This window comes from Prionailurus viverrinus, chromosome C2 (genome assembly GCF_022837055.1).
Source record: "Prionailurus viverrinus isolate Anna chromosome C2, UM_Priviv_1.0, whole genome shotgun sequence".
NCBI classification, from domain to species: Eukaryota; Metazoa; Chordata; class Mammalia; order Carnivora; family Felidae; genus Prionailurus; species Prionailurus viverrinus.
The window spans coordinates 92,310,273-92,433,397 of NC_062569.1; the positions used below are offsets into that span (position 1 = coordinate 92,310,273).

At 36.4% G+C, this 123,125-nt stretch overlaps 1 protein-coding gene and 1 pseudogene across 7 annotated transcripts; both read left to right on the plus strand.

Annotated features, from left to right (window-relative positions):
- Positions 1-2,970: 2,970 nt before the first annotated feature.
- POLQ (DNA polymerase theta) lies at positions 2,971-121,573 on the plus strand. 7 transcript variants are annotated; one of them, XM_047876046.1, is made up of 30 exons: positions 2,971-3,262; positions 3,733-3,912; positions 6,267-6,397; positions 8,045-8,201; positions 9,846-9,954; positions 13,879-14,098; positions 16,911-17,058; positions 20,281-20,427; positions 28,402-28,614; positions 32,502-32,644; positions 34,296-34,500; positions 34,825-34,967; positions 49,437-49,630; positions 50,775-50,899; positions 52,451-52,694; positions 66,014-69,123; positions 71,842-71,985; positions 73,049-73,245; positions 80,779-81,019; positions 82,225-82,418; positions 85,769-85,906; positions 87,353-87,527; positions 89,939-90,065; positions 90,964-91,085; positions 96,793-96,977; positions 100,742-100,853; positions 107,586-107,710; positions 116,810-116,963; positions 119,734-119,849; positions 120,567-121,573. In XM_047876046.1, exons 1-30 carry the CDS (start codon positions 3,082-3,084, stop codon positions 120,678-120,680), a joined length of 7,794 nt encoding a protein of 2,597 aa, XP_047732002.1. In that variant the 5' UTR covers positions 2,971-3,081; the 3' UTR covers positions 120,681-121,573. The 7 variants fall into 7 exon arrangements, 6 of the variants coding, with proteins under 6 accessions (XP_047732002.1, XP_047732003.1, XP_047732004.1 ...); XM_047876047.1 differs by having other exon boundaries at positions 50,787-50,899; XM_047876049.1 differs by lacking the exons at positions 2,971-3,262; positions 3,733-3,912; positions 6,267-6,397 and adding an exon at positions 7,424-7,517.
- Positions 69,157-69,961, plus strand: LOC125175461 (ATP synthase F(0) complex subunit C1, mitochondrial-like; annotated as a pseudogene).
- Positions 121,574-123,125: the final 1,552 nt, after the last annotated feature.

Genomic DNA, 123,125 nt, shown 5'->3' on the forward strand with positions numbered 1-123,125 from the left:
TGGATTATACCAGGGGTTCTCAATTCCAGCAACATTTTAAGAACACCTGGGGAGCTTTTAAGGTTCTATCCCAGACCAATTACATCAGTCTTTAGGCATAGGATAATAGTTCTAAAGCTCCCCAGGGGATACTAATGTGCAGCCACTGCCCTTGTCCAGTTGAGAACCACTGCACTTCAAATAGAAAATCCTCTTAATTAGCATCTCCTTTATTCTGAGCACATTAGCTCCAATTAGCACCACTTGCATCCCATTTCTGATCTTGGATATTTTCTGGTTTCTCCTTTTTTTTGCAAATCACTTCCATCCACGTGAGAAGCACAGAATTTATTCAGTTTGGGTAGATTACTTTGTTTTAATTAATTCACAAATGTAGTTTGCATTTTATTTTTCTATATAACCTCTGCAATTTCAATGGAAAAATCACTTTATTATTTGTACAGACTAAAATAATCAGATGACATATTTGAATGTATATTGTTATTTGAGTTTCCTTTGCTTTTGTTTTCAGAAATATTAGGCTGAACAAGAAACCACTTCTAGTGTAGCACACTTCTTAAAATTCTGGATGTTATATAAGAAATATATTTAATAAAGTTCCTGAGTAAAATTGTAAAAATCAGAGAATTCCTTGTAGGACATAAATGTCAATCAAATACTCAAACATTCTAAAAGAGCAAATGAAACACTAGAACCAAAGTTTTCCATAGTGGTGTCTGCTGATCCATGGTGATCTAGGGTGTGGATTTTAATGGATTATGTATTCTGGGATAGGAGTCTGGGGCTCCTAACAGGTGAGAGATAAGATCTAAGAAAATAAAGTCAAAACCCAAGAAGCAGCACCCTTAGTAAGTAAAGGAGAGAAATGTCTGATCTGCAGATTGATACGGTGAGGATGGAAGTCTGTCCAAATCTGGCTCTGAGTGTCTAACATCATTCTCCTACTTCCATATATTAAAAAAAAAAAAAAAAAATCAACCCAGAGATTAAGTTTCAAGTGGTCCAGAATTGGATGTCTCCCAGAAACTGCCAGAAATATGTGCAGATGTTTTTTTTTTTTTTTCTGGGAGATTTTATTTATTTTTTATTTGTTGTAAATAAAATCTATACCACATGTGGGGCTTGAATTTATGACTCTGAGATCAAGAGTCCCATGTTCTACCGACTGAGACAGCCAGGCATTCCCTGTGGAAGATTTTAACTCAGACCTGGAAGAATTACCACAAATAAAAATCCTAAGGAACACAAGCTCAGATGCAATTAAAAGACAGATGGGAAACACTTCTGGTGTATTAACATTATTACTATACCTGTTAGCACAAAAATTTTTTTTTAAATATTTAAAAAAATAGTTTTGAGAAGTAGCTTTCTTTTTTAAGAATTTTTAAAAAATTAGAAACAGTTGTTGAATGTTTGAAAATTTGAAAATATTCTCCAGGCTTTTTAGTGGGATGACATTAACTATTTCTTGCATTTCCTTCCTAATTATTTTCCTCATTTGATCATAGTTCATATAATAAAAATAATGTGAGATTTGTGAGAATTTTTTTTTTGTGGTTTATTACTTTCCTTAAAATGCTGGGTTTATATTGGGAGAAATATTAGAACGTTTATTATGTGGGAGGCACTGTTCTAAGCACTCTACCCATATTGACTTATTTAATGTTCATAAAAACCAAACAGTTGACTATTATTATCACTGTCATATACATGAAATAATGGATGCACAAAGAGATTAAGCAAGTTGCCCCAAATCAGTTACAAAGTCTTCATACTTAGACTGATTGGCTCCAGAATCGCACTCTTGACCTCTATGCTATAGGACATTTCATAAAGTTCTTCCATGACTACAATGTAAATTAGGATTCTTTCTACTTCTTTGATAGCACTGTTCATTTCTGCCTGAACATTAGTACAACTTAAAATTATTAATTTGTTTAATGTCTGTCTCTTTCTCTAGGCTCTTTCTCTTCGAGAGCAGGAACCATTTCCTGCCATTTCCCTGCCACATACACAGAAGGTACTCAATAAATGGTTGAGAGAATGAATGCAGGGAACTTGCATAAAAGAGAACGAGGAAAAATGTTTCCTTCGTGGAGTAATGTCTCCATCTTGTGGAACTTTAGAATATCGTCATTAAAAAACATTTTTTAATAAGGTAGGTTTTCATAGAATTCTAAAGTGCCTATTTCCCAGGCGTGTAACCAATCTTTTCTACTGGACCAGCCCTTTTGAGATCGTTAGTGCTATAGAATAGCGCACCTCTTAAGGACAGGCCTTTCTCCTACTAGATTTGCTCGGTGAAACTAATTATGCAACTAGGTAATTAACTCGCCACAGTTTACGTCCAGAATGCGTTTGCTTCTACCTTGCCAAAAGGTAGAGCACAGGTCCATCAACAAGCTCTTGGCTTAGAATGATCACCCAGGCACATTCAGAGCCCATTCTTTGCAGCGTTAATACAGACTTCGAAGGGGTCTATCTGCCAGCAGTCCCTGACTCGCCGTCACGTATTCGTCAGAGTGTGATGGCCACAGCAGGAACTGCAGAAATAGCCTCTGTCACACCATCATACACTACGAGAGCGGCTGATTATGCTCCACTAGAAACCCGAGGTTTCACTTGTATAATATTTTGCACACATAATCTGTTATAATTTTTTAATACAACACTTTAAGAAGAGTTATTTCCCTGATCTACCAAATCTTGCTATTCAAATCAGAAATGGACCAAAAAAGTGCTTAGGCTAACCCGATTATAAGTGCAGGTTATATATACCGAGTCTCCCCCCTCCCCACTCCCCAACCAGGCCCAGTTTAGCTTCTCTGACCCTAACCTACAAAGAAGGTTAGAGACTGGAGGTCTAGGACACCACTGAGAGACGCTCCTTCCCCACGATTCTATGGTTTTTCAGGATACTCTCACCACTGAGAACTCTATGGTTCCGGCGCGGGTTGGGAGGTCTGAGTTTGAAAACCGTGGCGGGAAGATGGTGGCTACACCTGTCATCAGGCCCTGTTTCTACCGTGTGGGAAGACGCTGGGACTGTGGCTTTCCCTGAATGGCCAAGAAGAGTTCGCGATGAATCTTCCGCGCTGGAGTGGGAAACGGCGACGTTCAGCATCAGGCTCGGACTCCTTCTCGGGAAGCTGCTGTGACAGTAATGACAGCCCCCTGCTCCCCTCAGGGCCGGTGCTGAGTCCTCCCCCAGGCCTGGGGCGCTGCTTGAAGGACCTCGGTCGCCCGCCAGCAGCAGCTGCAGGTACTCTCGGGCCCTCTGGGGGCGGCGGGTGAGGTGGGCAGCTCTGCCCAGCCACGTGTCGGGAGGTGTACGTAATTACAGCACAGAGCTTGCTTGTTTGCACAGCCTGCTAGGCTTCTACTCCCTTTCTCAGTTTGTGACTCCTGACTGGTGTGGAAGGTCACTTTCTGTTAGGACATGGACGTGCATATTGGGCAACAACCTCGTGATAATATTCAAGTGGTTTGTGGGTCATTCGACCTTTACAGAAACAACTTCCTAGTGGCCAGTCTAATCATCTGTGGGAGGCTCAACGCCCAATAGTGCCCAGGACTCCTTACAGATCCTTATATGGGAAAATGCTTTATGTCAGGATATGCTCTATATAGCCTCACTCCAACACACAGGGATTCCAAAACACGGTGGAGGACTACTGAAGTCATATATTAGAATTAGATTCAACTCTTAATTACTTTTTTCTTTCCTGAAAGGGGAATGCAAGCAGACAGTTTCTGACAATCAAATGGACAAGTTGCTGTTGGCAAACTGGGGACTTCCTGCAGCGGTTCTGGAGAAATATCACAGTTTTGGTGTAAAAAAGATGTTTGAATGGCAGGCAGAGTGCCTTTTGCTTGGACAAGTCCTGGAAGGAAAGAATTTAGTCTATTCAGGTATTAAAATTTGTGCAAATTAATTTCTTTATTACTTTAAAACATGAATGTAAAGGATACTCTATTGAGGTAGTTATGAAGTAGTTAAAAGGTAGTAGTTATGAGGTAGTTTTAAAAAGTGAGTGAGACAGTGATTTATAACTAGAGAAAGTCTTAAGTCTTAAAATATGAAAAGTGGAGTCTCATATACATACTTAAATTATGCAAATTCCATTATATTGGTGGTTGGTAGAGAGCAAAAAAGCAGACAATTAAAAATTTTTTTTACATTACTTTTGGAGAGACAGAGAGAGACAAAGAACAAGTGGGGGAGGGGCTTGAGAGAGAATAAGACACAGAATCCAAAGCAGGCTCCAGGCTCTGAACTGTCAGCGCAGATCCTGATGTGGGGCTGAACTCAGAAGCTGAGAGATCATGACCTGAGCCATAGTTGGACGCTCAACAGACTGAGCCACGCAGGTGCCCCCAAAAGCAGACAATTTGAGGAGAGCTGTTCTGCTTGCCATTCCTCTCAACAAACATGTCCCAGGGTGAGTGTGCAAGGGAAATGTAAATCTGTTGTCCCTGCCACCCCCCCCCCCCATTGATCTCAGTTGCCTTACGGTGTATGAACATTATACATTATTTATTTATAAATTGACTCGCTTTACAGGGTTGCATACACAAAACCGCATGTAATTTGTTTTATAGAAGATTTATATAGGCTTTCAAGAGCAACTCTGACATTCATACTACTTAATTTTTTTACTGTGCTGACTTTAGAACTTACTTGGTAAGATGCACTTTCTTTGTATCAGTTTTCTCTGAAGTTGTGAGCGATCCAGGTTTTTCCTTATGGCTGCAGCAAATAGTTATCATTAGAAATAAGTTCAGACTGTGGAATCAGATTGGTTGGGTTTGAAAACTAACACTTGTCGCCTGTGGCAATTAATAGCATATTAATAGAAAGCATGAGGGAATGCTTAGAAGAGTTCTTGGCACGTAGAAGGTACACAATAAATGCTAACTGGTGACAGTGGTAGAATGGCCTGACCATTTCCGCTGCTTAAACCAAAACTTGAGTGTCATTCATATCTCTGGTCACCAACTTATATCAATTAATTACCAAGTCCAGTGTGTATTATCCCAAATAGCTTGATTCTGACTACTCTCTGTTTTTAGGTACATAACCTAGCTTATTATCCTCTCTCTTGTAGATTATGCTATCATCTTCTAGATTATGGAGCAGCCTTATAACTAGTTTATCTTTTCTCTCTGGTTTTGTTCTGCCCCTGCACCCAAAGTGGTCTTTATAAAGTACATGATCTTGCCACTCCTTTTTATGAAACTCATCATTCTGTGTTGCTTTCAGGATAAATTCTAAAGTCCTTATGTGGTGGGATTATAAAATTCTTTTTCATGTGGCACATTCATTTATCTTCTCTTACTCCTACTGATTTTATTTCAGGCTTACTAAATTACTGTCATCTGAATTTACCAGGTTTTCCTCCAGGCCTTTGCACATGCTGTTTCTTTTGCTTGACATTCCTTTCCTCTTCCATTGTCTTCTCATAACTTCTATTTCCTTTCCATAAACTTTGTTACAGCTCTTCTCTCTCAGCTTCTATCATAGTTCCTATTACAATATATTAAAGTTGTTTATCTCCTTCCTCAAAGCAGGGCTTTTAACCATTCAGTACTTAAAGGAAAGCATCTTTAGATACAAACTAGGGACTCAATATTCATCATTTATTGTTCCAAAAAGGATTTGTTTAACAATTCTCTTCTGTGTGAGGCTATCTAGAACCCTGGTTTGAAGTCAGTGGGGTTTAAGCATATAAAGTTTTCAGGCCTTTTGTAGCAATGTGGATGGAACTGGAGAGTGTGATGCTAAGTGAAATAAGCCATGCAGAGAAAGACAGATACCATATGGTTTCACTCTTATGTGGATCCTGAGAAACTTAACAGGAACCCATGGGGGAGGGGGAGGAAAAAAGAAAAAAAACAAAAAAAAAGAGGTTAGAGTGGGAGAGAGCCAAAGCATAAGAGACTGTTAAAAACTGAGAACAAACTGAGGGTTGATGGGGGGTGGGAGGGAGGAGAGGGTGGGTGATGGGTATTGAGGAGGGCACCTTTTGGGATGAGCACTGGGTGTTGTATGGAAACCAATTTGACAATAAATTTCATATATTAAAAAAATAATAATAAAATAAATAAATAAATAAATAAATAAAGTTTTCAAATGCTAGTAGGGGCCTTAAAGATAGGTTAGTCTTAGACCCTGTAGTTACTGGATGTGGTTTAAAACATTTATTTGTGCAGTATGTCAAATATTACTTCTCTTTATGATAACCTTATGGAATAATATGTTTTAGCTCCGACAAGTGCTGGAAAGACTCTTGTTGCTGAACTACTTATGTTGAAGAGGGTTTTGGAAATGCGGAAGAAAGCTTTGTTTATTTTGCCCTTTGTCTCTGTGGCTAAAGAGAAGAAATACTATCTCCAGGTAATGTTCTTGTACTAAGAACATTATTGTGATAAGATCTGTTATTGGGGCTGTGTTAATAATAAGTTTCTTTTATTGCATCCCAGTGTTGCTTTGAAAGTTGACCATTTATGAAGAGAAACCTTTTTTTTTATTAAAAAAAAATTTTTTTTAACATTTATTTATTATTGAGAGACAGAGAGACACTGAGCATGAGCAGGGAAGAGGCAGAGAGACGGGGAGACACAGAATGCAAAGCAGGCTTCAGGCTCTGAGCTATCAGCACAGAGCCCGATGCGGGGCTTGAATTCACAAACTGTGAGATTATGACCTGAGCTGAAGTCAGACGCTCAACCGACCAAGCCACCCAGGTGCCCCAAAGAGAAACTTTAAAAATATTGCATAAAAGAGAAAGGGTCATCAAATCAAAAGAATGATTGGAAATTGTGTTAAAATTTATAAACTTTCCCTTAGGAAGTAAACATAATACTCATGCTGATTGAGTCATAAATTAAAAATCAGCATTTTAGCTGAATAGTAGGATTAGAGAGAAACGTGGAAAGGAAAGTGTATTTACAGAAACATATCCTATCCTGAGAGTTGTTCGGGAATATTTAAGGGAAGAAGAACAAAATCGATTGGTGCTTAGGTAGAATCATATACCACTTCAAGCCTGTGGTCTGTTCTATTCTGCAAAAGTGAGTAATGTTTTTTATTTGTATGATACTCACTGGTTTTTAAGCCATTTTTACAAATACAGTGTTTCATTAAGTAGAATAAAGTTACTATTGTGATTTCTGCAGTGAAAAAAATGCCTTGTTGGAATGGCAAGACTATTGTACTGGTGATCCAGAAAATCTGGATTCTAGTCCCAGTTTTGCCATTAACTATGTTTTCAGACCAGGCACATAATCTCCTGGGCATCAGTATTTTCATTCTTAAAACGAGGATGTTAACCTCATGGGTTAACTCAATAAACACTCAGAAACATTTTATTGAATGAACAGCTCTCAAGTTCAATGGTTCTATAAATCTTTTTAACAGTTATTTCAGAGGCCAAATAGCCAACAAAGCTGGTCCCACATCCTCTCAACTTAGACCAAAGTAACAAAATGATGAAAGGATCCTTTTTATTAAGAAGGTATGTTAGTTACAATTTAAACTAAAAGAAAATTAACATCAAAGTCCCACTGCATTTGACTTTTGAAAACTTCCATTGTATAAAAAATTAGTGGGAGAGTAAGAATATTTTTTTCATGAAGTATAAATTTGTTTCTTAAAGTGTTACATTAGTGTTTAAAAAAAGACCTAGTTTCTTGCATGTTTTTAGAATAAAAATTTAGTGCTTAAGGTAGTTTTTTTCCCCCAATTTTAATTTCTATAAATAGCTCTAGGAAATGCTGCCTTAATGGTATCATTAAAATGGCATACTTAATTTTATTTGGCTTTGTCTTAACAGAAAATCTCTGTTCTGAGTTTTGTCAGTTCTAAACTTCATATGTTTAGTATATGATTCTAAAAAGAACCAGTGTATCCTGGCTAGGAACAACCAACAGTAATCTAATAAATATCTTTTGATACTTATGTCTGTGTCATGGAATAGAACCAATCTACAATTCATGAATTTCAAATATTTTTACCTGTATTGTTCCTTTTTACTCAATTCAGAGTCTGTTTCAGGAAGTAGGAATAAATGTGGACGGTTATATGGGCAGCGCCTCCCCCACAAGGCATTTCTCTTCCTTGGATATTGCTGTCTGCACCATTGAGAGAGCCAATGGTCTAATCAATCGCCTTATAGAGGAAAATAAGATGGACCTATTAGGTAAGAAAAGTAGGAAATAAGCAAATACTTTCTGTTGCTATTTTTTGTTGGAATGGAGTGGAGCTTTTGTGATTTCTACATGTCCCATGTTTTTTCTTACTGTCTATCATCTATTTCTGAAGTTGAGAATTGGCATCTGTAATGTTAGGAACTCTGTGTAAAAAAAAAAAAAATTGTGTCCTGCTGCTGTTAATTGACTATTTCCTTGTATATACTTTACAAAACATAGAGGATATCCTTGAGCCCTCAAGTCATTTCTCATTATTTCTCTTCTGTCTAAACTTTACCAAGAATAGAAGGAAGCATGCTGGGGCTGGTTCTGTCATATCCACAGTTACTGTGTATGTATATTCATTATCATGTTCTAATGCCAAGATATCTAGATTTGGCCTCTTCTCAGAGGCTACCATTTAGCAGGGAAATGGTAGGGAGCTATAGAAGCTGACACTGTATTTGAACTTAGGACTCTAGGAAGATTTTCTACCTTAATACTTTTTTTTTCTTTAATAACCTCTTAGGAAAGTCTATGTAGAGATAGCAACAGGAAGAGAATGGTTGTAACAGCAACAGAAGCAGCAGGAGTATCAGTTAGCTATTCATTGAGATCCTGGTGAACTTAAATGGTAAAGTAGGAGTAGGGTAGGAGTGAGGAGTGAAATCAAAGATTAATAAGACATGGCTCTGCTCTATAAAGCTTAGAGAAATCACATTCACCAATTTGTATCAGAATTGTCTTATTACTTGTGATCCAATTAGATTATAAATATGTTGAGGATTGCAATAGAATCTTATTAAGTCTTATATCTAATATATTGAGCACAGTGCCTGGCACACTAGGGAGAATAAATATTTTTTGAGTGAGTGAGTGAATAAAATGTTGAAATAACTTATCATGCCATATGATTTTGAGATAGCTTACCAATGAGGAAAAGGAACATCATGCCATTAGGAAATAGACCTGAAAGATCTTGATTTTGGTGGGCAAGATTTGTAGGGAGGATACCATCGCCTGTGAAAACCATGACATGATGACCTTTAAAGGAGGTGTTGGTTGATACTAAATTTTCAATAATTCTTGAGCACTATTCCAAGTGCACAGACTGGTTTAATTCACTAAGTAGTGGAGAAGGGAATTAACGGTCATATTTATGTTTTGTAGTAGGGTGATTCACTAGCCTATCACTTCCAACAAAAACATTTCTTAAAATCACTTCTTTCTTCTTGATCTGATCTTGTTTTTCTAAGCAACTTCCTAACATCAGTATGGTTGCCCTGGCTGTTTTCCCCCATAGAAAAGTCAATACACTGAATAACTGTCATAAATGTATTTGATGTCTCATTGTACATACATTTCTACAAGGTTGCCAATAAAGAAGTGTCTGAGTAATAAGAGGCAGTTTTCTCTGAGTTAGCCCTGATTTAGCTAATCATTGATTTTTAGATCCAGAATACTTATAGTAGGACCACTTATGATACCTGAAATGTCTTGAAAAAGGATCATCTACTATGTGAAATCTAATTTTTGTGTTAGGGTTAGAAATTTGTATCACCTGCAATATATTATAGTAATGACAGCTACTTACTGTATAAGATATTGGGTCTTTTAAAAATTTTCTTGAAATTGTGAAATTTTGTAAAATCTAGGAATGGTGGTTGTGGATGAATTGCATATGCTGGGAGACTCTCACCGAGGGTATCTGCTGGAACTTTTGCTGACTAAGATTTGCTATATTACTCATAAGTCAGCATCTTGGTAAGTACCTGAAATAACTGAGTTCCTGAGATTCTAGCAATGTTGAGAAAGGGTCTGCAAAATAGGTATGAATTAAATAAATTAAAGAAGTAGAATAGTACCTATTTAGAACAAACTCATGTATAGCAGTTAGTTTTTATTCCAAAAGAAGTGCATAAGACTGAGAGTGATTTTATTTTGTAAACATTTAAAAATTTCTGACTACTCACCATTTTTATGATAAAATTTTAAAAATCCAGTTTTTGTATTTGTCAGTTATACATTCATTGTATTTAAGTAGTCAAAGCTAATTTTGAAAAATAGCATTTCTTCATCCTCCACTTATCAGAGGTAACTACTTTCAACTCTCATAGCTTTAAAAACAATTATTTACAGTGTTATCTCTAAATGTAACCACTTGAGTTTTTAGTTTTACAGTTTATATTGATTACTTACTGTGGAAGATGAAGATCTAGCTCTTTTTCTCTCATTTCAGTATGTATGTATGTATTTATTTTTTACTTTTCTTTAAATCCAAGTTAGTTAACATATAGTATAAGAATGGTTTCAGGAATAGAATTTAGTGATTCATCACTTATATGTAACCCCCAGTGCTCATTCCAACAAGTGCCCTCCTTAATGCCCATTACCCATTTAGCCCGTCCCCCCACCTACCTCCCCTCCAGCAACCTTCAGTTTGTTTTCTGTATTTAAGAGTCTCTTATGGTTTGCCTCCCCCTATTTTTATCTTATTTTTCCTTCCTTCCCCTATGTTCATCTGTTTTGTTTCTTAAATCCTACATATGAGTGAAATCATATGATAGTTTTTTTTCTGCCTGATTTATTTCATTTAGCATACTGTTGTAAATGGCAAGATTTCATTCTTTTTGATCACCAAGTAATATTCCATTGTATGTATATGTGTATATATACATATATATATGTATATAACATATATATATATACGTATATATATATGTATATAACACATCTTTTTTATTCATTTGTCGGTCGATGGACATTTGGGCTCTTTCCATAATTTGGCTATTGTTGATAGTGCTGTTATAAACATTGGGGTACATGTGCCCCTTCAAATCCTAGCTCTTTTTTATGTTCTTTACTTACCCAACCGAGTCTCACATCACCTCCCCTCCACCCCACAGTCTCTGTCTTCTCATCACCTTCCCATTCTCCAAATACTGTTATGTCATAATTTTGCTCAGATCAATATTTAGTGTTATGCTGTTAGGACTATACATGCCATTGCCAACTGAGCCATGTAGTATATATTGTGACTACTTTTACTTTCTAAATAATGTTTTATTTTCTCTGAAATTAATAAATGTTTTTTTTTTGTTTATTTGTTTGATGGCCTGTGTTTTGTTGTTGTTGTTTTTCTTTTATTTTGTATTTATTATGTGAGTGTGTGAACTGGAGAGAAGAGGAGAGGGAGGGAGAGAGGGAATCTTAAGCAGACTCCATGCTCAGCATGGAATCTGATGCAGGACTCCATCCCACAATCCTGGGATTATGACCTGAACTGAAATCAAGAGTGGGACGCTCAACCGACTGAGCCACCCGGGCACCCTAATGGTTTGGTTTTCTATGTCCTTATCACTGACTGACCTCCAGCCTATTTCCCACTTATGTAAATTTTCATCCAATATGTTTTAACACATTTGCTATTATACCAAATTCATCTTCTTGAAGTTTCTCCAAAAGCCTTCTGAACTGTTCCAATCTGGATAGGTGGGTAAACTATATATGTATTGCTGCACAGCACTCATTTTAGGATCTTTCTTTATCATTATCATTCATTCCTATTACTTTTTGCTTGAATCAGAGCACCCCTTTTTTGGATAATTTATGTTTTCCTCATTTTGGTGAGGACATCTTTCAGGAAAATCCACTTTATTTTAGTGTACAGGCTATTACGCATGTGATTTTTTTGAAAATTTTCATGTCTGAAATGTTTTATAGCTATTTCATAGATTGTCCAGGTATAAAAGTCAAGATTTCCTTTAGAGTTTTTAAGACATTACTTCATTTTCTTGTTAGTGTTGAGAAATCCCATGCCATGCTTATCCTTTGTCCTTTGTATAAAATGTTTTAATTTTCTCTGGGAGTTTTTAGGACTCCTTTTATTCCTCAGTGTTGTGAAATTTCATGCTGATGTGTCTTCGTGTTCCATTTTTCTTCATTGTACTTAGTACTCAACAGATTCTTTCAATCTGGGAGCTCTTATGTTTCAGTCTAGGGAGATTTTAACACCTTTTGCAGTATATGAGAAAACATGGAGATAATCATCTATATCTTAAAGCAGTAGGGATATAGAAGATGTGACTAATACAATTACCAAATTTGACCTAATGGATGTATGTAGAAGAATTACCAAATACAAGCAGAATGTTCCTTTCAATGAACATAGTAAATTTGTACTAATGCTGAGCCATAAAGCAATATATTTTAAAGGGTTTAAGTCACTTAAAATCTATTCTCTGACAAATGGGATTCAACTAGAAATAAATATAGGAGAGGCATGACTAGAAAATTCACACTGGAAATTGGGAAAAACATTTTGACCCATTTATGGGTCAAAAAAGTAATCACAGTAGAAATTGGAAGATAGTTTGAAGGCATGTCTCCTAACAAAACTTTTGAAATGTAGCTAAAGTTTAAAGGGAACTTGATAGTATAAAGTGCATATATTATTAAAGAAGAGAGACTGAAAAATTAATGCATTATTCATCTCAAGAACTTAGAAAAAGAATAGTAAAATAATGCCACAGAAAGTAGAAGGAAAGAAATAAAGCCAAGAGCAAAACTTATTGAAAGAGGAAAGTTATTATCTAGAACATTCACACACTTCTATGATCAAGAAGAAAAAACCCAATACGTCAATGGGCAAGCACCTTCAACAGGCATTTATAAGATGGTATCCAAATGGTCCATAAACATGAAATGGTCTTAATATCATTACTAATCAAGGAAATGTAAACTACTTCTTCAAGGGGGTATTACCACACACTTTCCAAAATGGCTAACATTAAAAAGATTGGCATTTGCAGCAACGTGGATGGAACTGGAGGGTATTATGCTAAGTGAAATAAGTCAGAGAAAGATATATGGTTCCACTCATATGTGGAATTTGAGAAACACAACAGATGAATATAGGGGAAGGGAGGGAAAAATAAGTTACAAACAGGGAGGAAAACCATAAGAGACTCTTTTTTTAAAAAAAAAATTTTTTTTTTCAACGTTTATTTATTTTTGGGACAGAGAGAGACAGAGCATGAACGGGGGAGGGGCAGAGAGAGAGGGAGACACAGAATTGGAAACAGGCTCCAGGCTCTGAGTCATCAGCCCAGAGCCTGACGCGGGGCTCGAACTCACGGACCGCGAGATCGTGACCTGGCTGACGTCGGACGCTTAACCGACTGCGCCACCCAGGCACCCCATAAGAGACTCTTAAATACAGAGAACAAACTAAGGGTTGATGGGATGGGGGCTTGGGGGTTGGAAAATACGGGTGATGGGCATTAAGGGGGGTATATGTTGGGATGAGCACTGGGTGTTATATGTAAGTGATGAATCATGGAATCCACTCCTGAAGCCAAGACTACACTGTATGTTAGCTAACTCGACAATAAATTAAAAAAGAAAAAAAAGATTGGCATCTTTTTTTTTTTTTTTACTAAGTGGTGACAAGATGTGAACAATAAAACACACATGGATTATGGAGATACTTTGGTACCGTCTCTGGAAACCAGTTTGACATTAATAAAATTGAAGATAAGCTATAACCCAATAATTTTATTTGTAGGTGTGTACCTTAAAAATGACTTGGTGTATGTCCTGAAGGACATGTACAAAAATATTGTTAGCAACACTATTTGTAATTAACACTATGTGTCTTTTAACATCATTTTCGTTTATTTTTTACAGCCAGACAGATTTAGCCAGTCCTCTGTCTAATGCCGTGCAGATTGTTGGCATGAGTGCTACTCTTCCTAATTTGGAGCTTGTGGCTTCCTGGTTAAATGCTGAACTCTACCACACCAACTTTCGTCCTGTACCACTGTTGGAGTCAGTAAAAATTGGAAATTCTATATATGATTCTTCAATGAAGCTTGTGAGGGAATTTCAGCCCAGTCTACAAGTAAAAGTAAGTCAGTATTCTTCGATCAGTATTCCCAGTGTTTGATTGCATTTTCTAGCAAGTCGTTAACATTTTTTGAGTTATATAAGTTAGTGGTTGCAAAGTAGTTGAATATGCTTTACATCACCATCAGAAGGATTATTAATATTTTTTTTATTAAAAAAATTTTTTGTTTATTTATTTTTGAGAGAGAGAGAGAGTCAGAGTGTGAGCAGGGGAGGGGCAGAGAGAGAGGGAGACACAGAATCCAAAGCAGGCTCTAAGCTGTCAGCACAGAGCCCAAAGCTCGAACCTGTGAACCACAAGATCATGACCTGAGCAGAAGTCGATTGCTCAATCGACTGAACCACCCAGGTGCCCCAGAAGGATTACTTAATATTAAGCTAATTGGTTTCATCTTAAATAACTGGTGGTGATGGTGAGAGAGGAAATGTAGTTGTGCCTTGAATTTAAATGATTATCGTTTTGTGGGGCACCTGCGTGGCTCAGGTGGTTAAGCGTCCGACTCTTAGTTTCAGTTCAGGTCATGATCTCACAGTTGCTGGGTTTGAGCCCTGCATCAGGCTCTGTTCACGGTGCAGGGCCTGCTTGAGATTCTCTCTGCCCCTCCCCCTCCCCCACTCATACTCTGTCTGTCAAACTTAAAAAAAAAATTATCATTTCCAGTAAGTATAAGTAATAGAAAATAATATAAATAATAAGCAATAACTAATTTTGTAGATTGTTCTTTTTAACTGGGAAAAGATTTTCTTATGGTTTAGTTTACTTACTAAATACTAATGTGGAAAATGAAACTTTTGTTAAGTAGTAATTATAATATATAGTAAAGGGGAAAAACATTTTTGGAGTCAGACCTATTTCTGGTATTCCATAGAGATTCTTGATATGGCTGATATTAGTTGAATCACAAAACCTCTCTGAACATACTGTCTTCCTCTATAAAATGAGATGTAACACTTATTGTAAGAATGAAGTATGGTTTTAAAAAACTGGCATCTAGGAAGTGTTTGATGAATGATAAATTTCCTCACACACCGATAAATACAGTTAAAAAATTTTAGTTCACAGTATTTTTTTAGGTCTGATTTTTCAATCCTGACATTAAAAAACTGATTCATCATCTGTGGAGTGGGCCATCTTCACATTTTATAAAGAGCTGTGCCTCAGAGTACTGAAACAGCTGGAGTTGGTAATAGGAGTAAATTCACGTTTCAGTACTCTCATAGGTATGCATTTGTAGCCTCTGTATGCCTGGCATGGAATCTTATTCAGTTGTTTTGCTCAGTACCCCAAACTGCAGCAGACTGTGCCTTGGTTACCTCAATGAAATATATATGTAAACACATTTATTTACTGTCCTATTAATCTCTTTCTTTTTTTTTTTTTTTTTTAATTTTTTTTCAACGTTTATTTATTTTTGGGACAGAGAGAGACAGAGCATGAACGGGGGAGGGGCAGAGAGAGAGGGAGACACAGAATCAGAAACAGGCTCCAGGCTGAGCCATCAGCCCAGAGCCTGACGTGGGCTGGAACTCCCGGACCGCGAGATCGTGACCTGGCTGAAGTCGGACGCTTAACCGACTGCGCCACCCAGGCGCCCCAATCTCTTTCTATTATTATGTCTATGCCTCCACCCTATTTGAATCACTTGACCCTTATTCGGATTATTGAAATAGTCTCCTAATTGATCTTTCTATTTCCCACCTTCTCCCTTTCAGTCTATGCTTAAATCAGGAGCTAGTGATCTATTTAAAATGAGCATCCAAGGGGTGCCTGGGTGGCTCAGTCGGTTGAGCGTCTGACTTCAGCTCAGGTCATGATCTCACAGTCTCTGAGTTCGAGCCCCGCATCGGGCTCTGTGCTGACAGCTCAGAGCCTGGAGTCTGCTTCAGATTCTGTGTCTCCCTCTCTCTCTGCCCCTCCCCTGCTCATACTCTCTCTCTGTCTCCAAAATAAATAAAAACATTAAAAAATTTTTCTTTTTAAATGAGCATCCGATCACATAACCATTATGTTCCCAAACTTGGAATGCTTCCTTGTTTCATTTTGAATGAAGGCCAGCCTCTTTTTGGTAGCCTATAATGTCCTATGTGATCTGTCCCCAGCCCCTTAGTGCTCTGACCTCACCTACTACATTCCTTCTCACTCCCACCACAGCCACATTGCTGTTCTATGATACACCAAGAATCTTCTACCTCAGGTTCTCTCTGTCTGGAATGCTTTCCCCCCACTCGTCAGCATGGTTTACTCTTTCACCTTTGGACCTTTACTCAAATGCCACTTTCTGAGACCTTCCCTGGCTAACTCATCTAAATTATAATGTCCTCCCTTTCCTGGTCCCTATTTTCCATTTTATTTTTAGCACTCTTCAAAATTCTGTGTGTTTTACTTAGCTTGTTTTTGTTATTATCAATCCCTTCTTACTGGAGTAGTAAAATTCTGAGGGCAGAGCTTTTTTTCTTCTTTGTTCTTTATCTCCAGTACCTAGAACAGTATCTGGTATGTAGTAAATGTTTGTTCATCAAGTGAATGAATGAATGAATTAATCCAATTAAACACACTGACCTTCCAGTTTTGAGAACTCACTGGGCTACTAGACATTTACATATACTTTGTTCTACCTGAAATTACCTTGCATCATAAGGAAGCTTATTTCTTTTTTTTTTTTCTCTTTTTCTTTGTTACTGACTTTGTAACTGGTTTTTATTATACCTTTCAGTAGAAAAAAACCTTCCCCAATAAGCAAAATGAGTGACTTGAAACTGATGTGAAATGTTTTGAAAGACCACTAAAATGACTATTTCTCTTTCTTTTTTAGGGAGATGAGGACCATGTTGTTAGTTTATGTTATGAGACCATTTGTGATAACCATTCAGTATTACTTTTCTGTCCATCAAAGAAATGGTGTGAGAAGTTGGCAGATATCATTGCCCGTGAGTTTTATAACCTACACCATCAAGCTGAGGGTAAGTTACTGATGGAAATGAAAGCCTCTATTTTCAGTATATTTGCTTAAAAGTAATGTTAATGATTATATAATAAAGTATAGTTCTCTTTGATCATTGCCTCCACCTGCCCACTGGACACTCCTTTACAAAACTATGCTCCTCTCCTTGTCCTCATTATAGACAATGTATACATAAACTCAGGCTAACCTTCAGATTTTTGTAATACTGGATTTATACAGGTGCATACTACTAAACATACAAGATTCTTCATCTGGGGTCCATGGGCTTTGAGAGATATCTTTGAAGCCCCTAAATTATATATAAAATTTCATATACACATTTTTCTGGAGAAATCAGACATCTCTCTCTTTATATTTCCAAACTCTAAGAAAGAATCACACACATATACATATGTATGTATATAAACACATATGTATTTTAAAATCAGCTTTATTGAGGCTTAATTTATACACAATAAAATGTACCCATTTGAATTATATAATTAATGAATTTTAACAATTGTATACATTTGTTTAATCCCTACTCTAATGAACATATAGAACATTTTTTCCTAAAATGTAATCTTTGCTCTTTAGCTATCAATCTCCTCTCTATTCTTAGCCCCAGGCAACCTCTGATCTGCTTTCTGTTTCTCTAGATTAGTTGTGACTTTTCTAATAATTTCATATAAATGAAATTACATAGTATGTATGTGTGTTTTATGTTTGGCTTCTTTCAGCATGGTATTTTTAAGATTCATCCAGGTTGTTAAATCTATCAAACTGATTCTTTTTTATTGCTGAGTAATAATTTAGTGTATAGCTATGACTATTAGTATATATTTTACTGATTCTAGGATGAGCCCTGTTCCCTCACCACTTTTGCTAACCTGTGGTCCCTTGGGGTCCAAGATAGGTATAGAGAAGACAGAGACCAACCAGTTCTGGTCACAGAATATTAGGATATTTTATGAATTCATTATGCTACTGCAGTCATGAGGATAGGTGATAGATACCTCAAGCTTAGATCTAATAAGTAAACTTTGCTTGAAGTTTATTTTGGGAAGACTCCAGCCCAACATTATAATACTGCTTTTATTTCCCTCCTAATTGATGTTTCCTATACTATGCCATTTATATTCTTTATGTTGTACCATAATAACTTAAATTCCTTTGATAGACAGAAATATTATTATTACCTTCTTTGCTTGAGATTCTGTCATTTTGATTTATCACAAGGGTTCCCAAATCCTGGTGCTTAAATTGGAGCCTGGGTTATGATGAACTTTTCACTAGAAAAGTAAAGACAAGGCAGCACATTTTTTGTAAAGCTGAAGTTTAAATTCTGAAATTATCCCTACTAATTTCTTTTATGTTAAGATGACTTTTCTTAGGAAATAAAGGTATCAATCAATGGTAGTTTTAAAAAAATGTTTAATTGTACTTAGCATAATAAAACATTGACAAGCCTCTCTGAGTCTTTAAAAATTTTTTTTAATAAAAAAAAAAACGTTTTTTTAAAATGTTTATTTATTTTTGAGAGAGACAGAAACAGAATGTGAGTGGATTAGGGGCAGAGAGAGAGGGAGACACAGAATCCAAAGCAGGTTCCAGGCTCTGAGCTGTCAGCACAGAACCCAACGTGGGGCTTGAACTCACAAGCTGTGAGATCATGACTGGAGCCAAAGTCGGACGCTCCACCGACTGAGCCACCCAGTGCCCCCCAATTTTTTTTTTAATGTTTATTTATTTTTGAGAGAGAGAGTGAGACAGAGTGTGAGCGGGGGGGGGGGGGGGGGGGCAGAGAAAGGGAGACACAGAATCCAAAGCAGGCTCCACGCTCTGAGCTGTCAGCACAGAGCCCAATGTGGGGCTCGACCTCATGGACCACGAGATCATGTCCTGAGCTAAAGTTGGACGCCCAGCCAACTGAGCTACCCAGGCGCCCCTCTGAGTCTTTAAAATTTTAAGAAAAGTTTACCTAAAATATTTTTTTAATTAGGAAATAGAAGCTATATTAAAAATATATCTTATGAGAAATTTGCTAGTTCAGAAATCCAAAAGTTTGGGAGATTCTTTAAAGAAAACATAGTTCCTACACCTAAAAAAGTTGAGGTCTTACTTAATAAGGGAGCAGGTTACACAGAGAGACAAAAACAGAAGGTAATGTGTGATTAATTACCACATTAGTGGCAAATAGGCTAGAAAAATTGTCACACAGAAATAGGTTCCTAGGTGGTTCTGACACTGCTGGTTGGTGGGACACACTTTGAGCAAGGATTTTTTTTTTTTTTTTTTGCACACATTTTAATCATTTTTATTGAGCATTGGCACTTCCATTTTTCTGAACCTTTAGGGGGACATTCTATATTTGCTTTTTATTCATCCTTCCTTTCAGTCTTTTTATTCAAACAAGACATTTAGTCTGATATCAAGTAATGCTGGTTTCAAAGGCTTAGCGCCTTCTCACAAAGAAAATGACATTTCCGAGTATTCTCTACCATATACAAACACTTACAGTTATTTAAAACTAGATTTTATATACCTATACCTATACCAAATGGTCCGCTGAATTTTCTGTTTGACCATTTAATATATCTGACTTTTGCATGGAGGCAATTATGCACAAGGTGATCCACATCCTTGCAAAAACTGGTATATAAAATGATTTTCAGAGAATTTAAAGGCTGTCATTACTAGAATTATAAGTGGAGAATCTAGAATTATTATTGGTCAGTATTAAGTCTATTGGCGTTCTGTTAAGTTTGTTTTCTCTCTCTCCCATCATCTCCTCTATGACCATTTCCTATTTGGAATGCCATTTCTTGGGCTCCTACTTGAGACTCAAGGATGCCTATTGTGTGAGAGTATACTGATGAGTAAGGATTTTGATTTTTAGGCTCTGAGTGGTAGTATCTGTAATCCTCTCCTTCCCTAGCTGGGTCCTTTGTCCCCTCTTGTGAGCTTGGTCTCACTCTACTACAGTGCTTTCTAAACTTTGGTGCACATTAGAATCATCTGGGAGATTTAAAAATTCCTTATGTCCAGGTTGCATCCTATTACATCTCAATGGCCAGGAATGAGAGCCAGCCATCAGTATTTTTAAAAGATGTTCAGCTATTATTATATATGGTAATTTTAGAACCATTGCCCTGATATTTAGCTCTGTCCTGACTTAGGCAGATAGCACTTAAGGAGGTCTATCCAGAGGTGAACAGTGTTGATAATTTTTCTGTGACAGGATTGGTAAGATCATCTGAACTTCCACCGGTGGTACTGGAACAAAAGAGTCTCCTAGAAGTGATGGATCAGTTAAAACGTTCACCTTCAGGACTGGACTCTGTATTACAAAAAACTATACCTTGGGGAGTAGCATTTCATCATGCAGGTATCCATATTTGTAATCAGTTATTAAGAAGCCCCCTCCAGATATCCTCATAATTCCTTCACATTTATATTTGTGTGCATTTGATTTATTGTCAGTCTAATACTCTTAGATTTCATTTTAAGAAATTGTGTGATGGGGCGCCTGGGTGGCGCAGTCGGTTGAGCGTCCGACTTCAGCCAGGTCACGATCTCGCGGTCCGTGAGTTCGAGCCCCGCGTCGGGCTCTGGGCTGATGGCTCGGAGCCTGGAGCCTGTTTCCGATTCTGTGTCTCCCTCTCTCTCTCTCTGCCCCTCCCCCGTTCATGCTTTGTCTCTCTCTGTCCCAAAAATAAATAAAAAACGTTGAAAAAAAAAATTTTTGAAAAAAAAAAGAAATTGTGTGATTAAGATTAAACAAGAATAAAACATGTTTAGTTTACTTATCTGTATAGTATATAAAACTACATAAAGGCTTTTTTGTTCCCTTGGAGAAGTGAATTCTATAATTGTTACCTTTCTACATTTTGTTTTCTTAAAATTTAGGTTAGACAGGTATTTGCTACCCTAATTTTATGCTACTCTGAGTGTTTCCTTTTATCTTAAGGGGTATTGAAATATACTTACAAATATATCAAAATCAAATTAATTTTAGAAATTGTCATAATGTATTTTGAGAGCACTAGAAGTGTTTAAAAATAAAACAGGTCAAAATTGCAAGGATTATACAGTCACTGAACTAAAAACTTCTTTCAGAGAGTGGTTTGTCCATGATTATATGTACTAAGAATATGATTAAGAATATATAGTTCCTAAAATTAGGAATTTAACCTTTTCAATTTATTTAAAATTTTCATTACATGTACATAAATAAATTTTAAAATATATGTGTATATATAAGCATACAGGATATTTTTTTTTTAATTTTTTTTTCAACGTTTATTTATTTTTGGGACAGAGAGAGACAGAGCATGAATGGGGGAGGGGCAGAGAGAGAGGGAGACACAGAATCAGAAACAGGCTCCAGGCTCTGAGCCATCAGCCCAGAGCCTGACGTGGGGCTCGAACTCACGGACCGCGAGATCGTGACCTGGCTGAAGTCGGATGCTTAACCGACTGTGCCACCCAGGTGCCCCATCATACAGGATATTTTTATTATATATAACTTATGCATATTAATAAAATGAATACCTGTGGACTCACTACTTAATTTATAAACTAGAACCTCAATCTTTTTGATATTTTTTAAATTATTATTTATTTATTTTTTTTTTTTGAGAGAGGGGGACAGAGTGTGAGCAAGGGAGGGGTAGAGAGAGAGGGAGACATAGAATTGGAAGTAGGCTCCAGGCTCTGAACTATAGCACAGAGCCCAACACGGGGCTTGAACTCATGAACAGTGAACTCTTGACCTGAGCCGAAGTCTGATGCTCAACTGACTGAGCCACCCAAGCACCCAATCCTTTTGATTTTTTAAATAAAATTAAAAATAATCTAGATAAGTATATATCGTATATACTTTTTTCATTTACTTGTATATATATTCTTTAGCATTTATTTATGTCAAAACTGTGCCTGACCACACTGTGTTGGATAGACCCTGAAGATAGTGTGATGCATAAGCAATGTCTCTATGCTCAGTGAGTTCATTTTCTAGAACAGAGGTCAACAAACTACAGTCTGCTGGTTAAATCCAGCACACCATTTATTTTCATAAAGTTGTATTGGAACACAGTCATGCTCATTTGTTCTATGGCTGCTTTCATTTGATGGTGGTAGGGTTGGCACAGACCATTTGTCTTGCAAAGCCAAAAATATGTACAGAAGAAGTTTGCCCACCCTGGTCTAGAAGATGAGATAGAAGTATACTAGAGGGGCATGCAGGAGAAGATGGCAGCGTAGGAGGATGCTGGGCTCACTGCGTCCTGCTGATCACTTAGATTCCACCCACATCTGCCTAAATAACCCAGAAAACTGCCAGACGTCTAGCAGAATGGATTCTCCAGAGCCAAGTAGACAAGAGGCCCACGGAAGAGGGTAGGAAGGGTGGAGGGGCGGTGCGCACTACATGGAGTGGCGGGAGGGAGCTGGTGGGGTGGAGGGGCAGCCCACCTGGCAAGGCAGAGCCCCGAGTCTGGCTTTTAAAAGTGGAGGGGCCAGACTGCGTGAGTTCTGACAGCCAGCGGGACTTAATATTTGGAATGTTGTAAGTCAACAGCTCTGCTCAGAGAGCGGGAGGGCGAGAGGACAACAGGAGGGAGAGGTGTTGAGCCGCAGAAGACAGACCTCAGCTTGGCGGGGAACAAAGGCACTGGCCAGCATCATCTCCCTCTCCCATCCCCCAGCCAAAATCCCAAAGGGAACCAGTTTCTGTCACTGAACTTGCTTGCACCGCACAAACACCCAACGCTGTGCTTCTGTGGATCCATCCCTCCGACAGGTCTGCCTGCCTCCCTCCCAGTGCTGCGGGGCCCCTTCCGCAGGGGACCACCCATGGCAAAGCGACCTAAGCCTGCCCCTCCTGCCCCTGTGCACCTTGCGGATCCACCTCGGCTAATACTCCAGATCCCATAGAAGCAGCACCACAAGCCTGGCAGTGTGCAAGTAGCCCCCAGAGGGGCCACACCACTCCACAGTGAGTCCTGCCCCTGGGAGAGGGGAAGATAAGGTACACACCAGTCTGACTGTGGCCCAAGCTGTGGGCTGGGGACAGACATCAGGTCTGACTGCGGCCCCGCCCACCAACACAAGTTATTCTAGACAGCACAAGGGAAGTGCCCTGCAGTTCCTCGCCACTCCAGGGACTATCCAAAATGATGAAATGGAAGAATTCTCCTCAAAAGAAACTCCAGGAAGTAGCAACAGCTAACGAATTGATCAAAAATGATTTAAGCAATATAACGGAACATGAATTTAAAATAAGAGTCATAAAATTAATCGCTGGGCTTGAAAAAAGTATACAGGACGGCAGAGAATCTATTGCTACAGAGATCAAGGGACTAAGAAACAGTCAGGAGGAGCTAAAAAATGCTATAAATGAAGTGTAAAATAAAATGGAGGTGACCATAGCTCAGATTGAAGAGGCAGAGGAGAGAATAGGTGAATTAGAAGTTAAAATTATGGAAAAAGAGGAAGCTGAGAAAAAGAGAGATAAAAAATATCCAGGAGTATGAGGGGAGAATTAGAGAACTGAATGATGCAATGAAACACAACAATAGCTGTATAATAGGAATTCCAGAGGAGGAAGAGAAAAAGAAAGGGGCTGAAGGTGTACTTGAACAAATCATAGCTGAGAACTTCCCTGATCTGGGGAAGGAAAAAGGCATTGAAATCCAAGAGGCACAGAGAACTCCCTTCAGACGTAACTTGAATCAATCTTCTGCAGGACATAGCATAGTGAAACTGGCAAAATACAAGGATAAAGAGAAAATTTTGAAAGCAGCTAGAGATAAACACACTCTAACATATAAAGGGAGACCGATAAGATTAGTGACAGATCTATCTACTGAAACTTGGCAAGCCAGAAAGGAATGGCAGGAAATCTTCAATGTGATGAACAGAAAAAAATATGCAGCCAAGAATCCTTTATCCAGCAAGTCTGTCGTTCAAAATAGAAGGAGAGATAAAGGTCTTCCCAAACAAACAAAAACTGAAGGAATTCATCACCACTAAACCAGCCCTACAAAGAGATCCTAAGGGGGATTCTGTGAGTGAAATGTTGCAAGGACCACAAAGTACCAGAGACATCACTACAAGCATGAAACCTACAGACATCACAATGACTCTAAACCCGTATCTTTCTATAATAACACTGAGTGTAAATGGACTAAATATTCCAATCAAAAGACATAGGGTAATGGAATGGATAAAAAAACAAGACCCTTCTATTTGCTGTTTACAAGAGACTCGTTTTAGACCTGAGGACACCTTCGGATTGAAAGTGAGGGGATAGAGAACTATCTATCATGCTACTGGAAGTCAGAAGAAAGCTGGAGTAGCCATACTTATATCAGACAAACTAGACTTTAAATTAAAGGCAATAACAAGAGATGAAGAAGAGCATTATATAATAATCACAGGGTCTATCCATCAGGAAGAGCTAACAATTATAAATGTCTATGCGCCCAATACGGGAGCCCCCAAATATATAAAACAATTACTCACAAACATAAGCAACTTTATTGATAAGAATGTGGTAATTACAGGGGACTTTAATACTTCACTTACAACAATGGATAGATCATCTAGACACAGGATCAATAAAGAAACAAGGGTCCTGAATGATACATTGGATCAGATGGACTTGACAGATATATTTAGAACTCTGTATCCCAAAGCAACAGAATATACTTTCTTCTCGAGTGCACATGGAACATTCTCCAAGATAGATCACATATTGGGTCACAAACAGCCCTTCTTAAGTATAAAAGAATTGAGATCATACCATGCATATTTTCAGATCACAATGCTATGAAGCTTGAAATCAACCACAGGAAAAAGTCTGGAAAACCTCCAAAAGCATGGAGGTTAAAGAACATCCTACTAAAGAATGAATGAGTCAACCAGGCAATTAGAGAAAAAATTAAAAAATATATGGAAACAAATGAAAATGAAAATACAACAATCCAAACGCTTTGGGATGTAGCAAAAGCAGTCCTGAGAGGAAAATACATTGCAATCCAGGCCTATCTCAAGAAACAAAAAAAACCCAATTACAAAATCTAACAGCACACCTAAAGGAAATAGAAGCAGAACAGCAAAGACACCCCAAACCCAGCAGAAGAAGAGAAATAATAAAGATCAGAGCCGAAATAAACAATATAGAATCTAAAAGAACTGTAGAGCAGATCAATGAAACCAAGAGTTGGTTTTTTGAAAAAATAAACAAAATTGATAAACCTCTATCCAGGCTTCTCAAAAAGAAAAGGGAGATTACCCAAATAAAATCATGAATGAAAATGGAATTATTACAACCAGTCCCTCAGAAATACAAGCAATTATCAGGGAATACTATAAAAAATTATATGCCAACAAACTGGACAACCTGGATGAAATGGACAAATTCCTAAACACCCACACACTTCCAAAACTCAATCAGGAAGAAATAGAAAACTTGAACAGACCCATAACCAGCAAAGAAATTGAATCAGTTATCAAAAATCTCCCAACAAGTAAGAGTCCAGGACCAGATGGCTTCCCAGGGGAATTCTACCAGACATTTAGAGCAGAGATAATACCTATCCTCAAGCTATTCCAAAAACTAGAAAGGGAAGGACAACTTCCAGACTCATTCTATGAGGCCAGCAATACTTTGATTCCTAAACCAGACAGAGACCCAGCAAAAAAAGAGAACTACAGGCCAATATCCCTGATGATGATGATGATGGATGGATGCAAAAATTCTCAATAAGATACTAGCAAATCGAATTCAACAGCATATAAAAAGAATTATACACCATGATCAAGTGGGATTCATTCCTGGGCTGTAGGGCTGGTTAAACATTCGCAAGTCAATCAATGTGATACATCACATTAATGAAAGAAAAGAACCATATGATCCTGTCAATCGATGCAGAAAAAGCATTTGACAAAATTAAGCATCCTTTCTTAATAAAAACCCTCGAGAAAGTCGGGATAGAAGGAACATACTTAAACATCAAAAAAAGCCATTTATGTAAAGCCCACAGCTAATATCATTCTCTGTGGGGAAAAACTGACAGCTTTCTCCCTGAGATCAGGAACATGACAGAGATGTCCACTCTCACTGCTGTTGTTTAACATAGTGTTGGAAGTGATAGCATCAGCAATTAGACAACAAAAGGAATTCAAAGGCATCAAAATTGGCAATGAAGAAGTCAAGCTTTCACTTTTTGCAGATGACATGATATTATACATGGAAAACCTGATAGACTTCACCAAAAGTCTGTTAGAACTGATACATGAATTCAGCAAAGTTGCAGGATACAAAATCAATGTACAGAAATCAGTTGCATTCTTATACACTAATAATGAAACAACAGAAAGACAAATAAACTGATCCCATTCACACTTGCACCAACCCTAGGAATAAACCTAACCAAAGATGTAAAGGATCTGTATGCTGAAAACTATAGAAAGCTTATGAAGGAAATTGAAGAAGATATAAAGAAATGGAAAAACTTTCCATGCTCATGGATTGGAAGAACAAATATTGTCAAAATGTCAATTCTACCCAAAGCTTTCTACACATTCAATGCAATCCCAATCAAAATTGCACCAGCATTCTTCTTGAAGCTAGAACAAGCAATCCTAAAATTTGTATGGAACCACAAAGGCCCCAAATAGCCAAAGTAATATTGAAGAAGAAGACCAAAGCAGGAGGCATCACAATCACAGACTGTAGCCTCTACTACAAAGCTGTAATCATCAAGACAGCATGGTATTGGCACCAAAACAGACACATGGACCAATGGAATAGAATAGAAACCCCAGAACTGGACCCACAAAAGTATGGCCAACTAATCTTTGACAAAGCAGGAAAGAACATCCAATGGATAAAAGACAGTCTCTTTAACAAATGGTGCTGGGAGAACTGGACAGCAACATGCAGAAGATTGAAACTAGACCACTTTCTCACACCATTCACAAAAATAAACTCAAAATGGATAAAGAACCTGAATTTGGGACAGGAAACCATCAAAACCCTAGAGGAGAAAGCAGGAAAAAACCTCTCTGACCTCAGCCGCAGCAATTTCTTACTTGACACATCCCCAAAGGCAAGGGAATTAAAAGCAAAAATGAACGATTGGGACCTCATGAAGATAACTTCTGCACAGCCAAGGAAACAACCAACAAAACTAAAAGGCAACCAACGGAATGGGAAAAGATATTTGTAAATGACATATCAGACAAAGGGCTAGTATCCAAAATCTATAAAGAACTCACCAACCTCCACACCAGAAAAACAAATAATCTGGTGAAGAAATGGGCAGAAAACATGAACTGACACTTCTCTAAAGAAGACATCCAGATGGCCAACAGGCACATGAAAAGATGCTCAACGTCGCTCCTCATCAGGGAGATACAAATCAAAACCACATTCAGATACCACCTCACGCCAGTCAGAGTGGCTAAAATGAACAAATCAGGAGACTATAGATGCTGGCAAGGATGTGGAGAAACGGGAACCCTCTTGTACTGTTGGTGGGAATGCAAACTGGTGCAGCCACGCTGGAAAACAGTGTGGAGGTTCCTCAGAAAATTAAAAATAGACCTACCCTATGACCCAGCAATAGCACTGCTAGCAATTTACCCAAGGGATACAGGAGTGCTGATGCATCAGGGCACTTGTACCCCAATGTTTATAGCAGCACTTTCAATAGCCAAATTATTGAAAGAGCCTAAATGTCCATCAACTGATGAATGAATAAAGAAATTGTGGTTTATATACACAATGGAATACTATGTGGCAATGAGAAAGAATGAAATATGGCCTTTTGTAGCAACGTGGATGGAACTGGAGAGTGTTATGCTAAGGGAAATAAGCCATACAGAGAAAGACAGATACCATATGTTTTCACTTTTATGTGGATCCTGAGAAACTTAACAGAAGACCATGGAGGAGGGGAAGGAAAAAAAAAAAGAGGTTAGAGAAGGAGAGAGCCAAAGCATAAGAGACTCTTAAAAACTGAGGACAAACTGAGGGTTATGAGGGGTGGGAGATGTGTATTGAGGAGGGCACCTGTTGGGATGAGCACTGGGCGTTGTATGGAAACCAATTTAACAATAAATTTCATATTTAAAAAAAATATACTAGGGGAGGCAGATTATACTCTTAAAGATAGACCGTGGTGACATAAAGATGTTGTTTATGGTCGTAACAATAGCTTGTAAAAATCTTTAGAAGTTTCTAGTAGATTCCCAGATCCATTTGTAAGTAATCAAGTACAGTATTTTCATTATATTCATTATTTCATATATTCATTAATAAATATATGTTATTGTAACTTCCTTTTGTTAGGTCTTACTTTTGAGGAGAGGGATATCATTGAAGGAGCCTTCCGTCAAGGTCAGATTCGGGTTTTGGCAGCAACTTCTACTCTTTCATCTGGGGTGAATTTACCAGCACGTCGTGTAATTATTCGGACTCCGATTTTCAGTGGTCGACCTCTAGATATTCTTACTTATAAGCAGATGGTTGGTCGTGCTGGCAGGAAAGGGGTAGACACAGTAGGTAAGTGAGTTTGATTTTAATTGTAATAGCATTGGTGAAGGACAGTGTCAGTCTACTTGAAATCTGACTGATGCCTGCCAATTGATTTCTCATCATGCTGTATTTCTTTGTTATCCAAAGCACTAATGTCATGTTTTTGATTTACTTAATATTTATAATGAATGTAAATTATAATTTTCATATATCATTAGCCCTTGATTTTCTCTTAATGTAAAATTAACATTTTCTTTTATTTATTATTTTTTTTTTATTTTATTTTTTATTTTATTTTTTTAAAAAAAAATTTTTTTTTTCAACGTTTATTTATTTTTGGGACAGAGAGAGACAGAGCATGAACGGGGGAGGGGCAGAGAGAGAGGGAGACACAGAATCGGAAACAGGCTCCAGGCTCTGAGCCATCAGCCCAGAGCCCGACGCGGGGCTCGAACTCACGGACAGTGAGATCGTGACCTGGCTGAAGTCGGACTCTTAACCGACTGCGCCACCCAGGCGCCCCAACATTTTCTTTTATATACGGTGAAATGATTCAGTATTATTCTAATCAAAATGATTTATCATATTAGCTAGAAGATGATTTTTAATTTCCAGTATAATCTATTTAGTGCTAATGAAGGGAGTAATTTTCATGGGGTTTTAGTTCTGCTTAGGTGACTGACCTAAGACTTCAAAGGAGGGGTACTGAGAGCTGGAAAGTACTCTTACATTTAGGAATAGGAATTTCACATACCATTATTTTCTCTCTAAAATGGTGCTGGTTCTGAAAACACCTTTTTAGTTTCTTCTGTCAGCAAGTAATGGTAACATTAACAGAAACCAAGCAGAAGTTTTGTCTTAAGCAATGAGGAAGAGTCTTGTTTGAATTAAATATTGAGGTAGCAGCAAATGTTATTACTAACCTGGTAGATAATTATGGGTGTGACAAAATTGTTATAAGTCTTACAACATTAAAGAGCTTTGGGAGGAAGTTCTCTGTCATCTCATCTTTCTTCTCTAGGATGTATTCTATTGACTAATATTATACTGTATGTAAAAAAATAGTTCTATGGTTGCTGAAGAACATTAGGATATCCAGGAGAAAAGGGAAAGTCTTAATGGGAAAATAAGTGGGATAGTGTGGGTGCAAAAAACTGGGTAGTATACCAAGGAAGTGACTATTAGAATAACTTGATTTGTCTGTCATCACATCTGCATTTCAACCATCAGGAAGGGGCGATGAGGAAATAAAGGACACAACTTGTCCCTTAAGGGCACTTCTCAGAAGTTGCACTAAGTATTTCTCCTCACATCCAGTCGGCCAGAACTTAGTCACATGGTTACATTTCCCAACTGCAAGGGAGGCTGGGAAATATAACCTTTAGCTGTGTGGCCATGTGCCCATCCAACATGCAGGAGTTTTATTAAAAGAAAAATGGCTATGTGTCTCAGCCCCAGTAACAAATGACTTCTCTGTCTGTAATCCCTGAAGGGCCATTGGCCTGCCTCTCTTTTAAGCCCTAAAAATTCTAATGATTAAAAAAAACGTCCAACTCCTTGGATTTCCCCTATTATAGGCATGAAAGAAGTTTATCCTGCTCTGTCTCTTACTTTACCTATAAAATGTGCAGATTACACGTGTTTAGAAAAGGTTGGGGGAAGAGACAAAAACACTCCCTTCCTATTCCTATTTGCTCTTCCCTCTGCCCTTCCTTCCAACTCTAATTTCTTAGTAGGCTCAAACTCTGGAGGGTGGAGTCTAAGTTCATTTTACACAGCTACTCTTCTTTTAGGGTCAGAGGGTCTTTAAGGTGATATAGAAGATGAGGAGATTTTATTTGCCTTGCTATATTCTTAGCTTATACTTCTCTTTCTTATAGGGAAGAATAATTGGAAAGTTGGTACCCTGGCCAAATTATCAAGCCTTAAACCAGATTAACATTTAAACAAAACTAAAATATACCATAGTAACTTTGTTTTTGAGGTCTTGGAAACTTCTGAAGTTTTGACTTTGCATAATGCTCCATTTCAGGATGACATATGCTTGCTCAGAACTTCCAGCAAGTGGAGAATGTGTGAATATAGTGTTTCATATCAATTATGAAGATATGCATACTTGGTCATGCTTTTTAGATTATGTAGCATCTTTGTAACTTCTTTACATTTTATAAATTATGTTAATGTTCCTAGACAGTTAATGGTGTTTTATTTAGATAACATTTTAATCTTTCTGTGGATTTCTTGGAACCTTCCAGTATAATAAGAGGTTGGTACTTTGTGCAAAAATAGTGATTTACAAGTCAAATAGTAATAATTGATTTGATTCTAATTGACTTGTCTATTGTAGTATGGATACAACCTCCTCAGACAGATGGGAGCAGGGACCTGGACTGTATATATTGGCATTAATTTTCATAAATCTTGCTCACTTTGAAAAAGGGTTTTCCATCTTGCTGAAGGATTAAAAGCTGAAAGTAGTTTGAATAGCCCAAAGTGGCTTTTTGTATTTGCCACTAATGCTAGTTGATCCATTTTGTAGATAATTTTTTATCTTAAGTTGGGCTATTTTGTAGTGTTTATAAGAGCCAGGTGATGCATTTTATCCAGCTGTTTTTGTTGCTGCTATTGTTTTGTTTGATGACATCTATCTTTTTGTAATTATATCTAGGATAAACAACAACAGTCATCAAGTTTATAGTCCTTTATCTTTATCTTATCTTGTTTCTCAGTTTAGCAATCAGCTTTAGTAAAGTCTTCTGTCTCCCTAGAATGATTAATATACTCCACCACAATGCCATTTTTAGTTTTCTCTAATGCAAGTTGCCTTCATTTGCCCCCTTACACATCTACTTGCTTCCTTTCCCCTACTATTGGATTCATTTTTGAAAAAAAAAATTATCTTTTTTTCTAGTCTTAATTACCGTAATAATAGTTTATGTTTGTATAAATTGTACCTTTATATATGTTTATAATGTATAAGTGCTATCACATTTTTATTCATTTGATTGTCACAGTAACCTAAAGCTTTTGATTAGTGAGTTATAATGTCATTTCTAGGTTTCTGTAAATATTTTTGAATTTGTGTTTTCATATGTAACCAGTAATAATTTGCATTTGCATTTTCCTTTATGATTTTCAAAATACCTCTATTATTATTATTATATACTTAATTATTCAGTAAAAACAGTTGCTCCTATGTGGAAGGAAAGAAACTTTTCCTGTGCCTGCTTAGCTTCTATGGCTAGTGCCTGCAAATTAGACTGACAGATGGCAGATTAACAGGAGAAAAGGCATACATATTTTATTTGATATTAATATTTTAATTTTTTGCATACACAGAGGACTTCATAGAGAACCAGTAAAGACCCAAAGAAGCAGTTAGATGTTAGGGGCTTTATACCCTTTTAACAAAAGGTAATAGAATTGTGAAGTGACAAGACCAAGGAAAAGGGGTTTGAGTTTCTAGAAGTGGTAAATTGTGGGAAAGTAAATATATACTGGAAACTAACAGAAGTTAAGGATTATTTAGTAAGGTTTATGCAGACCCATCTGGTGCTGCCTTTCTGCATCCAGTGATAAGTGATAAGTGGAACACCTTCACAAAGAGAAATTTATGTCTTACATCTAGGCAAACAGGATGAGGGCCAGGAGCTCTTACTGTGTTTGCTACTTCCTAAGTGCCTTCAGGTCAAAATAATCCTTATGCCAAAGTGGCATGTTTTGGTATGGCATATTCTGATCCCCTTCAATCCAAAATTCAGAAAATGAAAGCATCAGCAATAATTTTATGATCATAATAACCGCTATCATCTATTACCTTCTTTTTAAATAAGTAAGACAGCTTAAATTCTCTTTGGCAAGTATCTTATGGAAATATGTTGGGGTTTTGCAAATGTGCATTTTTTTGGTTATAGGTGAGAGTATCTTAGTTTGTAAGAACTCTGAGAAATCAAAAGGCATAGCTCTACTTCAGGGATCTCTAAAACCTGTTCGTAGCTGTTTGCAAAGACAAGAAGGAGAAGAAGTAACTGCAAGCATGATAAGAGCTATTCTGGAGGTAAGGAAGAGTTCACTAAATTATTTGCTCTTTGAAGCCTATAATATGATGATAGAATTTAATGATGTGAAGAAAAATCTTAGCTTTGTGTTTCATTGTGAGATTGTTTGTAGTGTTCCCAAGTCTGAATGTCTTCTATTTTATATAGTTATTTCCTGGAGTTTAATACAGCTAGTGCTATGTCAGCGTATTTCAGAACAGTGGATTAAAACCCAAATGCCAGATGATTCTTTTTCTTTTTTAGGTATACTTTATTATTTTTTGAATTTTTAAAAAAGGTGACAAAATGGACCATAGTTCTTACATACAGATAATACCTATTGACATTAAAATAAAATCAAATTACAAATAGACATGATTAGAAGTTTCAAACAACATGGAAAGATCTAAAGTGAAAAATAAAACTTTCTATTCTGGGTCCTCAAAGGTAACGAATCTCCTTTTAAGTGTTTTGCGTATTCATCCAGAAATTTTTCTGTTCATATACCAGCATGCCTTGCTCTTGGCTTCAGTACTGGTGCTAGGGGTTCTGGTACCTGTGCTCATACTTTTTTCTCCCCTTTCGCTCTCCATTTGAAAACAAACGAAAACACACAAAAAAAGGAAAGGAACTGATAACATAGGGTTGGTAAGGATATAGAAAGTAGGCATTCTTGGGGCGCCTGGGTGGCGCAGTCGGTTAAAGCGCCCGACTTCAGCCAGGTCACGATCTCGCGGTCCGTGAGTTCGAGCCCCGCGTCGGGCTCTGGGCTGATGGCTCAGAGCCTGGAGCCTGTTTCCGATTCTGTGTCTCCCTCTCTCTCTGCCCCTCCCCCGTTCATGCTCTGTCTCTCTCTGTCCCAAAAAAAAAAAAAAAAAAAAAAAAAAGAAAGTAGGCATTCTTATATACTGCTGAAACTCTTTTGGGAGGGCAACTTGGACATATCCACTAAGATAAAAACAACAACAATGCCAAAACAGAACACATAGCCATTTACCAGTAGATTCACAACTAAGAGTTTTACTTAGGGATGTATTTGTGAAATTGCATAAAATTAAATGTACAAGAATGGTTATTATGGCACTATTGGCAATAAGAAAAAACTGGAAACAACCAAAATACCACAAATACTAAATAAATCTTGGTAAAACTATGCATTGGGGTCATTAAAAGGAGTAAGCTCTGTTTAGGTTGATTTAGTATGTTTTCAATCTGTATTAAATGGAAGAAGTCAAAGGGAAAATTAGTACACTTAATTAGTATATTTAATATAGTTGTAGGAAGATGATATCCACAAAACACAACTCACTTCACTTTTTCTACACCCATTCCCAACCCCCTTCTGGGTGGGGAATATTCAATACTAGCATTCCTATATGCCCACATGTTTCAGAAGGAAGGCTATGTTGTTAGTTCCTACATTTCAGATAGATAGTGATTCATTTATTTTCATTTATGAGAAAATGTATCTACTTTTAAGGAAACTTTTGATGTTGTCATTAGGTGTTATCTACATGTATAACGAGTGATAATGGAAGAATTAATAAAAAGTGTCTACGTTAAGATGCTGAGAATATTTTAAGAGAACAAAATCACTTCATTTCTTTTATATCATAAGGGCCTGCATGTCTTATTAAAAAGTTACAGAAAATTTCAAACCTCTTATATCAGATAATAGTTGGTGGAATAGCAAGTACATCACAAGATATGCAGACTTATGCTTCTTGCACATTTTTGGCTGCGAGTATGAGAGAAGGGAAGCTGGGAATTCAGAAGAATCAAGATTCTGTTCAACTTGGAGCAATTGAAGCCTGTGTAATGTGGCTGCTAGAAAACGAATTCATCCAGATTACTGAAGCTAGTGATGGAACAGAAGGTAAGTGTGACTTAATTACAGTATACACTTTTTCATCTTTGCTGACTTTATACTGCTTAGTAAAAGGAAATTGACTTTTCAAACACTATAAAAGGAAACCGGTTTTTCGAGTGCTATATAAACTCATTTTTAGTACTTAGTGTTGGATTTAGCAACATCAGGCATTTAGCATAGAATCTGCTCATAAATATGCATACATGGGGCAAAATTCTGTTTGTAAAATTTATCAGAGGCTAAAACGTAAATTATAGAGTACAGAAAGACAGTGTTTTATTTAATCTCTAACATTTGATACTTTATTTCCCTTCTCCTGCCCCCAACCAGGAAAAGTGTATCATCCAACACATCTTGGTTCAGCAACTCTGTCTTCTTCACTTTCTCCAACTGATACTTTAGATATTTTTGCTGACCTCCAAAGAGCAATGAAGGGCTTTGTTTTAGAGAATGATTTGCATATTGTTTATCTGGTAAGTTCTATTAAGTTTGTGAAAATGGGGAGAAAATACTTATATAGAATCCTGAACATCTTGGGAACATCTTGTTTGTCTTCTTTAGGGTAGCAGTGGTGGAAATAGAGTACAGGTAAGAAGAGAGTTGTTTTAAAGTAATAAGCTAAATGTTATAGTGACATTTTAATTTATTTGTCTACTTTTTTCTCTAACCTTTCAAAAAAGCATTTGAGGTGTTTTATAAAAAACATATTTTACAATATATAAAAGAATAGTAAAGTATAATGAAATATCAGGAAATTGAAAATAAGATGATCATATAAAATTCAAAGGTTTGTACATAAACATGCATGCCTTTAAGTCATGTACAGTTCTTGTAGCCAACTTTGGTTCTGAGTTTTCTAGCAACTACAGCAAACAGGAAAGCTTGATTAGTCTCAATATTGATAAGATAAACAAAACCAAAAAAATGAGGAAAAGGGGTACCTGGCTGTCTCAGTCAGTAAAGCATGTGACTTTTGATCTCTGGGTTGTAAGTTTGAGACCCATGTTGGGTGTAAAGATTACTTAAAAAAGTAAAATCTTTAAAAAAATAATTAGGAAAAATGTTGCATTTTATTGCATAAGAGAAATTTAGTCCTAAAAAGACACTCAGGGTCTTATATTCTTGAGAAAATCTCTATAATAAATGCAATAAGGAATTTTAAAGTCTTGTAAATATTAGATAGTCTTTTATAACTATTTCTTATAACAAAGATTTTGATAAAAATTGAATAAAATAGGGTTTGAGATTGTATTCTCTGGAAAGAACCTGGCTAAAAATATTTTGTCAATTAAGAGCAGTCATAGGAACTGACATAAGCAAGATGGCAGAATAAGAGGCCCCTGGTTCTAGTCTCCATAACAGAAATATGAATTAGTAACTATTTACAGACGAAAAGACCTTTTTAAAAATCCCAGAACCTGGCAGTTAGGCTGAAACACATTCATGGAGCACAAAAACTGAGAAAAGCTACATTAGAAGGCTAAGAGCAGTGGTTTCACTTTGACAGTGTTGCCCCTCCCTAATCCAGCACTGTACCACACTGGGAGGAATTCTCTGGGCCTACAGTTTCTCCAGTGAGAAAAAGAGAGCTTGGGGTTGACATCCAGCTTCCTCAGCATTCTGGAGTGTTGCCTGGGAAGTCCACTTCTGTCTTACCTTATGGGGAACACTAGGGAAATAGGCAAGGCTAGATTACCTGAGGAACAATATGGGAGGTAGGGCTCACAGGGTTTTGTGTGTGGATTAGTGATGGCACTGCATCCCTCCTGGCCACCTTGCCCAATCAGAGAGCCCAGCAAATGGCTCCACCCACTTGTGCCAGATTGCTGCCTGTTTGACCAGAAAGCAGGGTGAACAGTTAAGCCCAGCTAGGATTCCCAGGCAATGGCCTGACTGCAGAGCCCAGCCTGTACCTCTGCCCTTGCAGGTAACCAGTCCGACACCCCTACCCAACTGCAGAGCTCATCTTGTGGCCCTGCTGGAGCAGGGACTCTGAACTGTAGAACACAGCCAGAAGTCCTGCATTGATCACAGGGTCCATCCTGCAGCCCCATCCAACTATGGAGCACAACCTCTGGCCACACCTGAACACAAAGTTCAGTTAATGGCACCACCTATCCAAGGAGTCTAGTCTCTGGGCCTGTCTGGCCAGAGAGCCCAGCCAGTGGCCATGCCTGTCTGCAGAGCCCAGCTAACAATCCCACCTGATCAGGCAGCCTAGGGAGTGGTCTTGCCTGAGTGCAGGGCTGAGCCAGTGGCCCCACCCAACCAGAAACTCTGGCATCAAACCTTGCCCACCCTCCTGTGGGCTCTACCAGCTGGCCTTTGAGAACCTAGTTTGGGCTGACTAGTGAAAATCTTTCCCTATTGAAGCAAACCTGTAAAGACTAGAAGAAGTGACTGCTTCCTCAAATGCACACATACCAACACAAGGATACAAGAATAATGAAGAATCAAGGAAATATGGCACCGCCAAAGAAACTAGTAAAGCTCCAATAACCCAACCTAAACAAATGGAGATCTGTGAACTGACTGACCAAGAATTCAGAATAATCCTCTTAATGAATTTCAGTGAACTACAATAAAACACAGATAGTCAACCAAACAAAATTAGGAAACAGTACATGAGCAGAATGAGAAATTCAACAAAGAAATAGAAACCATCAAAAAGTAAAACCAAGCATGAATCCTAGAGCTGAAGAATACAGTGGGTGATGTGAAAAATTTAGTAGCTTCAAAAGTGGACTCAGTCAAGGAAAAGAAAAAATCTGTGAACTCAAAGATATTATGCTAAGTGATATAAGTCAGAATGAGAAAGACAAGTATCATATGATGCCACTCATAAATGGAATAAAAAAAGAATAAGCAAACAAAAAGCAGAAATAGATCCTAATTAAAGAAAGCAAACTGAGGGGGTAGGGTAGGGAGATGAGCAAATTGGGAGAAGAGGAGAAGAAGACACAGGCCTCCAGTTGTGGAATGATTAAGTCACAGGAATAAAATGTAGAACATAAGGAATACAGTCAATGATATTGTAATAGTGATATAATAAGACATGTTAACTATACTTGTGGACATAGCATAATGTATAAACTTGTTAAATCACTAAGTTGTATACCTGAAACTAATGTAACGTGTCTACTATATTAAAAAAAAAAAAACATAAAATAATGAGTTAATGGATACACAAAATAAAAGATGTAAATAGTAACATCAATGACCTAAAACATAAGGGGATAGAGAAGTAAAATTTTGGAGTTTGTGTATGTAATCAAAGTTAAGTTGTTATCAGCTTAGAATAGGATGTTATAACTATATACAATGGAACATCATTCAGCTATCAAAAAGAAGGAAATCTTGCCATTTGTGACAACATGGATTATCCTGGGAGGGTATCATGTTCAGTGCAGTAAGCCAGAGAGAGGAAGGCACATATAATATGATATCACTCACATGTGGAATTTGAAAAAGTTGAACTCAGAAATATTGTTAAATGGCAGTTGCCTGGTGCCAGGGCATGGGGAACATAGGTAGATGTTGGTCAAAGAGTACGAACTTTCACTTATAATATGGATAAGTTGTAGGAATCTAATGTAAAAAATGGTAATTATAACTAATAACACTGTATTGTATACTTGGAATTTGTTTAGAGAGTAAATCTGTTCTTACCACAAACACACACAAAGTGGTAACTGTGTCAGGTGATGGATGTGTTAATTAACTTGATTGTCGTATTCATTACACAGGAACACATGTATCAAATCATCATATTATACATCTTCAATATATCCAATTTCATTTGTCAATTATACTTTGATAAAGCTTGGGGGAAAGGGGCAGATACATATATTTTGATAAGCAAGTGAGTGGTGGGAGCATAAAACTGAAATTCTCAGAGAATTAGGAAGGTTGGGGTGCCTAGCCAGCTCATTTGATAGAGCATGCAACTCTTGATCTTGGGGTTGTGAGTTCAAGCCCTACGTTGGGCCTAGAGAATACTTTAAAAAAATAAAATAAATCGTAAAAACAAAGTTAAATAGAATTAGGAAGGCTTATCAGGAAATGCGTTTAAATAAAAAACAGTGTTGAGGTGAACAGGGGAAATGCCAGAACAAGGCCATTTTCTCTTCTTTTAGTGAACAATTGTAATACATGGGTGATAATATGCTCAAAGTTCTGTGCCTGAGAATGTGGCTAGGAAGAATCTCAAAGCCAGTGTTATAAGTTACCTGCCACGGCCTTAAAACTGTCTCATTTATCATACAGTGGATAAGATTATCAGTTCTAGGGTCAGACTGCCAGTTTACTTCCATGAAAATCAGATTGAATAGAAGTCATTAAAATAATTGCTAATGAAATATGTGAGACAACTGTAAAAACTGTAAAAAAGTTATAAAAGTCAATATGGGAAAGAACTAGAAGGATACTGCTCACAGATTATTTTGCATTTCTCTTTAATATCTAACTACACTTGGCCAAAACAGAAATTGAATTTCAGTGTATTGTGGATGTGGTCTACATAAGAAAGCAGTGATAAATTCTAATCAGTAGACTTAGACTCAAAACAAAAGGCCTTGACCTTAGCTCAAAATGTGGCAAGTTAATATACATTTATGTTTTAAGTTAAATAAAACCTGTAGTTTTCATATACTATTTTATTTTTTGAATATTTAAAACATTTATGTGATTCAAAAGTCAGAAGTACATCAAAAGGATGTACCTCTACTGACCTTCATAGATAACTATTTTCATTAGTTTTTACTACACAGACACACCTTGACAATATTGCAGGTTTGGTTCCAGACCACTGTAACAAAGCAAATCAATGCAGTAAGTGAGCCAAATGACTTTTTTGGTTTCCCAGTATATATAAGTTTATACTATACTATAGTCACTATAGTCTATTAAGTGTGCAATAGCATTGTCTAAAAAATGTACATACCTTAATTTAAAAATACTTTATTGCTAAAAAATGTTAAGCATCATCTAAGCTTTCAGCAAGTCATAATCATTTTGCTGGTGGAAGTTCTTGCCTGGATGTTGATGTCTGCTAATTGATCCAGGTGATGATTGCTAAAGTTGGAGGTGGCTGTGGCAATTTCTTAAGAATAAGACAACAATGGGGGCGCCTGGGTGGCGCAGTCGGTTAGGCGTCCGACTTCAGCCAGGTCACGATCTCGCGGTCTGTGAGTTCGAGCCCCGCGTCAGGCTCTGGGCTGATGGCTCAGAGCCTGGAGCCTGTTTCCGATTCTGTGTCTCCCTCTCTCTCTGCCCCTCCCCCGTTCATGCTCTGTCTCTCTCTGTCCCAAAAATAAATAAACGTTGAAAAAAAAAAAAAATTTAAAAAAATAAAAAAAAAAAAAAAAAAAAAAAGAATAAGACAACAATGAAATTTGCCAATGAAATTTGACTCTTTCACAAGCAATTTCTCTGTAGCATGCGATGCTGTTTGATAGCATTTTACCGACAGTAGAGCTTCTTTCAAAATTGGAGTCAATCCTCTCAAACTCCGCTGCTGCTTTCTTTATCAACTAAGTTTATGTCACATTCTAAATCCATTGTTGTCATTTTGATGGTTCTCACAGCATCTGCACCAGGAGTAGATTACATCTCAAGAAACCACTTTCTTTGCTCATCTGTAAGAGGCAACTGCTTATATATTCAAGTTTTATCATGAGATTGCAGCAGTTCAGTCACATCTTCAGGCTCCACTTCTGATTCAGGTTCTCTTGCTGTTTCCACCACAACTGCAGTTACTTCCTCCATGGGAATCTTGGACCCATACATTCATCCATGAGGGTTGGAAGTCACTTCTCTTAAACTCCCATTGATTTTAAAGTTTTGACCTCTTCCCATGAATCATAAATGTTCTTATGGCATCTAGAATGGTGGAATCCTTTCCAGAAAGTTTTCAATGTACTTTGCCTGGACCCATCAGAGGAATTACTGTCTTTAACAGCTATAGCCTTATGAAATACAGTTCTTCAATAATAAGACTTGAAAGTCAAAATTACAGTTGGCTCTTGAACAAAATGGGTTTGAACTTTGCAGGTCCACTTATACATGGATTTTCAAAAAATAAATATAGCACAGTACTGTGTATTTTCCTTATGATTTTCTTAACATTTTCATTTTTATAGCTATATCATAAGAATACAGTATATAATATAGCATAAAATATGTGTTAATTGACTGTTTCTGTTATTGGTAAAGCTTTCCGTCAACAGTAGACTATGAGCAGTTAAGATTTGGGGAGAGTCAAAAGTTATACACAGATTTTTCCACTGCATTGGGGTTGGTGCCCCAACCCCCACATTGTTCAAGTATTATCTATACTTCAAGATCCATGGACTGTAGAACGGATATTCCATTAGGAGATAGGAAAACAACATTTGTCTTGTACATCTCCATCAGAGCTCATGAGTGACTACATTGTCTGCAGTAATTGGAAAGGAATCTTTTTTTTTCTGAGTAGGTCTCAATAGTAGGTTTAAAATACTCAGTAAACCATGTTGTAAACAGATGTGCTGTTATCCAGGCTTTGCTATTCCATTTACAGAGCACAGGGAGAGTAGATTTAGCACAATTACTAAGGACCTTAGGATTTTGGAATGGTAAATGAGCACTGGCTTCAACTTCAAGTCACCAGCTGCATAAGTACCTAACAAGAATCATCGTGTCCTTTGAAACTTTGAAGCCAGGCATTGACTTGTCTTTAGCTATGAAAAATCCTAGATGGCATCGTCTTCTAATAGTAGACTATTTTGTCTCCATTGAAAATTTTTTGTTTAATGTAGCTATGTTTATTAATGATTTTAGCTAGATCTTCTGGATAACTTGCTGCAGCTTCTATATCAGCACCTGCTGCTTAACCTTGCACTTTTACATTATGGGGACGGCTTCTTTCCTTAAACCTCACAAACCAGCCTCTGCCAGTTTCCAGTTTTTCTTGTACAGCTTCCTCTCCTCTCTCAGCCTCTCAGAATTGAAGAGTTAGAGTCTTGCTCTGGTTTAGGCTTTGGCTTAAGGGAGTGTTGTGGCTATTTTGATCTTCTATTCAGGTCACTCACTCTTTCTACATATCAGCAATAAGAATGTTTCACCTTCTTATCATTTGTGTGTTTACTGGAGTAGAACTTTTAATTTAAAAGTTCAAGAACTTTTCCTTTGCTTTCACAACAGAGCTGCTTGGTGGAAAAGGCCTAGCTTTCAGCTTGTTTCAGCTTTCTATATGCTTTCCTCACTAAGCTTAATCATTTCTAGCTTTTGATTTGAGAGATTTGGGACTCTTCCTTTTCATTTCAACATGTGGAGGCCATTGTAGGGTTACTAATTGGCCTAATTTCAATATCGTTATATCTCAGGGAGTAGGAAAGCCCTAGGAGAGGGATCCTAGGGTAATGGCTGGTCAGTGGAGCAGTCAGAAGACACAATATTTATCAAGTTCACTTTATTTATCAAGTTTATTTATCAAGTTTTATATGGGTGTGGTTAATGAGACCTTAAAACAATTACAATAGTAACATCAAAGATAATTGATCATCGATTATCATAGCACATAAAATAATGAAAAAATTTGAAATAAACTGTGAGAATTACAAAATATGACCCAGAGACACAAAGTGAGCAAATGCTGTTGGAAAAATGGTGCCAGTAGACTTGCTCAAAGCAGGACCGTCACAAACCTTTAATTTGTATTTAAAAAAAAAAAAAAAAAGACAATATCTGTGAAATGTAATAAAGTATATAAAATAAGAAAGTACTATATCTCTTTTGTTTTATAAATACTAGCAAGCACATATATGTATTCTTACTTTACCTTACTGTAAGTGCACTGTATACATTTTTTTTTGCACCATCTTTTTTCCTTAACAATATATCTTGGAAATCACTCTGTCAGTTTATGGAGATTTTCATTTCTTTTTTAAAATATCTGTATAACTCCATTGTGTGTGTATACCATTATTTATTCAGTTCTCTGTTGATGGACAGTTGGGTTGTTTCCAATATTTTGTTACGGCAAATGATGCTACAGTGAATAACTTTGGTGCATATATTATTTAGTTTTGAGGGAGGTATATCTTTAGGAAAGACTCCCTAAAGAACAATTGTTTGATAAAGTATAAAGGCACATGTGATTTTGGTTTTGTAAGATTGCCCTCCATAAGATTTGTATCACTTTTCAATTTTACCAGTGCTATATTAGGGTAGTTATTTTTCCACAACCTGATGAATAGAGTATATATATTGATAAGCTTTTATACTTTTTAGTGTATTTTTAATTTATATTTTTAAGTTATGAATACATTTGAACATTTTTTCCATTTGTTTAAGGACAGTATGCTTTTTTCCCTCCATGAATTGTCGATGTCTTTTATTTTTCTATTGTGTTTTGTTCTTTTTCTTAAGTTTTTAAGGTTGTTTTATATATTAGGGAGAATAGTGCTTTGTAGTATAAGTTGAAAGTATTTTTATCCTAGTTTTTTAGTTGGCTTTGGCTGTGTTTATTGTGTGTTTTACCTCACATTTTTAAAAAATGTCGTTGAATTTATGAACTTCCGTATCAGCAAGAAATGCTTTTCTTGATCTAAGATTATAAAGGAATTCTCTAACATTGTTCTTCATGTAATTGTCTGATTATGATTCCCTTCTTTTGAGCTGTGTTCCATTAGAAGTTTATTCTAGTACAGTAGTCACCCCTTATCCATGGGGGATACATTCTATGTGCCATGGGGCACTACTCTTCCTAATATATAAAACAACCTTAAAAACTTAAGAAAAAGAACAAAACACAATAGAAAAATAAAACACATGACAATTCATGGAGGGAAAAAATGGGGGATGCATTCCAATACCATCAGTGGATGCCTGAAACCCAGATAGTACCGAACCCTATGTATATTATGTTTTTCCCATACCTACATACCTTTGATAAATTTTAATTTATAAATTAGGCACAGTAAGAGATTAATAACAACAACATAAAAAAATAGAACAATTATGTAATGTTATAAATTTTTGTGAATGTGATCTTTCAAATTATTTACTGTATGTACCCTTCTTGTGATGATGTGAGATGATAAATTGCCTATGTAATGAGATGAAGTGAGGTGAATACTATAGACATTATGATGTAGTGTGAAGCCACTATTGACCTTCTGATGATATATCATCTGTTATGGACCATGGTTAACTGTGGGTAACTAAAACCATGGGAAGTGAAACCAACAGATAAGCAGCAGGGGAGACCTACTGTATATGGCTTTTCAATTTTACCTTTCTTTCATGGTGACATTCTGCAGTCACAATTTCATTTATTAAAAGGTTTATTTACACACAACGAATGAAAAAATTTCTTTAGCTTTTATCTTTACTTTTCCCCCCATGTTTTATGTACTAATTTGCATTTTTTATCTGGATATTTTAAACTTACATTTGGTTTTGGATGTATATCTGCCTCATTTGTCAGTCTGACAACAGACCAATTTTACCAATTTGTACACGAGTTACCCTGTTTTAATTAAAAGCTTTTCTTGTATGTTTTATCTAATGGGGCTAGTTTCCTTCATTGCTCTCCTTTTTCAGTGTTCATACGCATTCTTGCTTGCTTGCTTTTTAATGTAATGCTTAGAATTAACTTGGTATTTTCATTGGTATTGTTAAATTTACACATTGTCATGTAGGAGAATTGACATCCTTCTTTTTTAGACTGATTGGTCTTATTCATGAAGAGACATGTTTCTCTATTTCTTTAAGTCTATTTTTGGGCTTCCAAGAATGTTCTGAAAATTTTCTCATGTAGAAGTTGAATATATATTTTTAAAATAGCTTTGTGTAATATGGTTTATACAGCATACCATTTAAAGTATGTTAGTGGGTTTTAGTATATTCACAGAGTTGTGCAATTATCACCAATATCTAATTTCAGAACATTTTCATCACCCTAGAAAAACCCTGGTTGCATTAGCAGTTACTCTCAAATTTCCTCTAGTCTCCTCATTCTCCCTTAGTCCTAAGCAACCACTAATGCAATAGTGTGCCTTCTGTTTTATAAACTTTCGTATTCTGGAAATTTCATATAAATGGGATCATATAATATGTGGTCTTTTATGACTGGTTTCTTTCACTTAGCATAATATTTTCAAGTTTCATCCATGGTATAACTTATATTCCTATTTTTTCTATTTTTTAAAAAAAATTGAGTATAGTTGACACATGATGTTACATTAGTTTTAGGTATAGAACATAGTGATTCAATAGCTCTGTATGTTTTGCTATGATCACCACAAATGTAGCTACCATCTGTCACCATACAATGCTATTACAGTACCATCGATTACATTCCTTATGCTGTACCTTTTATTCCTGTGACTTATTTAATAACTGGAAGCTTGTATCTTGTCCAGGAATTTGTTCATTTTATATAGCTTCTCTAATTTGTTGGTATTCATTTCACATTATTTTCTTATAACCCCCCCTCCTTTTTTCTCTGTACATTCAGTAATGTTATCCCTTCTTTCATTCCTGACTTTAGTAATTTAAGTCCTCTCTCTTCATTTCTGAATCAGCCTAGGTAAAGTTTTTCAATTTCATTCATCTTTTCAAAGCACTGTTAAAAGTATTTAAACAAGGAAGCCATTAGATTGAGGTGGCTGTAATGCCTTGGTAGCTTACATAAGCAAGACAAAACATAAGCCAGAAGCAGTGCACTCAAATCCAAGAAATTGAAACTTGAGAACAACCAATCACAAACAGCCATTGAGGCTTTCCCAAGTAAGGCAAGTGCTTAAGCTATAACCAGTCAAATAATTGCTTTGCTTTGCTTCAGCATCTTCTCTATAAAAACTTTGCTCCTCCCCGTTAGTGGAGGGCTTCTAACCACCTTTGGTTTGGCACTGCCCAATTGAAATCAATTTATGCTCAAATAAAATCTTGAAAAATTTTATGTATCTCAAGTTTGCCTTTTACCAGAACCAATTTTTGTTTAGTTGATTTTTCTTTTATTATTTTTGGCTATTTCATTAATTTCTGCTCTTTATTATTCCTTCTTATTTTGGCTTTACGTTGTTCTTCAATTTGCAATTGTCTAAAGTTGAAGATTAGGGTATTAGTTTCAAACCTTTATTTTTTTAATAGAAGCATTTATAGCTATACATTTCTCTCAAAATACTACTTTCACTGCATCTTCTAAGTTCAGTACGTTATGTTTTCATTTTTTATATTCATTAATTTTAAGGTACTTTGTAATTTCTATTGTGATTTTTTTGCCTAACCCATTGTCATTTAGTAGTTTCTTGTTTAATTCCCACATTATGAATCTCAAACATTATTTGTTATACATTTTGAATTTTATTCCATTCTTAGGAAACATACTTTGTGTAATTTAGTGTGTGTATGTATATATATGGATGTGTGTGTGTGTATATATATATTTATATATTTTATAAATACATATTTATATATATTTATATATATTATATATATGTGTGTATGTATATATATGGATGTGTGTATGTATATATATATATTTTTTAAGATTTTAAGATTTTATATATATATGTTAAATATAATATTTAACATATATATATATATTTTAAGACTTTATTTTTAAGCAATTTCTACACACAACATGGGACTCAAACCCACAACCTTGAGATCATGAGTTGCATGTTCCACTGACTGAGGCAGCTAGGCACTACTTTTATACATTGAGGCTTGTTTTATTGCCTGCATATGGTCTATCCTGGAGAATGTTCTATGTGAATTCAAGAACAATGTGCACTCTTCTCTTGTTGGATGGAGTTCTACAGATGTCTGTTAGGTCTAGTTGATTTAGAATATTGTCTTAGAAGACTAAGTTGATCTTCTGCTTAGTTCTATCCAGTTGAAAGTTAGGGTATTTAAGTCTTAAGCTATTATTTTTTAATTTCTCTTTTCATTTATGACAAGTTTTGTTCCTGTATTTCAGCACCCTGTATATATTTATAGTTGTTTATATATACTTGATGGGTTGATCCTTTTATCATTATAGAATGATCCTTTTGTTTTTATTAATGTTTTTGAACAGTCTGTTTTATCTGATATTAGTATGGCCACTCTGGTTTATTATGGTTGTGGCTGGAATTATATTTTCTCTGCCTTTTACTTTTGACCTTTTTGTATTTTTGTATCTATGTCTTCTACAGACAACATATAGTTGGATTCTGGCTTCTTATCCAGTCTGTTAATTTTTATTATTTAACCCATTCACATTTAATGTTATTATTGATATAGTTGGGGTAACATCTATGTTTTGTCTCTTTATTTTCTATATATCTTATGTCTTTTTATGTCCTCTGTACTTCTTTTACTGATTTCTTTTAATTGAATATTTCCTAGTATAACATTTTAATTTCTTTAATTAATTTTTCTCTATTTTTTTTTTTTTTAGTTATTCCCAGTGGTTACTCAAGGAGTTATAATATAGCTTAAAATTTATACTAACTTAGTTCCAGTGAGATATAGAAACATTATTCTGGTATAGTGTTATTTTGATGTGCTATTACTGTTATATGTGTATATCTATATGTGTTACAAACCCAGTAATACATTGTTATAGTTATAATTTATGTAATATTATGTCTTTTTAAATGTTTATTTACTTATTTTGAGAGAGAAAGTGAGCGAACAGGGGAGGGGCAGAGAAAGAGGGAGGGGGAGAGAGAGAGAGGGAGAGAGAGAGAGAGAGAAAGAAAGAAAGAAAGAAAGAAAGAAAGAAAGAAAGAAAGAATCCTAAGCAGGCTCCACACTATCAGTGCAGAACCCCATGCAGGCTTGAACCTGTGAACCATGAGATCATGACCTGAGCCAAAATAAGAGTTGGATGCTTAACCAACAGGGCCACCTAGGCACCCCAATTTTATGTCTTGAAAGAAGGTAAGATGAGAGAAAAATGTATATTTATTGTTACATTAAAATTCGTATTTAATATTTGTGTTTTTCTTTATTCCTATTGTTTTTAGTTACTATCTTTTGTCATTTCCTTACTCCAATACAGTTTTGCTCTGTTAACTCTATACAGAGCAAAGAGAAATTTTATTTAAGTAAAAAATGAATTTTATTCAGGAATAGCAGAGGAATTGCAATTTGGGACAAGCAAGCTATGGTGAACCATAAGCAAGTCTGAAAAGACAAAGGAGGGTCAGCCGCTATTATGTTTTAGGAGGAAATTAGGGAGTGTTTTGTTTAGAACAAAAGTGTACTGGAGAAGAACAAGAGTTTGAGTTTGTGGTGGTTTCTGATTGGTTGTAAATGGTAGTTAGTATGTTGTCACTAGAGCAGAGAGGGATCTTCCTTCCTATTTTTAAAGACAGGAGATACAATTCCTATTTGAAAAGTGCTCTCCCTTGTTGAAATAATTCTTCCTTCTTCCTGCTGGTTATGTAGGCTACAATGAGTGGTATGGGCTTAACAGCTCCCCTTTCAGGGCTTCCCTGATCCATGGTAAGGGAGGTTTTCTTTATTTAGTTTCACAACTCCCACATGTCAACCTTTGGGCTGTTATTGCCAAATGTAATGCATTTTTATATGTTACATACATGTCATTTTACACAGTTGCTTTTTAAATCAGGAGAGGGAAGGAGAGGAAATATGCAATAATACTGTCTTTATAAGTATCTACATAACTACTTCTATTGGTACTTTTTGTTTTTTTGTGTGTGGAATTAAAATACTGTTTTGGGTCACTTTTTTTCCAACCTGAAGAATTTTCTCTAGTATTTCTTATAAGGAAAATCTGCTAGAAAAGAATGTGTTTAGTTTTTGTTTCAGTGAAAATGCCTTTATGATGCCTTTACTTTAGAAAGATAGTTTCCTTCATGTAATATTCTGGGTTGATGGTTGTTTTTTTTTTTTTCTTTCAGCTGTTAGAACATATCATTTCATTGCATTCTAGCTTTCATTGTTTTGTTAAGAAGTCAGCTCTTAATCTTATTGGTTTCTCTTGTATATGATGCATTGTTTTTCTACTGCTGCTTTCAAGATTTTCTCTTGTTTTTTTACATTTTTACTATGATGCATCTGGGTATGGATAGTTTTATGTTTATCCTACTTGGAGTTCACTTAGTCTCTTGTTGCACATAATAGTTCCCACATTTCTCTGAGGCTCTGTTAATTTTTCCTTCCCTTTTTTCTGTCCTCTCAGACTGCATAGTCTCTATTGGTATATCTTCATGTTTGCTGATTCTTCTGATAGCTTGCATGTAGTATTTAGCTCTGTAGTAAATTATTTATTTCAGTTATTGTACTCTTTACTTTCAGAATTTCCATTTAGCTCTTTTTTTTTAATCATTTCTTTCTCTTTACTCTTATTCTCTTCTTGCTGAGACATTGTCATCATACCTTCCTTTACTTCATTTAGCATAGTTTTCTTTTGTTCTTTGACTGTATTTGTATACCTCGAAGTCTGGCATTCCCAAATCTGGAACCTCTCAAAGTTCTTTTGCATGTTTTTCCCTTGTGTTTGGGACACACTTTCCTGTTTCTTTGCATGTCTCATAGTTTTTATTGTTGTTGAACCCTGGATATTTTAGATAATATATTGTAACATTTGTGAATATTGATTCCTTCTTTCCTTCCCCCCTCTTTCTATTCTCCTGATTCTTTCTTGGAAACCATAGAAAATACTTAGGATTGTACTTAATGTAAGGACATTGAAATTAAAAGTGTCTATGATTAAAGTTCTTGGATTTGGTAAAATCCAGTTTGTATGCTCAGTGGTCTCTTTTCTTTTGGTTGTGACTCGTTTGTAAATAAATGAAGTTTCCATATAAGTGAGGTATTACCACATTTATAAATTTTTCCAAATGCTGAGTCCTTTATTTTTAATACAAAGTTTACATTTATAGTTTTGTTCCTTTTGTAATACATTTGTTTAGCTAATGAATGATATTTCTTTCTTTTAGGTTACACCTATGTTCGAGGATTGGACCACTATTGACTGGTATCGATTTTTCTGTTTATGGGAGAAGCTGCCAATTTCTATGAAACGGGTGGCAGAGCTAGTGGGAGTCGAAGAAGCGTTCTTGGCTCGCTGTGTGAAAGGAAAAGTAGTAGCCAGAACTGAGAGACAGCATCGCCAGATGGCCATCCATAAAAGGTAAATATCAAGGAGTCTACACTATCCAGTATTTAACACAGTTTTTGGATATATAGTAGATGTTCAGTTTATTGTAGTCACTTTCATTATCATTAAAATCAAATTTTTGGCTGAGTATGGTAAAAATTTTCACTTTCCTGTATTTACTGAATTGATTGATATTTCTCTCTTGCTATCTATAGTTTAGAAGTCATTGTAGATGAAGACCTTTTAAAGTAGAACATTTAGGGGCTCCTGGGTGGCGCAGTTGGTTAAGCGTCCGACTTCAGCCAGGTCACGATCTCGCGGTCCGTGAGTTCGAGCCCCGCGTCAGGCTCTGGGCTGATGGCTCAGAGCCTGGAGCCTGTTTCCGATTCTGTGTCTCCCTCTCTCTCTGCCCCTCCCCTGTTCATGCTCTGTCTCTCTCTGTCCCAAAAATAAATAAACGTTGAAAAAAAAATTAAAAAAAAATAATAAAGTACATTTAATTACTTCCTTTACTTAAAGATGTGAATTAGAATTGCCAACTTAGTGTAGCTTCATGTGAGGTTGTGCTTTGTATCATTATTATAATACAATATTATAATGGCTCTGGGGAAGAGCCATTAAAAAATTCAGATGGGGAAATTGAATCATTTAGCTTCTTTAAAATCTAATAAAATTATTTTTCTTAGTGCTAGTATCTAGTATATTATTTACAACATAATCAAGTGTGAATTTTGTAAGGATTTATATACTTGGATTATTTGTGGCACTAGGACCTTTCAGGTCAAAACTGGTTTTATTATCAAATTATGTCATTTTTTGGAAATATGAATAGATGATCATGTAACTGTATCAGATGTTCTTTTAAATTATTGTGCCATTATATTTCTTGAACCAAGTCTTATTTCTTGAAATTAGTTAGCAGTATTGAAATATGGAGGAGCTCTTTTTGTTATATAGGTATTAGGTTCCTTGTTATGCTATAGTACTAATGTATGTCAGGATTTATTTGACCAACATTGAGCTCAGTCTTTGTCCACTAATCCTATATCCTATTAGGAATCTTCTCACAGTGTATAAATCTTCACTTGCCTTTTTGATTCTTTCTTGTTTCCCAGCATATATCTTCATTGTAGGCATAAGTAATCTCTTACCACACTTTTGGTGATTTACTTTCCAGGTTTTTTACCAGTCTTGTGCTATTAGACTTAATCAGTGAAGTTCCCTTAAAGGAAATAAATCAGAAATATGGATGCAGTCGTGGACAGATTCAATCCTTACAACAGTCAGCAGCTGTTTATGCAGGTCAGTTAAACAAGGGTTTCCACATTTATTTGAGACTCTGTAGTTTGAGATCAAGTTAAAATTACTTTTTTTCATATTCCATTTATTTTAGGCTTCTCTACAAATGAGGGGATCATGTAAAGTCATAATTGTGTGTGTTTGTCCTCATAAGAACCCCTAAAACTATGGCTTCTCACCCTGCTCCAGAGGATTGGCAGCTGGCAGCTAGCTGAGTGTCTGGATCTTAGTCTCCCTCCATTGCTTAGCCACCTGCTAAGCATCCTCCTTTTTATTTTTTTTTTAGTTTTTATGTTTTCACTGTTGCAGGAAGTAGACCCAGAGTTCTCAATGGCCTCCCCTTTCTCATCAAGTTGCTGATTAATATTTGTTATTGAGTAGGAGGATGGCAACTACAGAGGGATTTCTGTATATCTGGTAGACTGTTCTAAATATCTCTCCTCTAAGGAAACACTGGTCTGCCCTTAATAAAATTAAACCCCTATCTGTAAGCTAGGCAAACAGGGAAGTTCTGGGTCTGATTTTACCAAGAAATCCTTACAAACTCTTAGGAAGGAAACCCTGGGCTGCTGGAGAGAGTGTGGATTTGTATGTGTAGGAGGTTTCATTGTGAAGGTGTGTGCATATATGAGAGTACTGAGGGAAAGATTGTAGGAGGGGCTGGAGACTTCAACTCACTGGCATGAAGGATCTCAAATTGCCTGTAGGATTAATGTTCTCATAGGGAAGTGATTATATTAATGCCTTGACATTGGCTCTTCTGGCCTCTTTATCTCATGAGGGAATAGCTATTAAGTTGGGCAACCTTTCCTTGAAGAAAATACCAATAGGAGCTTCACTTTTTGTACTCCTCTCAGCACTTGAATATTTAAATCATCTCTCTTATTTTCTTATTTTGCTCTAGATGAAAGAGTCCCTCACCTGTTTTAAAGAGTTCTCTCTTCCTTAAAGAAAGAAAGGAAGGAAGAGAGAATGAGACGAATGAACTAGAGTGAGGGCTTTTTGTGTATTTTGTGTTAACATGCTCTGCCTCAGTTTTTTCAAATATCAAGTTCATGATTAAGAATAAATGAGATGACAATGTGTTTACCCCTTTTATTGACCAATTAGCTAGGCCCTGAACATGTGTCTACTCGCCTGTTAACGTACACTTTGTGCCTTTGTGCCTCTTAAAGTTTACGATTCTGCTGGTAAAACAAAACAAAACAAAACAAAACAAAACAAAACAAAACAAAACAAAAGATACAGCAAGACAAAAGTATCTAAAGAAATAGAGAATTATTTATAAAGAATTTTTAAAAGAATTTTTGAACTTTTTTTAATGTTTATTTTTGAGAGAGAGAGAGACAGTGTGAATGGGGGAGGGGCAAAGAGAGAAGGAGACAGAATCCGAAGCAGAATCCAGGCTCCAGGCTGTCAGCACAGAGCCCCATGTGGGGCTAGAACCCACAAACTGAGAGATTGTGACCGGAGTGAAGTCAGGCGCTCAACCAACTGAGCCATCCAGGAAGCCCAAGAATTTTTAATTTCATAAATATTCTATGATTATTGTAGGGATGATTACAGTATTTTCCAACCGCCTCGGCTGGCACAACATGGAACTACTACTTTCCCAATTTCAGAAGCGTCTTACATTTGGCATCCAGAGGGAGCTGTGTGACCTGGTCCGGGTGTCCTTACTTAATGCACAGCGAGCCAGGTTCTTCTATGCTTCTGGCTATCTTACTGTGGCAGATCTTGCCAGAGCAAATATTGTGGAAGTGGAGACTGTTCTGAAAAATGCTGTGCCCTTTAAAAGGTAAGAGAGTCCTCCTGACCAGTAGTTATTAAATGAAAAATTATGTCTATTTGTAAATAATAGAAAATGTACTAAAATATTTTTTCTTTGATAGTATCATGACATACATGGGGTCACTGGAAGAAAATGAGACTGCTTTTTTCCCCCTTTAGAATTACTATCGTGTGTGTGTGTGTGTGTGTGTGTGTGTGTGTGTGTGCCTGTGTGTATGTATATATTTTTAAATTGAAGTATAGGTGACACACAGTAGTACATTAGTTTCAGGTGTACACATAGTGATTTGAAAGGTCCATATGTTATGCCCTGCTCACCACAAGTGTAACTACTATCTTTTGCCATAAAATGCTATTAAATACCATTGATTATATTCCCCATGCTGTACATTTTATGCCTGTGACTTAATCATTCCATAATTGAAAGCCTTTATCTCTCACTCCCCTTCAACCATTTTGCCTATCCCCCTACCTCTCCCCTCCAGCAACAATCAGTTTGTTCTTTGTATTTATGGGTCTATTTTTTCTTTTTTGTTTTTTTCAGAGTCCACATCTAAGTGAAATCATATGATATTTGTCTTTCTTAGTCTGACTGATTTCATTTGGCATAATATCCTCTGGGTCTATCCATGTTGTCAAAAATAGCAAGATCTCAATCATTTTTACGGACGAGTAATATTCTATCACATATTTATGATACATGATATGTGAGATATACATATATATATATATGACATCTATATTCCTTCATCTATCCATGGACACTTGGGTTGTTCCTATACCCTGACTACTGTAAATAATGCCACAATGAACATAGAGGTGCATATATCTTTTCCAATTAGTGTTTTCATTTTCTTTGGGTCAATATTCAGTAATAGAGTTACTGAATCGTATGGTATTTTCATTTTAATTTTTTGAAAAACCTCCATGCTGTTTTCCACAGTGTTTGCACCCACTGTGCACAAGTGTTCCTGCTTCTCCACATCCTCACCAACACTTGTTATTTCTTGTCTTTGATTCCAGGTGACCTGACAGGTGTAACTGATATCTCATGGTTTTGATTTGATTTCCCTGATGATTGGTGATGTTGAATAACTTCGTGTGTCGGTTTGCCATCTATATATTTTCTTTGGAAATGTGTCTATTCAGGTCCTCTGCCCATTTTTAATTGGACTTAATGCCCATTTAATTATTTGTTTGTTTGTTTTTGGTGTTGAGTCATATAAGTTCTTTACATATTTTTGCTATTAATCTGTTATTGGATATATCATTGCAAATATCTTCCCCCATTCAATAGGTTACCTTTTCATTTTGTTGATTGTTTCATTCACTGTGCAAAAGCTTTTTATTTTGGTGAAATCCCAATAGTTTATTTTGCTTTTGTTCCTATTCCAAGAGGAGACATATCCAGAAAAATGTTGCTAAAGCTTATGTCAAAGAAATTACTGCCTGCATTTTCTTCTAGGAGTTTTATGGTTTCAGGTCTCACATTTAGGTCTTTAATCCATTTTGAATTTATTTTTGTATGGTATAAGAAGTGATACCCTTTCATTCTTTTGCACATAGATGTTCAGTTTACCCAGGGTCATTTACTGAAGAGACTTTCCCATTGCATATTCTTGCCTCCTTGTCATAGATTAATTGTCCATTAAGCATGGGTTTATTTCTGGACTCTGTATTCTGTTTCACTGATCTACTACATGTTTTTGTGCCAGTACCATACTATTTTGATTATTACAGCTTTGTAGTTTATCTTGAAATCTAGGATTGTGATACCTCCAGCTTTGTTCTTTCTCAAGATTGCTTCGGCTTTTAGGTCTTTTGTGGTTCCATACAAATTGTAGTATTATTTATTCTAGTTTTGAGAAAAATGCTGTTGGTATTTTGATAGGGATTGCATTGAATCTGTAGATAGCTTGGGTAGTATGGACATTTTCAACAATGTTAATTCTTCTAGTCTATGAGCATGGTAATATCATTCCATTTCTTTTTTCTATCTTCAGTTTCTTTCACTAATGTTTTATAGTTTTCAGAGTACAAGATTTTTGGTGTAACTGTAAATGGTTTTGTTTTCTTAATTTCTATTTTTACTACTTTGCTATTAGTGTATAAAAATGCAACAGATTTCTGTGTATTAACTTTTTATGCTACAACTTTACTGAATTTATTTATGCTAATAGAATTTTGATGGATCTTTAGGGTTTTCTATGTATAGTATCATATCATCTACAAATAGTGATGGTTTTACTTCTTCCTAAACAGTTTAGATGTCTTGTATTTCTTTTTTGGTCTGATTGCTCTGGCTATGCTTTCCAGTACTATGCTGAATAAACGTGGGGAAGGTGGATGTTCTTGTCTTGTTCTTGATCTTAGGGGAAAAGCTCTCAATTTTTCACCATTGAGTATAATGTTAACGGTGGGTTTTTCACGTATGGCCTTTATTATACTGAGGTATGTTCCCTCTAAACCCACTTTGTTGAGAGTTTTAATTATGAACTCAAGTTGAATTTTGTCAAATGCTTCTTCTGCATCTATTGAGATGATCATATGATATTTAACCTTTGTTTTGATTTATGAACGTTGAATTATCCTTGCATCCCCAGAGTAAATCCCATTTAGTCGTGGTGGATAATCTGTTTAATATACGGTTGAATGTGATTTGTTAGTATTTTGTTGAGGATTTTTGCATCTATGTTTATCAGGGGCATTGGCCTGTAATTTTCTTTTTTTTATAGTGTTTTTGGTTTTGGTATCAGGGTAATACTGGCTTTGTAGAATACATTTATAATGTTTTTGGAAGTTTTCCTTTCTCTTCTATTTTTTGGAATAGTTTGAGGAGAATAGATATTAACTTGTCTTTAAAAGTTTGGTAGAGGGGCGCCTGGGTGGCGCAGTCGGTTAAGCGTCCGACTTCAGCCAGGTCACGATCTCACGGTCTGTGAGTTCGAGCCCCGCGTCAGGCTCTGGGCTGATGGCTCAGAGCCTGGAGCCTGTTTCTGATTCTGTGTCTCCCTCTCTCTCTGCCCCACCCCCGTTCATGCTCTGTCTCTCTCTGTCCCAAAAATAAATAAATGTTGAAAAAAAAATTTTTTTTAAATAAAAGTTTGGTAGAATTTACCTGTGAAGCCATTTGGTCAGGGACTTTTGTTTTTTGAGAGTTTTTTGGTTACTCATTCAGTTTCATTACTAGTGTCTTGTCTGTTCAGCTGCTGTTTCTTCCTGATTCAGTTTTGGAAGATTATATGTTTCTAGGAATTTATCCATTTATTCTAATTTATTGACATAATTTTTTGTAATGTTCTCGTATAAGTCTTTGTATTTCTGTGGTGTTGGCTATTAATTTTCCTCTTTCATTTCTGATTTTATTGATTTGTGTCCTCTTCTTTTTTTCTTGATGAGTCTAGCTAAAGGTTTATTAATTTTATCTTTTCAAAGAACAAGCTCTTGGTTTCCTTGATCTTTTCTATTTTTTTAAATCTCTATTTCATTTATTTCCACTGTGATCTTAATTTCCTTCCTTTTATGGACCTTGGCTTCATTCTCTTTTTCAATTTCCTTTACATATAAGGTTAGATTGTTTATTTGAGAATTTTCTTGTTTCTTGAGGTAGGCCTGTATCTGTATGAATTTCTCTCAGAATTGTTTTCACTGAATCCCAAAGATTTTGGACTGTTGTCTTTTCATTTTCATTTGTCTTCCTGTATCTTTTGATTTTCTCTTTGATCTCTTCATTGACCCATTGGGTGTTTAGTAGCATGGTATTTAGTAGCATGCTGTTTAGCCTACATGTGTTTTTCTTTTTACCAGTTTTTTTCTTGTGATTGATAGTTCTATACTATTGTGGTTAGAAAAGATACTTGATATGATTTCAATTTTCTTAAATTTCCTGGGACTTGTTTTATGGTCTAATGTGTGATCTGTTCTGGAGGATGTCTTATGTACACTTGAATTGAAGGTATATTCCGTTGTTTTTGGATGGAATGTTGTGCATGGATATTTTAAGTACATCTGGTCTAATGTGTCATTCAAAGCCACTGTTTCCTTTGTTTTCTGTCTGGATGATCTATCCATTGATGTAAATGGGATGTTATAGACCTCTACTATTACTGTATTACTGTCAATTTCTCCGTTTAGGTCTGTTAATATTTCCTTTATGTATTTAGGTGCTCTAATGTTGGGTGCATAGAGATTTACAAATGTTATATCTTCTTGTTGGATTAACCCCATTATCATTATATAATGCCCTTTGTCTCTTATTACAAGCTTTGTTTAAAGTCTGTTTTGTCTGATATAAGTATTGCTACCTTGGCTTTTTTTAATTTTGCTTTTATTTGTGTGGAATATCTTTTCCTATTCTTTCATTCTTAATTTCTGTGTGTCTTTAGGTCTGACATAAGTCTTTTGTAGGCAGCATACAAATGGGTCTTGTTTTTTAATTTGTTCCACCACGCTATGTCTTGATGGGAGCATTAGACCTACTTTTACATTTAAAGTAATTATTGATAGGTATGTACTTATTGCCCTTTTATTAATTGTTTTCTGGTTGTTTTGTAGTTCTCAGTTTTTTTCTTCTTTTGCTCTCTTTCCTTTGATGACTTTCTGTTGTATTAGTTGATTGTCTTTATTTTTTGTATACCCATTATAAATTTTGGTTTTGTCTTTACCATGAGGTTTATATATAACATGTTAATTATATAGCAGTCTATATTAAGTCAGTTACTTAAATTTGAACACATTATAAAAATTTTTTCACCTCCGTTTTAGGTATGTATTCTCATATTTTACATCTTTGTATTCATAATTTTCTTAGTTCTGATTATGGCCTTTTCTTTTTAACATAAAGAAGTCCCTTTAACATTTTTTTTAACAGTAGCCTAGTGATGATGAACTTTAACTTTTTTAAATTTCTCCTTCGATTGTGAGTGATAACATGGCCATGGAGCGTATTCTTGGTTGTAGGTTTTCTTCCTTTCAGCTCTTTGAATATATCATGCCACTCTCTTTTGGCTCACAACATTTCTGCTGAAAAATCTGCCGATAGCCATAAGTGGTTTCCCTTCTATGTAACTTTTTGTTTCTCTCTTGCTCCTTTTGAAATTTTCTCTTTATCTTTAACCTTTGACATTTTAATTATGTACCATGGTGTGGAACTCCTTGAGTTCATCTTGTTTGGAACTCTCTGTCCTTCCTGAACCTAGATGTTTGTTTTCTTCCCCCAGGTTAAGGAAATTTTCAGCTGTTATTTCTTCAAATGAATTTTCTGCCTCCTACTTTCTCTATTCTCTTCTGAGACCCCTATAATGTGAATATTTGTTCTCTTGATGTCATCCCAGAGATTGCTTAACCTATCCTTAACCTATTCTCATTAAAAAATTTATTCTATTTGCTGTTCAGCTTGAGTGCTTTTTATTACCTTGTCTTCTAGATTGCTAATCATCTCTTCTCATCCCCTATTGTTGATTCCTTCTCGTGTATTTTTCATATCAGTTATTGTATTCTTCAGCTTTGATTCTTTCTTATATTTTCTAACTCTTTGTTGAAGTTTTCACTGAGTTCTTCCACCCTTGTCTCCAGTCCAGTGAAGATCTTTAAGATCATTATTTCAAACTGCTTATCAAGCATATTGTTTCTCTAGGTTTCATTTGGTCCTTTTCCTAAGGTTTTGTCTTGTTCTTATGTTTGGAGCATATTCCTCTGTCTTCCCATCTTGCTTGACTTTCTGTGTTTGTTCCTTTGAATTGAGTAGAATAGCTACTTCTAAACTTAAAAGAAAGGTATTATGTATGTCATTTCCTGTGTATTCTGTGTATACTGGATAACTTTGGCTGGCTGGAACTGTGGCTGGCATGGGCACGGAGTCCCAGGTACTCCATGTTTGGGCTGCCCTGGTAGGATGGCTTGAGCTAAAGTGGGCTTGGGCCAGGTGGTCCCAGAGCTCTCCATAGAGAGGGTGCTCTGGCAGGAGAGCTATGGCTGAAGTTGGCGCAGGTTGGAGCATTCCCTGGGCTCTCCATGAGAGGATCCCTGGCAGGATAGCTGAAGCTGAAGTGAGCATGGGCCAGGGCTGTCTAGGGACTCCCCACCCACAGGGTGCCCTGGGAGGACAGCTAAAGCTACAAGTTGGGGTGTTCTGGGGACACTTAACACAAGGGATGCACTGTCGGGGTGGCTGGAACTAAGGTGGATGTGGGCCAGGGAGTCCTGGAGTGTGTTAGTAAATTGTGTGGAGCCAAAGTAGTGTGGGCCTGGGTCTGGGGTGCTTTACGCCTGTTCCACCTTGCTGTAATGGCTGGAGTTACAGTGAGTACTGCTCAGGGGTGTTCTGGTGGGCACCACACTGGTGCTACTTTGGTGGGATGGCTGGGGCTGGTGTGGGCTAGGGGTCTGGAACTTACTGAAGTGTAGGCCAGCTAGGGAACCTGAACCCTGCTTCTCTCTGGGCTATCAAGGTGGAGAGGGGGCATAAACTGTGGCACTTGCAGCCCCTCCTGACATGGAAAGGGTTCCAGCAGCTCCCCCACCATTTGGCAAAGTTCTAGGTCTAGTTTCTCTTTACATTCTAGTTGCTATTTGTACTTATGTATTATGCTAAGGCTACTATTTCTGTGATTATACCTTTTCTGAATGCCTAGAACTTTATTGATCAATATTACTAACATCAGTATTAGGACAGATCTACGTCACATACCTCCTCATGTGACACAGTGAGAAAGACACAGCATTACTCCTGGAGTATTCTTATCAAAAATGTCTAACATAAATTTAATTGTAAGGAAACATCAGACAAACCTAAATTGGGAGGCATTATACAAAATAATTGTCTAATACTCTTCAAAAATATCAAGGTCATGAAAAACAATAACTGAGGAACTCTTTCTAATTAAAGGAAATAAAGAGACATGACAACTAGATGTACCACCTTATTCTAGATTAGATTAGAACAAGGATGTAAGTGGAACAATTGATTAAATTTGAATAAGGTGTATAGATAAGAGATAGCATTGTATTAATGTTAATTTTCTGAATGGAAACTGGTATATCTGACACCTGGCCACCCTTTCCTTTTAGTACTTGGTACATGAGAGCCAGAAAACCCATTTTGATTGTCTCAGTTTGCCATTAACAAAAATTCACAATAAATTACCTATGCATATGTATTTTCCATTGTTGGTAATGTTTCTTCAGAGTAAATTCTTGGATGTGGGATTTCAAAAGGTAAGTGCTTATGTAGGTTTATTAGTTCCAGATTACCCTGCAGAAGGGTTGTACCAGGTTACATTCTCACTGGCCTATTACGCCACAGCCTTGCAAACAGAATCCATTGTTAGAGTTTTCATTTCACCAGTCTGATAGATAGGAAATAGTATCTCAGTATGGTTTTAATGTGTATTTCTCCAATTGTGAATGATGGTGGATATCTTTTCATATGTTTCAGGATCATATTTTTGTATCCTTGTGAATTATCTGGTTATGTCTTTTCTTGTTTCTACTGAGTTTGGTCTTTTCCCTCTCCTTTTTATTTTATTTTATTTTATTTTTTTTTAAATGTTTATATACTTTAATAGAGAGAGAAAGAACAAGGGAGTGGCAGAGAGAGAATCCCAAGCAGACTGCATGCTGTCAGTGCAGAGGGCTCTATCACAGGGACCCTGAGATCATGACCTGAGCCTAAACCAAGAGTCAGATGCTTAATCTACTGGGCCACCCAGGTGCCCTTCTTTCTCCTTTTAAAAGAATCTTTTCTTCTTAAATTGATCAGAGTTCTTAGCTGTTTATTTTATATGTATATTGCAAATATTTTCTCAAAATTTATAAATTGTCTTTTGACTTTTACTACATTGTTTTTGCCATGCAGAATTTTAACTTTTCTATTGATTTCTTTGTCAATTTTTTTTTTTTTTTTTTTGCTTTGGAATTGTCATAGTTAGAAAACTTTTGTCTACTGAAATTAAAAAGGAATTCATTCATGTCTTCTCCTAGTATTTGTAGATTTGCATCTAGATTCCTGATGTATTTAGAATTTAATTTTGTGTATAGTATAAAGTCTGGATCAAATTTTGTCCTTTATCCAATGGCTCCCATTTATAAAAATGTTTATTTTTGACTTAGTGATTTGAGATGCCATCTTTGTCATATACCAAATATCCATAAATAATTAGGTCTATTTCTGTAGTTTCTATTTTATATACTATTCTTTTTGTCAATTCATGAGCCAGTAAATACTTTTAATTATAAATTATAAATTATTAATCTCTGGAAGGACACTTCCTCTCATAGTTTTCCAATATTTTTTTTTTTGGCTTTTCTTGCATATTTGCCCATATGAAAGTTAAAGTGCTTGTTGATATTTTATAGGAATTGTATTGAAATTTAACTTAGAATTGATATCTTTATATTTTGTGTCAACCTATCCAAGGATAGGTAACATCTTTGAATTTGATCTAGTCTTTGTGATTTTTAAGAGTTTTCAAAAGATTTCCTCATATAGGTTTTCAAAAGTTTTAAGTTTTGCTCACACAGGTTTTATACATTTCTTGTTAAAGTTATTCCTACTTAATATTTATTGTTATTTTAATTGGTTGCTCTCTTTTAGTATGTCTTCTACATAGTTATTATTAGAGTATATGAAGGCTGTTTTGTATAATTTTTTATCCTATTTTCTAAATTCTTTTAGTGTTTGAATTACTTTTATCATTGATTCTCTAGAATTTTCCAGGTATGTTGGCACATCATCTACAAATAGTTATTTTACTTCTGTAAGAATTTGTATGCTTTTAATTGATTTCTCTTATCTAATTGTATTAGCTGATATCTCTAATATGTAGTAGTAGTAGTAGTAAGGATAGTAGTAATAGATATTGGGAATTTTTGCTTTGTTTGTGATCTTAGGGGAAATGCCTCTGGTGTTGCTTCAATAGGATACTGGTTTCAGAACTATGGTGTGTGTGTATGTGTGGGTGTGTGTGTGTGTGTGTGTGTGTGTGTGTGTGTGTGTGTGTATTTATGTAAGAAATACATAATTCTTGAATATTTTTGTCATGATTGGGTATTGAATTTTGTCAAAGCATTTTCCAGTATTCCTGAAGATTATCATAGTTTTTTTTTCTCCTCCTTCATCTATTAGCATGGTACATTATATTAATAGGTTTCCTAATATTGAATCAATCTTATGGAATAAATTTAATTTGGTCATCTTATTTTATTATATGATGTTGAATTCTATTTGCTAATATTTGATATAGTATACTTTTGCATTGTTATTTACAAATAATATTGACCTATTGTTTTCTTGCATTGTGTGGGTTTTTGCACTATTTTTATTCAAGTTTTGCTATCAGTTTTGGTATCAGACTTGCCTCATGAAAAAGAATTATGAAGCATTTTTTGTTTTCAGTGCTTTGCAATAATTTAGGGAGGCTTGGGACTGCTAGAAGTTTTTATATGATTATTGTATGAAACCATGTTGAATGGTGCCTTTCAATGGGTTAGTTTCCCGATCACTTTGTCTACTGTATTTTTTCAGAAATTAGTCTCTCTAAGCTTTCTATCTTGAATGGGGTCAATTTTGGTAATCTGTATTTCCTTAGAAAATTATTTGTTGGGGCGCCTGGGTGGCGCAGTCGGTTAAGCGTCCGACTTCAGCCAGGTCACGATCTCGCGGTCCGGGAGTTCGAGCCCCGCGTCGGGCTCTGGGCTGATGGCTCAGAGCCTGGAGCCTGTTTCTGATTCTGTGTCTCCCTCTCTCTCTGCCCCTCCCCCGTTCATGCTCTGTCTCTCTCTGTCCCAAAAATAAATAAAAACGTTGAAAAAAAAATTTTTAAAAGAAAATTATTTGTTGCATCTGGATTTTCAAATACATTTTTATAGAGATTTGTGAATTAGTTTCTTAGGAATTTTAAGTATTCCTTCTATTTCAGTGGATATTCCTTCCTTGTCATTTGCTATTTTATAAATTTTACTTTATCTCTATTTTTTCTTGATTAGCTAGTGGTTTATCTATTTTTTAAATTGGTTAAAAATCAGTTAGATCTAGACCTAGGTCTACGTCTATGGCTTTTTTTTTTTAAAGTAATGTACCTTATTAATCTCTTCTTTTAATTTTACATTTCCTTCTTCCTGCTTTCTTTTGTTTTCTTTTGTACGTTTTCTGATTTTGTTGTTGAACTAGGAATTTGTTGAATTTTATATTTTTATTGATAAATAAAATACTGTATTCTTAGTGTAGAACTATGAACTTAGTACTGTGAGTTTTCCTGTGGTTTTTATTTTAAATATAACCCATAGATTATGATATGTAGAGATTTTGTTTTTATTTGTTAGAAATGTAATTTGCATGGTTTCCTTCTTTTGCCCAGGTGGAAGTGCTTTTTGTTTTTTTTATTTTTTAAAATAATTTCTAGTCTTATTGCACATCAATCTAACGTGTTATTTATAACACATATACTTCATGGAACTCACTGATGTTTTCTTGGTGTGCTAATATATGATCAATACAAACTAGATGTGTTCTGTATTACAAAGGTAAAGTGTTTGAAATATATTCATAAAAAGTCGCCCTCATTGCTTATGTTCATTAGGTCTTCTTTATTCTTATTTATTACCCTTCTCAACATTTGATCTGTGTTTTAATGAGAATGGTTTATTAAAGTCTACTAATTATTAGTACACTTCTTTCTGTGTCTCCTTGTATCTCTTATATTTGCTTCATAAAAATGATTGCTTATTATTTGGTGTGTAAATACTCATAGTAAATATGACTGATAATGTTATATTTACTATCATTGTTGTTTTTAGCATTAAATTTTACTCTTTTTGTTATATTTAATGCAAAATAGCCCTCACTGCTTTCTTCTTGCTCCATTTTTCTAGGATATTTTTTGTCCATCCCTTTAGTTTTAGTCTTTTAGAATCACTTGGTTTTAGGTATGATTTTTATGTACCACACTGAGTTGTAATTGTGTTTTACTTTCTGAACCAAATTGAAGTCTTTCTTTTAATAGATGATTTAATCCCATCACATCTATTGATATAACTAAAATGTTCCATTTCAATTCTTAAATTATTTTATAATTATGTGTATTGTGTATTTACTATGTTTCTTTGTCTACCTTTAAGAGTACTCTTTGGAGTTTTACTTTTAAATTTAGACAGGTGTGTATTTTGTTCTAGTGCATACCTGTGTACTTTTTATTATCTGGCTTGTAAACATTTTTTTTAAGATTTTATTTTTCAGTAGTCTCTACACCCAACATGGGGCTCAAACTCACAATTCCGAGATCAAGAGTCATATGCTCTTCCAACTGAGCCAGCCAGGCACCCCTGGTTTGTCAAGATTTTAATGGTATCCTGTAGCACCTACCTATTGCCTGAACAACAGTCATTGACATCGAGCTTACTTTAGTTTTCTTTTTCCCTCTCCTTTTCCCTCCATTTAAAAAGTGCATTAGTTCTCTTTGTCTCAATGTATAACATTTATACATTAATTTTCCACCCCTGTCCCTACCCTTGTAGGATGTAGAGATGAAAACTAATATAATCTACATTTTTATTTATTCATATTCTTACCATCAGTCTTAGTGCTGAAGTACTCTTAGTCCTCTCTTGGTTGGATTACACTTACCTGCTAATAGATTTCTTGAGGGCTAATATCGTATAGAATTCCCTAAGTTCTTGTATGTGTAAAACTGCTTTTCTATAACCTTAATAGTTAAAGCACATCTTGACTAGATATAGACTTTTGGTCCACCTTTTCTTTTATTAAGTTTTAGGAAAATGATTTCTTTGCTGTGCATGCTGTTTTTGAGAATTCTGATGGTAATATAATTCTTTTTTTTCCTTCTAAATATGTAGACCTTGAGATTTTTATATCTTTGAAGTTGGATAGTTTTAATAGGCTAATTAATTAACTATTGCTGTGAAACAAATTACTTTAAGAGCTTAGTGACTTAGGGGCACCTAGCTGGCTTAGGAGATCATGTCACTCTTGATCTTGGGGTTATGAGTTCAAGCCCCACATTGGGTGTAGAGAGTCCTTAAATAAAGACACTTGAAAAATATGTTTTAAAAGAAGAACTCTGTGGCTTAAAAGCAACAGAAATAATTATTAACTCAAAGTTTCTATGAGTCATAAACTTGGGAACATCTTTGTTGGTGATCTGGTTTGAGGTTGTAGTAAAGCTGTTGGCTGGGACTATAATTATCTGAAGGGTTGAGTTGCATCTGCTTTTAAGATGACACACACATACTGCCAAGCTGGTGCTCAATTCTCCATGTGACCTTCTCCATAGAGCTGTTGTTGTCCTTATGCCATGATGGTTGGCTTTCTCTAGACTAAGTGACATAAGAGAGCAAAATGGAAGCTGCAACATCTTTTAGGAGCTAGCCTTGGTATTTTAGTTGTTTTGGGTGAGTGGCTAACTTGGTCCCTCTTACACCAGTCTTGTTGGAAACAGAAGTCTCTTGACCATTATTTCTTTCATAGTTTTTATGCTTCATGCTGTATTTTTTCTTTTCATGGTACTTCAATTATGTATATGTTTGGCATTTTAGGGTGTAGAATCTATTATTTTATGCTGAAGAACATTGATATTTTATCAGTTAGTTAGCTTGGCTGAACTCAAACTCTAAACTTTGTCTTCCTATAGTGGACAGTAACTCAAATCTCTGTTCAGTTTAGACTTTTAACTGGCTGCTTAGAGTCATCCCATACTTGCATAGATTAGAGGTCAGCTAGATATTTGAACAGATTTATATGGAGAATTTTGGGTTTTCCTTCTCTGGATCTCATTTCTGGACTTTCTCCATTCATTTTATACCTCCTGTAATTATTCTGAGCTCTTTTTCAAATTCTGTCAATTAATAAACTCCAGGCTTTTATCCAAGTTTTTAGTTACCTTCTTTCAGTTTCTCCTTTCTTTTGGTCACTCTCCATTTCCTTCAACTATTTTGTCTAGAGTTAATATTACATAGGAGGATTTGTTTCAATGAAAGTTTTATGACACTATTTTAAAAAAGTTTCTGCTTCATCTGTTTTAGTGAGGCCTTCCCTAATTTTGCTATCTGAAAATTGCAGAACCAGCCATCCCCTCCTGGTGCTTCATTTTTGTTCACAACTCTTATCATCAGTTGATATGGAATGCATTCTAACATTTGTTTTCTGTTTTCTCCAACTAAAATGTAAGCTCTTAGAAAGCAGATGTATTTCTCTCTTGTTCAGTGCTATTTCTTCACTTCCTAGGACAGATCAGTTTAGTGGTTAATAAATATTTCTGTATGCATGAATGAATCAATGCATTAATTTATTTCTTTTTCTATATCCTTGTTTAGTGCCCGAAAGGCCGTGGATGAGGAAGAGGAAGCAGTTGAAGAACGTCGGAATATGCGAAATATTTGGGTGACTGGCAGAAAAGGTTTAACTGAAAGGGAAGCAGCAGCCCTTATAGTAGAAGAAGCCAAAAGGATTCTGCAGCAGGATTTAGCTGAAATGGGAGTGCAATGGAATCCATATTCCCTTTTAAATTCTAATACACACTCATTGACCAGCAGTGAGCCAGAAGTAAAGGAACAGAAACTTACACCCCAAACTAAGAGATCTTGTAAAAGATTAATATCAAAGAAAAAAAGTAACTCAGTGTTTAATGATTCTTTTGCTAAGCATTCACCAACTACAGTGCAAGATTTAGTTAAATGTGGAGAGAATAGAAATTCCTTTTATTACAAGTTACAGAATGGGAATCAAGAATCCCAAGTACATTCCATTTCCAGAGCAAGAAAACGGGCTTCTTTGAACAGAAGTAAAGAAAAGCTAGTAACCTCTCTGAATGAGGGGAAAAAAAGCACTAAGAATGTTGCTCAAACTCTCTTATTTGAGAAAACAAAAAAAGAATCTTTGAGTTTCAGTTCAGAAAAGATGAGTACTGCCTCTCGATCTTGGAAACGTGATAAGCATCTAACACAATCCAGAGATAGTAGCCCTGTGAAAGACACTGGGATGTATAGAATTGATTTACAGGAACAAACTATGTCTAATCCTGTTTATTGTGAAGACTCAATTACCTTAGATAAGAAGAATATGGAATTTAGAACTCCAGAACCGTTTCCTAAAAATGTATCTTACTGTGCTGAGGGAAAATATAGCAAAGCATCATTCTCATCACAAACAGAACAAAGTTCAAAGAACAAAACAAAAACTAACAATATTCTTGTGGAACATTTTATCACAGAATCCCAGAGTAAAAAAGTGACTTGTCATCCCACTAGTACAGTTAGTGAAAACGGAAGAGCACTAGCTTTTGTTGAGTCAGAAAAAATAAACAAAGTACTGATGATACAAAGTGATTCAAAAACCCAGAATGTTTATGTAAAACACCATGACACCCATTCAATTAACCAGTGTGCAGAAAAACAGTCTGATAAACAAACAAACACTTATACCAAACAGAAAAAAATATTAGAGAGACAAATGCCCTGTGAGACAGGCAGTAGTTATATGAATAAAGACTCAAATGGTATTATCAAGTGTGGAATTATGAAGTTTAATGGTGAGGAAAATAAATCAAATAATTTTCAGGTATCAGGAGATAATATAAACAGCACTGAGATACTCAGTAGAATACATCCCCCAACTGGAGCATTTGGTAAATCAGGAGGCCAGCATGAGGATTTTCTAAATCCCTCTAAAATACAAGAAAAAACAGAAGCTTATGCAGCAAACAAAACTAAAAATAATTGTGTTTCTGACTTAGGTTTAGTTCTTTGTGAATTTGAAGATAGTTTGTACCTGGACACTCAGTCAGAAAAAATTATACAACAGATGGCAACTGAAAATGCCAAACAAGAAGGAGCAAAGGATGCCAACCTGGCAACAGAGACAATGCTGAAGAGTTTAGACAAACAGAGCTTGGTGATCTCTTTTCAGAATGAGATTCATATTACTTTTCCTGGTGAACGACATTCTCCAGGAATGACAAATATAGATCATTTGGAGGATAAGACTGTAGATACTGTGAAACAAAGCACCAATTCACATGGAGTTGATGTCCTGACTCCAGAAAGCTCAATTTTTCATTCTCCAATACTCTTGAGGGAAAATGGCCCTTGTTTTAAAAGGAATGAACTTTCTGTCACTGACTCTCAATTAAATAGTTTTCTTCAAGGTTATCAAACACAAGAAGCTTTGAAACCAGTTATACTACCGCCTCCCACTGGTGTAGAAGTAGAATGTCTACCAGCTCCTGAAACAAGTTTGAATTTGAGTGATAGCTTACTATTTGACAGTTTCAGTGAAGATTACCTAGTGAAAGAACAACCTCCTGATACACAAGCAAAAGAACCCCTTTCTTCTGAACTAATGTCAAACTGTTCCAGTCATTCTCTGTGTCTACAACCAGAGGGCCAACTTAGAAAATCAAATATGAATGAGAATCAAGATAATCAGCAACAGTTGACTTGTTTCAGTGAGGAGTCTCTTATATTTTCAGAGTTGGATTCTGCTCAGATGGTTGAAGCTTTGGACAATGTAGATATATTTCCTGTCCAAGAGAAACATAATACCGCAGTGTCTCTTACAGCATTAGAACTAAGTGATCCAGGGACTGTCAATAATGATTATTCACAAAGAGAAATAATTGGAAGAGATAAAGATGAAAAGTCTAAAAAATCCAAATTAACTGAGATAGGGCAAAATAAATCGCTCATATGGTCAGGGGCATCGTTTGATTTAAGTCCAGGACTGCAAAGAATTTTAGATGAAGTGTCCAGTCCTCTAGAAAATGAAAAGCAAAAATTAGCCACTACAAACTTGTCTAGTTTAAAAGGGGAAAATATGGAGTTAAATGGCAAACAAGTAATTTCAAATTTGGAGCCAAATCAAGTTCCGGGAATTTCATTTTTCCCTAATGTTGAAATAAAGAGCAAGATTGGAGCACTGGAGAACGGTGCCCTTCATGGTGAAACCTCATCCCTCTTGCCTTGGAAAGAGAGCTGTATAGTTGATGATAACGGACTCATTCCTCCTACACCCATCCCAGCATCTGCTTCTAAGCTAGTGGTTCCAAGTATTCTTGGAACATCTTCTGTAAAACTCCAGAAAATGCATAGTGTTTTACAGCTTGGTAAAAGTTACTCATTTGGCTCATCTTCAGATATTAAAAACCAAGATTTAAGTTCAGAGAGTAGAGATGGTTTAAAAAAGGATAGACCTATTAGAGACACAAGTTTTTCACTGCAGTTGTCACAGGATGGATCGCAGTTAACTGCAGCCTCATGCAGCCCAGAAAGCTTGGCCATAATTGATGTAGCAAGTGACCAAATTCTCTTTCAAACATTCATTAAGGAGTGGCAGTGCAAAAAGAGATTTTCCATCTCACTGGCTTGTGAAAAGATCAGTAATTTGAGGTCTTCTAAAAATGCTGCTATTGGTGGTAGGTTTAAGCAAGGTAAGAATTTTTTCTTTAATTTTTCATATTTTCATGTTTATATGTAAAATAGTGAATTGGGATGAATGTACTAAATTTATTCCAATTTAATTAAAATTTCTTCTATATGGGTTTACCTGTAGAACAGCTTATTGTTCAGTGCAACTAGATTAATAATAGTTGCCATCTGGTATAAGTGATGGGCGACTCCAGGGTGTGAGAACTGAGCACTGAGAAAAAAGGTCAAGCTGGGATACTGAAATAATGCAGACCTCTAAGGCACTACTTATTACTGTGGCCCTGATCCGCTGTTATAGCTCTGGTCTAATCAGGCCTGTGTCTGCCTCTTTTCTTCAAAAGCCAGAAATCCCTAAACAGCCTTGCCACAGGAGCTCCCCACACTAGGTGGTCCAAAGGGAGTTCTATAGCAGTCTTGTCTCTCAGGACATGGACATAGTACCCAAGCTTATTGCTGCTGCAGCCATCCCAGTTGTTGTGGCTGGTACATGGGCCAGCACTGGGATAGTTTTTGGCAGCTTGATCATTGGGTATATCAGGAACCTGGCTCTCAAACAGCAGCATTTCTTCAGTTCTATTCTGGTTTTTGCCATGTGTCAGGCCATGGTGCTAATTGTTGCCTTTCTTATTCTTTTCACTTTACGAGGCTTTATGGAGGTCATCTACCTGTCTCTGCTGCTTCAACTCCAGCCCATATCTGGTGCTGGAGTGTGCTAAGCTTTACCATTAAACGCAATGTTTCTTTTAAAAAATCATATAAATTTGTATATTTAACACATAATATAATATTTTATATAATATATAAATGTTAGAATATAAGTTTGTAAAAACGAATATATTTTGAATATGGATCACCATTTTTGGTATCTCATTTTTTATTAATCATCAGTGCTTATGAATTATTTTCTATTTAATTAATTAAAATAATTAATTTGTATTATATAATCTACTTAGATAATCACAAAAGTACATAGAAAATTGGCACTATATTTTTAACAATGTATGTTAACTATATTTTTCAATACTTACCTCAAGTAGACTTATAACCTTTACTGATATTCATGAGTTCTATACCAAAATGTTGATCCCAAATCCTCACAGAGCCCTTCCACATTTTAAGAGAATTGAACCAAATAATGCCATGCATGTATATTCCTGTCTTACTTCATGACAGTAAGGATTCTGTATCTTGGGGAATAGCTGTAGTCAGCTTGACGACCTGCTGTAGAAACCAAAGATTTGATCAGATTTCTTAAATCTCTGTATTTATGAATGAATTTGTTCATAAAAGTTTGAGTATTTGTCTGATCTTCAATTCATGGAACACATGTTTTTCTTTTTAATTTTTTTTATTTGAGTATAATTGACAATCAATGTTATATTAGTTTTAGGTGTACAACATAATGATATGAGAAGTTTATACATTATACTATGTTCACCATGAGTATAGCTACCATCTGTCCCCATACATTGCTATTACAATATCATTGACTATATATATTCTTTATGCTGTGCTTTTTAGTCCCATGACTTATTCATTACATAACTAGAAGCCTGTATCTCCCATTCTCTTTAGCCATTTTGCCCAACCCCCCCACCTCCCCTTCCTTCTAGTAACCATCAGTTTGTTCTCTGTATTTATAGGTCTGATTCTGCTTGTTTGTTTATTCATTTATGTGTTTTTGTTTTAGATTCTATTTATGAAATAATATGGTATTTGCCTTTCTCAGTCTGACTTATTTCACTTAGTGTAATACCCTGTAGGTCCATCCATGTTTCAAATGGCAAGTTCTCATCCCTTTTTATGGCACCATAATATTTCATTGTATATGTATACCACATCTTCCTATTCATTTGTCTGTAGATGAACACTTAGGTCATGGAGCAAATGTGTTAATGACAAGTTTTATATATGTTTTGTGTTGACTAGTACTTTCCATTTTTCATTCAACAAATATAAAATTGAGCACATTCTTTGAGCGGTTAGAGGGGTAAAATTGTTCACTTAAATTTAACAACTGTGTGCCAGTTATTAGACTGGTTCTTGACCTGTATTTGTAAAGTTGGAGATCCATTATTTCAGAAAAAATGTTGACTCTGGATACAAAATTATACCTGATTCTTCACCAAGAAGTAAGATACTTGATTTTTTTGAAGTTTCTTAGTGTTAAGAATTTCTGAGTTCAGGAGTGCCTATGTTGGCTCAGTCAGTTGAGTGTCTGACTTCGGCTCAGGTCATGATCTCACACCTCATGGGTTTGAGCCCTGTGTTGGGCTCTGTGCTGACGTCTCAGAGCCTGGAGCCCACTGCAGATTCTGTGTCTCTGTCTCTCTCTCTCAAGAATAAACATTTAAAAAGAAAAAAAGAATTGCTGAGTTCACTACAAAATTTTTATAGTATACCAGTGGTCTTTATTTGTTTCAGTTATAGCAATTCAAAATGTAGCTTTAAAAAATTTAGTTAATACCCACTTTAGTTATTATTATAGATATATTTTAAGATATCTTTGATAAATTTTTCAAAGTGACAGTTATCTTAATTGATGGGAAGCCTAGAAATATCTTACATATACCTTAAAAAGACCATCCAAATAATGCATATTATGGGGATCTGGAAATGTTGCCAATCAAATAGTTTTTTTTATCATTATCATTGTTTTAACATTCAGTTTAATGGCTTTATTTTGAGATTTTTAACTATTTCACTTTTGATTTATTTAGTTAGCCTACCTCAGGAAACCCCTATTAGAGATGATGGAGTTCCTGTTAAAGGTTGTGATGACATCTTGGTGGTTGGTCTGGCAGTGTGCTGGGGTGGAAGAGATGCCTATTATTTTTCACTGCAGAAGGAACAAAAGCATCCTGGTAAGTAATCACTATTTGATTAAGTCACCATATAATTTTTAAGATAATCTCTATTAGGATAGTGCCTTTTTTGTTGAGAATAATTTCCTGATATTTACCTAGAATTTATTTTTAGGATTAAAAAAATGGGGGGGGGGAGTGGCACATGTGTACATTATTTCATATATTCATTAGAATGAATGTCTTAAGTACTATTCTTACTCCCCTCTACCTATCACATAGGCTACTAATACTATCTTTTCTTCTTGGAGGTAGTGGAGTGGAGCCTTAGGGACTCCCTGGATATCTTAGGGGATTGCTCTGAAGATTGGATCACACCAGTTTCTTTTCAGACTTTTTTCCTGTCATTGACTGTGTCTGGAACTTATCTAGTGACACTGATAAGCTGAACATATACAATAGTTGAATCATACAGCCTTTGTAGAAGTCTTTGGAATAGAGAGGATATGATCTAGAAATACCTTGTGATCTGATTACAGTTGCTGCATTACGTACCTGACATAATTGGTTTTAGACAGGAGCAAAATTAATAAGTAAACATTTTAAAGAATGCCATACAATGTATGTGTTCCTGAGTAAGCATGAAATTTTTTTCAGTTGTGTTGAGGGAAAATGTGTTATGTTGAGTACTTTTTTTTTTTAAGATGTAACACTATACGTTCATACTAAACCTTTTTAAGGAGTTCATTTAAAATTCATTTCAAAACACCCTTTTCTGTCTTTAACTCCTTATTCTGGGAAATGTAAATTTATTTTTAGAAATCTTCATATTTAGAATTGTCTCCCACCTAATTAAATAGAACAATATAAATTACATAGCATAAGCCTTAATTTTTAGAATATGAAGCTTCGTGCTTGCTTCGGCAGCATACACACTAGAATATGAAGCACTTCATCTATATGATCAACATAACCTGAATAAGGTCATGCTGAGTTATTGGTTACATGGAAGTAAACCCTTAGATTTCCGAGTCTTTTTTCAGTCTTTTTATTAAAGATTGCTGCTTCAAATGAATGCATGTAATTTTTGCCTTAAGCCTTTTTGTTTGTCTGTTTTTTAAAGAAATTAGTTCCAGTTTGGTCCCACCTTCTCTGGATCCAAGCCTGACTGTGAAAGACAGAATGTGGTATCTTCTGTCTTGCTTTCAAGAGGAATCTGATAAAGAACGTTCTATTATCATCTATGACTTCATCCAGAGCTATAAAATTCTTCTTCTGTCTTGTGGTATCTCCTTGGAACAAAGTTATGAAGATCCTAAGGTTTCATGTCTTATTTAATTTTTACTATACTTAAAAAAACTTTTTTAATGTGTAGTGTTAATTCTTAAATGACTTGGTATTTATTTAACTCCAACAATGAAGCTTACATTTTTCAGAGTAGTCATTCCTTTATCCAGTAATCTCATCCACCCAGAACAGAATGTTAGGCACCAAAATACCTCTATGTAGATAAAAACAGTGATTCCACAAATTCTAAGCACTAAAATTTATATCTTTCCTCAGAGATTTAAAAAAAATTTATTTTGGTTATGTTTTAAGTTTTCTGTCTCATAGTAAATTAGAAATGAAGTGAGAATTGTCAGATTTAAATATATGGTAGCAGGTTGTTTCAGATGTCCATGAGTATAGAGGCAGAAAATAGGAAAAATGTGTAGATAATAAGCCATCTAAAAGGACAACATTTAGGGCCATTTAGCATAGGGGCAAATCACCTTATTAGCCTCTGTGAACTTTGCTTATAATAATAGCAAAGCATGATATGCTTTTCATAACGATGACTCTGAGTTATCAAGGAAAGGGTAACTTACATTATTGTAACATAAACAGTATAATGCATTTTCATATGACATTTATTAACAGTATCATAGCTTTCAAAGGAATATCATTTTCCCCCTATTGATACTGAATACATGAGGTGTATAGAATATTAATTTTGAATTGATATATGATACTACTTGATTGTTATTAGCAATATAATCAATAATAGGATAAATCAATAGGATAAATTTCTTAGTTTCTTTAGCTTTTTTAGGGAAAGATTTTCAAAGGCAATATCAAATAAACTGAAGATACTGGCCTTTTCTGCAGTTCAGGCTGGGCTTGGTTTACATGTGATAAATTCCATGTAGTTTTTAAACTGACATTTCCTGGATATAAAAAGTTGTCACTTAATTTTGATGTTCCAGAGTCCAAAAGGAGAATATGGGTAATATGAGCTTCTCATTAAAACTACTGTAGCATCTCAGATGTATTGTAGTACTTTTTACATAAACTATTTGAAAGATTCCACAATCAGTTTTGTCAGTCACAACACTTTTGATGTAAGAAGATAAACTATTAATTTAAAAAAAAATTTTTTTTAATGTTTATTTATTTTTGAGACAGAGAGAGACAGCATGAGCAGAGGAGGGGGGAGAGAGAGAGTCGGAGACACAGAATCTGAAGCAGGCTCCGGGCTCTGAGCTGTCAGTGCAGAGCCTGACGTGGGGCTCGAACTCACGAGCTGTGAGATCGCGACCTGAGCTGAAGTCGGACGCCCAACCGACCGAGCCACCCAGGCGCCCCTAAACTATTAATTTTAAAAAGCTCACTTTTATAAGAAACATTTGCCAACTTTTACATCAAACTACCGTATTTGATATTCTCTAAAAGGTTTCTGTTCACCAGTTTCTAATGTGGATGGCAGGATATGAAAATGTCTCCCAGCTTTGCAGGCTTACCAGGTTCCAAAAGTAAGAGTGGTGTCAGCAATATATGGCTTCACCCTTTCAGGTATCTGACATAATCAAACTAAAAGACAATATCATTTCTTGCTTGGAGCGGCTTTTAAGATGTTAATATTGGATTTTCCTCCTTACAAAGCCCATTTATTCATTTACTTAGCCATAACTACTATTTTTTCCTTCAATGCTTTAACCTTTATGTTACAATTCCTAAGGGCCTGATGGGGCAGGATGTGCCTTCACCCCTTTTGGAATAGTTACAGTTTCTTGCTTAGGAATCATTCATTTCCAGCCCTTATACCTGTAGTCCTGGTCCTGTGACCCCTATTATCAGCTAAGAGGAAAAAAGTTGAGGTGATGTGGGAAAGAAAGTATGTTAGCACCTTCCCCCCGCCCCCCGCCTTAGTTCCTCAGATCCAAACAGACAAATATATCCAGTGGGGACTCCTTTAGCCCCACTCATGTTCATGTTGAGTGTGAGCATATACTCACATACCATGAAGGCATGAAAGCCATCTCTTCCTGCCTTTCTCTTTCCCCATTTACGACAACCAATGTTTTAATTGCCTATTTCAGTTCTCTGTCAAACTAGTACTGAGGAGGATATCTCTTTGCCCATCGTTGAACATTATGGGCTGTAAAGTGTGTTCTTTAGTCTGAAGAAATAACAGTCAGCCATTCAAACTGGTGCAATTTCTTCTTCTGTTCTTTTAATAGTACCCAGAGCATTTGCCCCTACAATCAGGTAAGCAAAGCACAGTCCAGAGTCAATGTCTGTTCCTATTGGACCCATTTGTAGCCCTCCAAGGCTACTAGCATTAATTTCACCTGCCAGCTATATTCATGACCTTCCTAACAAGGAATCTGCTAAATAACCATCTGCAGTCTCGGTCCCTCTTGTTGGCAGATAGAATAGTTTGTTTTGGCACTCTGTGCCTCAGGGGGTGCAAGAGGAATATGTCTAGATTCAGCCCATCTCTGCATTGCTGCAGTGAACCAGGCCCACTCATTTCACAGATCCAGGTGTCCATCTTCCAGGGTCATACAGGGACATTGGCTTGATGATTCTAGTCACCTTCCTAGCCTAGAAGGGAATTCTTCTGAAAGGCATTAATGTGTCCTATTTTGATGCACCCCTTCAAATTTCTATAAGGACCGTGTCCCAGAAGAGGACCCTTCTTTAATAGGCCATGTGTCCATTGCCTTCCTGATTGACATTTTGGCAAAGTTATTGGGCATTATTTATGAGCCAGTGAAAACCCAAACAGAGCTTTTCCCTAGCTCTGTTCAATTCTTTCATCACTGCTAGGAAAACAACATGCAATTCAGCACACCAGGATGATCTTTTCTATCTTCTTTAATTAGAATGATGGCCTTCCAAAGCAGGATATTGTCCATTCACTTCGGAACTGCCATCCACAAACCTAGCAGCTCTTTATCAGTCAGTCAAGGACTGTTTCTAGAGCACTGTCCAAGTGACAATGGAATCCAGCAGCTCCTCCTCACACAATTCCAGAGTCAAGCCGAGGAGAAAAGAGGCTCCCTGCTCTTGAGTATCTCTTCTTTTCATTCCCCAGGCAGCAGGATCCTGTATAAACTGTTTCCATTTTATTATGGAACTCTACTGGGCACTGCCATCTCCATTAGAGCAGTTCTCGGATATCACCCAACACTTTGTGGGTATTTCAGGTTTCAGGATCGTATTATATCCTTTAGTAATAGAAATAGCGTCAATTAATAATGTCAGATAAGAAGGCAATAAATACCCTCAAATGGAAATTCTCTTGTTTAAAGTCCCAGTAGTCATTGTCATGAGATGCTCACAAGCTCTGCCATTAGCCCCAGTCTCCACATAGGGCAATTGCACAGTTTGTCTTTACCAGCACTTGAGCTTTATTCCACACTGTGCGGGATTAGGCAATCTTACTGGTTCTCACTGAGCATGTCTATTTAACATTGCTTGAAGAGTGAATTTAGATGCCTTCTGTTTTACAATACTCATTATGGGACATGTTCCCCTGTTTGACATAATGTCCATTCCCAAAATGCAATCAGGTAAGGACCCAACCACCTCATCTAAAGCCATTTCAAACATACCAGTTCTCCTACAGACTTTTTCCTTAATTCCATCAACCCTTACGTTTCTAATCATAACCTTCATTAGGACTTCATCAAAAGGCTTTGGTTTTACAAAACTAGGTAGGGAAAGTGTTCCCCAACCAGGCATAACAACTCATTACCATAAAATATTTAGGTAAAGGAGATACAACTTCTTCACATAATTAAACATTCCAATTTACATAAGCCTATCAACGATTACATTTTTACATTTCTCTTAATCTAATTGTAGCCCAAATCAGGGCTTTACCAATGGGTTTTGGTACCATAGTTCCTGGATCTTCCATCAAAGAGTTCTGGAAACTTCTCTTTTCCACCTCCTGACAGTTTTACCTACGCTTGTCCTAAAGGCTTTGAGTCCCGAGGACGGGTTGAACCAAGGTACCCTAGCCCTTTTATTAACTTGATTAATCTGCCTAACCACTGGTCAGGTTTCTCATTGTACCTTTTGCCTTCAAGCTTTTAAAATTTCTCCAAATTATGGTGAATAGAGCAGTCTTGTTTGAGGCCCTTTAATGTTGGGGGACTAACGGAGGGGGGGGGTTGCTTTGACCCACCCAACCTTTGGTGGTGCTTTATTAAAACCTTTTATTTAATCCATCATTACCCATTTTATTCATCACATTTCTTAATAACCATCTAAAGATTTCCAGCCTTCTGGGGTGAGTCCTGTAACTCTCCTTTCTGTTTCCTCTTTCTCTTGCTCCTGTCAATATTTGCTTTATTCCCCTTATTTGTTATAACCTTTTAAAATTTTCCACCCTGTTGGGAAGTCTCTTGATTCTGGCCCTGCCTCTTCTCATTCTCATGTTAATAAATCTCAAGTTTTATTATCACCTCTAAGGCCTATGAGAGGAAGTGAGGTGGTAATTTTGATAAGGCTTCCCAAACTGTCCCTCAGTTTTGCAACAGTACAGTTATATGGTTAAAGGTCCCCCTTAAAGCATTTACTGTGACCTGGATAATCTACTGATTTCAGTGGGTAAATATCCCAGTTATCATAAAGCAGTCCCATATGGCTTGCATATGAAGAATATCAGCTCCTTTATCTGGGGTGTTCCACTTGGCATTTATAAGAGAAAAGGGACAGTCTCCCTCTCAGGGTAAACAGACCTTACAGTGGCTTTTATCCGGTGTACCAGGCCAGCTGTTTCCTTGACAACAACCTCGCTTGTGTCTGGATCACATACACTCAACTATGATTATACTGTAGTGAGCTGTGGGGTCTTGCATCAACCCTCTGCCTTTCGTTCTACAGCATCCAAGACCAGACCCTCCTCCTAAATTACTCTCCTAATCCATTTTAGTAAAGGTTCCTCAAGAGGCTGATGATAGTAGGTAGGGCGCCTGGGTGGCCCAGTTGGTTAAGTGTCTGACTTCGATTTAGGCCATGATCTCATGGTTTGTGAGTTCAAACCCTGCAAAGGGCTCTGCACTGACAGTGCTGAACCTGCTTGGATTCTCTCTCTCTCCCTCCCTCCCTCCCTCCCTCCCTCCCTCCCTCTCCCCCTTTCTCTCCCTCTCTCCCTCTCTCTTCCTCTCTCTCTCTGCCCCTCCCCCACTCACTCTGTCTCTCAAAATAAATAAATAAACTTAAAAAAAAAAGACTGATTATACTGATCCACAAAGGGAAACAGCTTCACACTGTATCCCCTAGTTTTGGTAGTTTGTAGGTATTGCTCTCCTACATTGATTACCTTAATGATGACCAGAGGTCTTAGGGCTACTTTGTGTTGCCCCTGTACAGATGACTTTGAGGCTACTGGCTAGAGCTCAGACCGACCCAAATCTGAACTTGGTTTAGCATCAGGGTGAGACCCAGCACTTTTATTTAGCTATTACAGATAACAGTAACCAGGAGATTGTATGTTTAGTGTGATTATTATTTTTTATTTCGTTACATATCTAATGAGCCAACTCCTTGGGGGTTAGGTCTACCATTTCTAAATTGCATTGGTAGCTTTTACCTTTAGTAACTATAGTGTAACTGCAGTTTCACATCATGGGTCACTAGGTAGCATCCAGCTATCAAAGGATCATAATCTCCACCCTTTTATCCTTTCTCTTCATAAACCATATGTTTCTGTGAGCCAGGCCCTTCTAGCAAGTTCTGCTTCTCTGACACCAAAAAAAACCAAAAAAGTGTTCTGAGACCAATTCTTTTTTTTAATTCTTTTTAATGTTTACTGATTTTTGAGAGAGTGAGAGAGAGAGCAAGCAGGAGAGGAGCAGAGAGAGGGAGACACAGAATCCAAAGCAGGCTCTAGGCTCTGAGCTGTCAGCAGAGCCCAATGCAGGGCTTGAACTCACAAACTGAAAGATCATGACCTGAGCCGAAGTCAGAGGCTTAACAGACTGAGTCACCCAAGCACCCCTATTGAGACCAGTTCTGATGTGTTTGCAGGGTTTTCCCCCACACCATCAAGCAATGCTGGAAACACCAGCTGGGTATTCTACAACTCAATTCTGACAGTATCTACCTGGAAATAGCATCAAATTCCACAGGTTAAGGGTCAGTGCCACAGACTGCCCACTATCTTGAGGCCAGTTGCAAGCCCAAATTAACACATATGCTCCTGACCAACTGACTACAGACTGGAGATTCCAAGGACCCCCGCTTTCCGAGGACATCTGGCAAGGACTTCAGGTGCCAGTTGTAAATCCAGGTTGTTACCTGTAGTCTGACCAACTGGCTGTAAATGAGAGGTTCCTGTGACCTGCACCCTCTTCAGATTCAATAAATTAAGTAGAGTGACTCACAAAACTCAGGGAAACATTTAGTTACATTTATCAGTTTATTATAAAAGGATATGATAAATGATACAGATGAACATCCAGACGGAAGAGAGATGCAGGGTAAGGTATGTGGGAAGGGAAAGGGAGCTTCCATCCTCTGTCCGAGCACACCACTCTCGCCAACACCTCCATGTTCCACAACTTCCAAGCTCTCCAGATCCTGCCATTTGGGGATTTTATGGAGCCTTCATTACATAGGCACGATTGATTAAATCATTAGCCATTGGCCTTCCAGGTGCCTCCCAGCTGGTCAGGGGTGAGACTGAAAGTACTCACCCTCCAATCACAGTTTCCTCTGGCAGCCAGCTCCCATCCTTAGGTAACCTAGGGGCATTCCGAAAGTCACCTCATTAACATAACAAGAGACACCTTTATCTCATAGTTAAGGAAATGTCAAGGGTTTTAGAAGTTCTGTCCTAGAAATGCGACAGAGACCAATTTTAAATTTCTTATTATAATTCACAGTATCACACTCCCCTATCAAACTACATTCTTAAGCTACAGAAGAAGTAAATGAGTCAGGTAGTAATTGTCAGAATTACAAGTAGGGCTTATATTTCCTAATTCTAATTTAGTTCTGATCTGCTAGATCACATAGCATTAGAAAATACAAGTCTAGTCTCATAGGAGAGCTAAAAATAGCAGTCATGATTTGTTGGATGGTCCTAGTGATAGGCCCTCATCCTGAGGGGAAAGCCCCCAGAGGCTTTCTAAAACTTTGAGTATGAAGTTTTAATGGTAAAACATTTATGTCTCACTTCTTATGATGTTGAAAGAATTTTTAAAAACCTAAAACTATATAGGCCTATCTTTACTAGAGTAGCTTAACCAAAATCAACCCTTAGTGGAGAAGAGTCCGTCTACATTTTCAGAAACAAAGTTTTAATTATCTGAAGTGCTAGGATTTCAAGCCTATTTCAGAACTATATCAGCAGAAGCTGTATCATCATTGTAGTGATGAAAAGTTGTAAGTTTTCCTTCTTTGAAAACTGCTCGAATTAGTACCAAAAATGAGTCCTGGGACAATTTATAATTATCCTTTCCTCCTCTTCTAGAAAGGCCACTGAATTGGTATTACATGAAAATGAGTGAGATTAGAAATGAGCATTTTCCCCTTTTAATTTAAGTGTGCACAAATGTCTTTGAACCCTCTCAGGTGGCATGCTGGTTACTAGATCCAGATTCTAAGGAGCCAACTCTTCACAGCATAGTTTCCAGTTTTCTTCCTCATGAGCTTCCACTCCTCGAAGGGATAGAGACTGGCCAAGGAGTTCAGAGTCTGGGGCTGAATGTCAACACTGAACATTCTGGGAGATACAGAGCCTCCATGGAGTCGATTCTCATCTTCAACGCTATGAATCAACTCAATTCTTTGTTGAAGAAGGAAAACCTTCAAGGTTAAAACGATGTTGCTGGCATTTTTGTGCTATTACAGACTGGTGTTGGTTTTATATTTAGACACTTTATCACAGGTCTTTATCACTCTTTATCACACTTTTTTTAAACTTTATTTATTTGAGAGAGAGACAGCAAGGAGGAAGGGCAGAGAGAGAGAGGGGGGAAGAGAGAGAATCCCAAGCAGGCTCTGTGCTGTCAGCACAGCTGCCACCATGGGGGGCTCCCTCTCACAAATCCTTGAAATCACGACCTAGTTGTTTTCAAGAGCCAGAGGCTTAAAGGACTAAGCCACCCAGGCATCCCTCTTTATCACTTTTAATGCAAATTCTATGTCTGGATTGTCCAGCACAGGGGTCAACAAACTTTCCTTAAAAGGTGAGAGATTAAATATTTTTACTTTTCAGGATGTTAATAAGTATTGCATAAGATACAAGGTATTGTGGTCAAATAATTTCAGACTTTCAGTTAATACAAAATTAAATAGTCTTTGCCTCAGGGCTTCTCAGAGTCTTTACTAAATTAACAGGCATCATGAATATCCAAAAGCAGTATATAAATGCTGGAACTCCCAATACAGTGTCTCTCAACTGTACTCTTTTCATAGAGTATCTTTGACACTAATATTCCAGAAAGCATACTGGAAAAAAATGATGTAGAATGACTACTCTGTTGAGAAGCATCAGTAGATAGAAAAATACTCTGATTCTTACTTTAGAAAACTTTTTCTTTACTCTTTGGTAAGAGCATTGGCTTCTTTGGTAAGAAGCCTCCATTTTTAGTTCTTTGTGCAAATGTGCATATCATGGAACCAGGAACATTGGAAATAATTTCAGGAGATTAACTCTTTCTAGTCAGTTTAGCAAATAAGTTTGGCTCTCTTGCTCTTGCCAAGGGTAGAAACAAAAACATTATCTTGGGAGAAATGCAGTTTATTGTAATATAGACTATTCACAAGATGGCCAGTTTTTCTGCCCTCTGTGTAGACAAAGATAGTGGTCTAGTGCTGAAGTAGAAAAGTGGGAAGTACTTTTATGCCTTTCATTGTTGGCCTGAGAGTGCTGCTTTGGAGACTGGATCTTGAAGAATTGCTTGGGTAGCACCTCTGAATTTGCCTAGAAAAATTCCATGTGTTTTTAGGTGATGATGCTAATCCAATCGTTTAGCTGGTGAATTAATGTCTTAGTTTTCTTGTTTTTTCTTCCAGATGTTTTCTGTAAAGTGGAAATGCCCTCTCAGTACTGCTTGGCCTTGTTAGAACTAAATGGAATTGGATTTAGTACTGCAGAATGTGAAAGTCAGAAACACATAATGCAAGCCAAGCTGGATGCGATTGAGACTCAGGCCTATCAACTAGCCGGGCACAGTTTTTCCTTCACCAGTTCAGATGATATTGCTGAGGTTGTATCATGGGAGTGCAGAATTTTAGAGTTTAAAATGATGTGTTTGTTTGTGTATGTGTGTGTATTTCCTAAATGTGTTTGCCTAAATGACAAAGATCAATTTTAAAAATTTTAGTTATTAGAGAACTTTGGAAATAGAGTATTCTAGTGTCTAATTTATAAATTATATCTGTATTTATGAGTTTGGAAGGTAGTAAAGAAACCTAGAATGTATGCTCCATGAGATTTACCTAGAACAGAGGAGGTACTCGGTAAATATTTATTGAACAAAAGATCTATAGTGATGTTACATAACAGTGTAGTTGTTTCTCCATGAAGTTAGACATTTCATGAAGTCTCACTCCTTCCTTCCCCCCAATTTTTTTTTTGGAGAACAAAATTAGATATTTTTCTCAGTTGTTAACGAAAAAGGGTATTTTGTGACTATTTGCTTTTTTTAAACCTACATAAGATTTTTATAAACTTACATACGTTTTGACACAGTTTATCCTTTTTTTTTATTTTCAAAGTTTGACATTCTATTCTTTTGTCTCCCCACACTCCGCAAAGGGTGGTTGGGTTGTTGTAGAGGGGTTACAAGTACAGGGTGGGTGCTTATACTCGATAGCATTGAGGTTCAGGTGTCTTACAGATGCAATTCAGTAATACAGCATATTGTAAAGATCACAGGCTTTCAAGCCAGTCTTCTTGAATTTGAATCCTGTCTCCTCCACTTAGTAATTAACTCTGAACCTTGGGCCAATACATTAACTCTTTATATCTCAATTTCTACATTGGTAAAATGGGTTATGATAGAAATACCTCACAGAGTTGTTGTGAGGAGTAAATGATGAATGTAAAACACTTAGAATAGTGCTCATCTCATAGTAAACATTCAATAAATGTTATATATACTCATATAAATGCCCCCTTTTTTTTTTTTTTTTTAATTTTTTTTTTCGACATTTATTTATTTTTGGGACAGAGAGAGACAGAGCATGAACAGGGGAGGGGCAGAGAGAGAGGGAGACACAGAATCGGAAACAGGCTCCAGGCTCTGAGCCATCATCAGCCCAGAGCCCGACGCGGGGCTCGAACTCCCGGACCGCGAGATCGTGACCTGGCTGAAGTCGGACGCTTAACCGACTGCGCCACCCAGGCGCCCCAATAAATGCCCCCTTTTTAAGCCACAGGGTTATGTTTTTAAAATAAGAGGAATTTTGTTTCTCCTAACCACAGGGTACATTTGTATTGAACTAGTGGTGCCTTTTTTGTTTATTTTTTTAATTTTTTTCTTTTGAGTTTTTTTTTTAATGTTTATTTATTTTTGAGAGAGAGAGACAAAGACAAAGCGTGAGCAGGGGAAGGGCAGAGAGAGAGGGAGACACAGAATCTGAGCTGTCAGCACAGAGCCTGACACAGGGCTCAAACTCATGAGCTATGAGATCATGACATGAGCCAAAGTTGGCTGCCCAATGGACTGAGCCACCCAGGCACCCCTCTTTTGAGTTCTTTAGCTTACAACTCCCAAACTGACTGCACATAAAATTACATAGAAGACTTATCAAAAACATAGGATCTCTGGATTTCAGCATAAGTAGGCTTGGGGCAAAGACAGGAATCTGTGCCCTTGTGATTCAGATGGGTACTAAGGCCATAGGCCTAGACTAAACTCTAGGCCAGAATAAAAGACCTTTGATGTTAATGGCTTGTTCTTAGGTCTTCATGTTAAAATGGAAATTATATTTAAGGTAATCTGACAGTTTCACACATTGACTGTTTAATCCTTAGTGATCTGAAGTTGAATCTTTGACCTGGGAAGGATATTACTAATCATCTAGAGCTGCACTGTCCAAACAGGAGCCACTAGCCACTTGTGGCTATTTATATTTAATTTAATTAAAATTAAATAAAATATATTAATTCAGTTCCTTACTTGTGCTAGACATGTTTCAAATGTTCTATAGCCACATGTGGCAAGTGACTACCATAATGGGGAATGCAAATATAGAACATTTTCATTATTGCAAAAAAGTTCTTTTGGATGGCACTGGTGTAGAGTGGGGATCAGCAAACTACATCTTGTGGGCTAGATCTGGTCTGCCACCTGCTTTTGTAAATAAAATTTTATTGGAGCACAGACACACCTTTTGTTCATTTACTTATTGTCTTTGGCTGCTTTTGGTCTATAATGGCACAATTGAAAAGTTGTGACAGACAGTAAAAACTGCAAAGCTGAAAATATCTGTTATCTGGCCCATTTTTGGAAATGGTTGTTGATTCCTAGTCTAGAGGGAAGCATGGGTTAAAGGAAAGAAAAAGGACTTTGGAGTCAGAGGACTATGGGTTCTAATTCTTAATTTTTCTGCTTTTTGGCCATGTAATGTTAAGCAAGTTTCTCCAACTGTAAACTTTTCAAATGTGTCACAGAATTGTTACATATATTACATGTGATGACACGTGTTAAAGCACCTAACATAATGGCCGACACAAAGTAAGTCCTCAATAAATATTAGTGCCTCATGCTCTCATCTAGTTCAACTACCTCATTTCACAGATCTATTCATTGAGACGTGGAGAGGTAATTTATGAAGTTTCCGCACTCAATTCTGAGGGTTTCACCAAAAACAGAAATGCAAGATAAAGAACCTTTAAAAACGTAACTTGAGATCTTTGAATTGTTTTAATTATGGTAGGTCTTTCCTCCTGGAATTGTTGATTTATTGCCACTTTAAATTAAAAAAAAAAAAATCCCTGCCCTGTATAGGCCTAGTTTCTTCAGTGGGTGCTTATGAGCCACTCTAGCTATCATTATTGCTACGTTGGGTTAGCCACCTTCTCCTGACTTTTGTGCCCAAGGATTCTGAGTCTAGCCTTATGGTGGTGGAAGTAGATGACTTTTTGGATCCCTTTCTACCTTAGTGTTCTCTGATTTTTGTGATCATATAATAGTCACAGAGCCTCCCATATTGACCCTCTATGAGGCCTAAATGGTTGAGTAGCCACGTTGGTTACCACATCAAGGGGTATTTAGGAGAGTTCACAGTTGTCAGAGCAATTGCTAGTCTCAATGTCAATAGCTTATTTATCACTTGTTCAGCACAGAGTATACATTCCCGTGTTCTTGACTTTAAAAGCCTGGCATTGGTATTAATCTGATAGTGCCTAAATTAGGGTATAGACATACTTGACGTACAGATTTTTATTGCCATTATTTATTAAATGTGATATGATAATTTAAGATGTTATAAGAAAATCTCCGAAGCCATACTGAATTATATAGATTTTCTTAAATAACTTTAAAAAATGTTTGTGAATGTCAATGCTTGTGATTTAATTCTTGACTAAAGAAGCATTAATTTCTTGCAGGTTTTATTTTTGGAATTAAAATTGCCACCAAATGGAGAGAGAAAACATCAAGGCAGCAAGAAGACTTTGGGTTCTACTAGAAGAATGAATGACAATGGACGCAAGCTAAGGCTGGGAAAACAGCTCAGCACCAGTAAGGTGCTCTATGGGGCAGTCACAGGGCAGAAATTGAATTACTTTTAGCACTTTAGTGTCTTGAAAGAATGCTGACGAAAGCAAGATCCAGCATAGCCCAATATTTGAACTTATCCAGATAAAAACAAATTGGTTTGTGGTTCAACTGCCTGCAAAAACTGGAGACATTCCATCATGGAAAATCTGGACCATAATCTGATTTAGCAGTTGTGTCCTTCCTATCATTCAAACAGTATAATGGTTTATAAACTTAGATCTGTAGACATTATTTAGTCATTGACATCCACTACTCTTGGACTTCTAGTGTAACATAATTTATATAGTTATAGGTATATGAACAAAGGTGTGGAAGAATTAAAAAAGAAAAAAGTCCAGCCATTACAAATAAAACAGTTTAGGGGCAATTTTAGGACAAAATAGTAAGTTTTCCATGAACTTCTTTTAAGAATCTAATCTACTAAGTTCTTTTTTTTTTTTTTAAGTTTACTTATTTATTTTGAGAGAGAGAGAGTGAATGTGAGAGGGGCAGAGAGAGGGGGAAAGAGAATTGATCCAAAGCAGTCTCCACGCTGTCAGCGCAGAACCCACTGCAGGGCTGGAACTCATGAACCGTGAGATCATGACGTGAGCCAAAACCAAGAGTTGGATAACCAACTGAGCCACCCAGAGACCCCTCTACTCTACTAATTTCAAAGTAAAAGTACAAATCACAATCCATGGAAACTTTATGTTTAAGAGAGAAGAGAAAAGGCTTAATTTTACAGTTTTGCTGAACAAATTTTCAATGGAATAATAAGGGGTAGGAAATACAGCCACAACAGCCAAGGAGAAAGAAGTCCCCAGTTGCCATTCTGTAGAATTTTGACCCTAATATCATTAACTATGACTAACCTGCCCTAGGGAAGTTTCCACTGTTTCATTCTGTAACAAAACTTTTTGTTTTATCTCACTGGCCCTCTAACCTTCCAAGTTCCTATTTCTTAGCAGTTTACCAAAATTCTGTAGCATGGAAAATTCACAGTTTTGAAGATAAATGTCTTCTAACTTTCTTGACATGGAAACCATGAAAGTATTAGGGCAAAAGGAAAACAAAATAAAACAAAACATAAGAAACTTCCAATCACATGAAGAATAGAGAAGGAAAATACAGAGAAAGGGTTCTTGGGGTGGGGCGAGGGAAGGCAGCTCTAGTACTTTGCTAAGTTGACATCTCATTGATTTTATTTTTAAGGTAGATCTAAATTGATATTACTCAGCATTGACATATTTGCATTTTATAATCTATAGTTGTTATAGTTTTATCACAGTGATTGTCAAAAAAACCCAAACAGTTAATTTTGAGTTGTAGATACAGGAGTTAACAAAATTAATTTTGAGATTTAAGAAAGTCTAGTTTGCTATGGAATTTGGACAAGAATCTGATCTTACCTTTTTATATTTCTTTGGCAGGATGTTTTAAATAAATTAAAGGCATTGCATCCTTTACCAGGCTTGATATTAGAGTGGAGAAGAATCACTAATGCTATTACCAAAGTGGTCTTTCCTCTGCAGCGGGAAAAGCGTCTAAATCCTTTTCTTGGAATGGAAAGAATCTATCCTGTATCACAATCACACACTGCTACAGGTAATGAGAAATCTTAATTGTAGATAATAGCCAATTTTGAAAGAAAAACTTTTCATATATAATATTTGCTTATGATGACCAAGGAATTCAAGTGTTGATTATTAGATACTGTGAAGTTTCATAAACATTTATGAAACACATACTACACCAAAGCATGGATGGATACTAGCTACAGAGATGAGATTTAGTAAGATATAGTTACTACTTTCAAGTACTGTCTGAGACTGTGCTTTGGATTAATATTTATTTGAGCCAGTGATTTTATCTAATTTCAGTCCTAGCCCTCTCCTGAACCTCTTAAGATTCTCTCCAAGTTGAATCTAAATAGTGCTGTGGAACATCTGTATAATAAATGAGTGTCTTATTTTACTGAATCAGAAAAGAGCTGTGGAGTACTTTGAGTGTCTTGTATGACTCTTGGGATAGGTAAGGAAAAAAGCATTCTTAGGCTAAGCCGTACAAAACTAAATATTTGCCAAATGCAAAGTGCATTGGAAGAAAGGGCAGGATTAATTCTTTCATTGGGGAGATAGTTTAGATTGGTGGTATAGAATTGGACTTTAATATCTAATTTTTACATGGTTTGAATTCTGGTGCTGTGAATCTTTAGACAAGGTAGCTTGGTGCCCACGTGTCCTCATGTGTAAAACACAGTGTTAATAGTCTACTTCACCAGGTCATTCTGAGGATTAAGTAGGTTAATACATTTAAAGTGTTTAGTTCATGGCACTTTGTGCATGGCTAGTTATCAGTTGTTGCTGTTATTACAGATGGAGGCACCATGAAGAACTGCTCTTCTCTTTGCTTGCTTATTCTCTGTTCTAAATAAATTCTTTTCCCTTCTCCCCTATTTAGCTAACATCTGCCTTCATCCTAGACATTTCTTGCCCTATTGGTATTTAAATTTCATTTTGAAACATATGCTATGACATATCAACATATCAAAATCAATGTAGAGTTTTAAAGGTGTTGCATTTATTCATTGCATATAAACAGAAAGTAATCAATTCCTTTTGTTTTTCAGTCGGTTTGTATGGGTATTGTATGGAAACCAATTTGACAATAAATTATATTTAATTAATAAAAATAAATAAATAAATAAATAAATAAATAAATAAAGACTATTTTAGAAATACAAGCTTACCTAAGCATAGCAAAGCCATTTAATTATTAGAATTCATCTCCATGAAGCCACATTCATGTTTTGTAATTTATTTTTGCCATCTTGTTTGTCTGCCAGTGTTAACCTCATTAATTCAAATAATAGACCTGAATAGTAAGTGCCATTATAGAAAAGAAGACAGTGTGCTGAGGCAGCAAGAGACTTAGATTCCTTCTTCTGGTTTTGGCTGGTTTTGTAACATTGAACAGGCCATTTAATGATAATAAGTACATTAATATCTACCATTAATTGAACACTAATTTTTGCTAAAAGGTAAATAACAAGGACATTTATCAGGGATTTATTCAGTAAAAGAATAACTGAGGTACTTAAAATGCCTGACTCATCAAAAGAAGATGAAATTATATATAGTAGCTAGTAGACAGCCAGTTACAAAGAAGAGTACATTTTAAAACAGAAGATTTTGTATCACTATATATGTGTTATAAAAACTACAATAACACAATCAGTTACCCAGACTTTTTTTGAACTATGCTTATGTGTTTTAGAAAAATTCAATCAATAAGTAAACAAGTGTAAAATATTTTTGGGGAAATAAAGGCTATAAACATTAAAACAAATTGCTTTCTCTTTCTTAGAAAATTCAGTAACCACCTGATTCTAGTCTCCAACCTTATCAATGCTACTGTTGATTCTCTTAATGATTAAGGATGGTGATGAAGAAAAGCAGCCAGCTGATGTCTAGAAAGTGATTTTCCCGCCACCGCTTCTCACTTCTGCATTTTCCACATTAGCTAACTCCATGGGCCCCAGTTGTCCCTCTTCAGAATTCAGTTGCTCTTCTGCTTCAGATTCTGTTTTGTGCATTCCTGGGTTTTGAAGGCTTTGACAGTCATTTCTCCTAGGATCCATTTGATTAGTCCATTTGATTACTCATTAATACCACCGCTAACATTGTATAGTGCTGACACCTGGTATTCACTTTAGCATAGGAATAGTTCTACTGAAGTTATGGCTTATCATAGGATTGTTTTCTAGAGAGCTAGGTTAATGTAACATATTCTATTGTTGACTCATATATTCACTTACATTGGGATTGGTCTTGTACTTATTTTATCATTGTCAGACACATGAACATAATGAAAAATATTTAAATACAAATTTATTTTAGCGTAGCAATAATAGAACATGCATTTTAAAGATAATTCAGAAATGCCATTACTGTGAAATAAATGTCAGATCCCTCCCACTCCTCTCAATTTTATGTCTTCATTCTGCTTGATTTTAGGACGAATAACCTTTACAGAACCAAATATTCAGAATGTGCCAAGAGATTTTGAGATCGAAATGCCAACACTAGTAGGGGAAAGCCCACCTTCTCAAGCCCTAGGCAAAGGCCTACTTCCCACATACAGGTAGACGTTATTTCTCTGTATTTGTGTTAATATACTTTTGTGAGTATGAATGGTTCAAAAACAGCCGTTTGGACAAAATAATGAAATTAGTTATTTTATTGGACAAAATAATGAAATGATGAATTTTTTGTTCTGGGCATACATATTTCTTTTTTTTTTTTTAAGTTTATTTATTTTGAGGGAGAGAGAGTGTGCTTGTGCACAGGGAGGGACAGAGAAAGAGGAAGAGAGAGAATCTCAAGCAGGCTCCATGTTGCATGGAGCCCCAAGTCCGTTGAGGAGCCAGAGACAGAGCCCTTAGTGGGGGCTCAAACTCACAACCCCTGAAATTATGACTTAAGCTGAAATCAAGAGTCGGTGGCTTAATTGACTAAGCCACCCAGGCACCCTTGGGCATATATATTTCTATTCTAGGTGCTATCCGTTTAACATCCTGAGTCTGTCTATAAAGATGCTAGTTGATGGTGAAAGGCTGAAAACATAGGCCACTAATTAAATCAATCGGCATGAGTGCTTTATTAACTCAGTCGCTAAAGGGAAGAGTTTTTTAATTGTGTCAGGAACATCCCCTCCTGCCCTCGCCATATACACCTGATGGAAAGAAACAGCATAGATAATTACATATGGTCAAAAGGATTTGTTGATTTGAGCTAAATATCAGTAATTGTTTCAGAAGCAGTTTGTGGCAGAAGCAGTTACAGAAATGTCTTACTTCCTGTTTAATTGAATATTTGCTAAAAAAGAAAATCTAGTAGCTTTGTTAAGCTTTAAAGTGAGTTTCAAATGATAAGATTTTTAAGTTTCTTAGATAGAACTATTGACTTTACTGAAAAATGAGACCTTTTTCATATATTTGAGACTGCTTCATGTCCAGCTGCTGATGTTGTTTTCATGACAGAGGAAAAAAGAAGACAAGTTGCAGCCTGAACTCTGGACACCAGGCACAGATGGAGGAGAGAGCCTCAGACAGAGGAATGCCCTTTTCAGTCAGCATGCGACATGCCTTTGTACCTTTCCCAGGTAAGGTGGCTGATGGTTTTCTGAACTTCTTATTGCTGTGGGAATGGTTTTCAAAGCACTGATAAAGCCTGGGTTATGAATAAGACTCAGAAGGATTCATTGGTCGCTCCCCCTTTCCTCTCTTCAATGTAGCCTGTTTTTCCCCTTTGTGTTGCAAGGTTGTCAGTCATCATTGTCTTCATGATCTGCTCTGTGGGAAACTTCTATGGTGTAAGCTTATCGGCAGCAGTCTGCTGAAACCATGTTTTCCAAGGTCATTGTAGACCTTTTGGCAAAGTCCAGCAGATACCATTAGTCCTTGTCCTCTTTGACTTCTGTACAGCTTTTGTACTGTTCATTAACCCTTACTTTCCTCAATTTCTGTCCTCCCTTGATCTCGAAGGGCACTTTTTTTTTTTTTTTTTTTTTTTTTTTGTCTTTCTGACTTGCTTTGCTATTCTGTTTCTCCTCTTCTCCACACCACTGCTTTCTAGTGCAGGGGCTAGTCCCCAAGGCTGTCCTCCCAGGGCCTGACTTCTCCTCAGTACTCTAGCCATATACTTTTCATAAAAGGTTTAACTCTGGCTATAAACTCTAGTCATAAAACATTTGAAAGTCACGATCTAACTCCTAAACATCCCTACTATTTGTATACATATTTGCTCTTTTATCTTTTGCCAGCTGTTAGGTCTGAGTGAGTGCATTCTGAATTTATTTTAATTCTGCCAGAAACTTAATGTTCTAATGGTGAATTCAGGTCTATGATAACAACCTGCTTGGTAATTTTAGTTTTGCTTTAAGTATGAACTATCAGCATTATATCATTGTAACCATTTTTAAGTATTTAGCTGTGTGACATTAAGTACATTTGCCTTGTTGTATAGCCATTACCACCATCCATCTCCAGAACTTTTTCATCTTCCACAACTGAAACTCTACATCTATTAAAAAATAACTCTTCCCACCCACTCCCCAGCCCCTGGCAGCCACCATTCTACTTTCTGTCTCTGTGAATGTGACTACTCTAGCTATCTCATCTATGTGAAATTATACAGTATTAGTCTTTTGGTGTCTGGTTATTTCACTTAGCATAATGTCTTTAAGATTCATCCATGTTGTAGTATATGTCAGAATTTCCTTTCTTTTTAAGGCTGAATAATATTTGATTGTATGTATATACTTCATTTTGTTTATTTGCTCATCAATTTATTCTTAGCTAAACAATAAAATTATGTTAACATGACCTTATTTTATACTGCTTTTGTTTACATTTTTTAAGTTTATTGAAATTAAAGATATGTCGATTAAATCTGAAAATTTCTGTCACATATATTTAGTGTTTAGTCCATTTACATCTAAAGTAATTATTGGTGTGGCACCTGAGTGGCTCAGTCAGTTGAGCGTCTGTCTTGATTTGGGCCCAGGTCATGATCTCAGGGACATGAGATCGAGCCCTATATCTAAGCTAAGCATTGAGCTGGTGTAAGCTTCTCTCGTTCCTACTCCCTCTTCCCCTTCCCTGCTTGTGCTCACTCACTCTAACTCTCAAAAAAAAAAAAAATTGGCATATGGTTGGTTTAAGTCTACTCTCTTGTTATTTGTGTTTCATTTATCTGTTTTTTATTCTTTTTTAAAGATTTAAGTGACTACTTTTTATTCTTTTTATTTTCTCTACTGTCTTATTAACTATCCTATATATTCTAGAGTTCACAATATGCATCCCATCACAAACTATCTTCAAATAACCTTATACTACTTCATCTGTAATATAAGGAATTTTTCCATTTCCCCTCTTTTATAATAGGTTTTATTTCTATGACATATAAATTCTACCATCTAGCTGTTATTCTTGCTTGAAACAGTCTATAATCTTTCAAAGAAATCAAATAAAAAAGCGTCTCTCCTATCTGTCCATTTTTACCATTTCTTGCACTTTTCATTTCTTGGAGTAATTCAAGGAATCTTAAAGTACTTCCTCCAGAATACTTCCTTTAAGGTTTCTTGTAGTGCAGATCTACTGACAACGACTTATCTCAGCATTCCCATGTCTCTAGGTGTCTTTATTTTATCCTCACTTTTGAAAGATAATTTATTTTATTTATTTTTTTAATTTTATTTGAGAGAGAGAGAGAAAGTGAGTCAGGGATAGGGGCAGAGGAAGAGAGAGAGATAATCTTAAGCAGACTCCACACTCATCACAGAGCCTGATGCAGGGTTCAATCCCACGACTCTGGGAACATGACCTGAACCAAAATCAAGAGTCCAATGCTCAGCCAACTGAGCCACCCAGGCGCCCGAATGATAATTTTTTTCAACATAGATTTATTGGTTTACAGTCCTTCTCTTTCATCACTTTATATATTTCCACTAGCTTCTGGTTGCATTATTTCTGATGAGAAGTACTCCACCATTTTTCTTGCTCTTTTTCTAAGCATAATATAACTTTTCCTTGGATGCTTTTTCAATTTTATTTGTTATTCAATTTTAGCAATTTGATTTGGGCGCAAGTCTCTGGGTAGTTTTTCATGCTTTGCTTGTAAGACTTTTGAATTTGCTGAATTTCCTCAGTTGGCATCATTTTGCTTTTTTTAATCTATGTGCTTATATTTTTCAGTAAATTTGGAACATTTTCAACCATTATTTCTTGTAATATTTTTTGTTCATATCTCTCTCTCCTTCCTTTCTATTACACAAATATACATATGTAATACCACTTGGTATTGCCCCACAATTCCCTGAAGCTTTCTTCTTTTTTATTTCCCTTTCCTTTTTTTTTTCCTCCCAATCCTGTGCTACAATGCATATTTTCTATTGACTGTTTTAATGTTCATGGATCTTCTCTTCTACAGTGTCTAATTGCTGTCACATCCTTCTGGTGGATTTTACATTTCAGATATTTTTAGCTTTGGAATTTTTATTTGATTTCTTTGTCTAGTTTTTATTACCTTATTGCATTTCATTATTTGTTACATCATTATGTTCATGTTTCTTTAAATTCCTGAACATTATCTATGGTAGCTATTTAAAATTCCATCATCTCGGGGCGCCTGGGTGGCGCAGTCGGTTGGGCGTCCGACTTCAGCCAGGTCACGATCTGGCGGTCCGTGAGTTCGAGCCCCGCGTCGGGCTCTGGGCTGATGGCTCGGAGCCTGGAGCCTGTTTCCAATTCTGTGTCTCCCTCTCTCTCTGCCCCTCCCCCGTTCATGCTCTGTCTCTCTCTGTCCCAAAAATAAAAAAAAAAAAAATAAATAAAAATAAAAAAATAAATAAAAATAAAAAAATAAAAAAATAAAAAAAATAAATAAATAAATAAAAAAATAAATAAATAAAATTCCATCATCTCTGTAATTTCTGGATCATTTTGCTATTGATTAAAGACTCTCCTGGTCAGTTACATTTTCCTGGATCTTCATATGTCTGGTATTTTTTTTTTATTATTATATATTGGACATTACAGTTGCTACATTATTGACTCTTGGGATTTTGTGGTCTTCATTAATAAAATTTTCTCTGGCAGACACTTAATTTACTTTCACAGTCAGCTTGATCATTTTGAGATTTTTTTTAAGCTTTGTTAGCAAATGTTTAGAGTGGCCTTTACCCCAGGGCTAGATTAGTCCTGATTGTAAGGTGTTGCCTTGCTAGGGTCTGTACTTGGTGCTCAAGGGGTTAACAAGGTCTGTCCACTCAGTCTGGTCACAGCTTGAACATCTCTCAACATTCAAGAGGATGTTGTTCAAGTAGTTGTTCAGCTGACAGCTATGTGATGGTGGTTGTTTCTTCAGTAATAGTTATTCCTTTAGTATTGGTTCTTTGCCTGGTTTCCTGAACTATCTCCCTTCTTTAGTAGTTGGTTAAAAGTCCCAAGGGATTACTGTGCATATTTGTGGTGCTCCTCTTATGTACAACTCCTTTCTCCAAATTTCCACAAATTCTAGCTCCCTCAGTAGGCACAAACTCTAGTCTCTGCTTCCTCATCTCAGAGAGATCATAGTGCTTCGTTTCATCTTTCTTTCCCTGCAATGCATTCTGGTAAGTTCCTCTTTTCAGAACCCTAAGACACTTGCATGACTCACCTCATCTTTTCCCTCCTCCCTACTTCTTAAGGATTGTAGTCCTGTACTATGTCCAACATCTGAAAACACTTATTTCATATATTTTGTGAGTTTATCTTATTTATGGCAGGAAGGCCATAAAAGTTATGGTCATTTGTTTTAAATTATTACTTATATACTTTTGAATTGTTTATTTATTTACCATAGTTCAGAAATAAAAATGTATAAAATCAAAATATATTGAGAAGTTTTATTTCCTTCCCTGTCCTAGTTGTCCTATTGTCTGCAGCTCTTCTAGATAACCTCATTCATATATGTTTCTTACATGTCCTCATTGTATTTTTATGAAGATATAAGCAAATGTGAATATATAATTCCTTCCCCTATTCTTACACAAAAACAAGGATTCCATATACACTGTTGTATGCCTTTCTTCACTTAATGTTTTATACTGAAGAATTGTGATGATCAGTAAATAATTTTGAACATAAATCAGTTTAATCTCTGTGCAGGTAATCTGTGTAGCAGAAAACTGTGGGTTTGTTTGCTGAATCAAAGAGTAAATCTGTTTAATTGGTAGGTATTGTTGAATTGCAATCTAATGGGGGAGAATAACCATTTAGTTCCCAGTAACAATATCTGAGTGTTCCTTTCTTAGCCTTGCCACAGAACGTACTGTCCGACTTCTGGATTTTTGCAATTTAGGTAGAGAAAAATTATTCCTTGCTATAGTTTTAAATTGCATTTCTTTTATTGTGAATGAAGACAAGCATTCTTTAGTATGTTAAAGGTTCTTTTGATTATTTCTGTGAACTGCTTGTTTATATTTTGTCTTGTTCTTGATTTGTAGCATGTCTTTTTTATAATATGACAATGAATCTTTTGTGATATCAGTTGTAAATATTTTTCCTCCTTTTTTTTTACCATGATTTTTTAAAAAAGTTTATTTATTTTTGAGAGAGAGAGCATAAACAGGGCAGGGATAGAGAGAGAGGGGACAGAAGATCTGAAACCTGATGAGGGGCTCAAACTCATGAACCATGGTATCATGACCTGAGCCAAAGCCAGACGCTTAACTGACTGAGCCACCCAGGTGCCACTTTACCACTATTTTTTAAATTTTGTTTTTGCCATGTGTGTCTAATCCAGTTATTTCTATTCCATAGGTAAACTTTCTGAATCCTCTAAGTCATAGAGGATTGTTTCCATTGAATGTTTCTCTCCAGCCCACTTAAAATGTGCACATATTACAAATCAGTTTCTTCATTCATTCTTTCATTCATTCAACAACCATTTAAAGGATTTTCTAGAGAATGAAAAGGAAAAATAAGTATCCCATTTCTAATGGCTCTGTGCTACGTGGGAGAGGCATGGAAGAACCATTTTAGATTGTGTATCAGGTGCTGTGGAAACACTGAAGAAAGCACTACTATAGTGGTTAAGTGGCAGAGGTCAGGGGTGGCTTTACACATAATACATATACTTGAAAGCCAAACAGAAAAATTATGATCTAAGTCACAGAACTGAATTGCATCATGTTAAAAGCAAGATTTTAACCTTTGGACACATATCTTATGGTTCTAGGTTAGAACTAAATTTCTGTCTTCCGGTTCAATTCTATAAAACCTGGATTTATCTTTGTACCAGCTTTTCTAAAATAATTTCTGTTTCAGGTGGCTTAATATTAGCTGCGGATTACTCTCAACTTGAACTGAGGATCTTGGCTCATTTATCTCATGATCGGCGTCTCATTCAAGTGTTAAACACTGGAACTGATGTTTTCAGGAGTATTGCCGCTGAGTGGAAGATGATTGAGCCAGAGTCTGTTGGGGATGATCTGAGGCAACAAGCAAAGCAGGTGATTTTAGTGAGCATGTTGAACATAAATGGGAATTTTAATGATTAAAAAAATTTAAAAATTGCCTTGATCATTTGCAGTGGAGGAATGATTTCTCCATCTTTGGATCTTTCAAATCACATTCACCTGAGCCTGTCTCATGGTATTCATTATACTTTCCTCAATAGAGTCAGTAAAAAGAATCAGGTAGATTTAGTCTGAGGCAACTTAGTGTGAGGAAAGCCATCTGCATTAGTGGTAGATATTGTGGTGGCGGTGGTAGTTGTTATTTATGTATATTTGTGTTGGGGGGGGTTTCTTTTAGAGAGAGAGGAATCGTGAGTGGGAGAGCAGGGTAGGGGCAGGGAGAGAAAGAGAATCTTTTATTTTTTTAATGTTTATTTCTTTTTTTTTTTTTTTTTTTTTTTTTTTTTTCAACGTTTATTTATTTTTGGGACAGAGAGAGACAGAGCATGAACGGGGGAGGGGCAGAGAGAGAGGGAGACACAGAATCGGAAACAGGCTCCAGGCTCTGAGCCATCAGCCCAGAGCCCGACGCGGGGCTCGAACTCACGGACCGCGAGATCGTGACCTGGCTGAAGTCGGACGCTTAACCGACTGCGCCACCCAGGCGCCCCTGTTTATTTCTTTTTGAGAGCAGAGAGAGAGAGAGAGACACAGAGCATGAGCAGAGGAGGGGCAGAGAGAGAGGGAGACACAGAATCCAAAGCAGGCTCCAGGCTCTGTTAGCACAGAGCCTGATGCGGGGCTCAAACTCATGAACTGTAAGATCACGACCTGAGCCGAAGTCAGACGCTCAACCAAGTGAGCCACCCAGGTGCCCCTGAGAAAGAGAAGCTTAAGCAGACTCCACACTTAGCCCAGAGTGTGATGTGGGCTCACTCCCACGACCTTGGGATCGTGACTAGAGCCAAAATCAAGAGATGCTTAACCAACTGAACCACCTAGGTGTCCCTGTGTGTGTGTTTTAAAAATTTCTTTCTAGTCTGTAAGCATTCATATTTTCATCTTTATTTTCACAGGTGCTTTCTAAATGTTTACTGAAAAATAAAAATTGACTGAGCTGTAGATTATAATTAATAACTGATAGCTTTTTGAGGCCTTTGGTTAGCTAATCCACATGTGAAATTTTACACTGCCCTTGGACTTTTCAAGTGGGTCCATATTAGTTCCTGGCCTGGATTAACATTGATACTTTTTTTTTTTTTTTTTTACCTCATGGCCTGTGGGAAATCTGATGCCATTTTTGAGAGAATAGGATTGCTGGCTGAGGCAAACGAACATTACTCCCACCTTTAAGATCCTATGTGTTAGTTTTACATTTATACTTCTAGTTACTCGCAACTATAATTCTTGACTCACTCATTAGGCATGAAACACTTCCTCTCAACGTTGCCTATTTAGCACCAGCACTTGTTTCTTCCACTTTAAAAATTTTTTTTAACGTTTATTATTTGTTTTTGAGAGAGAGAGAGTGCAAGCAGGGGAGGGACAGAGAGAGAGAAACACACAGAATCTGAAGCAGGCTCCAGGCTGAGCTGTCAGCACAGAGGCTGATGCGGGGCTCAAATTCACGAACTGTGAGATCATGACCTGAGCTGAAGTCGGATGCTTAACTGACTAAGCTACCCAGGTGCCCCTCTTCCACTGTTTAGAAAGCCAGCTTTGCCCTTTCTATTTAAGAATCTCTTCTGGGGTTCTGCATTCAGCAAGAATCAAACCCTAAGTAAAATAGGTAATGTTCCAGTATTTAATATTAATAATAAACCCATAAAATAGGTATTATTATTCCCATTTTATATAGGAGTAAACAAAGGCACCAAAAGTTAGTAATTTACTTAAAGTCATACAGCTGTCAGTGGTGGAGCCAAGATAAGTTCAGAATGCCAGAACTTAGACATTCTGTCTCCATATAAACACTCATGCACTGATGATATCTGCCTCTATTTAATAAGTTCTTACAAGACTTAATGGTGTTTATGCTATGTCAATTTTTCTTCCTAAGTCACCATGCACTGAACTCCTTGGCTCTGGCTGAGATCTCAGAAAGTGCTGTGTACTTTCTGAGTTAAAAAAAAAAAAAAAAAAAAAAAGGTAGGAGTCACAATAAAATAAAATGTAAAAACACCAAAAAGGGAAAGAAAAAAGAATGTAAAAAAAACCTCTCTCAATGTATTTAAAAAGATAGGGGGATGCCTGAGTGACTCAGTCAGTTAAGTGTCCAACTCTTTGATTTCAGCTCAGGTCATGATCTTATAGTTTGTGAGTTTGAGCCCTGCATCAGGGCTCTGCACTGACAGCGCAAGCCTGCTTGGGATTCTCTTGCTCTACCTCTCTCTCTGCCCCTCCCCTGTTCTCTGTCTTTCTCTCTCTCTCTCTTTCAATAAATAAATAAACATTACAGGGCACCTAGGTGGCTCAGTCAGTTAAGCGTCTGACTTCGGCTCAGGTCATGATCTCATGGTTCACGAGTTCAAGCCCTGCATTGGGCTCTGTGCTGATAGCTCAGAGCCTGTAGCCCACTTTGGATTCTGTGTCTCCCTCTCTCTCTGCCTCTTGCCTGCTTGCTCTCTCTTTCTCTCAAAAATAAATAAACATTAAAAAAATGGAAAAAACAAAAACTTCTAGCCATCCTATCACATTAAAAGTATTTTGGAATTCTGATAATCATTTTTTGCAAGTTATCTTCTAAATTATATTTAATGACATTTATATGAGCTTGCTTTATATCAGGAATTTTCCTAAACACTTATAAATAATAACTCCATAATCTTCACAATTCATGATACAGGTATTACTATCTTCATTTTATGGATGAAGAAATCAAGTTACAAGACTTTAGGTAGCTTGTGTAAATGCTGGAATTGGGATTTGAACCCAGGCAATATTCATTATTAAATTGCAGTGTCCTTACTGCCTATTTAGACCATCTCCTTCCATTACTCCCAAAATTTCCTCAGGAATTCATTTAACCCAAAAGAATTCTGCCATTGTGGGATTTCAGGTGGTGGTGAAGCGGAAAGCATATTTATTTCCAGTGAAGTCTTCCCTATTTTCCAACCATGAAGCCACCACTTCCTACTCTATTAGTCCTATGCAAGGGCCAGGAGATGAATGTTTGTAATGCTTCTCTTTCTTGACTCCTGGACACTTCTTTAAGCAGAAGTTAATATGGTATTATGGGAGCAGAAAGCCGCTCTGAAGACTACTGGTTAAATAACAGGAATAAATCTTCCCTTTTATTTTTTTTTTTAAATTTTTTTTTCAACGTTTATTTATTTTTTTGGGGACAGAGAGAGACAGAGCATGAACGGGGGAGGGGCAGAGAGAGAGGGAGACACAGAATCAGAAACAGGCTCCAGGCTCTGAGCCATCAGCCCAGAGCCTGACGCGGGGCTCGAACTCACAGACCGCGAGATCGTGACCTGGCTGAAGTCGGATGCTTAACCGACTGCGCCACCCAGGCGCCCCAAATCTTCCCTTTTAAATCACTAGTATTATTTTCTTAAAACACACACATATTCATATTTATTCATATTTCCCCCTTCCTCCCTACCTGAAAGTATTCCTAAAAGGCAGAAAAGAGAAAAGATGTTCACTGGATGTCAGGTTCTATGAATTTAACCTACCAAAAACAGATCTAATCATTTTTGACTCACTATGAAATAAAAAGTGGACCAAATTTCAAGCCTCATGAACCTTTTATATTTGCATGTTATGTAGTGATCACCTTTAATTTACTCAGTGTAATGACTTCTTTTCAGATTTGCTATGGAATCATTTATGGAATGGGAGCTAAATCTTTGGGAGAGCAGATGGGCATTAAAGAAAATGATGCTGCCTGCTACATTGATTCATTCAAATCCAGATATACAGGTAGATAAACCTGGAGTGCCAATTATCTTCTAGATGCTATCCTTCAACTATCTTGCCATATTAATTGAAAAAAATTAGTGTTAGAAAATTTTCTGTTAACATTTCTATTACTCAAAAGTTTTTGTTAGGTATTGTTAATTAAATAACATTAACCTTATCATTACTAAGATGGGCTTTTTTTTTTTAATAAAAGTAGGATCAGAAATGGAATAACAAAATCCAGTTGATGTATATGCTACTATGTCATTGTGAATATCTCATAAAGCCTTGGAATTGTCCTGTGCTGTAGGTTTAGATAGCTTTAATTCAAAACAGTAAACCATTGATTAAATGTACCAGACACTATGAAAGAACAATTGGTGTTATAGAGCAGTTTGAGTATTACCATTTTAAATTATCTTTTCTTTTGGCATTTATTGAAGTACAATTTACATACAGTAAAATTCGTTCCTTTTAGATGTGTATTTGTATGAATTCTGACAAATGCACAGAGTTATATAATCTGCATCACAACCAAGATATGGAACCATTACCCTTTCACCCCAGAAAGCTATTTCATAGTCCTTTATAGTCAACCTTGTCCTCAATCCCCAAAAAGAATTTATTCACATATGACATGATCTTGTACATAGAAAATCATATGAATTCTACAAAAACAACTACTGGAACAAATAACTAAATTTAGAAAGGTCCCATCATACAAGGTCAATTTGTAAAATTCAGTTGTATCTTTGTTTATGAGCAATAATTAGTGAATGAAGTAAAAATAAAACCATTTCAATCACATCAAAATACATGAAATAGTTGGAATAAATCTAACAGTATGTGCAAGACTTTATTGAAAACTCTGAAACAATCCTGAGAGAATTTAAGAATACTTAGATAAATGTGAGGGTTACCATGTTAATTTATTAGAAGGTACAATATTGTTGTGATGACAGTTCTCCATAAATTGTTCTATGGATTCAATTTAGTTCCAATCAAAATTTCATTAGACTTTTGTGTAGAATTTGACAAGCTTATTCTAAATTTATCTGGAAATTCAAAGGGCCTGGAATAATGAGAAAAATCTTGGGAGGAAAAGTATAATGTTGAATACTAACACCCCCTGAGTTCAAAATTTATTATAAAACTACAATAATCAATATAGGCATAAGTGTAGACATGGCAAACAATGGGTCACAATAAAGTGTTCAGAAATAGACCTACATATATCTGTGGTGGTTTGATTTTCAATTAGGTTGCCATGGTAATTCAATGTAGGAAAGATGATCTTGTCAACAATTGGTTCTAGAACAACTGAATACTAGTATGGAAAAAAAGTAACTTCAACTTTCATCCCATACTTTATTCAAAAATTAGCTTGATATGGAGCATAGACTTAAAAGTAAAATCTAAAACTACAAATCTTCAGAAGGAAAAAACGGGGAAAATTCTTTGTGACATTGAGGTAGGCAAAGATTTCTTAGGTGATAATTACACTGAATTAACCATAAAAGATAAACATTGATAGATGATACCATTAAGAAAATTTAAGGCATGGTGCCTCGGGGCTTAGTTGGTTAAGCGTCCGACTTTGGCTCAGGTCATGATCTTGTAGTTCATGGGTTCGAGCCCCATGTTGGGCTCTGTGCTGACAGCTCAGAACCTGGAGCTACTTCAGATTCTGTCTCTCTCTCTGCCCCTCCCCAGCTCACACTCTGTCTCTCTCTCTCAAAAATAAATAAACATTAAAAAATTTTTTTTAAATAATAAAAGAAAATGTAAGGCAAACCACAGAAGAGAAAATATTTGCAGTTCCTATTATCCAACAAAGAACTTGCATCCAGAATATGTAAAAATTCTTACAACCAATAGTGAGAAAGCAAACAATCCAATAAAATAAAGGTCAAAAGATTTGAAAAGACTTTTCACAAAAGAAAATATATGAATGACAACATCAAATATTATTGTTATTAGTCATCAGGGAAAAGCAAATGAAAACCACAAAGAGACACCATTACAAAAACACTACAATGGCTAAAATTAAAAACACTGTATCCCTTTTACATTGCTGGTAGGATTGTCAAATGGTACAACCACTATGGAAAACAGTATGGCTCTTTCATAGTTAAACATACAGATAATTATGTGATCTGGCAATTCTACTATTGGGTATTTGCCCAAGAAAAATGAAAACAGCAAGAGAAAGACTGCTATGTGAATGTTATAGCAGTTTTATTCCTAACAACCAAATTGTCTATGAACAGGATCATGGATAAACAAATTTTGGTATATCTCTGCAATGGAATACTATTTAGCAAAAGAAGGCAAATTCAAATGAGAACATACAGTACAATTCAATTTTTATGAATTTTTAAGAATATGAAAAACCAAGATATGGTATCATTAAGCAGATCAATGAGTTTTTTGGCTGATAATGGGGATCTAACTATAAAGGTGATATAAATGTTTCATATCTTGTAGTGTGCATTCATTTGTTAAAATACATCCAACTGTTCACCTAAAGTGCGTTCCTTCTGGGCACATGCACTCCAGTGTTTATAGCAGTGCTAGCGACAATAGCCAGTGTGGAAAGAGCCCAACTGTCCACTGACTGATGAATGGATAACGAAGATGTAGTGTGTGTATACACACACACACACACACACACACACACACACACACACACACTGGAATATTACTCGGTGATCAAAAAGAATTTGCAACAATGTGGATGGAACTAGAGTGTATTATGCTAAGTAAAATTAGTCAAAGAAAGACAAATATCATGACTTCACTCATATGTGGAATTTAAGATACAAAACAGATGAACATATCTGGAAGAGAAGCATATTTGGAAGAGAAGCAAAAATAATATAAAAACAGGGAGAGGAACAAAACATAAGAGACTCTTAAATACAGAGAACAAACTGAGGGTTGTTGGAGGGGTTTTGGATTGCGGGGGTGTGCTAAATGGACAAGGGCATTAAGGAGGACACTTGTTGGGATGAGCACTGGGTGTTATATGTAGGTGATGAATCGCTGGATTCTACTCCTGAAATCATTGTTGCACTATATGCTGACTAACTTGGATGTAAATTAAAATAAAATAAAATGAAATAAAATTAATATACAAATTTAAAAAATTAAGTGGGTTCCTTCTACTGTATATAACTATACCTCAAAACTGATTTTTTTTAATTTTTATTTACATTTCAGTTGGCTAACACATAGTGTTAGATTAATTTTAGGTATACAGTACAGTGATTCAACACTTCCATACATCACCCTGTGCTCATCATGGCAAGTGCACTCCTTAATCCCTATCACCTATTTAACCCATCCCTACATTCACCTACCCTCTGGTAACCATCAGTTTGTTCTCTATAGCTAAGTGTCTGCTTCTTGACTTGACTCTCTCTTTTTTTTCCCCTTTGCTTGTTTGGTTTTTTTTTAAAGTAGTTCTTTCCATCTCTGAATATTTGAGAGCCTCTCAGTTAAGAGAATTTGTACAGGTGCAGTGTCTTCAGTCTTATCCTTTTTTTTGCTCTTCACTCAACAATACCATAGTAATTCTTTTTTTTTTTTTTAATTTTTTTTTCAACGTTTTTATTTATTTTTGGGACAGAGAGAGACTGAGCATGAATGGGGGAGGAGCAGAGAGAGAAGGAGACACAGAATCGGAAACAGGCTCCAGGCTCTGAGCCATCAGCCCAGAGCCTGACGCGGGGCTCGAACTCACGGACCGCGAGATCGTGACCTGGCTGAAGTCGGACGCTTAACCGACTGCGCCACCCAGGCGCCCCAATACCATAGTAATTCTTAAAGAGGAAAAGGGGAGAGCCTTACTGCTTTCTGAAATTCTTACGCTGGTGGTCGAATATCACCAACAGCTTCACTTGGCAGGATTTTATCCCTTCCTTTCACCCACAGTCCCCTCAAATGTCTCTCTTGTACCAGCCACACAGCAGAAATCTTCAGATGAGGGGTTTTAGTTAGGAGACATTAATGTTAATTATTTAGGATAAGCAGAGCTGTGAGAAAGCAGAGATCGCATGTATGAATAAAGATATATCAGCACAGTCTGTATACCTGATTGTGTTTTAAATAGCACGGAGAAAGGATGTTGAGGAGAGAAGACCTCTCTAGTTCAGAAATATGAATGAACAGTTGGCCTACCTGGAGCAACAAATTCAATCTGGAGATCTGTAAGATGTAATAATGAGCCTATATAGCAGAGGATGAATCCTGGTATAGGGAATATGAATGTGTTTGAAAAGTACACCGTACATATTTTTTTAAATTGTAAGAAGTGAGTCGTATATATTCCTAATGAAGTTTTTATTATTCTTGTATTAATTTCATTTAGGTCCTATTTTGATTGTAGCTTAGATGCTAACAAGGAGCTATTAGAATGTTTTAAGCCTGGAAGTGATAAGACCAAACAGTAAAAGAGGATTGATTAACACAACCAGAAAGAGCAGAAGAAGCTGATGAAAAGTAGCATGGAATAGTCTTAAGATCCTAGGTTTTAGTACCTGCTCTGTTCTGGAGTTTGGTTTCATATTTTTTGTTGGTGATAGAGTTAGATTATGTCATTTCTTTTTTTTTTTTTTATTTTTTTAATTTTTTTTTTTAATTTTTTTTTTCGTTTATTTATTTTTGGGACAGAGAGAGACAGAGTATGAACGGGGGAGGGGCAGAGAGAGAGGGAGACACAGAATCGGAAACAGGCTCCAGGCTCTGAGCCATCAGCCCAGAGCCTGACGCGGGGCTCGAACTCACGGACTGCGAGATCGTGACCTGGCTGAAGTTGGACGCTTAACCGACTGCGCCACCCAGGCGCCCCTTCTTTTTTTTTTTTTAATGTTTATTTATTTTGAGACAGTGAGCAAGCGTGGGGGAAGGGCAAAGAGAGAGGGAGAGAGGGAGAATACCAAGCAGGCTTGTGCTGTCAGCGCAGAGCCCAATGTAGGGCTCAAATTCACGAATGGTGAGCTCATGACCTGAGCTGAAATCAAGAGTCAAATGCTTAACCAACTGAGCCACCCAGGTGCCCTGATTATGTTAGTTCTTTTTTTTTTTTTTTTAATTCAATTTTTTTATGTTTTTAAAATTTACATCCAAATTAGCATATAGTGCAACAATGATTTCAGGAGTAGATTCCTTAGTGCCCCTTACCATTTAGCCCATCCCTCCCTCCCACAACTCCTCTAGTAACCCTCAGTTTGTTCTCCATAGTTAAGAGTCTCTTCTGTTTTGTCCCCCTCCCTGTTTTTTTTTGTTTCCCTTCCCTTATGTTCATCTGTTTTGTCTCTTAAAGTCCTCATATGAGTGGAGTCATATGATTTTTGTCTTTCTCTGACTAATTTCACTTAGCATAATACCCTGCAGTTCCATCCACATAGTTGCAAATGGCAAGATTTCATTCTTTTTGATTGCCAAGTAATACTCCATTGTATATAATACATTTTCTTTATCCATTAATCCATCGACGGACATTTGGGCTCTTTCCATACTTTGGCTATTATTGATAGTACTGCTATAAACATGGGGGTGCATGTGTCCCTGCAAAACTGCACACCTGTATCCCTTGGATAAATGCCTAGTAGTGCAATTGCTGGGTTGTAAGGTAGTTCTATTTTTAGTTTTTTGAGGAAACCTCCATACTGTTTTCCAGAGTGGCTGCACCAGCTTGCATTCCCATCAGCAGTGCAAAAGAGATCCTCTTTCTCCGCATCCTCGCCAACACCTGTTGTTGCCTGAGTTGTTAATGTTAGCCATTCTGAGATGTGTGAGGTGGTATCTCATTGTGGTTTTGATTTGTATTTCCCTGATGATGAGTGATATTGAGCATTTTTTCATGTGTCAATTGGCCATCTGGATGTCTTCTTTGGAGAAGTGTCTATTCATGTCTTTTGCCCATTTCTTCACTGGATTATTTGTTTTTTGGGTGTTGAGTTTGATAAGTTCTTTGTAGATTTTGGATACTAACCCTTTATCTGATATGTCATTTGCAAATATCTTCTCCAATTCTGTTGGTTGTGTTTTAGTTTTGCTGATTGTTTCCTTCTCTGTGCAGAAGCTTTTTATTTTGATGGAGTCCCAGTAGTTCATTTTTGCTTTTGTTTCCCTTGCCTCTGGAGACATGTTGAGTAAGAAGTTGCTGTGGCCAAGATCAAAGAGGTTTTTGCCTGATTTCTCCTTGAGGATTTTGATGGCTTCCTGTTTTACATTTAGGTCTTACATCCATTTTGAGTTTATTTTTTTGTCTGGTTTAAGAAAGTGGTCCAGGATCATTCTGCATGTCGCTGTCCAGTTTTCCCAGCACCACCTGCTGAAGAGACTGTCTTTATTCCATTGGATATTCTTTCCTGCTTTGTCAAAGATTAGTTGGCAATACGTTTGTGAGTCCATTGCTGGGTTCTCTATTCTGTTCCATTGATCTGAGTGTCTGTTCTTGTTCCAGTACCATATTGTCTTGATGATTACAGCTTTGTAGTATAGCTTGAAATCTGGGATTGTGATGCCTCCTGCTTTGGGTTTCTTGATTATGTGAGTTCTAAAGTCATTTTGTTCCTAACTTTCTGAGTCTACAAAAAGTGAATGAAAGTTTATATGCAAAGATTTGATCATGTGATATAGTGTTAAGAATCATGGTGGGGTTTTGGTATATTTCATTATATTGAAGCTAGTGAATGAGATTAAGAATGGACTTTGGTTATAATTATTTTTGTATTTTCTTTGTAGGGATTAATCATTTCATGAGAGAGACAGTGAAGAATTGTAAAAGAGATGGATTTGTTCAGACCATTTTGGGAAGACGTAGATATTTACCAGGAATCAACGACAACAACCCTTATCATAAAGCTCACGTATGTTGAGATTTCTCTGGATTTTTAACTTAATATTTTAATGACATATACTTTTCAACCAAGACTAAACACTGCTATTTCCTTTTAGGAATGAGTAGCCTATTAATTGGATCTTCTGTTTCACTAAGGACTTTGAAATAATGGCACATGCCAGTATTTGCTGAATGTAGTCCTTACAGACCAATGTAAATATGAGTTCACTTAATAAGACTTCAAATACTTTAAAGACGTTCTGTTTCAGTAAGCCAGTTATTTTTTTAGTTTTGATAATAAATTATAAATGTAATTCTTACATTTGCTAATTGTTCTTTGTTTCAGATATTGTATACCAATTTGTCATATCACACAAAGTTTCCGATTTTTCCAGATTAGCCCATCATTAAATTGTGGTTCATTCATTTTTGGCTCATTCTATTTGTTTATTTTTTTATTTTTTTGAGAGAGAGAGAGAGAGTGGTAGCACACATGTACACATGCAGTGAAGAGGCAGAGGGAGAGGGAGAGATTGAATCTTAAGCAGGTTCCATGCCTAGCGGGAAGCCCCATCATGCCCTGAGCAGAAATTAAGTTAGACACTTAACCGATTGAGCCACCCAGGCTCCCCTTGTTTATTTATTTTAATAACACTGGCTCACCCAAAGTTATTAGGATATTCAAAATATTGAAAAAGGCTATTTTTAACACCATTTAAAATATTTATTGATGGTATTTACTAAAATTATGATTTAAAGTCTCTGAAATCTTTGGGACCCACAGAAGTATTCTATGCATCTGAACATTTAAATTTCTATTATAGTCCACATCTTCCTATTTCAGCTGGTTATATTTTATCTTCTCCAATACTTCTGCATGTCAGTGCCCACTATACATTGTATGTAATGAAAATACCCACCCACCCCCCCCCCCCCACAGTGCTAGACTTCTGTCTGGAGCTAGAAACCTTCAGAGCACTAATGTTCTTAAGGACCGTGGAAGAATAGATGGCTTTTTGTTACTTCTTCACTCTGTAGCCTACCATATACCCAGACATCAAATATTTATCAGGCTTTTACCATCTCTCTAAATGAGTTGTCCCTTAGGAGTAGATAATTTTCTACTGGTCAGAGGGAGCCAGCTAGTGGAAGGCTTTAATAGCAGGCTGAAAATTTTAGACTTGATCTAACAGGAGTTATATTTCTTGGGATTTACATGATTAAAAATGGCGGATAGATTTATTGATGTAAATCAACCATACAAGTTTTTGAAAACTAATATTTTTGTACCTAAAGATGTGAGGGTAAGACTTTACATGCCAAATCCTTAGGAGTTAAAGTTCTGATTCATTATGTTGTTGCTGAGAAAAAAGAAAATTCCAACGCTCAGAATTACGAATAGATATAACCAGATTTAATTTTTGGTTTGCTTTGGTTTGGCTTCACTTTTTGTTGAAAATTTTATTGTATTGAAAAATATACATAGAGAAAGTGCAGGAAACAAATGTAAATTTTAGTAAATTATCACAGAACTACACCTGTGTAACTACCACTCAAGTGAAATAGAATATTGTCAGCACCTTAGAAGGTCCCTTGATGACTCCTACTCACTACCCACTGCCTCCCAGAAATAATCACTATCATAATCTAGCCCTATAGTTTTATATATTTTTGACCTCTATGTGCATCATATGTATGTATTCTTCTGCCTATAGCTTCTTTCACTGAAAACTGCATAGGCGAGTCATTCATGTCGTCTTACATAAAGGTAGCTGTTTTACTTTATGATAGTATCTTTATGATTATACCACAGTTTATCCATTTTTCCATTGATGGGAATTTAGGTTTCCAGTTTGGAGTTATTATGGATATTGCTGATTTGAAAATTCTTGTCCAAGGTTCTTGGTGCACATATTTTTCCATTTATGTTTGGTAAAGAACTAGTCTTAGAATTGCTGCTTATCTTCAACTTTAGTAGATAAAGCCAAATTGGTTTTGATGGTGGTTGCAGCAATCTGTCCTCCTTTCATAAGTGTGTGCAAGTTCTCACTGCTCTGTGTTCTTGCCAACATTTGCTATTAAGGTGATATAATTTTAGCTATTCTGTTGTGTTTAAGGTAGTATCTTGTAGTTTTACTTTGCATTTCCTTGAATACTAATGAGGTAAGTAACTTAACAAATATTTATTAGCCATTACTTAATTCTTTCTTGGAAAAGTGGTTTTTCAAGTCTTCTTTTTCATTTTTTTTTTTTTGTTGTTGTTGAGTTGTCTTTTTCTTATATGTAGGAAAGACATATTGATTACATGTTGGGAAAATAGTCTCTTCTACACTGTATCTTGCCTTTTCATTCTTACTAGTAACTTTAGATGAGGAGAGGGTAATAATTTGGATTAGCCTTTAAATTTTAATTGAGAAATAACATGTGTAGTAAAGGGTACAAATCTTAACATGTAAAGTTTTACATGTTTATACCCATATAACCACCGTCCTGTCATGATATGGAACTTTTCCAACACCCTAGAAGGCTTCTTTATTCCCTCCAAATCAGTACTGTCCACCTCCCACCCCAGCACACACATAAAACTACAGGTTAGATTTGTATGAACTTGATTTTTATTTAAATGCAATTGTACCATATGTACTCTTGGATCTGACTTTTTTCATTCAAATATAGGTCTGTGAGATTCATGAGTTTCATGTGCAGCTATAGTTGATGTCTTTATTTAGCTGATATAGTAGAAACATACCAACAGTTTATCCATTCTAACATTTCATTTCTCCATTGGCAGACATTTGGACTCTTTCCAGGTTTTGCCTATCATTAATAAAGCTGCTATGAACATTCTCACATATGTCTTTTGGTGAACATATGTACCTAATTTCATTACTTTTAGAGTGGAACTGGTGAGTCATAGATTAAACACATTTATACTTTAGTATATACTGCCTAACAGTTTTACAGAGCAGTTATCCCCATTAACGTTGCCACCAGCTCTGTTTATCTACATTCTTGCCTTGGTTGATATCATTGGTCTTTTTACTTTTAGCTATTCTGGTAACTGTGTAATGGTACCTCATTGTGCTTTCAATTTGCCTTTTTCTGATGACTAATGATGTTTAGCTCCTTTTTTGTTTATGGCTATTTGGATGTCTTCTTTTGTGGAGGGTCTGTTTAAATCTTTTGTCTTTGTTTGTTTATTTGTTTTGAGTTGTCTCTCTTTTAACTGATTTATGAGAGTCCTTTATATATTCCACATATGAGCCCTTTGGTTACATGGACTTATCAGTCTTTTATATTATTATAGTGCTTTCCTTGATCTGTTTAAGAAAGCTTTCACTAGCCAAAAGTCAAGATAATTTTTGCTAGGAATTTTTGGTTTTGCCATATACATTTATATCTACAATCAACCAGAAATTGGTTTTGATGTATTATGAGAGACTGAGGGTCAAGGTCTTCCATCTCCCCTCACCTCAAGGATATACAGTTGTCCCTAACTATTTATTGGAAAAACGGAGCTTTCCCCCTACTGTTCTTCAGTGCCACCTTTGCCACAAATGAAATTTCTATATATGGTGGTGTCTGGTTTTGGACACATTATTTTTGTCTGTTGTATTTGTTCATCCTTTGGACAGTGCCACACCGTCTTAATGATGCAGCTTTGCCTTTTCTTGGTTCTCTGCATTTCCATATAACTTGCACAAGCAGCTTGTAAATTTCTATATAAACACAAAATCCTGTTGGCATTTTTTTGAGATTGCCTCGAGTTCATAGATCAAGATGAGATTGATGGATATATTTATACACTTCAGTTTTCCAGCCCATGAACATGATATATCTGTCCATTTATTTAGGTCTGTAGTTTTTAAATTCTCTCAATGTATAATTTTGGGGAATTAGATTTATCTAGGTATTTGAAACTTTTTGATGCTGTTGCAAGTTGTATCTATTTTTGCTCTTTTCCTTCCTTTTTTACATTTTCTAAGCCTTTGTTGCTGGTACATAGAAATAGTTGTTTTTATTGTTGTTCTTTTATCTAGAAGCCTTGCAAATATTGTAATTACTAATTCTAATAATTTATCTGTAGATACTTTTAGAAACTCTATCTTCCCAATTATTATCTGCAAAGTAGTTTTTATAACTACTTTTCTAAACTTTGTTCCTTTTATTACTTTTGTTTGACTTATAAGCCAGGACAGTGTTGAATACAAGTAGTGATAGTGAGCATCTTTACCTCTTTTCTGATCTCAGAGGGGAATTTTAAACATTCACTGCTATGTAGAACTTTCCTTTAGGTTTATTAGTGCCTTTGTCAGATAAAGTAAGCTCCCTTATATATTTGCATGCAGGGCATAGAGGTTCTGTCATACCTGCTCACTTCTGCTCTTGTAGTGCAAATACAGTCATAGACAATACATAAATGGGTGACTGTGTGGTTGTATTCCAATAAAACTTTATTTACAGAAATAGAAGCTAGGCCACATTTGGCCTGCAGGCTGTAATTTGCTCAGCCTTGGTCTAACTGTCTTTGATGTAATATGCCTTTCTTCTCTAGGTTGATTTCCGTACAATATTTTTCTTTCTGTCTGGTTTACAGTAGATTTTCTGTGATAAACCTAAATTGCGTGTGTGTTTTTAATTTACGTGTTTCTCTGTGGATATGTGTGTTTGATCGATCCATTAAGAGTGTTAGGACTTTTTCAATCTGTGGCTTGATATCTTTTGTTGATTTTAGAAGATTTTTAGTCATTTCTTCTTTAATTATTGCTTCATTACATTCTCTCCTCTCTTTCTGGGACTCCTATTATAAAAATTTTAAACCTTTTTTAAAAATTCCTCATGTTTCATCTCCTCTGTTTGGCTCTTTCCATGTTTATATTTCATCATGCTAAATTCTGGATTTTTCTTCAAACTTATCTTTCAATTTACTGATTTTCAATTTGCTATTGAACCCAACTATTAAGCTTTTCTATTCAAAGTGATATAGAACTTTTCCACAACTCCATAAGGCTTCTTTATCCTCCCTCCACATCAATACCATCCCCCTCCCCCCACCCTTCCATACACACACACCCAACTACAGGGAAGGTACTATTTAAGTGCTTTAAGTTCTGTTTTTTTTTTTTTCCTGGCTCAGATTGATTTTTTTTTTTTTAGTTGGAGTATAATTAATACATAGTATTATATTAGTCTCAGGTGTATGATATAATGATTCAACAATTCTATGCATTTCTCAGTGCTCATCAACCTAAGTGTACTCTTAATCCCCTTTATGTATTTCATCCTCACACCCTCCCCTCCGCCCCCCGGCAATCACCAGTTTGTTCTGATTTTTCTTTGTTTTGTTTCTTAAATTCCACATATGGGTAAAATCATACAGTATTTGTCTTTCTCTGATTCACTTATTTCACGTTGTATTATACCCTCTAGGTCCATCTATGTTGTTGCAAATGGCAAGATTTCATTCTTCTTTTTTATGGCTAAGTGATATTCTATTGTATACATTACCACATCTTCTTTATCCATTCAACTATGGATGGACACTTGGATTGCTTCCATATGTCGGCTATTGTAAATAATCCTGCAATAAACATAAGGGTCCATACATCTTTTTGAATTAGTGTTTTTGTTTTCATTTGGTAAATACCCAGTAGTGGAATTACTGGATTATATGGTAGTTCAATTTTTAGTTGTTTTGAGGCATCTCCATACTCTTTTCCACAGTGGCTGCACTATTTTGCATTCCCACCAACAGTGCATGAGGATTCCTTTTTCTCCACATTCTCAGCAATGCTTGTTCTTGTCTTTTTGACAAAATGCAACATCAATTCATAATAAAAACTGTCAACAAAGTGGATTTAGAGGGAACTTACCTCAGCATAATAAAAGCCATATGTGGAAAAAACCCACAGCTAGCATCATACTCAATGGTGAAAAACTGAGAACTTTTCCTCTAAGATTAGGAACAAAACAAGGATGCCCACTCTCACCGCTTTTATTCAACATAGTACTAGAAGTCTTAGCCACAGCAATCAGACAAGAAAAAGAAATAAAAGTCATCCAAATTGGTAAGGAAGAAGTAAAACTTATTTGCAGATCACATGATACTGTATATAGAAAACTATAAAGACTCTACCAAAAAAGTACTGGAACTGTTAAATGAATTCAGTGAAGTCACAAGATACAAAACTAATTTACAGCAATCTGTTGCATTTCAATACACTAACAATGAAGTAACACAAAGAGAAATTAAGGAAATAATCCCATTTACAACTACACTAAAAATAATAAAATACCTAAAAATAAACTAAACCAAGGAGATGAAAGACCTTTACTCTGAAAATTATAAAATGTTGATGAAAGAAATTGAAGATGACACAAACAAATGGAAAGATATTTCATGCTCATGGATTGTAAGAACAGATATTGTTAAAATGTCCATACGACTCAAAGCAATCTACAGATCAATGCAATCCCTGTCAAAATATTAACAGCATTTTTCACAGATCTAAATAATCCTAAAATTTGTGTGGAACCACAAAAGACCCCACATAGCTAAAGCAATCTTGCAAAAGAAGAACCAAGCTGGAAGTATCACAATCCCAGATTTCAAGATAATACTTCAAAGCTGTAGTAAGTTCTGTTATTTTTATTTTTCAGTTATAGAGTTTCCATTCTGCTCTTATTTTATGGTATTTGACTTTTTGCTGAAATATTCAATTTCATCTTTTATTTTCTTGAATATATTTTACTTTGCTTTATAGTCTAATAAATTTGATAATAGTTTATAGTATAATTAAAGTCTTGAACTTATATCCCTGTAGTCTGTTCCTATTGCCCTTTGTTTTTCTTAGTTTTCTACAAAAATAGTTATATTGCCTCAACTCCTTTTTGTCCTGGTGACTTTTTATTGAGTGTCAAATGTTGTTTATGAATGACTGTGGGTATAATTTGAAGCTTGTATGATAATGTTACCTTTATTCAGAAGATTTATATTTGCTTTTGGCAGGAGATTAGAATGACCAACAATATAGGGTTACTTTGATCTAATTTCAGGAATAGAAATGATTTGAAGCAAGGATGTTAAGACCAGACTATTTCTAATTTATCTTTTTCTTAGGGTGTTAGTTTTGAAGTGGCAAGTTGATGGTTTACTAGCCCTCCTACTTCATGACCCTTGTTTGTTACCCAGACCCCTCAAAACCATTAAGCTCTGCTCAAAGATTCTTTCAGCTGCCACTTCTGGAAACTGTTGATGTCCCTGAGAGAAATGGTGGCCTCCAACGCCATGGTTTTCTTTCTCTCTTAGCTCTCTAGGTTCTATAATTTTTCATTTCCTTTTTGATCATCTGATTCAAAGAGGTGTTCTCCATACAGCTTTTCTGGTTGTTATCAGTGGGAGGGTTTGTCCTAATGGACTAATCTCCTATTACCAGAAACCTATATTTTTTATGTACATGAGAAAACCTTGGTCATGAGGGGACTGAGATTGTTAAGACACAAAGCCGAAGACTGCCAAGTTTTTTTTTTTATTTTAGAAGAGAGTCAGGGAAGTATAATATCATGGGAGTGAATTATATATCTTAGTTTTATTTTTATGCTTGCTTATGTCACAGTAAAAACCACCCAAAAATTTCAATGTCTTATAATAAGAAGCTTTATTTTTAATTCACGCTAGACTTAAGCTCTTGGTTGACTGTGGCTTTACTCCATATTTTCTTCATTCTGGAATTCAGAATGAAGGAAAAGTCTCTGGGATAAGCCTTTTTTTGTGTGTGTGACAATGTTGGGTAGCTCTTAAAACTCCTTAGATGGGGCTTATGTCAATTTTAGTCACATTTCATTCAGCAAAATAAATCAAGGTCAACAGTTTAGAGTGAACAACACTTGAAATTATATGGCATTGGGTGGGGCAGCAAGTAATAGCAACAATAACACAGTCCACTACACAGAGGAGAGGAGTCAGTAGAACTCTGAAATTTAATCATTCTTAAAGCAATGACAACTGAATGGGTTTAGAGTGGATTTGTCAGCATCTGATGAAAAAATAATTTAAAAAAATGTTTAGGGACACCTGGGTGGCTCAATTGGTTGAGCATCTGATTTCGGCTCAGGTCATGATCTCGTGGCTCATGAGGTCAAGCCCTGAATTGGTCTTGCTGCTGTCAGCTCAGAACCTGCTTCAGATCCTCTGTTGCCCCCTCTGTCTGGCCCTCCCCTACTCATGCTCTCTCTCAAAAATGAATAAACATTAAAAAAAAAAGTCTATCTCTTTAATAGGTATTTACTATACTAGGAGTTGGTTGTAGTCCAGGTAACAGGGAACTAGAGAATACATCTCAAGTTACATAGATCCATCCAGTGTGTAGACCCTTCCCACTTTCTGAGACCTTTTGGGACAGTAGGCATGGTATTCATGGATAGGTTCTACTTTGGATATTAAACCAGATGTCCATCCCTGCTGCCTTAGGATCATCACTTTTAGCAGCTGTGGTAGCAAGAGTTTTGGGTAAGTTCTAACTTCATATCTAGGAATCTAGGGTCTGCATTTTTACTAGCAGCTAATGATTAGCTCCAGCAGCTCATTAAAAAGCTCTGATTCATACCAGAGGGCTCCTGACCTGCTGGGGCCAAACCCTACATAGGACCAACAAACCACTGATATGGGGAATGTGCTTGGAACATTCTAACTCACATCACAAAGAATGTATTCTACTTATATCTGTTTAAGATTAAGAGGAGTTACTTTTCAAGGAATAGTTCTTTTAGAATGAACAGCTAGAACATTGATGATATATGTTTATAAAATAATTTTGAGTTGCTAAATACATTTTAAGTGTAATGCAGTTTTTGATTCTGAGTGTTGAAGATTTCTAAACTGAAGCCATCTGACCTTCTTCTGTTTAGTCTGTTCTCATGGGGACGATAGCCCAGAATCTAGAGCCCTGGATCATTCTAGTTGCTATTCTTAAGATGCAGTTTAATAGTTGATGTCTTGGGTCACATCTTGGTCTAGATTTCCAGTCTGGTTACAGATGTGAGCACTGATCTGTGGACACTAAAAGCAGGTATGAAACAATGTTGGTATATCTAATGGAGCACCTGTTATTGTTACTGTTTTTCATAGGCTGAGCGTCAGGCCATCAACACAACAGTCCAAGGTTCAGCAGCTGATATCGTCAAAATAGCCACAGTTAACATTCAGAAGCAATTAGAGACCTTGCACTCAACCTTCAAATCCCATGGTCATCGGGAGGGTATGCTCCAAAGCGACAGAACAGGTTTGTTCACAAACGAGGACCCTGCTGTAATATTAAGATTAACGGTATCAGAAAAGACAAAGGGAAGTATTTTTATATATTAATTCTCAGCATTTTTCATATATTTTGATCTCATGATGTTTTTACACTCTTAGAATTACTAAGGGTCCCAAAGAACTTTATGTAGGTTATATATAGTAATATTTACCATATTAGAAATATAAACAGGGAATTCAAAAACATATATTAATGTTTAAAAATAATAACAAATAATAAACTCACTACATGTTAGCATAAGTAATATATTTTCATAGAAACAACTACATGTTTTAGAACAAAAGAAAATTGGTGATATTTACGTTTCTGCAAGTCTCTTTGATGTCTGGCTTAAGAGAAGACATTTGGATTTCTGCATTGGATTCAGACATTTGGATTTGTTGCAATCTCACCTGCCCTGTAACCTCTGGAAAACCCTCTATAGTCTTGGGTGATAATGTCCCAGTTTGTGGGAGACCAATGGGTTTCCTAGGATATGGGACTTTTAGTGGTAAATCCAGGATAACTGGTCCTTTTGTTGTACTTATGAGAGAAGGAGGCTGGAAAAGGAAAATAACCTGAGTGTTATTATGAAAATAATTTTGGCTTTACAGATACTTTGAAGGTGTCTTAGGGATCCTCTTGTCCTTAGATAACACCTTAAGAATGTGTTGATTTTCCAATTCATTACCTTCCATGTTCTCTCTCAAGTCTGGGAATATATTCTGAGCTGACTTCCTTATCACAACATTTCTTTGCCAGTATTGTTGTCTCTTCTTGTTCTTATTTTACTAAGTTCTCTCCTTGTTGCTTGGATAGATTATTTCTTGTTCTAACAAGTAGATTCCTTTCTCTGTTTGTCCCATGTCCATACTTTTGCTTTAAATACCATTTCAGTGTGATTGAGATTACCAAACCATGACTGCAGCCAAGTTTTAAATTTTCCTGGGAAGAAGTTAAGGTTTTGGGCATAAAGGAGAAGAATCAGTTCTATTGGAGATGGGGCAGAAAATGTGAGATCAGCTGTTGAGGATGGAATTTGCTGTTTCTAGGAGAGACATATAAATATGTTATAGAGAATAATATAGTCAGTTACACAGATAATAAAGATGTTCATTTCTACATACAAAAAATACATAAAGACTTGCCCACCAAATGCGGATTGTTAATTTTATTGTCTTCTCTCTCCCTCATATATCTAAGGCTACTCGTTCAACATTTTGTGTGTGGGAGTCAATGTGCACACATACTGCACACACACACCACACACACATTCTCTCTATCTTTATAGAGAGAATATATGATCAAACTTACTTAGGGAATAACACTGTACTATGTGCTTTAGAGGATTTGGGAGTAAAAGTTATCAACCTCTTTACATTTAAAATCTAAAGAAAAGAAGGGAAGATATGATTCCTGACTGAAATATTTCTGTAACTCTTCACAGCAGAGTGATGCAGTATCTGAATGAGGATATAGACAAGAACAACAGCCTTTAGAGTGGGTGGAAAGCAATGTGGGTATGTCCCTGAGGATACATCCTGATGCCATGCTGGGTTAAAAGTAGTGGTAGGTTAGTGGGATCAAAGGGAGCTGAACCTGAGGAAGCAGACTACACCAGGAACAGGGAGATCGTAGCATTCAGAGTCAGAAGCCAAATAACTAGGAGAAATCAAGAGAAGGAAGGTATGGTGACTGGAAAGCAGAAAAGCATCCTGACAACCAGTGATGTGAGATAAGTGGGCCCAGTGGGACAGAGCAGATTTCAGTTAGATGCACAGCCTTGCAGCCCTGATATGGAAGCATCTTGCCACAGCCTCATCTACCTTTGTTCTCTTACCCTCTAAGAGCCACCTGTGAGAAAACTTGGGCTGCAGACAGTGACAGCTAAAGAATCCTCTCTGAGAGAAGCACGAGATATGAGGAAGATAGTGTTTGTGCTGCCTAGAAGGATCAGTAGGAAATTGGGGTGGCAGAAAGGAAGGACTGCTGTGAGCTATGGGCAAATGATTAAAGGCAGTTACTCTAAAGGTATTATTGTGGGACCTTATCTTAGTGATCACTGGGACATTATTTGTACCACCAGGCTCAGCTTGTTAGGAAATAGTAACTGAGTCTGATATAGTGGAGTTACAGGTTCTTTTGAGAGTCTACTGAAAGATCATCTCCACAGAAAAATGTACAGGTATAGACTCTTACATATAACTTCAAGGGATTCATACAGTCTCTGAAGTCCTCATCTGAACCCTAGGTTTAGAATTACTTGTCTACAGTGTTTGGTCCAGTTGGGAAAGCACCAGTTCTACCACAGTGACACTTCTGGCCATAAAAATGTGGCAGCAAATGTTCTTCTTATAATACACTGCCTAATGACAATACCAGTTCACTTTCCTGGAGCATGGATCAGGGCCCATACTACTCTGGTGCTATTACCAGAGTTGGTAGTGAGGGTGCCATGGAAAGTGAAGATGTAGGTTGTTTTATAAGAAATAAATTAGATGGCATTTGGAGCAGAGTTCTTCAAACTCCATTTACTGACTGTTAGATTCCTCCTTTATGGGAGGAAGTTGATGGAGATTTGAGTTTACCTGATAGGTCAGCAGTCAGCAAGTAGATATTTTCCTAGTAGTTCTAAATCTCATGTGTTTTAATCTCTTGATTAAAAATTCCCAGAGTTTCTCAAAATCCCTAAAAAACGATTCTTTTATGGTACAGTGACACGCTGATCAGTTTTATCCCTTTCTTCGTGGCACAGGATTGTTACCAAAAAGAAAACTGCAAGGGATGTTCTGTCCAATCAGAGGAGGCTTCTTCATCCTTCAACTCCATGATGAGCTCTTATATGAAGTGGCAGAAGAGGATGTTGTTCAGGTATTTTTGCACTGTTTGTGTCCATTTCATAGAATGCTAAGACGCTGTATATCAGGTTAAGATGCATGAGATTTCTGGAATCCTTCCTTAGTCCCAGGATGGGACTATATATATAGCTATATAAATGTTGAGTCCTAAAGGGCTGAGAAAGAGCTAAGAGTGCTCGGTTTCATACTCCTATTTATTTTTATTTTTATTTATTTAATTTGAGAGAGAGTATGTGTGTGAGAGGGGGAGAGGAGCAGGGGTGAAGAGGGAGAGAGAGAGGGAGGGAGAGAGAGAATGAATCTTAAGCAAGCTCCATGCTTAACGCCGAGCTCGACTCAGGGATCCATCCCACGACCCTGGAACCATGACCTGAGCTGAAATCAAGAGTCAGATGCTCAACTGACTGAGCCACCAGGTGCCCTTCATACTCCTTTTAAAAGAAACTTTTGATGCAGGGCTGTTTTTCTTTGGGAGAAGTTAGATGAGAGTTTGGAGCTCTGCCATGAGGGTTTAAAAACTTAGCATTCCCAAAGAAACTGGTAGAGCCCTGCTCTTCAATGCAGACCAGTTTGGGATGGCTGGCTCTTTTTGGATTTTGAGTTTTAAGCACCATGAGGTAAAGAGCTCTAGTCTGGCTTATCGCCTCAGTGGGTGGGTTGGGAAACATTCTTTGATTGGGAGAAGAGTTTGTTAACCTCTTTTTGGTTTTTTTTTTTTTTTTCTTTGTAGGTAGCTCAGATTGTCAAGAATGAAATGGAAAATGCCATAAAACTTTCTGTGAAACTGAAAGTGAAAGTGAAAATAGGTGCGAGCTGGGGAGAGCTGAAGGACTTTGATGTGTAATTGTATGGCTAAGTCCTCTGGGGAAGCCTGGTGTAGGTACAACTTACCCTTTCACCTATTTCAGGAAAACCAACTCTCAAATCTTGATGGACTTGGGATAGTAATTTTAGTGAGAGTTTCAAAATGTATATCAGAGTTTATTCTCTATAGCATAAAAAAAACTTTTTTGAGGCAAAATACCAAGTTTAACAATTATATTTATTCTCAAAGAGAATGTATGAAGTTGCCTTTTATAGTTCTGTGTGGCTCTAATCAGGTTCAGAACACATGACTGAAACATGCACTTAGCACTTTGGGTCCTCATCTGTCTGGTTGAGCTTGATGGCTCAATGACCGCTGTCTCTGGGGCATTTTCAGCTCTGTCTAGGATGCAGACACTTGTGATATAGACAGCAGCAGGAACCATTGGCAGATAGGGATTTGGTTTCTTATATACCCCCATGCTTAGGCATTCTGGTGATTTTTCTCCAATATCAACTTAAGACTAGTGGAGCTGTATTTCTACACAGCATTGGCTAATAAATTCTGAACTCTATAAAGAGGTAGACTCGATATGGGTGCAGTCTAGGAATGGATTTTCATGAAATGGTGTTTCTTCTTCCTTTTCCTTCCTCAGTTCATTCAATGAATGTGTTTGCAATACTTAGGTATTATAAAATAAGCTACACCTCTTCAAGAGGCATCCTGTTCTGTAAAATCAGATGTTTGTACTACAGTTTAATATAATACTTCCAGAGAAAGAAGACACCCCTGTATCCATCTCTTACTGCCTCTTTCTGTGTTTGTGGCATGGTGAGAATACCCATGCTGAAGACATTATCTTTTATAATCAGTCAGAGGTGTATAACTGACTTTTTTGCTGTTGAAATAAAATGAATTTATAAGAAACTTTATATCGGTAGTTTTATTTTTAATTCAAAAAAATTTTTTAATGTTTATGTATTTTTGAAAGACAGAGGGCAAGCAGGGGGAGGGACAGAGAGAGAGGGAAACACAGAATCTGAAGCAGGCTCCAGGCTCTGAATGTCAGCACAGAGCTCAACTCAGGGCTTGAACTCACGAACTGTGAGATCAGGACCTGAGCCAAAGTCAGATGCTTAACCAGCTGAGCAACCCAGGTGCCTCTCAGTTTTTAAAATTGTGTTTCATCTAAGAGTATCTGAAACCTGTGTTCCTAGTATTTATTCTAGGATTTGCATTGTTGAGTTTGTTCAACAACATCTGTGCACATAGGAAATGTTTCTTTTATTCTTAATCAGTTATCAGAAGAGCTCTTTTATATTTATTAACTAGAATTTTTTAAAAGACAGTTGCTTTATAAACAAAGTGTAGGGGCGCCTGGGTGGCGCAGTCGGTTAAGCGTCCGACTTCAGCCAGGTCACGATCTCACGGTCCGTGAGTTCGAGCCCCGCGTCGGGCTCTGGGCTAATGGCTCAGAGCCTGGAGCCTGTTTCCGATTCTGTGTCTCCCTCTCTCTCTGCCCCTCCCCCGTTCATGCTCTGTCTCTCTCTGTCCCAAAAATAAATAAACGTTGAAAAAAAAATTAGAAAAAAAAAATAAACAAATGTAATATACTATTACACAAAATACTCAGATATGCCTTTTGGGGGATGAGAAGGAATGGGCAGGAGATGGCACAGATAAGAGGGAAGTTATAGCATTATTCTTGAGTTTTTTCTGTATTCACTTCCACCATCTTTCTCAGAGAGAAAAGTGGTAGTGCTGTCATTGTTCAGATGACCTTGAGATGTGGCACAAGAGAAGGCTCATTCTGTTTACTTGTGAGTATTCTCTAAATATGAGTGCGGGTATATAGGTCATCTCCACCTGATTTTCTGCAGCATTTGCTCTGTATGTGTAGTCACATGCATTTTCTCTTCCTTTTATCAGCTGGACTTAAAACAAACAGTTCTTGCTTTGCATGACTCAATTATGCACAAATTCCACTTACCATAGTTTACTTAAGTAACACTAGTGCCCCTAATAACACAACTCAAATTTTAGTTACCATGGTATTATAACTGAGTAATTGCATAAAGTTCAAACGTCATTTTTCAGTCCACAAATCATTATGTAAACAACAGATGAGCACTGTGGTAAGCAGAATGCACCCCCCATCCCCATCCTAACCCCTCAAACCTATGAACATGTTATATTACATGTTAAAAGGGACATTGCTGATGTGATTAAGTTAGAGATCTTGAAATGGGAAGATTATCTGGGTGGTTCCAGTATAAACACAGGCTCCTTATAGGAGGAAGACAGATGGTCAAAGAGGAGGATTGTGAAGATGGAAACAGAGTTAGACTGAGATTTGAAAACGTTGCACTGCTGACTTTAAGGATGGAGGAAGGGTCCGTGAGCCAAGGAATGCAGGCAGTCTCTAGAAGCCGGAAGAGGCAATGGAATAGAAATGGATTCTCCTCTACAACCACCAGAAGGGAT

Bases quoted from the DNA above. Each gene is read 5' to 3' on its own strand.
- POLQ (XM_047876046.1), top strand. From the start codon at position 3,082: ATGAATCTTCCGCGCTGGAGTGGGAAACGGCGACGTTCAGCATCAGGC. The intron at 17,059-20,280 runs GTAAGTTACTGA...TTTCTGTGACAG, and splicing joins CCTACACCATCAAGCTGAGG to GATTGGTAAGATCATCTGAA. The intron at 116,964-119,733 runs GTTTGTTCACAA...TTCGTGGCACAG, and splicing joins GCTCCAAAGCGACAGAACAG to GATTGTTACCAAAAAGAAAA.